Below are 144,179 nucleotides of genomic sequence, written 5' to 3' on the forward strand. Positions count from 1 at the left end.
AAAGAAGAAAAGGAAGCAACAGATTGGAAATACAAATTAGTGAAACAATGGACAATCTGAAATAAGAGAAAACAAAAAAGCAATGTCATTAAAAGAACACTCAATCTCTATTGAAATTTTTAAAAAATCATTCTGAAGACAGGCTAGAGATGTTAAGGATCATTGATCTCCCAAAAGAATATGACAAAAAGTTTGAACATTATAACGCAAGGCATAAGACAATGAAACCATCCCAGGACTTCACATTGCAGAAAACAAAGCATAAATTGAATATACAGATCATCTCTAGGAAAAACAAGCAAACAAACAAAAAAAAAACCAGCAACAACCAAAAAAGATTGCTAGAAACCTTGAGACATATAGGGGTTAAGGTGAACAAATTCAATGAGAATGTTAAACTTTAACACCTGGTTCTCCTAGATATTGAAACATGTACCTTGGTTTTGCCATACAGGTATAGCTTGTATTTCTGTAACACCTCATGTGCCATTGTAGACACCTTTTACACGTGTTCATGTCAAGAAATGCACTGTCCATTCAGGCATGCTGGCTCATCTTCCCATTTCAGTAAAACAAAAAAAAAAATAGGGTAGTAAGTTATGAAAAGATGATATCAGGAGGCTCATCCATTAAGAGGACATAATCTTAAAAGTCTCCTAATATTCAAAAACTTTTAAATATAATCACAAAAAACAAGATGATTGACATTTGCAAGGCACCTTGAGGATTAATTCAAGCTTCTTATCTTACAAATCAGACAACTGAAATTTAGAGAAGTTCAGTGACTGCCCAGTGGTCTACACAACCAGAGAGTGGCAGACCTAGATCCCCAAAATTTTATCTTCTAATTCTCACCTAGTCTTTCTATTCTTACTTAGACAAGGAGAGAAATGTGAAAACATATGACATGTAATTACAAAGGTCCCTATCCTCCTATTAAAAAAAATCACTTAAATGGGAAAAGAAAGACAGTGACAAGAAGAAGTAAGAAGGTTAGAAAGGATTTCCTTTAGGGAACAGAATATACAATTGAAGTTTTGTCTTTATAAAAATGTCCAAGTAAGTTTATTTATCTTTTTAATGATGAATTGTTATGGCCCCATAAGATTCCATCAAGTCAGTCTTAGAAGCTCCAGGTCCTTTTATTCAAAATATTCACACAGTCATGAAGTAGAGTCCCAAAATGAAACATTCAATTAGAACTTCGCATGGAGTTTATTTAAGTGGCATTAATTCACAAACCTGTGAGAAGGGACAATTTTAAAAAATAAAAAAGAAATGGCAAACTTATTTCTTTGAAAATGAGAGTTCATACCACACCTGCATACAAAAGATAATAAGAAATAATGACTGCCGTATGGGATGACTTGCAGGAAGATAGCTGTTCTCTCTCTCTCTCTCTCTCTCTCTCTCTCTCTCTCTCTCTCTCTCTCTCTCTCTCTCTCTCTCTCTCTTTTAATCACAACCCAATTGAAAGTTGAGGAATCGTTTTCCGCATCTTAGAAGTAATGGATTATGTCCCTAAAGGGGATTTAATTACAATGTGTGCTCAGTATTCATGAAGAGTAATATGTGATTGAAAAACAGTTATACAATGGAGTTTATTTCCCCCCAAGGATATCCCCCAAGGATATTTTCAAAAAAGCATTTTTAAAAAATATTGCTGAGAATACAAGGGCTATTTAAAAAAAATAAACATTTGGGGATATCAGTTCACAACATTTTTCTAGGTTTACAAGTAGGAAAATGAAGGCTAAGGTTACATTTATTCTTAAAACTTAAGTGAATCTTTAGTCACATTAGCATGGTAACTCCCTTTTTTCTGGGAGATGACAAATCATCTGAGCCTTCACTTATCATACGATACTTGTCAATTTATTTTCCACATAGTCTTCACAGAGGATCTATGGAGAACTAGTGACCTTAAATTCAATTTGATTTAATTTAATTGCAAATGATAAGGTGTCTGCTATGCATATGGCACTTCTGTGGGCTTACGTTCTAGTTGGGGGAATGTAACACGTATAAAGATCAATAAGATGAGATAATTTGAGGAGGAGGAAAGCAGTAACAAGGGAGGATCAGGTAACAATTAACTGGGAGACAGCATTAGAACTAAACCTTAGAGAAACTACATCTTCTAAAAGGCAGAAGTTAGGAGGGATTATATTCAGGGCAGAGGAAAGATACTATCTATGGTCTCAGAAATCCAAAGAGAAGCACCTAGAGAGGAAGTTTGGAGAATAAATTTTGTGAAATGGAATAGTCTGAAATAAAGCTAGAAAGATATGTCGGAGCCAGATTGCATAGGGCCTTAAACAATAGGCTGAGGGATTTTTGAGCAGGCAAAGCTGTGTCTCAGGAAGATTATTTTGGTTGCTACATGCCATAATCTGGCCAAAATGAAAAAAGCTATTCAACATGATGGAAAGAGTGATACATTTAGAATCCAAACAGACCTGGAGGTGAATGTACACATGTACATGCACACATGCACATACATATATGTATATGAATGTGTATGTATATATGTGTTTACACATATACATGCAATATAGATAGTATGAGTATGTTGTTGGTGAACTGTTTCAGTCATGTCTGACTTTTTGTGACACCATTTTATTATTTTCTTGGCAAAGATGCTAGTATAGTTTGCCATTTCCTTCTCCAACTTCTTTTAAAGATGAGGAAACTGAGGCAAAAAAGGTTAAGTGACTTGCCTAGTTAATAAGTATCTGAGGCTAGATTTGAATCCAAGATGATGAGTCTTCCTGATCCCCAGTGCCAGCTATCTGCCGTGTGTGTGCCATAAGTGTATGTATATATGTACATGTGCATGGGTATGTATGTGTAGGTATGTGTAAGTATATATACATATACACACATATATAATACACACATATAAAATATATACACATATATTTATAGATACCCACACACTTTGTACTTTGTGTGGTATGTGTGTGTATAATGCTTGTATACATTATGTGTACTTGTGTATAATATACACAGGTATAATGCATATACACACATATATGCATATATACCCATACATACGTGTGTGTATATATGTGTGTATATATATAATATATATTGTGCATATATATATATATATATATATATATATATATATATATATATATATATTGTGCATATATATATGTATTCAACTCTAGTTCTGCTTGGATTCTGAATACAAACATATTTATAAATGAGAAAAGCCAGGAGGAATAGATAATGAGTGAAAGAACATTCCAGGGCTTGGAAATATCTAGGGAAAATCTGTGTAGTCTTTAGATGGAATGTCATGTTCAAAGAAGATCAAGGAAGCCAGTGTTTCTTGATCACAGAATACCTGAAGCTGAGTAATATGTAAGCAGCCTGGAAAGGCAGGAAGTAAAATGCTTTAAAACCAGAGGAGAGCACTATGTGAATGTTAGTTAATATGATCATTCATATAGTTGCTTTTTTTTCCCCCTGTGGGTGTTAATAATCTTTGTTAAGTGACTATGGATATCATTGAGTTGGTCTTGAAGTGTTCTAGGATTCCATGCTCTTAGAAAAAAACAAAAAAAATCTGTATTAAATGATGGTGGAGAATCTCACTAAGCACAGAGAATTCCTCTTCTATTTTAACTTTTCCTGATAACTGCAAACAATTTTGGGAGGCATTTCTCTCCTTTTTCTATGCCTTACTTGATATTGAAAGCTAAAGAATTTTTTTTACACAGTGATTATGATGCTAAAGAAGTTTTAATTTCAATCTTTGCTCAGATTCCTGATCAGAGGATCATGGGAATCCTACAATCATTGGTCAGAAATTTAGAGCTAGAATGACACTTAGAGTTTATCTAGTGTAACTTTCTCATTTTGTAGATGAGAGAACTGAGTCTCTGAAAGGTACATTGACTCACTCGCTATAGTAAAATGAGTACCTGTGTGACCATGGGTAATAGATAGCCAAGCTGGGATTCAAACATGGGTCCTATGGTTTCAATTCCAGTGTTCTTTCCACTGCTCCATGCTAAAAATTATCCCAGTGCTTGGAGCTTTCAAAGAAGCTTATATTATCTTAACAAATTCATGGGAGAAGAGCTTTTAAAGCCACATTATTTTCTACTGAACAAATGCTTTTTATTTTCATCAACAAAGAATAAATATACTTGACACCTCTGTCTGATTATGTAACAATCAAGAATTGGTCTATTAGAAAGATGAGTTACTGAAAAGCTGCCTGTTCCTTTTTCGTAATTCACTGAAGGATGTGTTCTATAGCTGCATAGATCTTTCTCATAAATATTTACTAGGGATGAAACTGTTGGCATGTGGTTCAATATTTGTTAATATAAAATGAATTATATTTTGAGAATAATCTTGTAAATAATCTTTTAAATACTTTGTGTTCTAGTTCTTTGTCACCGATCCATCTTCTCTTCTGCTTTTTTGAGACTTAATAAAAACCTGGCCCCTAAGTAAAATCCCATCATCCCCAGCACACATTTATCTATTCAGCAATCTCTTCCCAACTTCTTTCCTTGATTACTAATTAGAAAATTCTTATCTTCTATTTGCTGTTATCTTGACAAAATATTCCACCTTTAACCTCCCCAGGCCTTTGCCTGGAATGCTGTCCTTCTCCATCTCTACCTCTTAGAATACTTAGTTCTATTCAAGAGAAGTAAGGTGCTAACTTCTTCAAGAGTCCTTTCCTGATTCCTCCAAATTTCTTTATAATTATTTTGTATATGTGTGACCCTAGACAAGTCACTTAAAACTGTTTGACCCTGTTTCATCTGTAAAACAGGCTGAAGAAGGAAATGGCAAGCCACTCCAGTATCTTTGTCAAGAAAACCCCAAATGGGGTCACAAAGAATCAGACATGACTGAAAAACTACTGACCAATAATAAATGCTGATTGATGAATTATTCTGAATCTTTTATTAGAATAAATTGGTTATTTTTGTTTTAAATAAATGATATAGTGTGGTTAGGTAGAAAGTTGAAATTTTAAGAATTGTTGATTGTCCATGTACCAACATTGGTCTTTCCCTATACTATGGTTCATAAACCATAAAAAAGACCAATAATACTATTTTATTATCTTTCTTGGCTCCTTTCCCAAGTTTTAAGTATCTCCTATCTTTGTAATTCATTTTTGTATGGTTGCAGACTACAGCATTTCAACAGCAAAGATAACCTTCTAAACCAATTTATTCTTATTAAAAATGAAGAGTGGCACAGACCTCTCTTGCTTTTAAGGAAGTTGAGAATGTTTTAAAGGGGAGACAGATGGCTATTATTTTGTTGTTTTCTTGTTACTTGGTACTCCCAGCTACTGATTCTAAATGGAGTTTGTGCTACAGAGGTAAAATGATTTTCAACTAAAATCTGCTTTGGTCCCTCAGCAATCCAGTTTCTTCCTCAACTTCCAGTTTTATGCAAGAAGAACATTGTATTGGTAAATGTGGATGAAGTCAGTGAGATTTTGACTGGTAAGTGAATTTTTTTTTATTGCATTAAATTTTTTGCTATATAGCTGTGGTAAATGTAAATGACTCTTGGGATGCACTAACCTAGGAAATGATAAGGTTTAACAATCACATAAGTTTCTCAAACACTATATTCCTGCTCCAAATCAAACCTTCTACCAAAATAGGTAGTCTATTATTCTGAGATCAGTGTGAGTATTTGGGAAAGATATTTGATTATAAGGCTCTTATGTATAGCTAGTTGAATTCAGTCTATTCTAGATATAGATATGAACAAATTGGAGGTGAAAAGAAAAAAGTGTTCCAAGATGGTTTTTGATGAGTGGTTGCACATTACACTCTTGGTGGAGGAAAGAGATACTTACAGTGTGGGATCAAACCCACATTGATTCTTTCATTGCTTCTGGGCTTATTCCAGTAACACATTAATGTGTATATCAATATCTCTGCTGGGAAGTGGCATCATTTGTTTTCTATTTTCTCATATCCCGATTCTGCCTCTTCCTTACCTTTTTTTTAAACATAGTCTTGTTCCCTTCACCATATTTTTCAATGACTCTTTTTCTGTTTTAAGGTTGATATAGAGAGGTTTGAGAGTTTCAAAAACCTTGGAAACTTATACAATAATAATGACTTCATTTTTTTTAATAAGGGGGATTTGGTTTAAAGATTCTACCAGCTGTTTGACATCCAATTGGCACAAAATGCTATAAATGTGCCCTGAAACACAGGATTTATGATTGATATGTTCTAGTGGCCCAGATATAAACAATAGCATTTTTTCTGTAATATTTCTAGGCAATTATAGATCAGGGAATCAGTTCACATTTAACGTAGACTATGGAAATGCTATATCCTCCCATCTGTGTGTATGTGTGTGCGTGTGCGCGCGTGTGTGTGTAAGTATCTTATCTACCTATCTATATCTATCTATAGTCATTGTTCAGTTGTGTCTTACTCTTTTTTAGCCCATTTGGGGTTTTCTTGGCAAAAATAATGGAGTGATCTGTCATTTTCTTCTCCACATCATTTTATGAATATGGAAACTAAGGCAAATAGGCTTAAGGCCAGATTTGAACTCAGGAAGACGAAATTTCCTGTCTCCAGGCCTTGTATTTTATCCACTCTGCCACATAGCTATCCCCTACACACATACACACACACATACACACACACACACACACACACATACACACACACACCGGTTAAATGACTTGAGAAGCAGTCTAGTCATAGAGAACTTCTCCAGATCTGAAATGACTCAGAATACATTTTGCAATCTTGATTTTCTTCATAACTTTTAAATAATACATTATTTTATGGTTATCTGCATCTAGGTAAGATCATTTATAGCTCTGTATTTCTTGAAAATCCATATAAGTTCAATGAGCATATGTTTGCAGGTTGCATTGTAATATATTAAGGACTTTCCTTTTGTCTATATTTAATATCAGCAAATAAATTATATAGGCTAGGTGCAGATGATAACATTTTAGAGACAATACCTCTCTAAAGACCATTGTAATTTTCAACTTAGAACTGTTTCTGAGTAGTGTCAATTGACAGTAAGGATTCCTGAGGAATCAATCAACTACTTTCTCTGTCAGAGATGTGTGTGATTTCATATCTTCCTACTGCCTTCTGGTCAAGTTGTTACTAATCTCTGCCTCTTTAAATTATCTTGTATTCATTTGTCTGTTGAGATATTTTCCTACTCCACCTTCCCCTGGGAGAATGTAGGCTCCCTGAGGACAGGAACTCTTTCATTTTTACCTTTCTGTCCTGAGCACCAAACTCAATTCCTTGTGCCTATTAGGAACTGCTTATTTTGGAAGTGGAGATTTCAGTATCTCCCTGGATGATATGTTACTTTCATTTCTTTGCAAATATTTGCCTTTTTTCTGAAATAATGTTTGGAAAATTTAAATATGTGTCATAATAATCAAGCATCTCTGTAAGCTCAACCTATAGTTTATATTTTATTGCAAGCCATTAAATATTGTGATAGCGTACCCTTTGGAAAAAAATAAATTCATTTCTAGATAGCAGCCTGAAGTAAAATTAAAGCTCTGTTTACATCTCAAATAATATTAATATAATAAATATCAAAATCAGTCAATTCCAATTATTTAAATACTTTGGCACTTGATTTTATGGTTTAGTCACTGTTTCTTTTCTGCCTGCTTCTCATGATTACATCCCTACACAGCTTCTGGATGGGCACATAGTATCTAAAATAAGCAGGAAAATTAATGAGGAAAGAGTTGACAATGCATATCAAGAAGGTGTAGTTTGGGATATTAGTGAACAAGATTGGGAGTCATGGTAGAGAATATTTAGGTGATGATTATTTGGAAGAGAAAGAAAAGAAGGATAAAAGAAAGAGAGGAAAAGAAGGAAGGAAGGAAAGAAGGAAGGAAGGAAGGACAGAAGGAAGGACAGAAGGAAGGAAAGAACGAAGGAAGGAAGGAAGAAAGGAAGGAAAGAAGGAAGAAAGGAGGGAAGGAGTGAAATAAAAATAACTTTTTAATATAGAGAGCTGCTCCAAAGGGGAATTGGTTGTCATGTGAAGTAGTAGGTCTTATTCACTGGAGATCTTTAAGAAATTACGGCATGAATATTTGTCTGGGATATTTCATAAAGAAATTTTAGTCAGGTAAATTTGGGGCAAAATGTATTATTCTGAGGTCTTATTTTATGCATTTGTCAAATGAGCTAGATTTTAATCTGGGTTCTCTATAGTCTCCAGTTGATTTTCATTATTTTATAACAGTGATATGTTTGTCACATTATCATCTCTCTTTGAAATTTTGCAAATGATTGACTTCTAAATCATGGCAGTCTTTGGTGTGCCTCTCCTTAGAAATGCTGTGTGTTTGTGTGTTTGTGAGTGTTTCATAATCTGCTTATACAGGGCATTTTGTAGTTACTATAACCACAAATATGTTTTTCTTTTCAATTTTAACCTTCCTTCTAGTTTAGTCTTATCTCGACTTTTTTTACAACCAGTTAATGCAATCGGCTATCCAAATGTGTGCATGTTTGTTTTGACAGTTGAGGAATTCAGTTCAGGCTTTTATCAAGTAACTACTATGTTTAAGGTGCTATCATATGTCTGGAGCTATGTTGACAACACACACACACACACACACACACACACACACACACACACCCCTCTACACATATCAAACGGTTCCTGATTTCAATAAACTAGTATCTTCTCGGGGAACAGAAACTGACATCCATAGAGTCCTTGACCATTTCCTAGAACTTGATTTAGCATGGAGGGAATTTTTCTAGCCCTTCACCTCCTTTAAAAGGCAATTCACCATGTGTTCCCTCTTCTCCCCTCTCTCTCATCTCATATCACATGTATGCTTTCTGCTACTTCTCATAAAGTATCTTGTACTTAGTAGGAACTTAAATATTTTTTGTATTAAATTGAAGTACGGTAGTCTTTTTCCTTAGGCTAACTGTAGTGACTTTAAGGTATCATGAATAGATGTTCCATGAAATTGTATTTCTTGTTTTTTTTTAGCAATATGATAAAACCATTTCCTTCAACTTCTTATTTGTTTCTTAAAAAAATAAACAAAAAACACTTGAAAAGTGACTATCCTATTGTATTATCCTTTTTTTTTAAAAAATCTGGTTTTACTTACAGTGAGAATATATTTTTGGATGTTGTTCAATTCCTTCAGTTATATATCATCTTCCAGTTCAATTTAAAAACAAACAAAACCAAATTATAGTAAGCTGACATGTTGGATAAAGTGATGAATTCATAGTCAGGAAAACCTGAGTTCAAATCCTGCCTCAGATAATTGTTAGATGTTTGACCCTGAGAAAGTTGCAATCTTTCTCATTATCCATTTTAACTCATCTGTGAAACAGGGATGATAATGCTATCTACCTCATAGGTTTGATATGAGAATCAAATGAGACAATTTGCAAACCTTAAAGTGCTTTTTAAAATGGTGGCTTTTATTATTATAATTAAATTAATAATTATAAATGGTATAAAAACTGTTGGATTTTGGCACTTTTTTCTTTCTTACCTCTTTCTCTGACTTTTCTCACTAAGCCATTGAGAAAGGAGACATTAAGGAATGAAGGACATTTTTAATTCCTGTCTGATTTATACATCTGCATGTCTCAAATCATTCAGCACCTGAAAACTAACCTTGTACTTAGACACAAATGAAAAGTGCATCAGAAAATTTGTGTTGCAAGAATGAGGGGTAATTACAGTTCCGGTTAGGGAATCAGCATGATAAGAGATTTAAATTTGGGGTTTAGAATATCTCAGCTTTGTGGGCTAGGCACTTAATCTTTCTCAATCTCAATTTATAGTAAGAAATTATTAACTATCCTTTGGTAATAGTAGAGTAACCTTTGGGAGTAAGGGTCATAAATTTGGTCAGTTCCTTCATAGATAATTGTTTAACAAATATATATAAAATGTTAAATTTTGTTTTTTTTTTATCATTTTGATTTAATATTTTAGTTTTCAACATTGATTTCCACAAGATTTTGAGTTACAAATTTTCTCCCCATTTCTACCCTCTCCCCCATTCCAAGATGGCATATATTCTGATTACCTCATTCCCCAGTCAGCGCTCCCTTCTTTCACCCCATTCCCCTCTTCCCCTTTACCCTTATTTTCTTGTACAGCAGGATGGATTTCTGCACTCCATTCTCTATATATCTTGTTTCCCAGATGTATGCAAAAACAACTTTTTTTAAGCATCTACTTTTAAAAGTTTGAGTTCCAAATTCTCTCCCCTCTTCCCTTCCCACCCACCCTCCCTAGGAAGGCAAGCAAGTCAACATAGATCACACATGTATCATTATGTAAAACACTTCCACAATGCTCATGTTGTGAAAGGCTAACTATATTTCCTTCCTTCCTAAACTGTCCCCCTTTATTCAATTTTCTCCCTTGACCCTGTCCCTTTTCAAAAGTGTTTGCTTCTGATTACCTCCTCCCCTTATCTGCCCTCCCTTCTATCATCCCCACCCTTTTTTATCCCTTTTCTCCTTCTTTCCTGTGGGGTAAGATACCCAATTGAGTGTGTAAGGTATTCCCTCCTCAAGTTGAATCCAACGAGAGCAAGATTCACTCATTCCTCCTCACCTGCCCCCTCTTCCCTTCCAATAGAACTGCTTTTTCTTGCCACTTTTATGTGAGATAATTTACCCCATTCTATCTCTCCCTTTCTCCTTCTCTCAATATATTCCTCTGTCACCCCTTAATTTGATTTTATTTTTAGATATCAGCCCTTCATATTCAACTCACCCTGTGCCTTCTGTCTCTCTCTCTCTCTCTCTCTCTCTCTCTCTCTCTCTCTCTCTCTATACATCATCTTTCCATGTAGGAATGTAAACAAAATAGTTCAACTTTAGTAAGGCCCTTATGAATTCTCTTTCTTGTTTACCTTTTCATGCTTCTCTTGATTCTTGTGTTTGAAAGTCAAATTTTCTATTCACCTGTGGTCTTTTCATTGACAAAGCTTGAAAGTCCACTATTTTATTGAAAATCCATATTTCGCCTTGGAGCATTATACTCAATTTTGTTGGGTAAGTGATTCTTGGTTTTAATCCTAGCTCCTTTGACATTCGGACTATCATATTCCAAGCCCTACGATCCCTTAATGTAGAAGCTGCTATATCTTGTGATATCCTGATTGTGTTTCCACAGTATTCAAATTGTTTCTTTCTGGCTGCTTGCAGTATTTTCTCCTTGACCTGGAAACTCTGGAATTTGGCAAGAATATTCCTAAGAGTTTTCTCTTTGGGATCTTTTTCAAAAGGCAATTGGTGGATTCTTTCGATTTCTATTTTACCCTCTGGTTCTAGGATATCAAGGCAGTTCTCCTTGATAATTTCTTGAAAGATAATGTCTAGGATCTTTTTTGATCATGGCTTTCAGATAGTCCAATAATTTTTAAATTATCTGTCCTGGATCTATTCTCCAGGTCAGTGGTTTTTCCAAGGAGATATTTGACATTTTCCATTTTTTCATTGCTTTGCTTCTGTTTAATAATATATTGATTTCTCATAAAGTCACTAGCTTCCACTTGCTCCAATCTAATTTTTAAGGTTGTATTTTATTCAGTGGTCTTTTGGACCTCCTTTTCCATTTGGCTAATTCTGCATTTCAGGGCATTCTTCTCCTCGTTGCTTTTTTGGAGCTTTTTTGACATTTGGGTTAGTCTATTTTAAGGTGTTATTTTCTTCAGTATTTTTTTGTGTCTCCTTTAGCAAGTCATTGACTTGTTTTTCATGGTTTCTTGCATCACTCTTATTTCTCTTCCCAATTTTTCCTCTACTTCTCTAACTTGCTTTTCCAAATCCTTTTTGAGCTCCTCCATGGCCTGAGACCAATTCATATTTTTCTTGGAGGCTTTTGATGTAGGCTCTTTGACTTTCTTGACTTCTTCTGGCTGTATGTTTTGATCTTCTTTGTCACCAAAAAAGGAATCTAGAGTTTGAGTTTGAGTCTGAGTTCATTTTTGCTGCCTGTTCATGTTCCCAGCCAACTACTTAACCCTTGAGCTTTTTGTCAGTGTATGACTGCTTGTAGAGTAGAGAGTACTTTGTCCCAAGCTTTAGGGTCCAAGCACTGCTGTTTTCAGAGCTACTTCTACTCCACCATCACCCCCGGCTCTGTCACCGCAGTGCTCCTCCTCCCCTAAGAACTGCCAACCAGGACCACAATCCAGATGCAAGCAAGGGCACAGCAAGAGAAACTGCCTCTGTGGCCACAAAGCACTCCTTGAACTCCCACTCTGATCTGCTGCTAGATTCCTCCCACAGTGTCAGCCAGGGACTCAGGAAGCAGCTGATATTGTAGCTCTGGGAGCAGCCTCCTGCTGCTGCCACCAGCATGGCTGCCCTACTTCTTCCACCCCCAGGGCTGGTGATCAGAGGGCTCTGAACTGGATTCTGCAGTTTCCCTCTAACCTGCTCCTTGGCCTTTGTGGGTTGAGAAGTCTGGTAACTGCCACAGCTCACTGATTCATGTCCCCAAGGCCTGTTCTGGCCAGCTGACTCTGGGTCTGGTCTGTCCTGATTGATTCATACAACTCTATGAAATATATACACACACACACACACACACACACACACAGACACACACACACGTGTGTGTGTGTGTGTGTGTGTGTGTGTGTGTATGTGCATGTATATGTATTTCCCATTTTACAGATTAAGAAAATAAGGATGAGAGAGGTTAATTGACTTATCTAGGGTTGCATAGCTACTCCTATACCTGACTTATCAACTCTATATTCACTCTCAGCAGCAGCTTCCAGAGCTTTTCATCTTCCTCAAACTACTCATAGCTTCCCCTCACCCCACCTTCTCAGCTAAGAAATCTGTTTCATACTTTACAGAAAAAAATGAGGCCATTCACCATGAGCTCCCTCTTCTCCCCTCTACCTCATCTCATATAACATGTATGATTTCTGCTACTTTCTCCTCCTTCACTTTTGTCTCATATGATAGTCACCTTACTCTTTACCAAGGCTAACACCTCTACCTGATCAAGTAATCCTATTCTTCCTACCTCCTCCAACAAATTCCTCTCTCCGTCTCTTTGTCTCTCTCTGCCTGTCTCTCTATTTCTGTCTCTTTCTCTGTCTCTCTATTTTTCTCTCTGTCTCTGTTTTTCTCTCTCTGTCTCTCTCTGTATCTGTCTGTCTCTGTCTGTCTCTGCCTGTCTGTCTGCCTGTCTCTCACTCTTTCTCTCTCTTTCTCATGTACTCATACACTCATTTTCCATCTCTATGCATCTATTGGCTCATTTCTTACTGCAAAAAACCATGCTCACCTCTCCCCAATCCTGAAAAAATCTGCACTTAATCATCCCATAACTCTTCTGTCCTTTGTAGCTAAATTTGAAAAGGCCATCTGCGCTAAGTGCCTCCACTTTGTCTTCTCTCATTCTCTCCTTAACCCCTTACAATCCAACTTCTGACTTCATCATTCCAACTAAAATACTCTGTCCAAAGTTATTAATAATCTTAGTAGCCAAATTCAATGGCTTTTTCTCCTTCCTTATTCTTCTAAACTGGTTTTCTATACTGTTGATCATCCTCTCCTCCTTGATACTCCCTTCTCTCTAAATTTGCAACTACTTCTCTTTTTTGGTTCTCCTCCTATCTCTCTGACAATATTTTCCCAGTATCCTTTTCTATATTCTTTTTCAGATTACACTGTCTAACAATAGGTGAACCACAGGAATCTGTCCTTCTTCTTCTCTTCTTCCATACTACTTTACTTATCATCTCTCATCTCCATGAGGATGATTTTCAAATCTACCTATCCTGCCTCAACCTCTCTGCTAACCTTCATTTTCATATCTTCGATATCTTTCAGACATCTTAAACTAGATGTCCAGTAGACATTTTAAACTCAACATGGGCAAAACAGAACTCAATATCTTTCCCCCTAAATTCTCTTACCTCTTACCTTCCATTTTAATGTGGAAGACGTCACCATCATCCTACACTCTTAGACTTCCTGTCATCCTGGACTCCTCACTACCTCTTGCCCTATACTTCCAATCCATTGTCCAGGCCTATGGATTTCACCTTTGCACAATCTCTTGAATGTAACTCTTTCTCTCCTTGATACTGCCATTCTTGTTTAGGCCCTCAACACCTCATTCCTGAACTATTGCAAAAGACTGCTTTTGTGCCTGCCTGCCTCAAGTCTCTCTTAACTCCTAACCATTTTCGATTGAGCTACTGAAGTGATTTTCCTAAAGCACAAGTCTGATCATGCAACTTCCCTAGTCAATAAACTCCAATAGCTCCCTATCACTTTTGGGATCAAATATACAATTATCTGCTTGGCACCCAAAGCCTTTCGTAACCTAGCTACTTCCTACCTTTCCAGTCTTCTTATACCTCACTCCCCAATACGTGTTCTTTGATCTAGTAAAAATGGTTTCCTTGCTGTTTCACAAATAAAACTCTCCATCTCTAAGCTCTGGGTATTTTCTCTGAATGAACCTGATGCCTAGAATGTTTTCTCTCTTCAAATCTATCTTTCTTGTCTTCCATTAAGTGTCATCTTCTGAACTAAACTTAGTTAAACTAAAGTTTCTCCTTCTATAGGAAGCTTTTAACAATCACTCTTAATGATAGGACCTTCTCTATCTTAATTATTTCCTATATATCTTGCACATAGCTTGTTTGATTATATTTGTTTATGGCTTCCCCAACTAGATAGTAGTGTGGATAGAGCACCTGGCTCAGAGTAAGGAAGATATGAGTTCAAATTATGCCCCAAACTTTGTAATAGTAAGAAGGGTGGGACTTTTTTTTTTTAATATTTTCTCTTTTGGAATGCTAAGGTAATCAAGTACCTTTGAGTCTTGCGTTTCAAATGTAATGGCAATCAAAGTGGGATGTTTTGCTGCTTTTTGTTTGAGTGCTTCTCAGCACTGAGGTAATCAATTGCCTTTGATGAGTCTTGTCTTTGTTTCTTTGATTGAATCAAGAGTCTTTGATGACCTGATTAATAAACAAGAAAGCATAGTTCACATGGGTTTGAGTCTCATAGCTTGATGCCCTCTGACCCTGAAGAAGCATTTAAGTAACAATAAAGCCTAGGTCATATGGGTTTGAGTCCCATGGTTGTGACCCCCTCTGACCCTGAGAAGAGTATAGAAGTTCTGAGATTGGTGTTTTGTTTTGGCGCTCTCACTCAATGGAAGAGTGTTCTGTGATTTGACCAGATGAGACTCTGGGTAACTGTCACAGAGCCTTGTAGCTTTGAAAACTCAGATGTTGGTGCTTCTCTCTCTGCTGATTGTATATATTGCTATAGTTACACAGTTAGAAGCCTGTCTACTGGTTTGTGTTTATTTGCTCTGTTTATAAACATATGCTTATAATTTCTGTTTGTATTCTCTCTGAAGCTCAGAGTGCTGGCTTTTCCCCTGAACTAAGTGAACGATATATGTATATTTAATTAAAGTGAGATTGTAAACTCCTTATAGTTGCTTTCCTTAAAAAAGCAGATCAAAGATACTGTGCTAGCAGCCATCCTGTGTTCTCTTGTTGTTGGTCTTTCACCTCCACAGCAGCTGCTAGCAACCTTGTTGATACACGCTTACTACCTGTGTGATTATGGACACATCACTAAACACTGTTTGCCTTGGTTCCATATCTGAAAAATGAGCTGAAGAAGGAAATGGCAAACCACTCACATATCTTTGGCGAGAAAAACCCAAATGTGTACACAAAGAATTGGAAATGACTGATCAACAACAACTATTAGAGTGCGAGCTCCTTTAATGTAATAGTTAACATATAGTACCTACTATGTGTCAGGCACTGTGCTAAGTGCTTTATAATTGTTATCTTATTTGATCTCCACCATAACCCTTGGAGGTAAATACTATTATGATCAACCTCATTTTAAAGGTAAGAAAACTGAGACAAACAACAGTTAAGTGATTTCCCCAGGATCACGCAACTAATAAATGTTTGGGATTATATTTGAAATGAAGTCTTCCTGACTTCAGGTCCATTGCTCCATTCATTCTACCACCTCACTGCTCCTCTGAAAGCAGGGAATGTCTTTTGCCTCTTTTTTCCATCTCTAGCATTTAGCACGTTGCCTGGCACTTAGTAGGTGCTTAACAAATATTTTTTGACTAATTTGTTAGTTAACTAAGTATCTGAGACAGGATAGAAACTGAAGTCTTCCTGACTACAAATCTAACATTTTATCCACACACAAAGCATCAGGTTCTTAAATTTTTTCCAATTTTCACCTGGGTGTATTGTCATATCATAATCACAGAGACACCATTTCTGCTACAAATTAAATCCATTTTCCAGTGCTTTACTGAGTATGATATAGAGTTAATGAAATAGACATGACCTCTCACCTTGAAAAATATACACTCTCTAACAGAACTTCTATTTGAAAAGCATAGACAGGGTAGAAGAGAAGGTAGGAAGGAAATATTAAATGATTCCCCAACCTCTCATAAACCTTCTTTTTATTATTTTTTCCTTAAGTAGACATATGATGAAAATTGATATGCAACTTCATATTTTGGTAGAATTTTATACATTAATCCTAATTTGAAATATTAAAGTTGTTTACCAAAGCAATAAAATGGAGCATTAACCCAATAACTGTTTTACCTCCTTGTTTAGCTCACAAGTTACCACGTTTCTCTATCAGAGGAAATTACCTTCTCTTCCTGGGAATGGCTTGTTTTGAGTAAAATGGGCTTTGTTAAGTTTATTTCTACCCTAGAGAAGTTTCCTATGCATATGCTTAGGAAATAATTGAGAATACTTGCTGTTCAAATCCCAGGGATTCTTTTAAGTAAACTTCCAGTGTCCCATAAAAGAAGTAAGTGGAAACTATACAATTTATAGCATGTATTGCCGGAGGCCAGTTTAGTTGTTACATCTAGGGGGAAAAATGGCCAGCATTTCAACCAGTTGAATGTTTCAGTTTTCCTGGCAGATGTTACTGTTGTCACTGTTGTATCTTCTGTATCTTCCTATTCTGGTTTTATGTCTGTTCTTAATGTTCAATATCAAAGTCATTTGTTACATAAGTTGTTGTTGTTGTTGCTGCTGCAAAAATGTTGTTAATGAAAACCCTGGGCTTTGTGGCAAATAAAAGTAGATGAATGAGTAAAAATTAAAAATAGTCTAATTCTCCCCTGGGTTGTGATTAGATAAGAAAACCACAAACACTTAAAGTAAGATATGAAATGCCTTTTGTTAGTGGAAAGAGACATTTATTTCTTCCATTGGCATAGAAAAAAATTGAGAACATGTATCTCTATGCTCTGTTAAGCAAAATGAATAACCTTCTTGTTGTTAAGAGCTAGAAGCTTGAAGTTTGAGAAATTTTTGTATTTGGAACAAAGATCAGATAGAGATATAGTCATGATATGGAGGAGATGGTGATGATTAGCTCAAATGTGATTGAGGAATGTTTTCTCTATTTTCCTTTTAGTATAATAGATTTTGATTTAGAAGGGAGCTCGAGGGACCATCTAGTCTAACCTTATCATTTTACTTTAAAAAAAAAAAAACAAACAGCTGAATACCAGAGAGCTTACATGATTTGGCACAGGTCACACAGGCTGTGTTGGAAACAGTTGGAGCTGAGCTTTGACTATGGTTGGTGCTCTGTGTTCACTCTACCGTTTTTCATTTTATTCAAAAAACTTCATGATTATCTGCTGATTATTCAAGTATTTGGAAGCCCCAGACAGATTAGAATTGTATTTCAGCATATAATATTTAAATGATCACAGAATTCGAAAATCGTAAGGAACCTCAGAAGCCATCAAATCCAAACTTTATAGGAAAGGATCTTCATTTTAATATCCTGCTATCCATCCTAGCTTTATGCCATTCATTTTATGGCTTTGCCACATATACTTATATCTAATTCATTGATAAAAATGTTAAATGGCACAGGCACAAGCACAGATCCCTGGAGTAGTCCAGTGTTGACCTCTTGTAATGTTCACATTGAACCATTAATAGCTGTGCTTTCAGTCTAGTCATTCAGTCTGGTCTGAATATCTCTCCATCTTCTCTAGTAAGATAGAATGATGTGCTCTTTCAAGAGTTTGAATCAAATCTAGGCAAATTACATCCATGACATTCCTTTCATTTACTAGTTATTAATTCTGTCAAATAAAGAAAATGAATTTAGTTTGGCATGATCTGTTCTACGTCAAGCCAATCTTATTTCCCTTTCTAGCTGTGTACCAAATATCTCAATAATCCCTTTGATTATCTCTGGAATATAATTTGAGCTCATTGAATTGTTCTTTTCAAATTTTTATCTCATTTTTCTAGGAAATTCAAGGTAACATTTGTTCTTCTTCAATCTTGTGATACCTTTCTCTTTTTCTTGGTCTTTTGATTTCCAGTGACACTGTCCTCCAACACTACCATTATCCTGGTATAGGCTCCCATTATTTTGTTACTAGACTAATACAAAAGCCTTTTAGTTTGGCTTCCAGACTTAAATCTTTCCCTACTGCAGTACACCCTACACTCATCTCTCAGTCATGTTGCTAAATGTGATCTTGCATACCTTGATTAGATACGTGATCAAATATGGTCATGTTAACTTACTTCTGAAAAGCTTCGATGGCTCTCTATTACTTCCAGGGTCAAAGATAAAATAATCTCTCTGTATGGCTTTTAAAGTCTTTCATGTCCTCACCCATTCTTACATAATCAGTCTTCTTATTTCTTATTTTCCTCCAGGTGTTCTATAATTCAGTGACAATGGACTTCTTGTTATTAGTCATACAATATTGACTGACTGTGAATTTTCACCGGTTGCTCTCCTTGCCAGAATGATATTCTCTTCTTGTCTCTTCCTCCTGGCTGTCATGGCCTTCTTCAAAACTCAACTAATTCCTATGTTCTGCATAAAGCTTTTCCCACTGTCTCTTATTGCTAATAATAATCTTCCTTTGCAATTACTTCCAATTTATTCCTTATCTATCTTGGTGTGTATAGTTTTTTTTTACTTATTTTTATTTTTTGCATCTTCACTCCTCCATGTGATTGTGAACAACTTAACAGCAGGATGTATTTTTTCCTTTCTTTGTATCCACGGAACTAAGCACAGCGTCTGACGAATTGAGGCCTTTAATAAAGCCTTGTTGATTTGACTTGATTTACTAATGTACTGAACATGTTGAAGCAAACTGAATGTATAAAGAGGCTATGTGTTCTATAGGAGATAATACTGGATTCAAATCCTATATCATAAACTGCATTATCTTCAGAAAGTCATTTAGCCTGTTTTAGCTTCAATGTCTTCAACTGCAAATAATTCTAACAGTTGCTGTTCCTACCTTAGGATTTTCATGTGGAAAGAGCTGCTTACATCTTAAAATTCTACTTAAATGATTATTGTTATCTTTCACATCATTACTATCATATAGGGGTTAGTAGAGGGAGATTCAATTCAATATACTTTTATTATGTTTCTATTGTGTGCCAAAGCACTGTCAAGTGTTTGGAGAGTCACATAGTCTAGATAAGCTATAGCCTTTGACCAAATAGAATTTATCATCTGATATATTATTATAATATAGTTTAATAATTTGACAAATACATTGCAAAAATAAGGCAATGATGAATGTTAGGTTAATTCATCTGAATATAATTCCGTAAATGAGAGGATCTTTGAAATATTTTGATCAAGAAATTGACATGGTCAGAATTGTATTTTAGGAAGATTACTCTGGAATTACATGACATATGACATGAATTGGAGGGAAGAAAGAGTAAAGATCATGATGCCAATTTAGAATATCAGTCTTGAAATAATGTGATGACCCTAACCTTGTCATGATGGTGGAAAGAAAGATAAACTAGAAAAATATTGCAAAGGTAAGATCAACATAACTTTGTAAGTTAGGAAACTGCGAAGTGTTTTTTTAAATTTTTTTTGGAGGGAGGAAGGCAGGAAAATTGGGGTTAAATGACTCGTTCAAGGTCACACAGCTACTAAGTGTCAAGTGTCTGAGGTCAGATTTGAACTCAGGTCCTCCTGACTCCAGAGCTGGAGCTCTACTCAGTGCACTACCTAGCTGCCCCTAAATGTTTCCTTAAATTGACTCTCTCACTACTAAACCCTATATGACAGTAATATCAATAACAATTATATGTGAAGGGAAAAGAGGAGGGGAAAAAGTCAAAGCTGAATCCAAAGTAGTGGAGACAACACTGAACTTGCATTCTTTTAGTCAATTCCTGGCTAGAGCACTTCCTGTGACGGTAGATAAGTCACTGAAACTCTCTAAATATCATTTCCTCACCTATAAAATGGTAGGAATCATTATTGCTGGCCATTGGATTCAAATAAGCTAACTTATGTTTAAAAAAACTCTAAAGCCCTATAGAAATGCAAGCTATCATTTTGATTATTAATACTGATAATAGTACTCTCAGTGTTCTTGTAAATTTAGACTTTGCAGATAGCCAATTGAAATGATTTTGATCTAAAGTGTACATGTGGGACAGATGCCAAAACTTATTTAATTTTGACAAGGTCCATACGACAGAAACACTTGGAAATAAACCTTTTATCAGTACTATATAAGTGTTGGCTTATGCAGATTTCTGTGGCATGTAAAAGATAGAAGTGACAGGAAATAAGTGCAGTCTTCATAGAAATACACTTCAGATCTCTGTCACATACTAGCTCATTGTAGTCCCTCACTATTGCTAAACTGACAGCTGTCAACTGTCCAAGGTCCATCACTGAAGTTTCTGCCACTTTATATCCCCCTGCAGGACTCCAGAAGGGCTCTTTAACTGGAATAATACTCTGGTAGACTAGAAGTAAAGAAAATGACAGGGTTACCCTTCTGTTTTTAGGTAAAGATCAGGTAAAGGAATAATAGTGGCAAAGCCTTTTTTTTCTGAAAATGAAATGATATTCATAGTTTTTGTGTAATCATGGAATATTATTCTATATACTTTATCATTACAAATAATGGAAGCATTAACTAAAATAATATCTCTATGGTAGAAATAACAGGAGATATAAACAATGAAAGTAAAGTAGTGAAAAGCCAGTTGATTTTAATTTTGGAGGTATAGAGATCCAATGGTTCACAGTTCCTTGCCTACCAAAGAGCTCTCATCAATTTAAACCAATGTTAGATTAATTTCTGCATTTCATAATAGTGTGCAAACATGTGGAAAGGTAATAACCTTTTTTCCAAATAGTTTTAATCACAAAGGATCAGAGGGCATTTCAAAGATAACAATAACAAAAACAAACCAAAAATCTAAACCCCAAACTCCTTATCAATATTTCTAATTAGGAAAAGAACAAGAAGGAGAAGAGGGCAAGATGTTTAGAAGTCTTTGATATATGTTCCTTATTTCCTCCTATGCTTTATCAGTGTAAGAGTTATTTAACTGGAGATTTAACAATTTTCAGCCCAGTCCCCATTCCCTTGAGGGGCAAGGACCTTCTGCTTGTTTGTGACTCTGGGCTATTAATAGGCCTAGAATGAGAGAACATCTGAAGGACAAAATGAAATCAAAATCTCTCAGAGGACTGAGCAGTGGGTTGGTAAATGGAGTTTGAAGTAGTGGAATGAAGTTAGCAGACAAGTTTGTGCATAATAAGTTCAGGAAAGCAATATGAAGAAGAGAAGAAAGTGTTGGAAAATGTCAGTTTCATTTTTTTAAAGTCTCTCCCTGAGGCAGTCTATTTATGCCAGCAGCATGCTAGCCATGCCACCTTATTGCCAAGCTGGATCCATAATACTCTGGAGATAGCTAAAGGGTGAAAGTCAGACAGAGGAAGATTTAAGTTTGATGTAAATATAACTTCCTAAAAGTAGATTTATTTAAAATTACATGAACTGCCTCAAGAGGCAATGGGTTCCTTTTGATTGATGGTCTTTAACAAAGGCTTACTGATAACTCTTTAGTAATACTATAGAGAGCATCCTGGTTTGGCTATATGTTACATTAGGTCTCATGCAACCTCTAAAGCTACGCAGAGGTAGAATTTGCTATATTACCTGATTAGGAAATTTAGATTCCAGACTTAGAAACAGATGGGCCAAAGCAGACAATCAAGAATTGGTTGTCACAGTGAAGGGAGTTCTAATATGTCCCACTTATTCACAAAGATTTGTATGTCCATCATGAATTTTACTCAGGAATTATCTGATGTGGATGGGAAGAAATAGATATTCACAAGTTATAAGGGCTTACCTTTGTTAAGTGTTGTGTTGCTAATGAATAAGCTGGGAATGGACTGGAGGAACTTTCATAGCTTTGACCAGGATGCAGAAAGGAGTCTGTGTAAGTACATTAGTAGATGAAAGTGGATGATAGCAGCAAACTTCATCCAAGCTAATTAATTCATTGTGTTTAGGCAGTATCATAACTTCCCCAAACTGATCAAACTATGCAGAAGTATTTGGAACAAAGTTAGGTTTAGAGTCTTGAGTAATTTGGCCTACCCCTTCACAGTCCCATGACCCTTTATGAGTTAACATATCATGAGGTTAGACATTTCAGAACACAAGGTCGTGACAAAAGTCTCAGTGGGGTCCTGGATGAGTGCTCTCTACGCTTCTAAGGAGCAGTGAGTGTGTTGGGAGTCTCACACTAGTCAAGCTACTAAAAAGGTCATCTTTATTCAGGAGTGAAAGTCTAATTAGAGAAGGTATTCCTGCAGGAACCATAGGAGAATTTATATTTACAAAATAATAGAATCTGAAGAACTCAATAGGTTCCTGAAAAGTAGAACAACTGTGTCCAAATGCATTTAGAGGCATAAGTTCTGTAGGATCTGGAAGGTTCCTTAAATTGAAGTCCATTCTTTACTAGTCTGGTCTAATCACTTTTGAAATATAGCTTTTCCCCTCTAACATCTGAAACCCCCAAATGAAGGGTACCTTAAGGCAACAAATGCCATTTTCTGAGTAGTTGTAAGGAGTTTTTGAAATGGTATAAGGCATGATTGTTGACCCCATCATGTACAAAGATGAAGGAGTGAAGCCCAAACCTGTGAAGGTGATTAAAGGTATTCACTAGGAATAGGGCTCAATATAAAGTTTGAAAAAAAAAGAAAGAATGTTGTTTTGAAGTTAATTCCTAAAAATTTCCCAGAGGCAATATATTCAGAATTCTAAACTGAAAGGTGTCTGCTTTGAAAAATGAGTAGGAATTCAACAGATGAAGAAGGGGAGGGAGGAAGTATATTCCAGGCATAGGGATCATCAAGAGAAAAGGTACTAGAACTCAAAATGCTGATTTTTTTGGTCTGGACCTCTGATCCATCATGGAACATTACATGAGTAAATTCTTAGCAATACGAAATGGCAAATGTTGGGCAATTTATAAAGAACATTCTGGATAGACTAAGATATCTTGAAAAGGGTGTGTAGCAAGAAAAGGAGATGGAAGAAGGTGACTTAGGAGAATAATGAAAATTTGCTTCCTCTGAAATAATAGGAACAGAGACTTTCTAGCATACCTATAGTATTTTTGAAATTAGGATCATTAGTGGCCATTAAGGAAGTGGCCATTTTTTCCAGTAGGATGTTTAGGGGAGAAATCAGATTAGTAAGAATTAAGAAATGAGTATGAAAAGGAGATGTAGAAACATTTTTAAGAATATTGATTGTGAAGGAGTGGTGAGGGAAGTAGTGCCAGCTAATTTCAGAAAAGATGTCAATAGAAAGCTTTTTGCTGTTATGTTTTGGGAGATCTGAACATATTTATAGGCAACTGAAAGGGAGGTTCTAATGAAGAAGAGATTGAAGAAAGTGATGGGTGCTAGAAAAAGGTAATGGGCCATCTAGCATGCAATGGGAACAAGGCACAGATAGTGTTATTAAGCTTATGTGTGCACATTTTGTTCCTAGAGGGAAGGTGTGTATTATGTGAGTGATGCTGAGGAATTTCGGAAATTGAGGAGAGGAGGTATGAGTTCGTTCTGAATGGTCTCAGTCTTGTTCATAAGGTAGAAGACTTAGTTATCTCTACCACCTGTATAGAGTATAAAGAAAGAGGGAAAATCCTATTCAACAGAAAGGATAAGGGCATATCAGAAGGGAAATCCTGAGGGTTCAGATAAGTTTATTTACAATGGAAGTATGATAGTTGGAGTCAATTTTATGATTCCTTTTTTATTGACAAATAACAATCCCCTATTAACAATAGATATATGGGACAGTATCGATTAGTTACCTCAAGGTGAAGATTTTCATGTCAAGAGTGAGGGGGTCATGAGAGTAAAGCATTCTAAGCTGAAATATACAAGTAGTAGCCACATGATCAAGGTAAATGAAATAATATGAATTTGGAAAATTGGGATTATTGAATCACTTAGAATTAATTATGAAGGTGAAGAGGTTTAATGTTAATAAAGGAGTAGGCAAAATAGAAAGATGGGAGGTTGTAGAGAGATCATGAAATTTCAAAGTCCTGAGAGTTTGTGAAGTTTAAGGTATGACTTAGGCAGTGTGGCTAGTTTGGTATAGAAATGGTTATTGAAATTGAAGAATTGCAGGATCAGATCAAGAAAGGAGTCATCAACATGAATATTGAGGTCCATGAGAATAATGGTGAGGGACAGAACAGAAAGGAAGAATGTGAGCTAATACAAGCTAAATAATTGAGTAAGTTGGATGATTAACCTGGATATTGTTAGATGATAGAAATACAATTGGCAACAGGGTTTGTACAAATAAAGTCCATAGATTCAAAGTGATGGAAGATCAATGAGGGACAGTGGTAAAGAAATTGTCTGATATATAATATATGTATCATAAAATATGCTACATATGTTATATACATATATTAAATATATGTGTGTATGTGTATATGTATGTATGAATGTATGTAAGTACCTCTCTGTCTATGAATTTGAGACAAAACATAACCCATGCCTTCCAGGTGCTTCCAGGCTAGTAGAGAGGGTTTTCACCATTCATTATCAAAGCATTTAGATTTTGAACAAAGAAATCAAAGAATTCTGTCAACGTACAGAAAACATAATTGTTGATACTATATTGTCCCCCTATTAAGACATAAGCCTGTTTTAATGTTTTAGTCTTGGCTATTCCATTAGGTCACTTTATGACTCTGGGCAAGTTCTTCTATTTCCCTGGGCCTCAGTTTCCTCATTTCTAAAATGACGATGACATCTTAGCTACCTTTTATTTCAAATTCTATGATCCTATAAACATAATATTGAAAGTTATATTGTTGGAATCATTAACTTCTAAAGTTTACTCCAGTTTCAAAGTTCAAATAATCCTAAGAACTAAGTAAAGAAATAAAAATCTATTTTTACCTCTCCCTTCCCTACAAATTATTTGTAATTACTTCATTTGTATATTTTAATTTTACTTACCTGTATATATTTTATTTCTCTCAGAAGAGTGTAAGTTTTTTGAGGACAGGGACTATTTCACTTTTGTCTTTCTATCTCCAGTGTCTAGCACAAGGTCTGGTATATAACAGGCACTTAATAAGTGCTTGTTGAACATGATGCAATTGAATCCTCATGGAATAGGAATTACGAGATTTCAACCTAGAAGTGGGGCTACAATTAATACTTCACAGACAACCAGTATTTGTAAATTTCACTTAAAATATATAGCTTTCATCTTGTAGAGGAAAGTAGCTATGAAGTTTGAACAGTGGTACCAACTGACTCTAGTTCCCCAAAGATTCATATAAGGTGAAGATGGCAGAAGATGCATATTGAGAGTAATTTGAGGGAGCGAATGTAAGATTCAGCACAGAATCCCTTGAATCAAATGATTATTTAAAATATGATCTATCATATATGCTAATAAAGCATTACTGTTTGTATTAATTTAAGTAAAATTTATGACATAGCAGATGATATTTACCAGCATGATACTCATATGGAAATTTAGCTAATAAGGAATATAATGAACCCCTGTACAGTCTCCAATTGCTCAAGAACATGAATTTAATGTAAAATGTGCAATTGTTTCATAACAAGAGATAATGCAAAATGGGCAAAATCTCTTTGCTGCAGTTTACATTTATGTTCCTTATCTACACACTTAAGGACTTTAGACTCGTTAGAACTTCATTTAGGGATGCAGAAAAGCACATAGGATAATAGACTTTTTAAATGTCATTAGACAAAGTAAACAGAGTAATTAGAGATATTTAAACAGGCCATTGAGTAAAGAATTTATTATACAGTACCTGAAAAAAATTACAGTGCAAACTTGCCCGCTTGAAAAAAAAACAATAGAAATATGCATCGATGAAACATGGTGCTATTTCCTTGTTACATTTTCTAAGTAAACAAATATGAAATCAGCACTTATTATTTTTTTTGCAGACATCTCTGCACAAAATACACTTTTAAAAAAGCATATTCTCTTAACTGGAAGAGTGAGACTATATCCTTGCCTTTTGAGTAACTATAGGGATGTAAATTATGTCACTCAAAAGAGCAATTTCTAAGTGGAAGAGGAAAACACTGAAGATAAAGAATGATGAAGTATACTACCAGGAAATCCTAATTTCTACCTATTCTAAGTTCTTTTTAAGCTATAATTTAAGCCTGGACCTTTCCAGAATTAGTTTCCATTACTCCTTAATGTAAACTGTTTTTTTTCTGGTTCTATGATTACTTTCTATAACTATATAATAATTTTATAATGGACTGGATTATTCACTATAGCATGAATTGCAACTACATTCCTGCTTCTCCACCTTTATTCACAAGGCTCCCTTACTTGGAGAAACCTTAAAATCTATTCACCAAACATTTATTAATTACTAACTAAAGGAAGATTTATTTTTCTAAGGTATGGGAATACAAACACGAAATACACACACACACACACACACACACACAAACACACTACCCAAGCCCTAACAGAGGGATACAACATGTATACAAATAAATATAAGGTAGATAATGATAATGGCAATAGAAACATCAATATGAGAGATCATTTAAGCAGCAATGTCAAGGAAAGCTTTGTGGAGGACAAGCATGTTGATGAAGGCCTTGTAGGGACAGCCAGATTTTAACAGGCAGAAATGAGTAAGAATATATTCTAGGCATAATGTATAAAGAGCCTGCAAAAATGCAGAAGAGAGCAAGACAAAGTGAGGGAGCCATTAGTAGTTCAGTTTGTATGGATTGTAGAGTTCATCTGGAGGATCTTGAATATTGGTGTAAAGAGTTTGCATCTTACCCTAGAAGCAAAAGAGAATCATTGATTGTTTTGGAGGAGGGCTATTGAAAATTTCAGACTTGTTCATAGGGAAAATTATGCCAGTATTTGGGTATAGAACAGATTGAGAAAGGGAGACACTGGAAAAAAAAGACTAGTATTTCCAAATCCTCAAAGCAATAGAAATCAAATAGTCCAGTATGTTAGGGGTGTCTGTGAATTTGGTTTTTTTTTTTTGACAACTTTATTTCAATATGTCTGCTTTCCTTGGTAACCTTGTGTATTTTATTTAAACTTTTAAAAACATTCTGATAAAAGGTTGATAGACTTCACTGGACTTCAAAATGGGTACATAATATCACACAGGTTAAGAACCCCTATTGTAGTATAACTCACACCTAAAAAAGAGATCTCTTCTGAAAATCCCACTCCTTGCAGAGGCAACACATTACTATTTTGAAAAGCTCTAGTTTTTAATTTTTATTTTTTTCCCTTTTATTGGTTAAATTATCCTCTTTGCAGCTTTTGCAGTTCCTAGTACTGCAAGTCCATAACAGGAGAGAATATGAGGGCCTGAACCTGGATAGTAGCGGTGTAAGTAGGACCTGAATTTGGATGGTAGTAAATAAGGGTAGACAAGAGGAGGGTGTAGGGAGATGCATTATGGAGATTGACTGCTAAGGTGAGAGGGAAGGGATAAATGGAAGGCTTCAGGGTAAATATAGAGGTAAATAAATATATAAATATATTTATGATTTGGAGAAATCTTAGTGGCAACCTGTAATTTGCCAACTCATCTGTTTATAGATAAGAAATTTAGGTCTCGAAATTTGCCAAAATTCTTGAAGGGAGTATATAGAATAGTCAAGATTTGAACCCATGTATGTGTTCATACTTAAAAATCTACTTCTCTTGCCACTGGATTATTACAAGTCTGGTTTCTAAATAAGTTAGGGACACTTTAGAATAATCAAAACCTATCCAATTTTTTTAAATGGCACATATAACATAGTGTAAGAAGTAGAAAATAGTTACCTCAGTCATTTTTCACTCATGTCTGACTTTTCATGACCTCGTTTGGGGTTTTCTTGACAAATATATTGGAGTGCTTTGTCATTTCCTTCTCTAGTTCATTTTAGAGATGAGAAAACTGAGGAAAATAGTGTTAAGTGGTTTGCCCAGGGTCACACAGCTAATAAGTGTCTGAGGCCAGATTTGAACTCAGGTCTTTCTGACTCCAGGCCTGGTGCTATACCCACTGTACCACCTAGCTCCTCCAGAAAATGGTATATGTATATATTCATATACATATACACACATGCACACACATACATATACACCTAACATACATATACATACACATACACAAATGTATATACACATCCATATGTATATACATACATATATTTCCCCCTCACTGCATTCAGAAAAGAAGGAAGATGGAGAAGTAGGTGAAAGAAAAATTTTTTAAAAAATCAACAGATTTTGGTAAAAATACAATAGATGAGAAGAGCAAATACTGTTTCTACAAATAAGAATACTTCAATGTTGTGCACTTCTGGTACTTTAAGGACCTTTCAGATAATTGGTTTGCTCTCTAGAAGTAGAATTGACTGAGATTATATCAAGTAACTAAGCTGATAATTTCTTAAATTATCTATTATAGCTAGCAAAACAATTATGAAAAGTAAAGAATGTGCTAAATGTTAGACAGTAGTTTCTGTTGAAGAAATAAACATAATAGTAGTATAACACATAGATACCACAGGAAGACTTTTTTCTCCCTCTGACCTAAAGAAAAAGAAGACAACGCAATGAATAAATATAAATTATTTTTGTTAATTGTATTTTTAAAAAAGTGTCTTTTTAAAGATCTATCATTACGAGGGATCTAGGAGGTATAGTAGGCCAATAGATGTAAAATCAGAACAGATTTGATTTCAGAAATTGTCTCATCAACTTACTAGATTGTAATCAATGAAAAGTCATTTAACAACTTCTAACTTCAGTTTCCTCATCTGTAACAGAGCAATAATAGAACCTACCTCACATAGTTGTTCAAACACCATGTGTTAGTTATTATTATCATAAAGAAAATAAATCTTTGTTAAAGATTAAAACTTTTATTTTCTTGAGGAAAAGAGTAGGTATATACATGCATTTTCAATTAATTAATAGATGAATGAGTGAATGAATGAATGATTATTAAAACTCTGTACATATAGATATGTCTTATTGCACAAAGCAGTGACTGAGTTAATTAGCTAAGGCAGTTTTTTTTTCCAAAATAATTTCCTATGAACATACACTATATGCCTAAAGAACTTTTCTCATCTCACATTGCCAGATCCAATACCAATTTTAATCCCTCTAAGAGGGATGGTTTTACAGTGCAATACACAAATAGGATCATTCTGGAGAGTTTCATTACTTTTTTATTTACTCCAGTTCCCATCACTCAAGATTGTGTCCTCAGGGTCAGGATTCTTCTCCTAGGCTCTTGTGGCAATGTTCACTTCAGCACAATCCACTAGGCTGTGTTGATTTTTACAAATTATTTTCTTTCAGATGACTTTAGAGTGAAGTCTGAAGAAATCTCAGGGAGGACAAACTAAATTTAAAAAAATAGGCAAGCTTAGAAATAGAGAGTTCAGATTTTTACATTTATTATTATTCTTGCTTCCAATACCAATATACTACTCAGCCCACACCCCAAGTATTATTATCATCAGGAAAGATAGACCTTCTTTTTTAACGTTCTTATTTTTAAATTTTAAGTTCCTAATAGTCCCCCTCCTTCTCTCTCTCCTTCAACTAATAGAAAAGGAAAGCAATATAATACGCATTATACATATGAAGTCATGTAAATTACATTTCCATATTAGCCATGATGCAAAGAAAAAGAATAAAAAGGAAACCAAGAAAAATAAAGAGGAAAAATATGCTTTGATCTGCATTCAGAGGTAATTAGTTCTCACTTTGGAGGTAGATAGCATTTTTAATCATGAGTGCATTAGAATTCTAATGGATCATTGTATTTATCAGAGTAGCTATCTCTCAAGTTGATTATTATTATTATTATTATTATTATATTGCTGTAACTTTAAACGATGCTCTACTTCTTCTACTCACTTTACTTTCCACCAGCTAATATAAGTTTTCCCAGGTATTCCTAAAACCATTCTGTTGTCAATTCTTATAGTATAAATTATTATAGTACAATTTTAAACAGAGGAATACACACAGAGTAAAGGTAAAAGGCTGAAGCAGAATATATTATGCTTTAGCTGAAGTTAAAAAAAAAAAAAAGCAGAGGTAGCAATCCTGATCTCAAAATTCCATTATAATCATATACCACATCTTTTTTAGACATTGCTTACTAGTGAGCATCCCCTCAACTTTCAATTCTTTCTCACCACAAAATGAATTGCTTTAGATATTTTTGGACATATAAGCTCTTTTCCTTATTCTTTAATTTCTTTAGGATACAGACTTAGTAGTGGTATTGCTGGGACAAAAAGTATTCACTCTTATAACCCTTTGCATATAATCCAAATGGTTCTCAAGAATGATTGGACAAGTTCTCAATTCCACCAATAGCACATTGTTGTACCTGTTTTTGCTTCCTACATGCTCTCCAGTATTTTACCTGTTCTTTTTATGTAATTTTCACCAGTCTGATAGATGTGAAGTGGTACCTCAAAGTAGTTTATATTTATATTTTATTAATTAGTAGTGATTTTATATATCTATTGATAGTTCTGATTTCTGCTGAAAATGACACTTAATATATCACTTATCAGTTGGAGAATAGCTCTTATTTTTATTCATTTGGCTCAGTTCCCAATATATTCGAGAAATGGGGTCTTTATCAGGTAAAACTGCTATGATTTTTTTTTCCACTTTGCCATTCTCCTTCAAATTCTGTCTGCATTAGTTTTGTTTGTGCAAAACATTTTTAATTGCATGTAACCAAAATTATTCCTTTTACCCCCACAGTCTGCTCTCTCATCTTCATAAATTCATCCCTTATTGATAGACCTGACAAGCTTTTTTTATGCTCCCTTAACTCACTTACAATATCACCCTTTATGTTTAAATCATGAGAAACTGGTCTATGTCTGCCAGACTTCTTTCCAGTTTTCCGAGATTTTTTTTTTATGAATCCTTTGTTTCTGCCCTGAAATCTTTGATTTTGGGATTTATAAAAATACTAGATTATTTTGGTCATTTACCTCAGTACATTATATATCTAATATATTCCACTAATCAATCACTATTTATTTGATAGTACTAGCTTCTTTTTGATGATTGTGACTTTGTAATATAGTTTGAAATCTGGCATTGCTAGATCTCTTTTCTTCACATTTTTTTTTCATTGATTGCCTTCATATTCTTTGTGATATATTACCTTAGGCTCCTTGATAGTGTTTTATTTAACAATGTTGTTTCAATATTCTTTAGAGAAATTGGTCTATAGAATTTTTTGTTTTTGTTCTTTCTGGCTTAGGTATCAAAATCATATTTGTGTCATAGAAGGAATTTGTTAAAATTCATTGCTTACTTTTAAAAAAATGGTTTATATAGTATTGTAATTAATTGTTTATTAAATATTTGGTAAAATTTATTTGTAAATTCATCTGATACTGAGTATTTTTTTGCCTTTGGGAGCTCATTAATGGCTTGTTGAATTTCTTTTTTATATAGTTATATAAGTATTTGATGTTCTCTTCAGTTAATCCAGGCAATTTTTATTTTTGTAAATATTCATTTACAAAATATTTCCATTTCATTTAGATTTTCAGTTTTATCAGCATATAATTGGCCAAAACAGCTTTTTTGCTTTAATTTCATCTTCAGTGCTGTTTTCATTTTGACAATGGTAATTGAGTTTTCTTTTTTTTCTTTTTAAATTAATGATTTCTTTATTTATTTTATTGTTTTCTCTTTCATAACATCAGCTCTTAGTTTTTAAAAAAATTCTTTTTATATAATTAATACATTTTTAATTTTCAACTTTCACTTCCATAAGATTTTGAGTTTTAATTTTCTCCCCCTCCCCAAGACTGTGTGTAATCTGATATAGGCTCTACATATACATTCATATTAAGCATATTTTTACATTAGTCATGATGTAAAGAAGAATAAGAAGTAATGGGAATTAAAGACAAGAAAGAAGAAAAAACAAAACAGCAAAAGAAAAGGAGAGCTTATAGTATCCTTCCGTCTGCATTCAAACTCCAAAGTTCTTTTTCTGGATGTAGATAGCATTTTCCATATTGAGTCTTTTAGAGTTGTCTTAGGTCCTTGCATTGCTGAGAAGAGCTAAGTCTTCGAACTCAGTCATCAAGCTGTTGCTGTTACTGTTTACAGTGTCCTGCTGGTTCTGCTCATTTCACTCATCATCAGTTCCTATAAGTCTTTCCAGGTTTTTCTGAAGTCCACCTGCTCATCATTTCTTATAGCATAGTAGTATTCAATAGTATTCCATTATATTCCTATACCACAATTTGTTCAGCAATCCCCAATTGATGTATATCCCCTCAATTTCCAATTCTTTGATGCCACAAAAAGAGATATTACAAATATTTTTGTACACATGGGTCCTTTTTGCTTTGTCTGAGATCAGGACTGCTACCCCTGTTTTTTTTTTTTTGTTTTTTTTTTTTTTTTTACTTCAGCTGAAGCATGATATAGTCTGCCCCAGCCTTTTACCTTTACTCTGTGTGCATCCCTCTCCTTCAAATGTGTTTCTTGTAAACAATATATGGTAGAATTATGGTTCTTAATCTACTCTGCTATCCCTTTCCATTTTATGGGACAATTTACCCCACTCTCATTCACAGTTATGATTACCATATGTGTCTTACTCTTTATCTTATTTTTTCCCCTGTTTATGCTTTTCTCTCTCCTTTCTTCTTTTCCCTCCTCACTAGAGTTTTGCTTTCAACCACCACCTCTCTCAATATGCCCTCCTTTCTATCAGCCCCCTCCCTTTTCTTCCCCTTTATACTTACTACTTCTTCCCTCCCTTCTATCCACCCCCTCCCTTTTATTTCCCCTTCTACTTCCAATAGGGCAAGTTAGATTTCTAAACCTAATTGACTATGTTATTCCCCCTTTGAGCCAAATCTGATGAGAATAAGGTTCAAACAATGCTCATCTCCCTCCCCACTTTTCCTCTACTGTAATAGTTTTAGGTGCATTTCATGTGATGTATGTCACCCTTGTATGCCTCCTCCTTTTCTCTTTTTTTTTTTGGAGGGGGAAGGCAAGTCAATTGGGGTCAAGTGACTTGCCCAAGATCACACAGCTAGTAAGTGTGTCAGATGTCTGAGGCTGAATTTGAACTCAGATCCTCCTGACTCCAGGGCCAGTGCTCTACTTACTGCACCACTTAGCTGCCCTGCTTCCTACTTTTTTCTTCTCCCAGTACAACCCCTTTTCACCACTTCATTAGATATTTTACCATCACATCAAAGTCAACTTGTACATACACCCTCTGTCTGTGTATACACCTTTTAAATGTTGTAATAATACAGTTCTGAAGAGTTACAAGTGTCACTTCCCCTGTAGAGATGTAAACAGTTTGCCTTTAATAATAACATTTTTTTCTTTCCTGTTTACCTTTCTATGCCTTTCTTGAGTCTTGTATTTGAAGACCAAATTTTCTTTTGAGCTCTGGTCTTTTCATCAGGAAGGTTTGGAAGTCCCCTATTTCTTTGAATATCCATCTTCTGTGAAAAATTATGCTCATTTCTGCTTGGTAGTTGATTCTTGGTTGTCATCCAAACTCCTTTGCCTTATGGAATATCATATTCCACACCCTCTGATCTTTTAATGTAGAAGCTGCAAGCTCCTGCATAATCTTGACTGTGGTTCCATAATATTTAAATTGTTTCTTTCTGGCTGCTTGTAATAGTTTGTCTTTGATGTGGTAATTTTGGAATTTGGCTACAATATTCCTCGGCATTTTCAGTTTGGAATCTCTTTCAGTAGGTGATCAGTGGATTCTTTCAATAGCTCTTTTACCTTCTGGTTCTAGGACCTCAGGGCAATTTTCCTTGATGATTTCCTGAAAGATGCTGTCCAGGCTGCTTTTTTCATCATGTTTTTCAAGTAGACCAATAATTTTAAAATTGTTTCTCGTAGATCTATTGTCCAGGTCAATTGTTTTACCAATGAGGTACTTTAGGTTTTCTTCTATTTTTTGTTTCGTTCTTTTGTTTCTGTTGGACTCTTAATACCTCATTGAGTCATTAATTTCCTGTTGCCCAATTCTAGTTTTTAATGAATTGTTTACTTCTATTAGATTTTGTACCTCCTTTTCCATTTGGTCCATTTTATCTTTTAAGGAGTTCTCTTCAGTGAGTTTTTGAGCCTCTTTTTCCATTTGGTCAATTCTACTTTTTAAAGACTTGTTTTCTTCAGTGTACCTTTTTCAATTTAGCCAATTGTATTTTTTAAGGAATTACTTTCTTCAGAGTAATTTTTTCCCCCATTTGGCCAATTATATATTTTTTAAAAACTTGTTTTCCACTGTTAATTTTTGTCCTTTCTTTTGCAAGCTATTGATGCTCTCTTTCATACCTTTCATTTCTTTTCCCAATTTTTCTTCTACCTCTCTAATTTGACTTTTAAAATCCTTTTTGAGCTTTTCTAAGAACACTTTTTTGGGCTTGAGATCAGTTCATATTCCCCTTTGAGTTTTTGGATGTGGGCATATTGACAATGTTTTCCTCTTCTGAATTTGTCCCTTCATCTTCCCTATCTCCATAATAAGAATATGTAGTCATTGTTTATTTCTGCTTTTTGCTCAATATATTTGCCTATTTTCTTCCTTTTATAGTTGGGCTCTCCTGCTGGAGTTCAGGGGGCACTGACCTAAGCTTCATGTGGTGGGAGCCTGGGACCTGGTCACTGGCTTTGTGTGTTAGGGCCTCAGGTGCTGGCCTGTAGGGGTCTGGCATCTTACCTGCTGAGTTGGGATCAGCAACACTGGAGCTCTCAGGGTGGGTGTGGGGAGTCTAACCCTGGGGGGATGCCTGCTCACCCAGCTTTGCACTCAAATGTTTGGCTGTTGGAAGATGTCTGCCAGCCTAGACCTGTGCCTCCTGGAGTTGTGCTTCCTGTAATTGTCCTGAAGCACCAGGAGATTTGGCTGCTGGAGAATGCTGGCACACACAGTGGTTTTCTGAGCTGATGTCCACCAGTTCCCCTGCCTGTGCTGAGGCACTCAGGGGTCCTGGTGCTGGTGCCTGCCTGCTCCACCACCCTGGGGCTCAGGATCTCCCTCTAGTTTGCTGAGTGGGGCTTGATGCTGGATTGCTGGGTCACCTCCTGTTCTATGATGCTCCTGCTCCCCATGAAGGAGAGGGGCCTTTCCCTTTAATCCCAAGCTTCCCGGGCTACAAGATTGCTGTTCTCCTTCTTTCTGCCACCTCAGCTGTTCCAAGATTTTACCTGGGGCAGTATTTTCTAGGCTTTCAGAGGTCAATAAAAGAGAGTGAGAGAGATTTACTTCTTATTGCACCATCTTGGCTCTTGGAAGTGGAAAAGATAAAATCAGTTTAAAAAAAACTTTCAATAGTTCTTTTGTTTAAATTTTATTAATCTCTCCTTTGATTTTCAGAATTTCTATTTTGTAATTTAATTGAATATTTTTAATTTTTACTTTTTCTAGTTTTTTTAAATAAAATGCTCAATTCACTGAACTGCTCTTTTTTTTCCTTTATTGATGTGTTTAGAGATTTAAAATTTGTCCCAAATACTGCTTTGGCTGTGTCCTACAAATGTTGGTATGTTGTCTCACTATTGTCAGCATATTTAATGAAAATATTGATTGTTTATATGATTTCTTTCTTTGACCAACTAACTATTTAGGATTAGATTTTTAAAATTCTGATTCACTTTTAATCTATGCTTCTAAGGCTCTTCCTCACAGTAATTTTTTTTTACTGTATTGTGGTCCAAAAGGTGCACTTAACACATTTGTTCTTCTGCATTTATTTGTGAGATTTTTATGCCTTAGTACACAGTCAAGTTTTATGAAGGTGGCATTTAGAATTCAGAAAAAAGCATACTCTTTTCTATTCCCATTCAGTCTTCTTCAGAGTTCTGTCCTATATAACTTCACTAAAATACTATTTCTCTCCTTGAATTGTTTCTTATTTTTTAATAGTTAAATTTATCTAGTTCTGAAAAGGGTGAATTGAGGTCCCCCATTAGTATGATTTTATTCTCTATTTCCTCTTGTAATTCATTTAACTTTTCCTTTTATTTGATAGGTGAATAATGTCCTGAATAAGGTCATAACTATGTGAGTACAGAGAAGTAATAGTATGATATGATACATGTTATAGAGGTAGACATGGCAAGATATGGAAACTGTTTGGGTATATGTTACGAAAAAGAATGAACATTTGACTGTAACTCCCATGTTATGAACCTGGGAAACTTGAAGAAGTATGATGTCTTCAAAAGAAATAAAGTTAAAGGGGGAATTTGCTTGGGGAGAAGAATCATGAATTCTCTTTTGGACATGTTGAGTTTGAGTTATTTCTGGGATATTCAGTTTGACGTGTCTAATAGTTGATGATATGGAATTGAAAATCAGGGAAGAGACTGCAGCTGTATATGTAGAATTTTGAGTTATCACCATAAAGATGATCATAAAACACATGAGTTGATGAAAATCAGAGAGTATGGAGAGGAAAGGGTAGAGAGCTCAAGTCAGAAATGTGGGGAACACCTAGTTAGGTGATAATTAAAGGGACAATTTATATAAGAAGAAGGGAGGTGCTGAAATCAAGGGCATGTGGACAGGTTGGCTTTGGTGAGGACAAAAACCACCTCCTCATAAGTAGCTTAAAGGAAGAGATAGTAGATGACATTAAGTTATTTTGAGATGAATAGAAGATAAGAGGGACCTCACCATAAGTTGCCTCTATTTTCTTAACAAAGTATGATATTTTTTGAATTTAAGAGTATGTATAGCAGATCAATAAGTAAGCAAACAGATGAACTTATTACATTTGACAGTCCCTGGAGTGCTCTGTATGTGGGAATCTCATGTTCCCAGCTTTAGACCAAACTGAGGTTATCACCCTTATCACCTTTCTTTATTCCATTAACTTCTTCCCTTATCTCTGTCTCCAACCTCCTGCCCTTTCATTCAGTACTCTAGATTCCTGGAAAACCTCACTGGCAACCTGGCATGGGAGAGAAATGTGTAGTAATAGATAAGGATGGTCTTCAGAGTTGTTTGTTTAGTTCTAGAGGGTGTATTAATGTAGAGAGACAAGGGAAGAAGGAAGAATTAAACATTAGTATTCAAAGTCTGATTTGCCTCTCCATGTCTCTGGAACATACCTGACTATTTTGAATCTACTGCTATAGCTAAGTACCTAAATGAATTAGAAATTAGGAACCAGAAAGAATTAATGAGCTTTAGTGAATTAGGGACCATAGATTCTTTTGTTGACATCTGAGTTTTCTACAATTGTGTAGATCTAGTACGGGAAAAAGCATTGAAAAGTATGAGGCAAATATGAGACATCATTATTATGAATAATGGTGTTGATATAGCAGTGCATATGTTAACTATAATGCCCTATCAAATTCAGTATCGGATGATATATTCCATACAAAAGAAATTTAAATTGGCATGGATGGGAGCTGAGAAAGTGGGTTAAAATGATCTGAAATATGTAGACAAAGGGTAATATGAAACAAAAAAAAATGAGTTGAGAAAAGTGCCCAACAGAATTGGTATCATACCTGGTTTCTGCTGACATCTTTATTACCTAGAAGAGTTATAAGCAGAACATTAATTGTGTTAGATGATACTAATTTGAGAGGAGGTGTAAATACTACTGATGGGAAGGAGCTAAGCAAAACAACCTTAGAAAAATAGGCATGAAATAAAATGAGATTATGAAAGAAAAGAAATATGCAGGAGCTATTCTGGGCAGAGATTTTTTAATAATAGAGATGAATGCAAACCAGGGGAAATGGGAAAATTGACTCCAAAAACAGGAGGCAGCAAAGTGAATAAAAGATACGGTATAATGACCAGCCCAATACACTCAAAGACTAACTCAGAAGTAAAAATTCATTCATGTGACAACCTCATTACCTGATGATTCAATATTAACGGGAGGATGTATTATTTCTAAAAATTATAAAAAATGAAATCAATAATAACAATTGATATTTATTTAAATGTTTAAGGTTTTAAAATGAATTAAATAGATTATCTCATTTGATCTTCACAACAGCCTTATAAGGTAACTGCTGCAGAAGGTATCACCTTTTAACAGATGAGAACACTGAGAATAAAAAAGGTTAAATTATTGCTCACAAAGCAAGTTATTATCAGAAGTAGGCTTTTAATCTAGATCTTATTGTAAGGAGAGTACTCTCTTCAATACAAATATTATGTACATATATTTATATTATGTCTGGATACTTAATTCATATCTAATACATTTAATTTGCTTCTATAAATTTATAGCTCTCTCTGCTTCTCTCTGACTCTCTGTCTCTGTCTGTCTCTGTCTGTCTCTGTCTGTCTCTGCATATCTCTGTCTCTGTCTGTCTCTGTTTCTGTCTCTGTCTCTTTGTCTCTGTCTCTCTCTGTCTCTCTCTCTCTGTCTTCCTCTCTCTATCTCTCTCTATCTCTCTTGACTCATCATGGCACCTGGAGGTGATCCTGGATTCTCCAAGTGAAAAGAAAGCTTTGGCAGCCCATTTCTACCATGGTGCAAAAGCTTTGCTTATGATCGATAAAAAGACTGAATCTTTTTTTCTTTTTTTTTCCTTTTAAAATAATCCTCCCTTTTTTCTTTAACATTTGTACAGTATTTTTTTTTTTTTGTAAACGACAATCGGCAACAAAAACAAAAATTTTAAGATATAAATATATTTATATTATAAAGTTGAATAAGATACTCAAAAATTGCTCTACTTGTGTCTTCTTTTTTCTTTTTTTTATAAATCATAAATAAATTTATTTTAAAACAATTCTTCCGTATACATATAATTTTTACCATTTATTAAAGACAATAGTCTCAAATCTGAGCCAAGGTGTTTCTCATAGCATCTGTCAGTGTTGTGTGGCCAGGCATGATGGCATGCGTAGTGCAAAGTTCACATGTTGCATGTTCAGAACCAAGGCTGCTGCTAAGTCGCGAGGTGCAACAGGGGCAAACACTGTCAGAAACACCTTGGATACATCACGTTTGATTTTTTTTTATATTTAATTTACTTAATATATTTAGTTTTCAGCATTGATTTTCACAAGAGTTTGAATTACAAATTTTCTCTCCATTTCTACTCTCCCCACCACTCCAAGATGGAGTATATTCTGGTTGCCGCGTTCCCCAGTCAGCCCTCCCATCTGTCACCCCACTCCCCTCCCATCCCCCTTTCCCTTCTTCTCTTATAGGGCAAGATAAATTTCTACGCCCCATTGCCTGTGTATCTTATTTCCTAGTTGCATGCAAAAACTTTTTTGTTGTTGTTTTTGAACGTCTGTTTTTAAAACTTTGAGTTCCAAATTCTCTCCCCTCTTCCCTCCCTGCCCACCCTCCCTAAGAAGGCAAGCAATTCAACATAGGCCACATGCGTATCATTATGTAAAACCCTTCCACAATACTCATGTTGTGAAAGACTAACTATATTTTGCTTCTTCCTAACCTATCCCCCTTTATTGAATTTTGTCCCTTGACCCTGTCCCTTTTCGAAAGTGTTTGTCTTTGATTACCTCATCCCCCTGTCTGCCCTCCCTTCTATCATTCCCCCTTTTTTATCTTTGTCCTCCTTCTTTCCTGTGGGGTAAGATACCCAATTGACTGTGTACGGTATTCCCTGCTCAGGTCAAATCCGATGAGAGCAAGATTTACTCATTCCTCCTCCCCTGACCATTCTTCACTTCCAATGAACTTTCTTTTCTTGCCACTTTTATGCGAGATAAGTTACCCATTCTATCTCTCCCTTTCTACCTCTCTCAATATATTCCTCTCTTATCCGTTAATTTGATGTTATTTTTTTAGATATCATCCCTTCATATTCAACTCACCCTGTGCCCTCTATCTATGTATATGCATATATATATATAAATACATACACCCACATATATACATACATAGACACACACATATGTATATATATGCATACACACACATATATATGTATATATATATATATATATATATATGCATATTTCTTTCAGCTACTGTGATATTGAGGTCTCACGAATCATACACATCATCTTTCTATGTAGGAATGTAAACAAAACAGTTCAATTTTAGTAAGTCCCTTATGATTTCTCTTTCTTGTTTACCTTTTCATGCTTCTCTTGATTCTTGTGTTTGAAAGTCAAATTTTCTATTCAGCTTTGCTCTTTTCACTGAGAAAGCTTGAAAGTGCTCTATTTTATTGAAAATCCATATTTTGCCTTGGAGCATGATACTCAGTTTTGCCTGGTAGGTGACTCTTGGTTTTAATGCTAGCTCCATTGACCTCCGGAATATCATATTCCAAGCCCTTCAGTCCCTTAATGTGGAAGCTGCTAGTTCCTGTGTCATCCTGATTGTTTTTCCACAATACTCAAATTATTTCTTTCTGACTGCTTGCAGTATTTTCTCCTTGATCTGGGAGCTCTGGAATTTGGCAACAATGTTCCTAGGAGTTTTCTTTTTGGGATCTTTTTGAGGAGGTGATCTGTGGATTCTTTCAATTTCTATTTTACCCTCTGGCTCTAGAATATCAGGGCAGTTCTCCTTGATAATTTCTTGAAAGATGATATCTAAGTTCTTTTTTTGATCGTGGCTTTCAGATAGTCCAATAATTTTTAAATTATCTCTCCTGGATCTATTTTCCAGGTCAGTGGTTTTTCTAATGAGATATTTCACATTGTCTTCCACTTTTTCATTCCTTTGGTTCTGTTTTATGATATCTTGATTTCTCATAAAGTCACTAGCTTCCACTTGTTCCAATCTCATTTTTAAGGTAGTATTTTCTTCAGTGGTCTTTTGGACCTCCTTTTCCATTTGGGTAATTCTGCCTTTCAAGATGTTCTTCTCCTCATTGTCTTTTTGGAGCTCTTTTGACATTTGAGCTAGTCTATTTTTTAAGGTGTTGTTTTCTTCAATATTTTTTTCAGAATTTTTTTGGGTCTCCTTTAGCAAGTCCTTGACTTGTTTTTCATGGTTTTCTTGCATCATTGTCATTTGTCTTCCCAATTTTTCCTCTACTTCTCTAACTTGCTTTTCCAACTCCTTTTTGACCTCCTCTTTTGAGCTCTTCCATGGCCTGAGACCAGTTCATGTTTTTCTTGGAGGCTTTTGATGTAGGCTCTTTGACTTTGTTGACTTCTTGTGCCTGTATGTTTTGGTCTTCTTTGTCACCAAAGAAAGATTCCAAAGTCTGAGACTGAATCTGAGTGTGTTGTCACTGCCTGGCCATGTTCCCAGCCAACTTACTTGACCCTTGAGTATTTTGTCGGGGTATGAGTGCTTGTAGAACTAAGAGTACTTCGTTCCAAGCTTGAGGGAATGTGCCATTGATTTCAGAGCTATTTTTATACAGCCAGCTCTGCCACACCAGCACTCCTCCTTCCCCAAGAACCACCAACCCAGACCTGATGCAAATATTAAGCAGGCTCTGCACTCCTGTTCTGATCTGCCACTTAATTACTCCTACCAGGTAGGCCTAGGGCCGGAAGTAACTGCAGCTGTAGTTCTGTAGCTGCACCACCCTTGCTGCTCCTGGGTTCGTGGCTGAACCAATAACTCTGTCCCCTGCAGCTTTTCCCACTAACCTTCTCTGTTGTTTTTTGTGTTTGTGGGTTGAGAAGTCTGGTAACTGCCACAGCTCACTGACTCAGGGCACTAGGGTCTGTTCCGCCCAGCTCCTGGTGTGGTTGGTCCTGTCGCCACCCATGCTGAGCTCTGCTCCCTTCTGCTCTGTGCACAATAGACCTCATCCAGCGACCATCCAGGATGTCCTGGGCTGGATCCCTGCTTCTCTTTGCTATTTTGTGGGTTCTGCAGTTCTAGAATTTGGTCACAACCATTTTTTATAGGTTTTTGGAGGGACCTGGAGGGGAGCTCATGCAAGTCTCTGCTTTCTAGCCACTATCTTGGCTCCACCGCCTGAGTCTATTTGTCAAGAAATATCTCGACTCTTCCCCTTTTCTCCCTTTCCTTCCACTCTTGCCCCTCTCCCTTCCCCTCCCTCCCCCCTCCCTTCCCCCCTTCCTTTCCCCTTTCTTCGCCATCCCATCCTTCCCTCCATCCTTTCTCCTACCTCCCTTCCCCAGCCTAGACGATGCCGTGGTGGAGACAGTGGAGGAGGCCACGGAGCCCGCCAAGGCGGATATCACGGGGCTGTGCCAGGACATGTTCTCCAAAATGGCCACGTACCTGACGGGCGAGCTCACAGCTACCAGTGAAGACTATAAACTTCTGGAAAATATGAACAAACTGACTAGCTTGAAGTATCTAGAAATGAAAGATATTGCAGTAAACATAAGTAGAAACCTAAAGGACTTAAACCAGAAATATGCAGCACTTCAGCCTTATCTGGATCAGATCACTCTAATTGAGGAGCAAGTAGCACCTCTTGAGCAGGCAGCTTACAAATTGGATGCATATTCAAAGAAACTAGAAGCAAAGTACAAGAAGTTAGGGAGGCGATGAAAGAATTCTTTAGCTCAGACTTTTAACTACAAGAATATTTTATAAGAGCTGAAATAAGTGGGATGGAACTTATCACTATGCTTCAATTCCTAAAAAGAAGCTGTGCTGCTGATCCAAGGAGAATCCCAGCCCCCACCTCTGGTTGGATGTGTAACTCTGGCCACCCCTACCCCCGCTGTGTTTTCCTAAACCTGTACCCCCCCAACCTCATCTTAATTGCGTGCTTCGTTGTGTGCCCTGGACCAAGGCTCAGAAATCAGGATCAACCCCGTCTAGAGCAGACACAGAGGAGAGACTCTAGTCTCCCTGTCTCTTCCCTCCCTCTCCTCTAGGCTCTCCCACACCCACCCCTTTCACAACCTGTTCTTGAACTTAAATAATAAATGCCAACATATGAAAAAAAAAAAAAAGAAATATCTCAGCACAAGAAAAACAGGCCTATCCATAGGAGAGTGGTTACTTGGGGATGGACTCATGGAAATCCCCTGAAAAAAAGAAAAAAAAATACAGAATGACCTTCAAATGTGGGATGGCACCTTCTCCTTTTCTAGTGTTGATGCATAACAATGGAAAATAAGACAAAAGGGAAGATAAGAATAATAAGACAGATAAGAATCTTAATTTAGGTCCCTCTAATATTTAACTTAGCTGATTGACTTCTCAACATGACATCTTTGTTCATTTTTCATCAGCAAGGCATACCACTAAAATAGAAGCTCTAATTATTTTAGGTATGGTTATGTGTGTGTGTGTGTGTGTGTGTGTGATGGACCTCCTATGGACTATTTCTCAGAAAAATGCTTTTAAATAAAAAAAAATGTAAGATTATCAAAGAAACCAATTGAAATGAAATTAATTTTTCTTAATAATGAAGGAAAAAAATTTACTAACTCCAGATTAAGAACCCCTATTAGATAAACTGTATTGAATCCATTATGACATAGTTGCTATAAATGAGAGTTGAAGGTTGTGTTACCCAAAGGGATTGATAAATCATTTTAGAGAGGTAAATAAGGGAGTTGATCTGTCATGATCCCCTAAGGATATTTAACATATTAATTTCATAAGACATTTGACCATCTCAAATTGCAGTGTTTAGGATCAGTATCTGAAAAAAAGACCCCCATGAAAATAATTGCAATTTATGAACCACAATCATTTGCATAAAATTGGGACATGAAAAAAAATCATGCAAAACATAATTGAACTCTACAAATTATATCAATACATACTTTGATAAATAGTGATTTCAATGCAAAGGTGGGCATAGGTGAGGGCTGTAAGATATACATTCGATATGGTGTAGATCAGGAATAAGAAAGGTGAAAAGTTGTTAGCTTATAAAGAGCTATTTTATGTTTATATAGCACAAATACATTTAATTGAAAGGAGAATCAAAAACCCTATACCAAATAATAATACAAAAATGAAATTGATATTATCGTTTAAAAATGTGTTGCAGTACTGATTTCATTCCTGAATTACCTGTCTGTATATTCAGAACTAGCTGTTAGAGGAGTCAAATCAAAGCAAGTCAACAGGCCTTTACTATGTGCTTATTTTTTTTCCAAGCCTATATTCCCAGGCTTATTTTGTTTTATGCTTGGGAATAAACAAAGAAATAAAAGATAAAAATTAGAATGAAACTAGATTAAATCATACACACACAGATGCACATATACACGTATATGCACATATATATATATATATATATATATACACACACACACAAATATAATACACACATATAGTTGTAACTCCTGCACACATATCTATTTACTATCTCTTTGTCTCTGTCTCTTTCCCTCCTTGCCTCTCTCTCTCTCTCTCTCTCTCTCTCTCTCTCTCTCTCTCTCTCTCTCTCTCTCTCCCCCCCCATTTATCTGTCTATCTATTTATCTATCAATATCTATCTACCTATGTATCTTACAATCAAAACAACTTGATCCTGACTCATTTAAATAAGTTGTCAGGGTTTAAATTGGTGTATGTATAGAAGAAAGGACATCAACATAATAATTACAATAATTTCTTATGGGAATTTTAGCAACTGGAAGTTAATTGTCATAACAAAGGTATTAAATAACTTAAAAACACTTTTAAAAAGTACCTTTAAACAAATGCTTGCCCTGTGTGCATAGTTAAGAGCTATAATAGCCACATAGGTCAGAGATCTATGATATATAAAATTTATAATTTGATAGAAGAAAAGATCATGGAAGATTATTAATTGTATCATATCATAAAACAGAAAAAGTAGCAAGTCAATTTAGTCTAAAAAATTGTTTGAAAGTTCCTAAACTAATCAAAGTCATCCAAAGGGCTTTTAAAGATGAAAATGGAAGAATGGCAAAATGAAAGAAAAAATATAAGTAAAAGGCTTGATTTTTTAAATAGAAATATTTCTTTTTGCCACTAAGGAAAGTAAATACTTAACATATACTTAGGGTCCTTAATACTCTTTTTCTGTAAGAGGGCCTGGATGAGTTGTGATCTTTATCATTAGGCTATCCACATCAATGTGATCCTAAATAATCTCTTTAAATAAATATACATACATAATTCTCTCTGTCTGTCTCTCTGTTTCTCTCTCCTTTCTTTCTTTCTTTCCTTGCTTCTCTTTCTTTTTCCTTTCTGTTATTCTCTCTGTATGCATACTATATATAAATATAACATATAATATATAAAGTACTATAAATAGAGAGAAAAGACTATGATAAAATTCACGCATGTGTGTATATATATATATATATATTTCCATATGGACACTGGCGAACACACATGTATATGTGTACATATATTTATAAACAAACATATCCACACACATATATGTATACATGCACACACAATATAATATTGGTTTCTATGGTCAGTATAGAGTGCTCTGTCTACATGTGAGTTCTATGTAGAACAAATATGAACATATATAAATTTAATATAATATACAAATATGTATATATTTTATATATATATATATATATGCATGCACATGCATGCATGTATATATGCAAGATGAAATTTAGGATCTTGCTTATGTGACCATTTCTAATCATGCAGGTTTTTTGTAGTAACTCACAGACATATTGACACAGTGCTAGAGAACCTCTTTACCTACACAGTGCTTGTATGTGATTTACATACATTTGCTACAGAATAATATACAAAGTCCTAGTAGGCTTAGTGCAATTTTAAGATACAAAAGTTTAAAACTACTCTAGAACTTTTGGAACACTATGTAAAATGATAAGGCATATATGTTTGTATGGATGTACTAGTATTGCTATAATTACTTTTTATTCAACTAGCACTATTTTTTCAAAAAGTATATTGTTCAAGTCAAGTCAAGAAGCATTTATTAAAACTTTGCTAAGTGATAAAAACTGTGCTAAGTACTAGAGGAACAAAAAAATAGGAAAGACAACATGTAAGACTTTTTGGAATGTATGATATATTTTTAACTCATTGAAAGTACATTATAAATTACAAGTATATTGTTCTTGTTTGAAAGATTAATGAATGTGGGCTCATATATACATACATATGTGTGTATGTAGGTATATAGGCAGAGATATAGCGAAAAAGATATCCCATATACACATGTCTCTGATGATTCAGTGCATATGATGTTCAATTTGAAGTCAGGAAGGCCTAAGATCAATTTTCATATTAGCCACTTACTTGCTGTGTGACCCCAGATAAATCCCTTAAGCATCAGTTTCCTCATCATGGGGATAATAATAGCACCTACCTCACAGATCTGTGGTAAGCATGAAGTGCGATAAAAATTTGTAAAGCCCTTTGAAAACCTTAAAATTCTTGCTATTATAAATGCTACATATATATGCATATACACACATACATATTAATATCCATCCATATATAGACAAATACCCACACAGTTATGTGTGTATATGTGTGTGTGTTTGTGATATTATATGTGGCAGCAATGTGAGATAGTAGAGTATTGATATTCCTGAGTAATTTACATTACCTTTTCCTCCATTTGTATATATGTGTTCATTTTGAGGAAATGGATTTTTTGCCTAGAACTTCCAGAATTCCAACTGATCAAATAATTAATAGGATGTTACTTGGAATAAGAACCCTGCATTTTACCACAATATCCCTGGAATAATGCCTAGCAAATGTACCTTGTATGCATATGTATAAAATAATTGTTAAAATATACATATCATATAATATATGTGTAAAAAAGAGAAGAATAAGATGTTTTCATTATCAAGCAATGGAGAGTTTATATTCACTTAGTGCTTTCTTGAGTGTTTTTCTCTCCACAACTCTTGGTAAGTAGTATTTCTATGTTATAAGCCTGAAAACTGAGGCTTGAGGAAGTTAAGTAGCTAGGTTGGTGGTTACATAACTAGTCAGTGATAGATTTGGATTTTTGCTTTTCCAATGAAATCATTTTTTTTCAGCTGCTGTGTTCAAATCACTGTACTAGGCCCTGGTATATGGCATATTTCTGCCTTCATGGATCATGGTTAACTCTGACTTAAGTTAACTCTGCCCTGATCATGGCTAACTGGCCTCTGACTCTTAGGCCAGAGTTCTTTCCATTATATCGCTTGACCTCCCACACATATATAGAGGGAAAAGAGCAAATATTCCAAGGGAATAGGTGAGGATGAGGAGAGGAGAGAGGAAGAAAAATTTGGTGTTATTTTAAAAAATGAACCAAAATAACAGGGAACTGAATATTAATTCAGACTGTTAAAAGATATATTTAAAAATTCAAATATTAATTGTACTATTTTTACATAACATGGCAGAGTATTACCATTCAGAATGCCCACTCCTGTCCTTTTGGCAAAGGATCCACCCTGTCTGATCAAAAAGCCCCATTTTCTCAAGGGATTTTGCCACCACTTAACCTCCATTTTGTCATTGAACAATGACATTATTCTTGTAAAAGTGAAGTTACCAAATAAAAGTGGTATCATTTTCATCTTAAAACATTCATTTCACCAGGTAAAAAGAGATAGGGAATAGACACTGCTATAATTTATCAGTGGTATGACAAGACAGCATATCCAGTGTAATAGTGAGTTGTCCATAGGAAACTCAAAGACTGTCCTGTGTTAGGAACAATCATTTTTTAAACCACATGCTTTAGATCTAGCAAGAAGCTCTAGCTCATTAAAATCTCATCTCCTATCTGCCCCAGAGTCTTCCAGAGCTACAAAATTTGAAGCATGCCTATGATGATAATCCTAGGTTAACAATGTCAGATGGTGTATTCATCTCCACCCACTGGAATTTTACTGTCATTATAGTTAAGGATCTCTGTCAATTTGAATAGACCACTTTGAAGGCTGTATAGAAAATAAGAGCATGACTCATTCTTGTACTGTCATTTACTCAGTGTCTTTACCACTTGCTGGAAATGATGGAGAGACTCCTATATTGTACTTGTAGAAAACATATCCATGCTAATGTCAGACTTATGAATCATTAATGTGTTTGAAAGTGAAGAGGATGTACCAGAAAACCAGTTCCTACTACTGAACCACCCATGATCAGCCTCATAATTCTAACAGGTGAATCTTTATCTCTTTGAGATTCAGTCCAATTATCCCATTCTTCATATATTATAAATGACTGACTCTGGAAAGACTTAATCAGGATATTAAAGGAAAAGCAAAGTTGAGAATACAGAAGTGGGATTGACAATAACCTTAGCCATAATGTGAGTGACATGTCACCCCACACTCAGAAATTTAGAAGAATAAAGCCTTGTTTATCTGTCAGGGGATCATTGATTGGCACCCATGATATTACTAATAAGATTCAGTCACAGGACCAGCCTAATACAGTCGAAGTTGTGAAAACAGTAACAAATAATATCTAACATACAATATGTAATATCTATAAATAAAAAGAAGTCATCCAGGCCTAGCACAATGCCTTGAAGATACTACTATAACTGATAATGATTAGCATTTATTTAGCAATTGAAGTTCTGCAAAACCCTTCACAAATATTTCATTTTATCCAACCAATAACCTTGGGAGGTAGGTACTAAGATTATCCCCGTATTTAAGATAAGGAAACTGAAGCAGACTGTTGTTAAACGACTTGTCCAGGGTCACACAGCTGATAAGTACTTGAGACTGGATTTGAATTCAGGCTTTCCTTACTCCAGGTCCTTCACACTTATCTACTGTGTCATTTAGCTGCTCAATATATGTATGTTGAGTGTTTTATTGTTGAAAGAAAGCATTAACACCCAAAGACAAATTAGACATTTGAAAGTTTAAAAGACTTATGTATTTCTACTTCATGCTTCATGACTCTTTCTACATCTTTGTTACAAATATTCCTAAGCACTCTTAAGACTATTCAAATAGCAAAAGAAAAAAGATGTCTGGTTTTACCAACTTCATTAAATGAGGTATTTTAAAATTAAGATGTTGTTCTGTCATTCATTCTTCTTCAATACTTTGTGATCCCATGGACCATTGCATGCCAAGGCCCTTCTATCCTCCACTATTTCTCAAAGTTTATATGTTCATTGTTTCCATGATATTATCTATCCACTTCACCCTCTGCTATGCCTTTTTTTTCCTTTTGCCTTCAATCTTTCCCAATATAAGTCCTGTCTTCTCATTACATGGCCAAAGTATTTAATCCTCAGCTTCAGTATATGACCTCTCAGTGAATAACCTGTATTAATTTAAATATTGATTAATTTGATCTCCTTGCTGTCCAAGGAACATGCAAAATTCTCCAGTACCACAATTCAAAAATCTCAATTCTGCCATGCTCAGCTTTCCTTTAGTCTAAATCTCATGACCATATGTTGCTGCAATAAATAAACAAGCAAAAAAACATAGATTTCACTATACAGAACATTGTCAGCAAGGTGATGTCTCTGCTTCAGTATATTATCAAGATCTGCAAAGTTTTCCATCCAAGGAGAAAGCTTCTTTTAATTTCATGATTGCAATTGCAATCTGAAGTGCTTTGAACCTAAGAATATAAAATCCAACACTACCATTTCTTCTTCCTCTATTTGCCAGGAAGTAATGGGAACAGTTGCCAAGTTCTTATTGTTTATGTTAAGCTTCAAGTAAACTTTACACTCTCCTCTTTCACACCTATCAAGAGGCTTCTTAATTTCTCTTCACTTTTTACCATTAGAGTGCATCTTCTGCAAATATGAGATTGTTGGTATTTCTCTCAGCAAGTTTAATTCTAGCTTTTGATTCATCCAGCCTGGCATTTCATATGAGGTACTCTGTTAATAAGATGACTAGATAACCATGTCGTACTTCTTGTTTCAATGAATTTATTTATCATAATTTTTTGTGTTTTTTAGATGATCCCAGTAACATTTATTTTTCCCACTTAATAGTATTTTATTTTTTCCAGTTACATATAAAGATAGCTTTCAACATTCATTTTTTGTAAGATTTTGAGTTCCAATTTTTTGTCCTTCCCTCCCCAAGACAGGAATCAATCTGATATAATTTATTAATGTACAATAATATCAAACATATTTCCACTTTACTCATGTTGTGAAAGAAGAATCAGAATAAAAGGAAAAAAACACAAGAAAGAAAAAAAACACAAAAACATAAAAATGCTATGCATTGATCTGCATTCAGACTCCATAGCTCTTTTTCTGTGTGTGGATAACATTTTCCATCACTAACTCTTTTGGAATTTTCTTCAATCATTGTATTGCTGAGAAGAGCTAAGTCTATCATAGTTTATCATCACACAGGGTTGCTGCTACTGTGTACAATGTACTCCTGGTTCTGCTTGCTTCACTCAGCATCAGTTTATGTAAGTCTTTCTAGGTTTTTCTAAAATATACCTACTCATCATTTCTTATAGAACAATCGTATTCCATTACATTCATGTACCACAATTTGTTCAGTCATTCCCCAACTGATGGGCATCCCCCTCAATTTCCAACTCTTTTCCACCATAAAAAGAGATGCTATAAATTTTTTTCTACGTATGGGTCCTTTTCCCTTTTTTATGATCTTTCTGGGAGACAGACCTAGTAGTGGTATTTCTGGATCAAAGGGTATGCACAGTTTCATAGCCTTTTCCACATAGTTTCAAATTGCTCTCCAGAACGGCTGGATTACTTCACAACTTTACCAACAATGCATTAGTGTTAGAGTTTCCCCACATCTCCAACATTTATCATTTTCTTTTAAGTCATATTACTAAATCTGATAGATGTGATGTAGTACCCCAGAGTTTTTTTTTAATTTGCATTTCTCTAATCAGTAGTGATTTAGAGCACTTTTTCATATAACTATAGAAAGCTTTGATTTCTTGCTCTGAAAACTGCTTGTTCATATCCTTTGACCATTTATCATTTGGAGAATGACTTGTATTCTTATAAATTTGACTCAGTCCTCCATATATTTGAGAAGTGAGGCCTTTATTTTAAAAAATGGATGTAAAAATTGCTTCCCAGCTTTCTGCGTACCTTCTAATCTTGGTTGCATTGGCTTTGTGCAAAAACTTTTCAATTTAATATAATCAAAATGATCCATTTTGCATTTCATAATGTTTTTATCTCTTGTTTCATCATAAATTCTTTCCTTCTCCCTAGATCTGACAGGTATACTATTCCTTGCTCTACTAATTTGCTGATGTTATCACTCTTTATGTCCAAATCATGTATCTATTTTGACCTTACCTTGATATGGATTGTTAGATGTTGGTGTATGCCTAGTTTCTGCCATACTATTTCCCAGTTTTCCCAGGATTTTTTGTCAAATGGTGAGTTCTTATTACATAAACCAGAGTCTTTGGGTTTAACAAACAGTAGATAACTATTGTCATTTATTGCTGTGTCTTGTGTACCTACTCTAATCTACTGATCTACCACTGTATTTCTTAGCCAGTACCAAACAGTTTGATGATTACTACTTTATAATATAATTTTCAACCTGGCATACCTAGGTCACTTTCCTCTGCTTTTTTTTTTCATTAATTATCTTGATATCCTTGACCGTCTGTTCTTCCAGATGAATTTTGTTATTATTTTTTCTACCTGTATAAGATATTTTTCGGTAGTTTGATTGGTATGACACAGAATAAGTAAATTAATTTAGGTAAAATTGTAACTTTTATTAAAGTAGCTCAGCCTACAGATGAGTAATTCATATTTTTCTAATTTTTTAGAACTGCTTTTATTTGCGTGAAATGCGTTTTGTAATTGTGTTCATATAGTTCCTTCATTTGTCTCGGCAGGTAGACTCCCAAATATTTTGTATTGTCTACAATTATTTTAAATGGAATTTCTCTTTCTATCTCTTGCTTTTGGACTTTGCTAATAATATATATATATATATATATATATATATATATATATATATATATATATATATAATGCTGATGATTTATGTGGGTTTATTTTATATCCTGCAACTTTGCTAAAGTTGTTATTCTTTTAATCATTTTAGTTGATTCTTTAGGATTCTTTAAGTATACCATCATATCATCGGTAAAAATTAATAATTTTGTTTCTTCATTGCCTGCTCTATTTCCTACAATTTTATTGTCTTCTTTTATTGCTGAAGCTAACATTTCTGGTACAATGTTGAATAATAGTGCTGACGATGGGCATCTTTGTTTCACCCCTAATCTTCCTGGGAAAACTTCTAGCTTATGCCCATTACATATTATGCTTGTTGATGGTTTTAGATTGATACTGCTTATCATTTTAAGGAAGACTCCATTGATTCCTATGCTCTTTAGTGTTTTTAATAGGAATAGGTGCTGTACTTTGTCAAAAACTATTTCTGTATCTATTTAGATAATCATATGGCTTCTGTTAGTTTTGTTATTGATATGGTCAAATATGCTGGTACTTTTCCTAATATTGAACCAGCCCTGCATTCCTGGTATAAATTCTGCTTGCTCATAGTGTAATATCCTCATGATAAATTGTTGTAATCACTTTGATAATATTTTGTTTAAAGTTTTTTGCATGACTTTTCATTAGGGAAATCGGTCCATAATTTTCTTTCTCTGTTTAGGCTCTTCCTGGTATAGGTATCAGCACCATATTTTGTCATAAAAGGAATTATATAGGATTCTTTCTTTGTGTATTTTTCCAAATAGTTTACAAAGTATTGAATTAATCATTCTTTAAATGTTTATGAGAATTTATTTGTACATCCATCTGTCCTTGGAATTTTTTTTCTTAGAGAGTTCATTGATTCCTTGTTCATTTATTATTTATTTCTAAAATGAAATTATATAAGTATTTTATTTCTTCTTCTGTTAATCCAGTCAATTTGTATTTTGGTAAATATTCATCCATTTCACCTAGATTATTGGTTTTATGAGAATACAGTTGGGCATAAAAGGTTCTAATTATTGCATTAATTTCTCCTTCATTAGTAGTGAATTCACTCTCTTCATTTTTGATACTGGTCATTTGATTTTCTTCTTTTTAAAATTGAATTAACAGAAAATTTACCTATTTTATTTTTTTAATAAATTCTGCCCTTTGTTTTGTTTATTAGTTCAATAATTTTCTTACTTTCAATTTTATCATTCTCTCCTTTGATTTTCAGAATTTTTTATTCAGAATTTAATTGGGGAATTTCAGTTTGTTTTTATTTTCTAGCTTTTTTAGTTACATACTCAATTCATTGATTTCTTCTTTCTCTATTTTATTAATGTAAACACTTCAATATATGAAATTTCCCCTTAGAACTGCTTTGGCTACATGCCCTATGTTTTGGTATATTATCTCATTAGTGTCATTCTCTCTGATGAAAGTATTTATTGCTTCTATCATTTGTTGTTTGACCTACTCATTCTTTTGGATTACATTATTAAGTTTCCAATTAATTTTTAGTCTATATTTCCATGGCCCTTTATTACACCATTTTTAAAAATTACATCATGATCTGAAAAGGATGCATGTTTTATATATACATACATACATACATACATATATATACATATATATGTGTATATATATACATATATATGTGTGTGTGTATATATATACATATATGTGTGTGTGTGTGTGTGTGTATACACATATGTCTTTTCTGCATTTGACTGTGAGGTTTTTATGGCCTAATATATGGTCACATTTTGTATAGGTTCCATGTACTTCCGAGAAAAAAAAAGATCTATCCCTTTCTATCCCCATTTAATTTTCTCCAGAAGTGTATGATATCTAACTTTTAAAAACCCTACCCATCTCTCTAACTTCTTTCTTGTTTATATTGCGGTTAGATTCATCTAATTCTGAAAAGAGAGGATGAAGTCCCTCACTAGTACAGTTTTGCTGTCTGTTTCTTCCTGTAACTCATTTAATTTCCCCTCTAAGAATTTGGATGCTATAGCACTTTGGTTCATATATGTTTAGTATTGCTTTTACTTCATTGTCTATGGTACATTTTAGCAAGATGTACTTTCCTGCCTTATTCTGTTAATTAGATCTGTTTTTGCTATTATTTTGTCTGAGATCAGGATTGCTATCAGTGTGGATTTTTTTTTTACTTCAATTGAGGCATAATATACTCTGCTCCAGCCTTTTACCTTTACTCTGTGTGCATCTCTCTCCTTCAGATGTCTTTCTTGTAAACAACATATTCTGGGATTCTGGTTTTTAGGCTGCTCTGCCTACCACTTCCATTTTATGAGACAGTTTATCCCATTCAAATTCAGTTATGATTACTAACTGTGTATTTCCTTCCATCTTAGTTTCCTCCCTGTTCTTACTTTTGTTTCTCCTTTCACCCTGTCTCTTCTCACCAATGTTTTGCTTCTGACTACCACCTCCCTCAATCTGTCCTCCCTTTTTCAACCTCCCCCCCCTTTTCTTTTCCTTTTCCCCTCCTACTTCCCTATAGGGTAAGATAAATTTCTCTACCCAATTGACTGTGTTTGTTATTCTCTCTTTGAGCCAAATTCAATGAGAATAAAGTTCAAACAATGCTTACTCCCTCCCTTCTTTCCCTCTACTGTAACAGGTCTTTTGTGCCTCTTCATGTGATGTAATTTATTATTCTGCCTTCCCCTTTCCTCTTCTTCTAGTACAATCATTTTTAACCCCTTCTTTTTTAATATCATATCAGTGTCAATTTATACCCAAACCCTCTCTTTATGTACACTCCTTTTAACTGCCCTAATAGAGATACAGTTCTCAATAATTACATGTATCATCTTCCCATGTATGGATGTAAACAGTTTCATTTTATTGAATAGTATGTTGTTTTCTTTCAGGTTGACCTTTTTGTGTTTCTCTTGAGTCTTGTATTTAAAGACTGAATTTTCTGTTCAGCGCTTATCTTTTGATAAGAAAATTTTGAAAGTCCCTTATTTCATTGAATGTTAATCTTTTCCCTTGAAAGATCATGCTGAATTTTGCTGGGTAGTTGTTTTTTTTTGTAATACAATCTCCTTTGCCCTCTGGAATATCATATTCCAAGCCTTCTGTAGATTTTAGTGTAGAAGCTGCTAAATCTTGTATTATCCTGACTGTGACTCCTTGATATTTGAATAGTTTCTTTCTACTGCTTGCACTATTTTCTCCTTGAACTGATAATTCTGGAATTCAGCTACAGTATTCCTTGGAGTTTTCATTTAGGGATCTCTTTTATGAGGTGATCAGTGGATTCTTGCAATGACTATTTTACCCTCTAGTTTTAGAATATCAGGGCAGTTTCCCTTGATAAATTTTTAAACAATGTTCTCCACCCCTCCCTCCCCTTTCTGATCATGGCTTTTAGGTACTCCAGTAATTCATAAAGCATTCTTCTTTATCTATTTCCAGGTCATTTGTTTTTTCCAATAAGGTATTTTACATTTTCTTCTAGTTTTCATTCTTTTGATTTGTCTGACTTACTGTTGATATCTCATAGACTCATTAAGTTTCTATTTGCCCCATTCTAATTTTTAAGGAATTATTTTCTTTGGTTAACTTTTCTGCTTCCTTTTTCCATTTGGCCAATTCTACTTTTGAAGGAGTTGTTTTCTTTAGTGGGTTTTTCCCCTACTTGGCCAGTTCTATTTTTTAAGGAGTTGTTTTCTTTAGTCAAATTTTGTGCTCCCCTTTCCAAGCCATTGACTCTTCTCTTTCATAATTCTCCTGGATAACTTCATTTCTTTCCCCATTTTTCTTCTACCTCTCTTACTTGATTTTTAAAATCCTTTTTCACTCATCCAAGCAGACTTTTTGGGCTTGAGACCAATTCATATTTTTCTTTGAGGCTTCGCATGTAGGTATTGTGAAATTGTTGTCCTCTTCTGAGGTTGTGTTTTGATCTTCCCTATCACCATAGTTGCTTTCTGTGGTCAGAGATCTTATTAAATATATATATATATATATATATATATATATATATATATATATATATATATATATATATATATATGTATAGCTAATATTAAAGTTGAGCTCTCCTCCTGGGGCACAGGGAATACTGTCCCTAGCTTCTGATGCTTGGAGCCAGGGACTTGGTCACTAGCTTTCCACACCCGGACCTTAGTTTTGCTTGTAGCTTGCCCACTGTGCTGGGGTAGCCCTTCCTAGTCAAAGATGTTGTGCTGGGTTCCAGTGATTTTCACTTTGCACTGGGGCAAGAGGCCTTCTAAATGGCCTTCTGTGCCACTAGCCTGCTGAGCCAGGATTGAGGGGACTCAATTGCTGAACTGTGCTGTGGCTAAGAGCCTCACATGGGCTTGCCTGGACACTGTCTGCCCTGGGCTGTGCTCCCCTTTTACTTAAATGAGTGAGACAGACCTTTCCTGAAGTCCTCCTAAGTAATGTTAACCTGGGCAATTGTTTACTCTGTGTTTTTGAAGTTTTTGTCATTCCAAAATCTATTTAGAGGCTGGATTTCACATTGTTTCTGAGGGAAACTAAAGAGAGCTCTGCCGACTTTCCAGCTTCTCTCCATCTTGGCTCTACCTCCTCTTTTTCCATTCTTAAATGAATCACTCATTCCATTCTGTTTCAACTGTTGCTTCTTGGCTGGTATATAAGTTCCACAGGAGAGAAGTAAGATGATAAGGTACTTGCATCTCTTCGAGGACTTACCAATTTTTTTTTTTTGTGATGCACACAGTTAAAGGATTTAGTCAATAAAATAGAGATTTTTTTTTGGAAACTCCCTTGCTTTCTCCATATTACAGTGAATGTTGGCAATTTGGGCTCTAGTTCCTGTGTTTCTTTAAAAGCCAGCCTACTCTTCTGGTAACTCTCAGTTCAAATATTGCTAATGCCTAGCTTTCAGAATCTTAAGAATAACTTGGCTGGCATGTGAAATAAATGCAATCATTTGGTAATTTCAACATTCCTTGGTATTGCCCCTCTTTGGGATTGGGAAATAAACTGATCTTTTCCTAGTGACCACTGTTGTGTTTTCCAAATTTGCTGGCAAATTGAGTGTAGCACTTTAACAGCAACATGTTTTAGGATTCTGAATAGCTCCCCTAGAATTCTATCATATCCACAAGTCTTATTATTAACAATGCTTCCTAAGGCCCAGTTGACTTCATTCTCCAGAATGTCTGGGTCTAGATCAGGAACCACACCACCATGGTTATCATTGATGTTAAGATCTTTCGTGTATAGTTCTATTTTGTGTTCTTGCAACCTCATCTTAACTTCTGTATCTGTTAAGTTCCTATCATTTTTTGCCTTTTATCATTTCCATTTCTCCATGAAACTTTCCCTTTATATGTCTTATTTTCTTGAGGAGATCTCTTGTCTTTCCCATTCTACTGTTTTCTTCTATTTCTTTCCATTGATCATTTAAGAAAACCTTATATCTCTTTGCTATTATCTGGAATTGTACATTCAGTTGAGTAGGCATACACTTTTCCCTTTCCCTTTTTCCTTTCGCTTTCCTTCTTTCCTCAGCTATTTGTAAATCCTCATCAAACAGCCATTTTGTGTTATTCTTATTCTTTTCTTTAGAATGCTTTTTTGTTGCTGTCTCCTGTACAATATTGCAAACCTCTGTCCATAGCTCTTTATGATCTAATCCCTTAAATCTATTCATGACTTCTGCTTTATATTCATAAGGGTTTTTACTTAGGTCATAATTATAAGATCTGAGGGTCTTCCCTAATTTCTTCTATTTAAGTCTGAATTCTGAACTAAGAAATTCATGATCTAAGCTACACTCATCTCCAGGTCTTGTCTTCACTGACTGTATAGAGCTTTTCCACCATTGGTTGCAAAATATATAATCAATCTTATTTCTATATTGATTATCTGGGGATGTTCATAGGTAAAGCTGCCTTTTGAGTTGTTGCAAAAAGGATGTTTGTTATGACCAGCGAGTTATCTTGACAAAGTTCTATAGTTCGTTTGTTTCTGCAACACTCTCTATGTCCACCCCCACCCTTTCCCAAATCATTACCTTGTCATGGTGGAGGGGCTTGTGCAACTCAATCAAACTATGATCTATGCCATCCTTTGTTCAACTTTCAGATAGCAAATTTGATGGCACAATCCTACAATGGTACAGCCTGGAGCAGAAAAATTGTCACCTGATTTCAGGGAAGATGAGTCTACTAGTGAAGTTACTCTACCATGCCTCTGATTGAGTTCCTTTCTGGGTCCCCCTCCCCTTTTCACTTTATTTTTGTATGTTGGCTTCCCACATTATAATAGAGAGGAAGAACTCTCTTTCTACTTCTCTTATTTGTATATATTGTTTAGCTCAGTGCCTGACACATGATAAACTTTTGATAAATACTTCTTTACTTGACAACTTGAAATTTCTTCTATAGCAATCTAAAAAGTAGTGAATGATGTGTTTCTTATGGGACTCTAGTTCATGATAAAAGAGAATGAAGATAAACAATGTCTGAAAGGTAAAACTGTTTCTTCTAAACAATGAGCAACTGCCTTGCAAATAGGTATAAGCTAAAACAACTTCATATGATTAAAGAATAATGTCTTTGTTTTAATAATGTCTTCATTGAGTTCTTACAAGTCATTTTGATCATATCCACTGTAAGGGAGATGAAGAGGACCCTTTGTCTGAATCTTTTTTTACTCCATTCATATTACCTTGAGAATAATTACTCAAAAAAATCAATGAATTATCACTGGGGATGTGGTATCCATCAAGGAGACAGAATTGTGTACCACACAAGGGTCTCATATTCTAGACTCAAATTTCTAAGGCTTATTTCTGGTAATACCTTCTACATTTCAATAATTTGACAATTCATTTCAACATATATTTGTTAAGGGCTGACTATGTGCTACACATTGTACTTAAACAAAGTAAATAAAACAACCCCACTCTGGAGGAAATTAAGTTCTGGTGTAGGATGAAACATGAGCAGAGGAAGATAATACAAAATTTATAAGGTGTAAAAACGAAATAATTAAGGAGTTAAGTAAATGATCCAGTCAACTTGATGAGATCACAGGACATTAAGACATCATCTGGGACTTCTGAAAGTGCCTCACAGAGATTTTTTTAAACAGAGTCTGTGAATGTCTTTTTTCCCCTTGAAAACTGCATTTTCATATAAGAAGTTTTGTTTATAATCCTATGGATTTTATTTTATACATTTGAAAAAATGTTACTATGAGAAGGGGTCATCAGACTGAAAAAGAGGTGTGTGACATGAAAATTTTAAGAATATTTGGTATCTTGTTAAGAGGGTAAAGGTTAATTGCTGATTGAGTCTACATGCCTGAAACAATAGTGGTTTGGATGCACCCCCAAGTTCCTCTGAGGGAATAGATTCAACAGTTAAGGCTGTCCCTAAGATGAAATGATTTACAGACTCTCAGAATAATAGACTTTTTTTTCCTTTTTGAGGAGCTGATCCCTTATAATGGCCGATAAAGGGAACTTTGCTGAGGGCTCTGGGCTTCTTTTCACCTTGTCCTTTGTTAAATGTTGCAAGATTTAAAAAAGCACAAAAGGGAAAAGATCAATTCAAACATCAATAAATAAATATTTCTTTAGGGTCTGCTCTCTATCAGATATCCAGTAAGGCACTGGAAGTACAGAGACTAGTATGAAGTAATGTTCCTCTGGGAATAAAATATGTAAATTAGTAAGAATGCAAGAAACATAAGCAAAATAAATAAAATATAAATTTTGGGAAGGTGGGTACTTATAGTTGGGAACATTATTATAAAAGTCATTATAAATATAGGACATAGTATAAAAATTATCCACCTAGGTACCATAATGCTTCTGCTCTAGTCCCACACTTAATTTTCATGAGGAAATCATAGTTTGTTTGTTTTTTTTTTCAGTAGTAAAGCCATGACATGAAGCCAAGTCTTCCGCACCAAATCAGTTCTTTTCCCTCTATACCTGAATTTCCTCCAATATCTTATATAATTATGCTCATTCCCAAATAACAGATGTTTTTCAGTATCCATAATTTTTCTTACTGCAAAACAATCATTTGCCCAACTTTTCTGAGGAATATTTTCCTAAATTGTAAGATTCAGGATCACTGGGACAGGAATGACATCTAGATTTTGATGAATAACTTTACTGAAAATTGTTTGTTCCCAGCAGTAACAAAAATATTAGCTGTAGGAGGTTTATGGATTTTAAATTTTAGTCTAAAAGAGTGGGACTGCCCTATTGTTCACAATTACCTAGTTCTCAGAATTGACTAGGGGCACATCCAGGTCTAAATGCAATGAATTCAAATGTGTTTCAGTTTGTAACTGGCACCTGTGGCTAGTGATCGCTGGTGTTTGTTTCATTCAAATGACTGCAAGTGGTATGCCCCCTGCAGAACTGTGACTGCTGTTCTTTTGAACTAATGATAAAATGTGCTTTCATGTGACAGATATTTGCTTTTTTGAGTTGCTGTAGTTATGTAACAACATAAACTAAATAAGAAATCAACCTATTCTTCCTTATTTAATGTATGTATAAGTGAGTCAACTTTATCTTATTATCACCCTAGAGATTTTGATGAAAAGCTAGCCCTCACCAGAGGTGGCATGGATAAAAGGCCATATATGTAGTATTATTTGAGGGGTGATAAAAGACTCATTTTTACTTCCCCCAAAATATCTAGCAACATCTATCATTGGCTTAACAGGATGTCTGAAATGTGCCCCATTATTGTCACTCCTTTGAATTATTGCATCCCTCTCCCCAAGTCCCCTGTTAGATAGCAAACATGTTACATTAGAGGTATATATAACACATGTAAACAAGTTGATTAGATTCTCTAAATGGCCACTTGTATAGACCTAAGTTCCTGAAGAGATAAAGTAAGAGATGAATATGTTTTGATTGTAGAAAGAAAAGTTTAGAATAAAAGAAGTACTACCAGAGAAAGGAAGTTTTCAGATATATGTTATTCTTTTCCTTAACCAGTAAATTACCCCTTCCTTCTTAACTTAAAGTACCTTAGAGTCCACTAATCCAACACCCTAATTTTACAGGTGATGAAATTGAGGTGTACAGAACTAAAATTCCTTGTGTCATAGAGGTAGCATATCATAAGCCAGAATGTGAATATAAGTCTTCTACTTCCAAGTCCAATATTATTTCTTAATTTAACTCATTTCACAAAGCAATTCTGCCTAAAGCCTGCTTTGAGGTCAAGAGTTCTTTATTAAAGTAAAAGATCCCTACTTGCCCACTCAAAGGACCAATTTTTAAGCCATTAAACTACATTTATATTAATAAACAACAAGAGTGACAGCAGCATTGACAATAATGCATTGCTTATCCTTTGATAATGTGTTGTTTCTGAGCCACAATATGTAATATTAGAAAGAGTGGTGGACTTGGCTCCTGGGTTCTAGTCTATTTTCTGACACAAGCTGTAGAATCTTGGGAAAGGAACTAAGTCTCTCTGATACTTATTTTCCACATCTGTAAAATAGAGAATAATACTCATAGTATATACCTCACAGAGTGGTTGTAAGAAAAGTGCTTGGCAAACCTTAAAACATTAAATAAATGTGATATGGACCGCTTTGTTAATCCTTTGCTATGTGTAGCCAACAACACCTTGCTTATCAAACTTAACCTCATAAACATGAGAACTGTTTGAGCAGCCTTGAAATTCTACTATGTCCATTCTAAAGCCATGCTATCTAAAATTAACTTGCCTTTCACTGCTGCATAAAACTTTTTTTTTACTAATCTCTCTTTATCATGCTAATCAGTTGAAGTTTTAAAGTTGCTCCTCTCTTCCCAGTTTCCTAACTTTACCATTAAATTTATAATGAAAAAAATCATGATTAACTGATATGTTACCTTAAGCCACCTCCAACCCAGATGGAAACCTCTTTTTGTTTTCACCCTTTCTTTCCCTGTTGCTAACATTAGACAATGACATATCCTTTTTCCTTGCCAGTTAAACCCTCAACTTTCCTCCCATCTCTTTTTGATTACTCCAGCTAGGACTTTGTTCTTTTGAGCAGCCATCTTTTCTCCTCTCTCTTCTATTTCTCTCTCACCATTGGCTTCATCTTACACCCTTACCAAGATGTTAATATGCCCTCTTTCTAAAACTAATTAAAACCAACCAAACAAGATAACTACTCTACCCTGCTGCCTTCTCAACGTATTATTTTTTTCACTTTCTTCCTTCAGTGGTAAATTTCTCAAAAAAAAAAGATTAATATAATTGAACTAGCTATCCTTTCTTCATCACTACACACCCTTGCATTAAATCTTTTAAATCAGGGTTACTTCTGTACAATTCTAATGGGAAAAAAAATCTAATAAACATCACAAACAGATGCTTTATCAGTAAATACAAGGACTAGTATAGTTTCTAATGATTTGGTTATAAGACCTTGATTTTACAGATGAAGAAACTGAGACATAGAGACCTAAAATGACCTTGATACTCTATTGATTTCATTTCTCTGACAATGCATTTTCCTCTTCTGTTTCTCTGATCACTTTTTTCTATTTCCTTTGCTAATTCCTATTGCCAGTATCCACTTACAATATGGAAATGCCTGCATGCACTACTCACTTTAGTGATTTCATTCAGTTTCATGGATTCAATGACATCTTCCAGCCAGGATTGCTCAATCTACTTAGAATCACAGGATAATATTATCGTTGTTTGTCCCTTGTTTTTAAAAGAGGACAAATGATGTCATGTTGGCAATATCTTGATTTGCCTTAAATTGGATTTAAGTGAGGCAGAGATGCATAAAGTTGTCAACCTCACTCTCTCTTCCTAAGTCATTGACAAAAATCAGGACAATTGGTGATGATCCAGGATGTAGTGCATGACCTTGGTGTCTTTGATATCTGACCAAGCTCTAGGTACTGCACAGCACCTGTGACCTTCATGGACCTTGGACCAAATTGTTCTTATCAGCCCATTCCACAAAGATGGAGGGAAGTTGGGTGGAGTCTTCACATGCTTGGATAAGACATCCCCCTAACTCTTACCCTCAATCTAGGTTAACCCAATTGCTGAGCAAGTTTCTGGGGTGTGGCTGCTGCACATGATATATCATCTTGGAGACACAGGTGAGAGGTGGGTCACTAGAGGCTTATATAGTGGAGAAAAGGCAGCAAATCACCTGAACTCTCCAAAGCTGGCAGGAAAGTTCTGTCACACCTGGCTGAGAGTGGAGCACACTCCAGCACAGGCTGTGCCAACACAGAACCAGCCTGAGCAAACCAGGAGCAGGCCTTGGCAGCCACTGAATAAATAGTAGTGGCAGTTGCTTCTGGAATTCTCAGCCCACAGATGGTAAGAAGGTCAAAAAACTGGTCAGAAAGATTATAGCGGTATTTTTGCTAGCATTGATACAGGATTCTGCTGCTTTGCCATACTCAGATCTGGGTCACGGTCCAGGCTGGCAGATCCAGTGCAAGGAGGAGCATTAGTACACCAGAGCTTGCAACCACAGTGGACCATGGACCCTCCTCACAGTTTGAGGGCAGAAAAGAGTGCTTGTTATCACTCACAGACTAGAGAATAGGCCAGGAGAATAGTAAACACACCTCTTCTTAGATCATACCACCTTTGAAAAACAGGTCCCTAGAAGTATCTCAGAAAACAGCTGTATAAAACTCCCGAAGATTGGAAGAGTGCACCTTCCACCGAGGAAACAGAGCCCTACTTAACAAAGAGTTAAAACTCAAGAAATGGGTTGGGAAAATGAGAAAACAATAGAAAAATTTCTGACCATAGAAAGTTGCTATGGGGACAAGGAAGATAGATCAAAACACACACTCAGAAGAAAATGCCAACGTTAAAGCTCTTACATGTAAAGCCTCCAAGGGAAAAAAAGAATGAATTGGTCTCAGGCCATGGAAGAGCCCAAAATGAATTTTAAAAAAATCATGTGAGAGAGGTAGAGGAAAAATTGGGAAGAGAAATGAAAGTGATGCAAGAAAATCATGAAAAATGTGTCTACAGTTTGGTAAAAGAGACATTCATACAAAAATACTGAAGAAAATAACACCTTAAAAAACAGACTAGACTAAAGGGTAAAAGAAGTCCAAAAAGCCAATGAGGAGAAGAATATTGTAAAAACCAGAATTGTTGAAAGGGAAAAGTAGGTTCAAAAGCTCATGGAAGAAAATCATTCCTTAAAAATTAGAACAGAGCAAATGGAAGCTAATGACTTTATGAGACATCAAGGAATAACCAATCAAAATTAAAGGAATGGAAAAGAAGACAGTGTGAAATATCTCATTGGGATAAAAAAAAACAACTGACCAGGAAAATGAGAAATACACATGAGAAATAATTTTAAAATTATTGGACTGCCTGAAAAAAAAATGTCACAATGTCATCTTTAAAAAAAATTTCAAGGAAAACTGTCCTGACATTCTAGAACCAGAAGGTAAAATAGAAGTCAAATGAATCCACCAATCACCTGCTGAAAGAGATCCAAAAATGAAAACTCTCATGAATGTTATACCCAAATTCCAGAGCTCCCAGGTCAAGGAGAAAATATTGCAAGCATCCAGAAATAAATAATTCAAGTATCATGGAGTCACAGTCAGGATAACACAAGATTTTAACAGGTTCTACAGTAAAAGATCAGAAGTCTTAGGAAATGATATTCAAGAGGGCAAAGGAGCAAGTATTAAAACCAAGAGTCACCAACCCAGCAAAACTGAGCATAATGCTGTCGGGGGAGAGGGGCGAATGGACATTCAATGAATTAGAGGACTTTCAAACATTCTTGATAAAAAGACCGGAGTTGAATAGAAAATTTAACTTTCAAATACAAGGCTCAAGAGAAGCATAGAAAGGTAAACAGGAAAGGGAAATCATAAAGAACTTAATAAGGTTAAACTTTTGTAATGCTAATACAATTTGAAGATCTTCCTATCTATTAGTAGGCCCATGTAAACTGTCACATGGAAGTCTGAGCCACAGGAACCTGTGGTGGGAAGAGCTTGCCCAATGGGTGGAGCAGGAAGGATGGAGCGGAACAGGGAGGAAGTGAGAAAGAGCATTCAGAGCTGAGATTGAGAGAGAGAGACTCAGAGCGGCAGCTAGTGTGAGTGAGAGAGGGAGGGCTTCTGCCCTTGTTTGTGGGAAGGCCCTAACAGAGGGAAGGCTTGGGGATGGCAGTGCCACCTGCATTGACAATGTGTGTAGATTTCTTTGCTGCTATGATGGATTTGGCTTTCTGGTGTTGGGATGTGGCTTTCTGGTATTTGAATAAATGTTTTGATTCTGCCTTCACTGAAGAAAGTCTGTCTTATTTTGCTATTCAGAACTATGCTGACATATTCATAGCAGCTGTAGCCACTGTGAGTATTGTGTTGGCACTACAATTTTTTACATCCCTACGTGGGAAGATGACACTTGTAATTCATACGAACTTTCTCGTTGTTAGGGCAGTTAGAAGGATAGACAGAGGGCACAGGTGTGAATTGAATATGAAGGGATGGTATATTAAAAAATAAAATTAAGAGAAATGTATTGGGAGAAAAAGAAATGAAGAAGTAGAATGGGGTAAATTATCTTACATAAAGGAGACAAGAAAAAGCTTTAATAGTGGAGGGAAAGAGGGTGGAGGTGAGGGGGAGTGAGTGAACCTTACTCTTATCAGAACTATCACAGACAGTGAATAATATGCACACTCAATTGGTTATAAAAATCTGTCTTACCATACAAGAAAGTATCTGGGGAAGGGGATAAGAGAAGAAGGTGGAAATAGAAGGGAGGGCAGATTGGGGGAGGGGGCAGTTAGAAGCAAAATGCTTTTGAGGAAGGACAGGGTGAAAAGAGGGAGAGAATAGAATAAATGGGGTGAGGAATAGGATGGAGTGAAATAGAGTTAGCAATAGTAACTGTGAAAACAAATTTGAAGCAAGTTTCTCTGATAAAGGCCTCATTTTTCAAACATATAGAGAACTGAGTCCAATTTATGAAAATAAGAGCCATTCCCCAATTGATAAATGATCCAAAGATATGAACACTTTTCAGATGAAATAATGAAAGCTCTCTATAGACATATAATAATGCTCTATCTCACCATTGATTGAGGAAATGCAAATTAATACTATTCTGAGGTACTACCTTATACCTATTAGATTGGCTAATAGGACAGAAAAGGAAATGACCACTGTTGGAAGGGATGTGGAAAAAACAAGACATTAAAGCATTTTTGGTGGAATTGTGAACTGACTGAACCAAGCTATAGAGCAATTTTGAACTATGCCCAAAGGGCTATAAAACCTAGTAATACCACTACTAGGTCTGTATCCCAAAAAGATAAAAAACAAAAAGAAAAAGGATCTATATGTACAAAAATATTTAAAGCAACTCTTCTGGGGGCAAAGAATTGGAAATTGAGGGGATGCCCATCAATTGGAGAATGGCTGAATGAATTATACTGTCTGATTATGATGGAATATCACTGTGCTGTAAGAAATGATGAGCAGAATGGTCTCAGAAAAACCTGGAATGACTACATGAGCTGATACAGAGTAAAATGTACTGTATACAAAGTAACAGCAATATTGTGCTATGATGATCTGTGAAGGACTTAGCTATTCTCAGCAATACAAGGATCCAAGACAACTCTGAATGTCTTATGATGAAAAATGCTATCCATCCCCAGAGAAAGAAGTGGTGGTGTCTGAATACAGATTGAAACATACTTCTTAATTTTATTTTTCTTGAGGTTGTGTAAAGTCTATGTTTTCTTTCATGATCAATATGGAAATGCTTTGCATGATAACACATATATAACCTATATCAAATTGCCTGTCTTCTCAATCAGGGCAGGAAGGTGGAAAGGGAGGAAGGGAAAGAATTCGGAACTTAAAAAAAAAAACAAAAAGAAAAGGTTTCAGTGAGCCCTCCCATTAGAGGTGCCAGTCCTTCCTTCATACCCCATACACCCTTAGGATCATATATTCAGAGATGAAAAAAAAAACTTTAGAGGCCATCCTCCTCAATTCAATGATGAGAGACTGAAAGTACCTTATATGATTTGTCTAGGATAATACTGGTAGTTACTGGCAGGGTAGAGATTCTTAAAATCAAAAGAAATTAATGTTCTTTCCTTTGTGCCTCCTCAAGATTTCTAGACTCAACCTTTATACTGACATGTTTATCTTATTTCCAAATGACTGCCAAAATTTCCACGTCATTGTCAGCCAGTATGGTTTGCAGTAGTACAGGAGTGCTCTGTGCATTTCTCTGGTAAGCTTATCAGTTTTATAGGGTCTTGCTATAGGTGAATTGTCTTTTATAAAATTAACTATTGCAACAATTTGGAAAAATGCAGGTAGTTCCCTATTCATAGTTTTTGATGGAACTGATTATGAAGCAAAGGTTACATGTTTAACTAATGCTTGTAGAACTGTGTTTTGTCCTGATGTCAGTTAATCCCTGACAGATATTTTCTATCATTTTCATTTTTTAAATATTTCAATTATACTAAAAATCTTGCTTATAGCTGCATTACAAACAATTCAGCAAAATAAATCTTTTAAAGCTTGCTTTTAATAATGAGTAATATACATGAAATCAAATGAGCATCTTTATCTACATCTGCTGCTTTATCCATTTGCAATACAAAAGAGGAAGATTTTAGTTTTTCAATTAATTGATTAAAAAGGTTTTTACACATATGGGCACTTCTCCTTCCCCGTATATTATCTGCTATTGGAACTATTTGGAACTCCTCTGCATATGATTCACTAAACATCATTTTGACTTTATCAATATGTTTTCTCCTAATGAATGGGTCTTTTTATACTTAGCAATTAAACAAGAAACTTTATACTAAGCAAGCAACTCTTTTGGTGCTGCTAAAATTCTTTCAAGTTTTCTTTTACTTATTTTGAATTTAAAAAATACCAAGTATGAACATTCAAAGATACCAAAAAAGATTGTACATGAGACTGAAACTCTATTAATTCATCTAAAGTGTATTTTAAATTTCACCTAATAGTAATAAAATAGCCCTGTTTTTCTTGTCTTTTTCTGCCTTTAAAGTCCTTTCTGCTCTATTTTGTGTATTTTATAAAACAAATTCATGCTTTATTTTTCTTCTTTTTCTTCTTCAGCTCCTCCTCCTCCTCCTTCACTTCATGTTTTCTTGGCAAAGATACTGGAGTGGTTTTCCATTTTCTTCTCCAGCTCATTTTACAGATGAGAAAACTGAGGCAAACATGGCTGTGTGACTTTCCCAGGTTCACACAGCTAGTGTCTGAGGCTGTTTTTGAACTCATCTTGGGGCAGCTAGGTTGTTCAGTGGATAGAGTGCCAGGCCTGGAGTCAGGAAGGTCTGAGTTAGAAAAATGGCTCCAGGCACTTCCTAGCTACTTATCTTTCCTGATTGATCTCACATTATTCCATCTCATGCTCTCTCAAGTCCTAGTCAGACTGGCCTGTGCTGCTTGTGCTGTACATGGCTTGCCATCTCTTGCCCCATTGCTTAGTAAATGAGTGGGCCTCTTAGTGTTAAATGACATCCTGTCTCCATTTCTGACTTTGAAGGTCACCATGATGTCTTAGCTTACTTCTTCCTCTGGAAGTTCTCTCTACCTCTATATGCTTTCTTACCCTGGAATATCTGTTTGAAACTATAGCATCCTTCTGCCACTTGTGAGTTCCTTCCAGATCCTCCATTTTAAGGAAAACCATGGTCAAACATTTTTTTTTTCATTTATCTCCCATATTTTTTCTTTTGAGTCTGCATTTCAAGACTGTGACCCCATATGGATAATAATTCCCTTCCTCTTTTTTTCTTCTTTCCTCCCTCTCTTTTCAGTTCCCATTTATGCTGTCTTCTCCAACTAGAATGCAAGTTTCTTAAAGTCAAGGACTATCTATTTGTTGCCTCTATTTGTATAACTAGCACTTAACATGGTGCCTAGAACATGGCAATTTGAACATTTTGCTTCCATACTTGATGAAAAATCACTTTGTGAATACATACCTTTTTACCTTTTATATCTTATCACTTATTTTTCTGTTTTGAATGTAAGATATGGTGACTCTGTGTGTGTGTGTGTGTGTGTGGGTGTGTACACAGACATACATTTGTATATACATATAAATATATATGTATATATACATACATACATACACATATACATACATATATACATACACATACATAAACACATACATACATACATATAAAGAAAACTCCAAATGGAATCACAAAGAGTTATACAACTGAAATGACTGAGCAACAACAAAATTTAGTCCTGTTTCTGTATCATTTTACCCTATTATAATATAAGATCTTTGAAGGAAGGAAGGATTTTTCTTCAGCTTTGTATTTGTATCCTTAGTTCATTGACTGATATCTGGCCCCTAACCACTGTCAATACTTTTTCATTCATTCATCACTTCTCAGATTTTCTCAGTATAGTTTTATTATTTTTACTGATATTTTCTGAAGTCTTATGACATTAGACATACACCTACTTAATCAATGAGTGATTATTTCTTTAATACCTACTGTGTGCCAGGCATTATGTTGATAGGGATATGTGATAGGCATTCTAATGCAAACATGAAGCACTCTCTGCTCTCAGAAGTTTATGTTCCACTAAGAAGATATAAGTTTTGGGAAATCAGGGAGATTCTGAGGGAAAGCCAAAGGGCAGTGGATTGTCACACCCTTTCCAGTAGCACTGATAGAATTAATTTGATGGTTTAGATGGAATGATATACCAAATATAAATGATTTTACATTTTTCTGCCCTGCTCCAGTCCACTAGCATGAATAATTTATTATGTCAACCCCCCTGTTCGAAAACTTCTGAAGGCTTCCTACTCTCTAGCACTTCAAACCCCATTTCCTGGCATTCAAGACCTTTCACTGTCTGACACCATCTTCTATGAATAACATCCTTGAACAAAACTGAACTATTTATCAGCCCCGAAACACATCCTTTGAAGCTCCTTTAACTAGTATTGCTTATGGCACAGTGGATAATGGGTTGGGCCTAGAATCAAGAAGACACAAGTTCAAATCCAGCCCCAGACACTAGAAATGTGATCTTGGGCATGTCACTTAGCCTCTGTTTGCATTAATTTCCTCAACTGTAGAATGAGAATAATAGAACCTACCTCCCAGGGTTGAAAAGAGCATTAAATGAGATAATATTTTAAAAGTACCTGGACCATAGTAAGCACTATGGAAATGCTAGCTGTTGTTGTTATGATTATTACCTCTATCTCCATTCATTAAAATGCTAGCCATCCTTTAAGGCTAAGACCTAATGCTAATAACCCTTCCATTCTTTCAGTCAATAATGATTTCCTCTGTTATAGTCTTTCCTACATAGCAATTTGATTTACTCTCTATTATGCATTTATCATGGACCGTTTTGGTTTTTATAGTGTGGAATGTACATAGTGGCCCACTAATAGATTGTGCACTTCATGGGGTTAGGGACCATGCCTTAATCCTTACCCCTTTCTCAGTGCCTAGAACAGTGTTCTTCAAAGAGTAGGTACTTCAAAAGCATCTGTCAATGTTGCTTCTTTGAGATTTGAGTACTTTTCTTTATGAACGTTTTATAGATTTAGAGAAAATAAAAAGAAATCATTTAGAAATATTAAAAAGTTAACTTTTCTGAGCTACATGAATTATAATCCATGTCTTTTGTTTTATCCTAAGGATTGAAGTCCACTGCCAAACAATTTTGCCTGAACAACAATAACACAAATTCCTGAGCTAAAGCATAAGAAGATTTGAAGAACGATATTGTAGAAAGTGTGGGATTGAAGGGGATGTCAATCAGTAAAGACCATTTCCTTTCCTCATCTTTTTCCTTACTGTCTCATTAACTATTAAAAAAAAACTTTTAAAATTTATTCTCTCTTGTCCTTTTCTGACTTTTTTTTGGATGTCTCATTCTTGGAAGTCTTTCTTAACCTCGTTTTCCTTTAAATAGCTTTGTTTTGTAATCTCTTCATCCCTTCAGTATCTCTCCCTCATTGGACATGGTATGGAACTGAATCTTGTATTTATCACTGTCACATGTTGCCCAAACCTAAAAATACCTTCTGTGGTTTTCCATTATTTATGAAAAAAAAAGGCAAATTTCTGATTGTGATATTTAATTATCTCGACAGTCTGGCTAAAGTACACATTTTTGAGATATTCCTTTTGGCTATTATCTAATATACTACTTTTTCCTGAGCCCCAGGGCCTATTGGTATGGGACTCTCACCTTATTGGTGGAGACTAATTTTCCACACCTGTATAAAGAGTGAGACTTTAAAGGTTTTCTGGCTTCCATCTTTGAAAGAAAAAATGGACCATGATAATTCCACTTTAGGCTACTGAAGGAGGAAAAGATTCGGGGAAGAAACCCGTATGAAGGGACCTAGCAATCTACATTCTTTTCTTATTCTCAGTTTTGTCTGAAACATTTCCCATACCACCCCAGACCACACACTTAAAAATATTTAAATGTTGACATCCCTCCCCTTCTTTGTGGAACAACCTAGATATTATCTCTTTCTTGAAGATTTCTTTGATTTCTTTCTACCTTGTCAACTCAAGATAATTTCTTTGTGTTCTAGTTTCTCATAGCACTTAACTGGTCCTCCTTCCTTATGTGAAATTATCTTTTCCATTTGTCAGTCATTTGTATGGATAGATAGATAGATAGATAGACAGCATTAAAAGTTTTGTTTTTTTTTGAAATCAGGTTCTTTTTCACATTTAACTCATTTCCAGCATGTAGCAAATTGTCTTGAACATTGTAGGTATTTATTAAATACTTGATGACATGCTCTTGAAATTGTTAACTAACTTTTCATCTATCCATTTATCTATCTACATGTCTATTTATCTTTTGCTTCTACTCATCTTTTTGCCTCACGCATGAAAATTTTTCTGTCCTCTATAAACCAATATTTTATTTTGATTTTTTACCCAACATTTATTCCTCCTGAAATTTCCCCTTCCTTTGTAAAAAATATGGCTCTTTTCCTCTCCCTCCTCTTCTCTATTCCTTTGGCTTCCAAAAACATTATCTCTATTGGTTGTCTTTTTACCCATCTGATTGACTGTCCCTTTTGATTTTACTTTTCTGGATTATCCTCTTGATCTTGACTACTAAATATATGTGCTTACATTCCCAAAGGCTCTGATTTAGGCTCTTTTCTATTCTTTTTCTATCTCCTACTAATCTAATCAGCTTGCATTTGGTCAGTTATTATCCATATGCACATTAATCCCAAATCAGGATAGTCCTAATTATTCTCCTTAAATGAAGTGGGTCTTATTTGGACATCTCTATCTTGATTTCTCCCAGGTATCACAAACTGAACATTTCCAAAATGAAACTTTCTCCTCCTTCCCACTCTAAACCCATCTCTCCTGAAAATTTCTGAATTTCTCTTGAAATCATCATCATATTTCCAGTGATCCAAGGTCACTTAGAGTAATCCTTTCTTTTTTCCCCTTTCCCTCAATCATATTCTCTCTTTCAATTTCTCCAACATATCCTACCATATCCTATTAGTTGCAGAATCTTGTTAATTTTACCTCAACAATATCATCACCAATAATTCCCATCAACACATAACTTCTACTTCACATTTAAATATCCCCTATATTGGATTATTGTAATAGTTTACTAACTGACATCCTTGTTGCCAATCTTCTCACTTTCTAATCTATCTTCCTATAGCTGCCACTAATATTTCTAAATACACCTGATCACGTCATCCTATCTAAAATATTTCCATGGCTTTGTACTTTCTCTAGTTAATTGATGCAATAGATCCTCATCCTCGTATTTGAAGTCTCCCTCCCAAACATAGCTCCCATCTTACTTTTTCATATGCCTACTTTCTATATACTCTACTTTTCAGGCAAACTGGTCTACTAGATGTTTTCCCACTTGTAGGACTCTATCCAGATTTTGTGCTCTGGTATAGGCTTTTTTTCCATTCTTGGCATATCCTCCTTCTTGAGCTGGCCTCTTTAAATCTCGAATTTCCTTCAAAGCATAGAGCTGATATCAGTACCTATATTAGACCTTTACTGATCTCACCAATGATTAGTGCCATCATCCTCTTGAATTTCCGTTGTATAATTTTGTGCATACTTAACTTTTGTATATACTATATCCCCTCAGTAAGCTCCTTGATAACAGGGCTATTGCATTTTTGCCTTTGCTCACTGGAAAGTGAAAAATGGATACCGAATATGGATTCATTGAGTAATGTTTTTTCTACTACATTCTACAAAGAATCACACCCTTTTATAAGGATGCTATCTGCTATTCTTACTTATGGACAGCTATAATAAAATTTTCTTATTCTTTGGTTTTCTATGTCCTTTGATTTCCCATCATTTGTTTCTATTTCTACAGTGAAGTTGTCTGTCTAAATAGATATGTTGTATTTCTGCTTTTTCATTGATTCAGTAAATACTTTTGAATATCTCTAACAATACCTTTCATGCAGAGAGTATATGATATAATATACAACTGGGCTAAGAGCTAAAAACTGGAGAAAGGGAGGTATAACTTGTGGTTGTCCTGATCAATCAATGTATCATGGAGTAAATAATTTCAGCTGAGTCTTGAAGAATGAATACAAATTTAATAGTTTCAATGTGTAATTATATTTTTTGGGGGGAGAGGGAGTTTGATGGTGATCCAAATCTTCCAAGGAAAGTAAATGCATTAACAAAGATATGGAGATGGGAATACAATATTCTTTCAATCCTTGAACTTCATTACCATGACTCAGCTGACTTCACACCTCCAGTACCCTTCACATAATGGTGTGTAGCTCCATTTTGAGGAAGACCCCAGACCAGCACATTTTATTCTCTATAATTTACCATCATGCTCTTTTCCAGGTATGCCCCCTCTCATCTACTCTAAGTACCTTTCTTGTATTGTCTTCCACTATTAGAAATTAAGCTCCTTGAGGTAAAAGTCTGTTTTTGTTTTTGTTTGTACTTATACCTCCAGCTCTTAACACAGTGCATGGCATATGACAAGCACTTAAACGTTTGTTAGCTTGAATTGACATAAATTGAACGGGAAAGTTTTGGCTAGTTAGAGTGTAGATGTTTGTTTTGGGAAGTAGCTAGGGACAAGAAAATGAGAAAAAAATAACTTTTGGTTCATAGTGTGGATGCTTTCAATGCCACTTTGGATTTATTTCATCAGGGAACCATTAGTGGTATACCAATCATAATGCTATGCTTTAGCATATTAGCTTAATGCTAATGTTTTAGAAAGGTTAATTGAATTGTTATATATAAGACTTATTGAAGAGGTGAGAGGCTGGAAACACAGAGACTACAATATCACAAAAACAAATTTCAAGGACTCTAAGTCCTTCTACTCTAATGTATACTTCAATAGTAATCCCCCTTTACAACATTCCAAAGGTTTAATCCTTCAGCATACACCTGAAAATAGCTAATTAACCATTAACTGAAATGATATAAACATTCCTGAGCAAAGGCCTTATATAGTGAATGGAAGTTGGAATAGAACAAAGCCATGCCATATGCACCTCTGCCTGCCCCTTCCCTGCAAAATACAAGTGATTGGGAACTATATTTTCAACTGTCTATGGAGCTTACTTTGTTCTCATTAATTATTTTAACTTCCTAATCATTGTTGTACTACTCAAATCCTCTATTAGATCTATCAGCTAATAATTATGAGCAATCTCTCCCTCTATCCTAATTTCAACTCACTGGTGCCTACTCATACTTTGCAGCTCTTCTTTATATCTTCCCGTAAGCTCACAGTAGGGATTACTCATTGATTGTGGTGCCTTAAAATTTTTTATTGTTACCAAAGAATAATCAATTGCATGTTTATGCATGGATCAAAACATGAAGAAGAGAGAGAAGAGAGGAGAAAGTGACCTCAACACACTTATATACTAATCAGTTCTTAAAAGGAATTTGTAAATATTGTGATCAGTGTCATTCCATTAGTCCAATATTTAATTTATTTTAAAATTAATGATCATGCCTGTCATATAATAGGTTATTAATAAATGTTTGTTGATTATTTGATTAAATTTTCAAATCAACTCCATCCAGGATTATCACCAAAATAGTGTCTTAAAATATGTTTGATCTATATATAATCCTATGGGTTTCTTTAAACTACCATTACAAGCATTTTATCTTCAAAAACAGGAAGTTGCAATTTGTAGAGGACAAACAAATGGAACTTCAAAAGAACACAGCTCTGTTTAAAATTCTGAGCCATGAATTTTAGAGTTTTTCAACCTGGAGAAGCAAATTTTCTCATTACTAATTCAAAGCCTTGAAGAAGATTAAGCACTGAGTTATAAGATCTGCTAAAAACCTATAAATGGTTTAGAAAAACAGATCCTTCAAATGTGCTCTACTCATTAGGGAAAACAAACAAACAAACCAAAAGATGAAAACTCTTGTCTAGCTCCACACAAGCCTTGAAAATCATTTTTGCTTGTTTCTTAGATAAAGATGATGAGAGCTATATTTTGTTAACCCCTAGTATGAGACTTTTCAATTTCTTTTAAAATTCTTTTATCATCAAATCCTTGCTCTCCCAAATCTCTAGAGAGCTAATCTCAATTTGGAGCTCCATATGTTAATAGGTACTAGAAGAGATAAAAAGCATTGCAGAAGAGAAGCAGAACAAGATTGGGTTGTAACTCAAAGCCCTTAATAATCACCCAGTGAATTTAGGTAGTTGAATCAGTCAATCTAACTGATCCACTCCAAATGGCAGAAATATAGAATGGAATTTTAGTAGAATGGAAGACAGTGATAAATGATAAATGATACACAGAGATAATTTTAAAAAATACCAAGAAAACTAATTCTAAGTAGTGGCTCCAACTTGTTCTCAAGAATAATTTTTAGTAAGCCTGGTACCAAGTGACAAAACTAAGTTAAATTTCACCATTTATCTATCTCTTTCAAACCTCAGGTGGATGTGGTGACAAATAATGTTTTTACCAAACCAGCCAGAAGAGGCAAGAGATAAAGTGAAAAGTCTGCCTGGAGATATCAAACGCAAATAGAAATGCGGCCACCAAAATATACTTAAATATCCCTGTAGGGCTGCATGTTGACTTAGTTTTAAGATGTAATACTATTATATTTTATTGTGTTTATATTTATTTTGTTGCATATTTCCCAATTACATTTTGATACCATTTTGGCCACACTTGGCAGTGTTAGGGCCACATAAAAGCTACATTTAGACTCTAAATAATCCATAAATAGATGAATAGCTACAAAACATACAAGGTTGATTGTCAGTTAGCTTCCAGAGTAGGGTGAGATCTCAAATCAAAGCAACAGGAATGTATATCTTCCTCAAATGGAAACATGTTTTTTTTGAGGAGGGAAAACATTTAAAGTTGTATCCAGAAACATGAACAAATAAGTATTCATTCATTTCATAAATATTTACTGAAGAATTTCTATGAATATAAGACTTTGCTAGGATCTGTAGAAAATACAAATAAGTATGAGGCAGGGAATGCTAGTAAATGTTTAACAAGCTCTCTGAAAAAAAAAACATGCACAACACATTAAAAATTAATCTGTATTATTAACATTTTCCCCATCACCTTCTTAAGTCTAGAGGATTAACAAATTAACAAATCAAGGCCTGATTTGAAGTGTTTGTCAATTTCTGTTGTGTAAATGCCCACACTGAAAACTTAACAATTGTCTCTCATGAACCATTATAGTTGGCTCCAGCACATCCCTGTATATGAGGAATGATGCCTATCCTTAAAAAGAGAGTTGAGAAGATAAAGTATGTGGCATTAAAAAGGAAATGATAATATAGAAAGATTTGTAAAGAAGGAAGGGGAAAGAGTAATGAAAGGCTTATCTGAGAAATCTAAAACGAATGGCTGCCACTCATCAAAGAAAATTTTTTTTTAAAAAGTGGATAGTGGATAGACATCTTTTGCTTTCTGAGAGAGTTAATATTTCACATTAGTGTCCCCCAGATTAAAATAGAATACATAACCTCCTAGTCGAGCAGGGAATTGTCTGATTTGAAGGTCTTATTGTTAAATAAAATAAAGTTAGGTCAGGCACATCCCCATCCTTTCAACCAATGTTTAACAACACTAATAATAACATAAATAATAATAGGCATTTATGTAGTGGTTTAAAGCTTACAAAGTAATTTAAAATATAAATATTATTTCATATTCTAAACAACCCTTAGGAGCTGGGTGCTATTATATCCACTTTACAGATGAGAAAAGAAAGGCAGACAGCTTAAGTGAAATGAGTTGATTCCTCTTCTATACAACCATTTAAATCATCAAACCAGCCCTCTAATTTTTTTGTCTATTAATTTTTTCTTCTGCTGGCTCAAATTTTTTTTATGATATGTCTTTAAGAATCTTCACTATCTTGCTGAGTTTTTTATTGATATTCTCCATCTTAGCAATGTCCTTTCTAAAATCAGTCTCTGAGAGCTAAACATAGCACTTCAGATGTGTTCTGGCCAGGACAGAGAACTATACAGCTATTCCCTTGTCCTGCAAAATATGCTCTTACTAATGTATTCATTAATATATTAATGTGGTTTAATTAAGGGTAAGAATTATCAAAGTCTGAATACTTGAACATACAGAACATTTTGGGGAATAATTTAGAATCTTTATCCTTATGTAGCACATACCTTACATTTTCAATATCCAGCTGCTTTTTGCTCATGCTCTTCTTCCGGCTTCTATGGTTTGCATCAATTGAAATGCAACATTTTTGCTATTGATAGGCCATTTTTGTTTCAAATTTTTCTCTTTTTTTACTCATGCTCATTCATTCATTTATTCAAGAAACATTGATTAAACATGTAGGTATAAATAATTTCTTATCAAACTTAATTTCCTGACTTTTAAACTTTTCTCCAACTCAATCAAGTCTTATATATTCCTCACATTAGTCATTGACTAGTGTTGAAAATCTGTTAAATAAGATTTATAGATAAAAGTAATTACATATAACCATATTCATATATAGTATTAACATTTATGAGTTAAGATTTACAAAGCACTTTCAATAATTTGCCTGATTTGCTCTTTTGAATTGTGAGATAGTATTGTTCTGTTCATTTTATGGAAAAGGAAACTAAGGCAGAGAAAGGTTAAATTACCTGTCAACTGGTGGCTGAGGTATTTTTGAACCTAAATCTTTTTGTATATATGTATATATGTATAAACACATATATACAAATATATGTGTGTGTATGTGAGTGCTCAAAAAAAGAGAGTGAACATAAGGTTCAGTACCTTAGGAATTTTAGCAAACTAATAAGAAGTAACCATTTGTAATTGCTATGAGATGGATGTTAATATAATCTTTATTTCATAGATGAGGAAATTGAGGCTGAAAAAATTCATTACTAGTCTGAGGAAACTCAGTCAATAAGTATCTGAGACAGGAAGAAAACTCAAGTCTTCTTATCTCCAAGTCCAATGGCCTATGCAACCTATCTACAAGCTCACCACCTGTCTTACCAAAAGAAAATAAACAAACAAAGAATCAGGAACATTATATGTGTGTATATGTGCACACACATATACATATACATACATATATATAATATGTACACATGATACACAAACATGTATGCATATACACATATACATATATGTATATACATGTATTCATATGTACATATGTTTATATATATCTTTTTATACATCAAGTAACTAACCAATAATTGTTGACTAAAGGTCACAATGAATCAATTCTTGATTACATTTGTCCTGTGAGTATTTAATCTTTCAGAAGATGTAAGAAACAACACAGTATGTTTTTTTTTTTCCTTTCGGAATAGGAATCTTATCATTATAAGTAGAATCTGATTGATGAACCAAATATATAAGAACCTTAAGAAAAAAATAAAAGTGTGGCAGCTGAAAGTTTATAAGAGATGATAAAATGAATGTTTTACATCATATGACATCTAGCCAATTCAATTCAAACTCATTATTCTGTGTCTATATGAGTTATTATATGTCTATGTGTGTGCGATGGACAAAAAGACCAAAAAAAATGAAAAATAGTATGAAAAAAAGAAAAACTCTTTAAAAATCTTAAATAATGTCTGGAACCCAACATGTAAATAGATAAGAAAATGCAAGAGAATTGTAGATAAGAGAAAAAAAACAAAAACTGTGGAATTCAGGAAAATCTGTACAAAGCAGGTGGTACTTGAATGGGGTGTCGAAAGAAGCAAAGATTTTGAAAGGCAAGGCTTTATGTTATACAGGATTCTGAAAAAGTGAGGAGGAGGGATATATTAATAATAAGATAATAGCTGTGTGACCCTGGGCAAGTCAGTTAACCTTGTTTGCTCAGCTCCTCATCTATAAAATGAGCTAGAGAAGAAAATCGCAAACCCCTCTAGTAGTTTTCACAAGAGCATGACTGAATTGACTGAGCAACAATGATTGGAAGCAGTAGGGCTGATTAGAAGTCCCTTTCAACAATACTTTTGAAAGTTTGTGAGGTCTTATAGGAGTGGACACATGAGTGGAACATCAAGATTGATGAGTAAAGGCCGGGGTTCTCCTGACCATTCCCCCAAGCCCCTCAAAAAACTTTAAATAATGACTCCAAACAAATTCTAGAGTAGCAGAACCCACAAAAAGACAGATGGAAACAATTTTCCAGCCCAAGACAACTTAGAAGTTTTGCAGGAAAGATCTTTTCTACCAGGGTGAGAAGAGTATAGTCCAGTGCAAGTTGTACCAGCATAGATCTGGCCCCAGTGAACCAAGAGCAGGCCTCAGGACAACTGAATTAGCAGTGACAGTGGCTGCTTCCAGAGCTCTCTGACCACACATGGTAAGGGGATCAGACAACTGGTCAGAAGGAGATTACAATGGTCTTTGCTGGAATTGGAGGCAGGACTTTATTGCTGATACTGGGATCTTGGTTGCTGTCTTTGTTGACAGTCCCAGGGAGAAATGAAACACTGGCACACCAGAGCTTGCAGCCACAGTGGAGCAGAAATTCTCCTCATAGTTCCAGGGAAGTAAGAGGGTTTGTCTTCATTCACAGACCAGGCCAGGAAAGTAGTAAATACACCTCTCCTTAGATCATATCACCTTGGAAGGACTGAAAACTTACGGATCCCTAGAAGTATCTCTGAAAACAGTTGCACAAAGCTCTTGAAGCTTGGAACAGTGTGCCACCACCCTGGAAGCAGAGCTCTATTTCAACAAAGAGATGAAAGTCAAGTAATAGGCTGGAAAAATGAGCAAACAGAAAAATTCTGACCATAGAAAGTTACTATGGTGACAAAGAAGATTAAAACACACTGAGATCCAAAGCCTCCAAGAAAAATATGTATTGATCTTAGGTCATGGAAGAGCTCAAAAAAGATTTTAAAATGACGAGAGGTAGAGGAAAAATTGGGAAGAGAAATGAGAGTCATGCAAGAAAATTATGAAAAATGAATGAACCGTGAGGTAAAGGAGACACACACACACACACACACACACACACACGCGCGCGCGCACACACACACACACACACACACACACACACACACACTGAAGAAATAACACCTTAAAAAACAGACTAGGCAAATTGGCAAAAGAAGTCCAAAAAGCCAATAAGGAGAATGCCTTGAAAAGATGAATTGGCCAAATGAGAAAAGAGGCACAAAAATTTACTGGAGGAAAATAACTCCTTAAAAAATAGAATTGGCCAAATGGAAAAAGAGGCACAAAATCCCACTGCAGGAAAAAATTCTCTAAAAAGTAGAACTGGCCAAATGGAAGGTGATCAATTTATGAGAAATCAAGAAACAATAAAGCATAACTCAAAGTATGAAAAAATAAAGACAAATGTGAAATATCTCATCGGAAAAACAAATGACCTGGAAAATAGATCCAGGAGAGATAATTTTAAAATTACTGAACTTCCTGAAAGCCATGATCAAAAAGAGCCTAGACTCAAGGGAAACTGTTCTTATTCTCTCTCTCTCTCTCTTTCTCTCTCTTTCTCTCTTATCTGTCTATCACTCTCACATCTGTTTATCTGTGTGAAATTTTGCCTCACTACACATGTCTAAAACAGTGCTTTAATTTTTTCTCTATCTATAAATGCCTCTATTGGGATGGGAGAGAGAGGTGAATTTTTGCTCACTGAAAAAATTCTAGACAACCTTTTGTAAGATAAGAAGAAGGGAAGGAGGATGAGGAGATGGAGGAAGAGGAGGAAGAGGAGGAAAAGGAGGAGGAGGAGGAGGAGGAGAAGAAGAAGAAGAAGAAGAAGAAGAAGAAGAAGAAGAAGAAGAAGAAGAAGAAGAAGAAGAAGAAGAAGAAGAAGAAGAAGAAGAAGAAGAAGAAGAAGAAGAAGAAGAAGAAGAAGAAGAAGAACTATCATTATTTTTTATATAATGCCTACTCTGTGCCAGGCATAGTGTTAAACACTTTAAAATCATCATCTTATTTGAATCTCATGAAACCCTGGGAAGTGGGTGCTATTACTATTCTCATTTTATAATTGATGAAACTGAAGCAAACAGAAGTTAAGTGACCTGCCCAATGTCACACAGCTTTTGAGGCTGAATTTGAACTCAGATCTTCCTGACTCCTGGACTAAAAGTCTATATACTTAGCCACCTAACTGCTAAGCTAGCTTATAACATGGTCCTTGGAATGGTATTTCAGGGACACCATAAGTCTGGATTTCAGTAAGTAATTGGATCATAAATTCTGTGAGGCCTAGGGAGGTTTAGTGACTTGTCAAAGATCCTCTGACAAAATCTCTTATGAGGTTCCTGTGGACAATACAGAGAGATATGGCCTATATAACTATACAGTTAGATTTGAAACTGGGTAAATGATCAAAGAGTATTGCCCAGGTGGCATGCTTGTCAAATTTTGGGATAAAAGGAGGCTACAGAATAAGAAGTATTTAATTACTTGAAACAGAATTCAAAGATATTTCTTCACACTGGAAATTTGGGCTGAACTTAGCAATATTTAAATGATTCATGATTTCTTTAGAATTTTTGTTGTTATTGATATTTTCCCTCAAATTGTGCATTTTGGACCCAATCTATACCTTAGTAGATGGTTAATTGAATTGTTGTACTCTGCCTCCTTATACACATACACTACTACCACCGCCACCGTTGATCATTTGTCACACAGTTGCAAGAAATCTGATAATGAACTTCTCTAATTTAGTCATTCTGGTCCATGGATGATACTTATATAAATTCTCACTGGGCCCATATTTAAAACCTATCAAATTTAGAATCTATTTCTGTATATGTTCTGCAACCATTGGAAACCTGGGTCCTTTCCTTAGTACAACAATGTATCAGAGTAAGTCTTTAGCATAAATTTTAGATAAAATTTACCTGATGATTCAAATGTCCTTCACTTAGGTTAAAAAAAATTTCAGGGGAGGGGTGGAGCCAAGATAGTGTCATGAAATCAGGGACTTGCTTAAGCTCTCCCCCAAATCCCTCTAAACACCTGTAAAAAATGACTCTAAACAAATTCTAGATTTCCAGAACCCACAAAATGACAGAGTGAAACAAGCCTCCAGCCCCAGATGGCCCAGACGATCTCTGGGGAGGGTCTATCACACTGTGCTGGGAGTGGAGCACAGCCCAGTGTTGGCCACACTAGAAGAGATGAGGCTGGAGTAGACCTGATGGAGCAGGCCTCAGGGCCCTGAATCACTGAGCTATGGCAATTTCCTGACTTCTCAACGCATAAACACCAAAGAAAACTGAACAGTTCAGTAGGAAGACTTTTAGATCTGGGTGAGAGAAGTGTGTGGTCCAGTCCTAACCCTGGGGCAGTGGAGGCAGCAGTGGCAGCAGCAGCAGCAGCAGCAGCAGTGGCTTCCACAGCTTCCAACCCACAGACGTTGGGAGGAATCAGGCAGCTGATCAGAGCGTGAGTGCTGGGAACTCTTTGCAGGTGCTGAGGCAGTGTTCTCTTGCTTTACTCTGTATGCTTGCATCTGGGTCACAGTTCTGGTTGGCAGTCCTTGGGAGGAGCACTGCTGTGGCAGAGCTTATGGTGGATGTGGAGAGGGAGTCCTCCTGGTAGGTACACAGCAGAAAGGAGTGCTTGAGATCGCTCACAGACCAGACCACAGGCCAGGAGAGGAGTATCATACCACATCAGAATAGAAGCAGCTCTGAAAACAGCAGCACAAAACCCCTGAATCTTGGGAAAAAAGCATTCTACACCCTGAAAGCAGTCATACCCTGACAAAGAGCTCAAAAGTCAAGTAATTGGCTGGGAAATAGAGATATGTTGACCTATATCTATGTATACACATATATAAATGTGTATATCTTTGTGTGTACATATGTGTATAGATGTACAGTTCTATATATCTATATACAGTTCTATATATATATATATATCAATTCTATATACATGTATATGTGTGTGTATATATATATATATATGCACATAGTTCTATTTATCTATATCTATACTTATGTTTCAACATGGTTAACATTCTTGTAGGAGGGGTTTTGTTTTTCTTGCTTTCTTAGTGGGGGATAGGGGAAGGAAGTAGATGGGAAAGAGGACTTATCTTTATTTGAAAATAACATAAAATTAAGTTAAAAAAAAAACTTAGGGGCATCTGTTTTCCATCCAATGAATTGACGAACTAAAAAAAAAATATCAAGCATTTAATGTATGCCAAGCTCTCTTAAAAGTGCTGGGGATTCAAAAGTGATGCCAACAACTTCTCCAAAGGAGGTTATATTCAAATAAGGAATGGCAATCAGTGTGGGTTATTTTGTTCTGGAAAATTGCTGAACCCAGCAAAGTTAAGTATAATTCTGAATGGAAAAAAGGATATTCAATGAATTGAAAAGATTTTCAGGATTTTATTACAAAAAGATCTGAACTAAATACAAAACTTGACATGCAAGGTCCAAGAGAAATGTAAAGTAAACTTCAAAGACTAATTACAAGGGACTCAATGAGGAGAAATGGTTTACTTTTTATATGGAGAAAAGTAAACCACATGTCTAAGACTGTCATTAGTAATTGGGTAGTTTGAAAGAATTGGGTAGAGGTGAGTATGATGTGATTCTAGAAAGCAAAATGATGTAGGAAAAGGCAAAAAGTATCTTATACAAATGAGGCACAAGAGGAAGAACTGATACAGAGGAATGAGAAGAGGGAGGAGGGCTCATAGTTCTGGAGCCCTACTCTCATTGAGAACGGGTTAAAGAGGGAATAATACATACATATATACATACATACATACATACACACACTATATATATGTGTGTGTCTGTATATATATATATATATATATATATATATATATATATATATATATATACGTATGTATAAATGTCTTCTCAATGAAGAAAAAAATAAGAGGGCAAGGAGATATGCTGGAGGTAGAGGATAAGGGAGGGATTAGTTTTCAAGATTCACTTACACAAGATTTTGAGTTCTAAATTTTCTCCTCATCTCTATCCTCACCCCACCCAAAGAGTGTGTGCATTCTGATTATCCCTTCCCCCAATCTGCCCTCTCTTCTATCATCCCTTCTCTTATCCCCTTCCCCTGCTATTTTCCTGTAGGGCAAGATAGGTTTCTATACCCCATTGCCTGTACATCTTACTTCCCAGTTGCATGTAAAAATAATTTTTAACATTAGTTCTTAAAACTTCTCTCCCTTCCTCCCTCCCTACCTACCCTCATTGAGAAGACAAGCAATTTGATATGGGTTATACATGTGTAGTCACGCAAAACATTTCCATAATAATCATGCTATGAAAGACTAACATTTCCTTCCATCCTATCCTGCCCCCCATTTATTCTATTCTCTCTTTTGACTCTAGCCCTCTTCAAAAGTGTTTGCTTCTGATTATCCCCTTCCCCAGGATGCCCTCCCTTCTATCATCCCTGAAGGTGGTAGGTTAAGGAATAGGAGGACAAGATAGTGAGTAGAAGTAAAGTAGAGGAGTAAGGAAGGATAGGAATAGGGTGAGAAGGACAGTGAGGAAAATAGGAAGGAGGAAAATATATAACAAGTAATTGTAGTTTAGAATAAGAATGGGATGAATTTGCCCATGAAATTGAAACTTTCAGGAGTTTAAAAATTTGAATTCCACAATATGTTGCTTCTAGAAAATGCTTTAAAAATGAGAGATACATACAGATACACACCTAAAGGTTAGGAGTAGAATTTATTATGTAGAAAAAGCAGGAATAGTAATCATGTTCTCAGACAAAGTTAAAGCTAAAATCAGATTGAATCAAAAGAGAAAAATAGGGAAATTACACTGTCAGCCATATTAATCAAAAGTTTTAGACCACATAAAATAACTAGAAAATATAAAAAAAATGAGACTATACCTGCCAAAAGAGAAACAGGAACTATATGAATAAAACATAAAACACTTTTTATGCAAAGTTAGATCTAAATAATTGAATATGTATTGTGCACTGGTAGGTAAAGCTCATATAATTTTATGACAATTATATCTAATTAATCTATTTATGTAATACTACCCCAATTAAATTTCTAAAAATAACAAAAAAACTGAGTTAGAAAAAATAAATAACAGGGTTCATTTGGAAGAGCAGAGGGACAGGAACTTCAAGGAAATGGGGGAAAAGATATGATGGAACTAGATTCGGTAGTGATGGGGTTTAGACTGTGGGAATCCCCTTGGACCCCAAAGAAATTTGGGTCCTGTTTGTTTAAGGGGGTGATGATGAGAGCATAGTCTCTGGGAACCCCTTTGAACCTGGAATACAGTCTCTGGGAGCCCCTTTGAACTCTCCTTGAATCTTCCCACTTGATCTGGCCTTGGCCTGAGGCTATAAGTCTTACATTATCATTAGGCCCAAATCTCCACCTAGTCTAGCCCACCCTTAAGCCTGATCAAAATATCTATACCCTAGCCCAGTTACCCTAGCTCTCTTATTATCTGTCATCTCCAGGTAGCCTTCAGCTGTTTCCCCACCCTGGAGTCTGACCTCATCACGGTCCTCCTTAGAATCCTCCTCAAGATCCTCCCTAAACCCCTCCTCTAGTAACCCCAGACCACCCCTCAATCTCTCCCACAATCTTTGTGTATATAAGTCACATCTTGCCTCCAGGCAGGTGCTCAGATTCAATCTGTAGATTGGATCTGTAGATTGAATCTGGCCTGCTTGCTAAAACAGGCATCACAAAAGGTGGGATTTCTTAAGACAACCAATTATGGTGAATCCCTAATAAACTTTGTCTTTCCCCTTGGTTGAGAAGGCTTGAGTTGAATTCTTTCAGCAGGACTTGGTGTGTTGGTGTTTTGGGGTCTCAAGCATCCCTAGAAACATATGGTTCCCTACCTATCATCATTTGTCTTTAACTTCTTCAGTAGCATCATACCTTAAACCATGTTAGAAGGTGAGAGCAGTGTTGATGAGGGCACAATCTCTGGGAACCCCCTTGAACCTGGAATACAGTCTCTGGGAGCCCCCTCGAGCTCTCCTTGAGTCTTCCAACTGGATCTGGCCTTCTCCTAAGGCCATGGGCCTTGTATTATCATTGGGCCCAAGTCTCTGCCTAGCCTAGCCCTCTATTATCCAGCAGTTTCCTGATCACTTAATCCTGATCAAAATCTCTATACCCTAGCTCTGTTACCCCAGCCCTCTATTGTCCGTATATCTCCATGTAGCCTTCAGCTACTTCCCACCCTGGAGTCTGACCTCATCTCAGTCCCATCAAGCTCCTCCTTAGACTCCTCCTCAAGTCCCTCCCTAAACCCCTCCTCTAGTCACCCCAGACCACCCCTCAATCCCTCCCACAATCTTTGTGTATATAATTTCCATCTTGCCTCCATGAAGTTGCTCAGATTCAATCTAATTCAGTAGGTTGAATCGGGCCCTATTGTGGAAACAGGCAACACAAAGGGTGGGATTTCTTAAGACAGCCCGTTATGGTGAATCCCTAATAAACTTTGTCTTTTTCCTTGGCTGAGAAGGCTTGAGTCAAATTCTTTTGGCAGGACCTGTCATGTCAGTATTTTGGGGTCTCGAGCACCCCTAGAAACCTATGGTTCCCTACCATATTCATTTTGATTAAACCTCTTCAGTGTTGAAGTGTAAAATGGATAATTTTAATTATTTCAAATTAAAAATTTATCTTATAAATAAAACTGATGCAGCTAAGGATAGAAAGAATGCAAAAAAAAATGGGGGGAAAATCTCTCAAGGACAATTTCCCAGTTATAACATGATTGGGTTAGAATATCATTGTGGTGTGGGAAATGATGAGCTGGTAGATTTAAAAAAAATATGGAAAGACTTGGACTTATGAAGAAACATGCTATCTACCTACAGAGAAACAGATGGCAAGAGGCATGATTTGACTGTATATGTATATATGTTTATGGATATCTATGTATATGTATGTATATATGTGCACATATTTATGTATATGTATGTTTGTATGCATGTGGGGGAGAGGAAGGAGGAAAAAATAAAAAGTGAACAGCAGAGAATGAAAGAAAACACAAGGAAACAAAGAAGAGATGGATAGCTTTGAAAATAATCTGTAGCATTTATTATGTAGGTTTTCTTGAAATGGAAATTCATTACTTTATATTGAATCCTCTCTTATTGTCTGCTGTGTACATGACTTTTTAAAAAAAATTATTATTTTATATTTAAGTTAAAATAAATTCAAATATAATAAATAAAAATAAAGAAGAAAATAGCTGAGATGAGGAGTGGAGCCATACTGTAATACAAGGAAAATTAGGAACCCCTGAGAAACCCCTAGCTACTGACAAGCACCCCCAGAAAGAATGGACTCAGATATCTTTGGCATTTAGCAAACCCCCTGGGACTCCATGACTCCACCAAGGAATGTCAATAGATAGGACCATCCCACTGAAGGATAACCTGACAGACCCTTTCTAGCAGATATCCCTGGGGCTCCGAGATCCACCAAGGAATGTAAATGAGATTATCTCACTAGTAGGATAACCTGACTGAATCTTTTGATCAGCCAGGACCTTTGTTCCTGTTCCCCCCACTCTGTGCCCCCACATGCTATATAAGCCAACCTGTCACCCCAACACATTGCCATTGATTTGTGGTGCCGTGCCCCAATGGCCGCCGGCTAATAAATTCTCCACTTAAAACTTATACTCTGTGGTGTGTCTCACTCACTTCTGGTACAACAATATCCTTTCTAGTAGTAGTTTTCTATAACAGTTTGAGGTTCCCTAATAAATATGCCAGGCATATTTGTAAGTGCTTTACAATTATCATTTCTTTTGATCCTCAGAGCCCTTGGACTTAGATGATGTTAATATCCTGATTTTACATGTGACAAACAGAGGTTACTTGACTTACCTAGGGTCACACAGCTAGTTAATGAAGTCAGATTTAAAGTGAAGTCTTTCTGATTCCAGGCCAGGGACTATATCTATTGTGCCATCTTGTGTTTTTACTCCTTATAGATTCTGGGAGTTTAATTTCTCAGGTTCTAATTGGTTCTTTTATTTAAAACTCTGGTAAAGGAAATAATACCCCTTTAATGTCACAAAGAAAAAACTTGAAGAAAGACCCCATCACTTCAAAAACAAAAGGCCGTTTTACAGTAAAAAGTAATCAGATGATCCAAACTCCTTAGAGAATAATGTGTCTTTTATTTAAATCCAAAGCAAGTTGAAACTGAATGATTTCAGCACAAGTCTACAAGTGGGTAAAATTGAAACAGGTTGCAATCAAACTGCAGCAAGAACATTGTCTGATCCCTTCTGTGAATGAGATCATAGCAGCTGATTTGAGTAGAGGGAAATGAACAGAAGCAAAGCATTATGTAGAGTATTTTCAAGGAAAAAGGTCTGCTATAACCCTAATAACTTCTCAAAAAGCTCTTTAAACTTTAGAGCCAATTCCTATAGGCTTAGAGAGCTCAAATGGATAGAAGTGCACAAACTGATCTTGCCTCTGTAGGCACATTCTCTCTCCTTGAATAAAGTTACACTAAAGTTAAAAGAGGAAATGAAACAGATCCATTAAATAAATTACTCCTAGTGATGGCTTCCCCCCCCCCCCCGAACATAGTTAATATGACCGCAAATATAGAACACAGTTACTTTTAACTTAAACTCTTTGAGAGTTGATTGACGGTTGGGAAGGTTAATTATCTTGTCCATGGTATATCTAGTGCTAAATATCAGAAGCAAATTTTGAACCCAGGTTTTCTTGACTTGAGGCCAGCTGCTTTTCTTCTGGCATGAAAGAAGTGTTCAACACATTATTTTGAATAATTTCACACTATAAAATTCTATTTATTATGTGTTTTCTTTTCCCTTACTTGCAGTGTGTATTTAACTGAATAATTCATGAAAAAGAAAGTGATGAATGAAAAAGAATTTAAGTCCTTACTATGTGTCAAGAAGTATGGTAAGTGCTGGGAACACAAGTAGGCAAGATAGCCTCTGGCCTCAAAGAGTTTACATTTGAATGAGGCACAATATCAGGCCTAAAGGGGAATGGTGGGCAGGGAGGGGAGTTGTGGTTTGGGAAGTTACAGGGATAAGTGTAATTGTATAGTAATTGATTTCACTTTCCAGAAAGTATTGTATTGTTTTGCTTACTGTTCCCAGAGCTAAAAATGGAAAATAGGGGATGGTACAGCGAATGAAGTGTGTGTTTGAGGTTAAATAAAATGTGAAGACTTCACAGGGAAGATATATATATATATATATATATATATATATATATATATATATATATATATATATATATATGTATATATATGTGTGTGTGTGTGTGTCTGTGTGTCTGTGTGTCTGTGTGTCTGTGTGTGTGTGCATATATATACATACATATACATACATACATACATACACACACACACACACACACACACACACACACACACACAAAGAAATGTTTAAAAATCAAGAAATAGGGAAGTGGAAAAATTCTGAGGCCATGAGAATCTGATGGCTCAACCTCTGGGAAAGTTTATCCTGAAACTTTTTGTTCTTTCTTCTGGTTCTGGTTTAAAGATTTGCTCAGTAAGAACAGGCTCATAATGACCTGTTTTTCTCTACTGTAAAGAATGGAGAGGATCTCCCCATCCCCTTTTCCTATTCTCCTTAGTTAGATTTATAGAGGTCACCTCAGTTGTAATCATTAACTAAGGGAATAGGAATTGGAGTTTCTGTACCTCAATTTCCCTGTTCTTTGTCTAGCTTTTGTGCTCAGATTGTAAGCCTACCTCCCAGCCAATGGTGAGAAGGGTCAGAGGTGGGCAAGAATTCTCTTGTGTTAGGTATAATTATGGGTGGTTTGCCTCTTGTTAAGCGCCTCCCTTGCTGGATTCTTTCTAGCGGGGGATGCCCAATTCTCAAGAATTGAATAAAATTTATTTCTGTTCCTACCCTGAGATGGCTTCTTATTATACATTTAATTGGTGAGGGTCTTTCATCCCACACATGTGTCCTCCAGAAGGTCAGGAAGATGGGTAAAGAGGGAATGAAAGAGATATAATGTAGTGAAATATCTCACCAAAAAGAATCCTAGGTCCACAGAGAGTCTGGGCAGGGTAAGAGGACTGTAGGATAGATGGAAGCTTCCCTCCATGTCATAACAAATAGTCCAAAATAGTACTTCTCTGGCCTGCTTCAATATTTAGCCAACTATTGTTCTAAGAAACTATAAAGGTGTTAAAAATGCTGCCTAGATAAACATGTATATATACACACAAGCCTTCTGTTTACTTCCTCCATCAGTGATAGGATTATAAAAAGGGAAATTTTTTAAAGTAAATGGTGTGACATTCAATTTGAAAGGGATACTTATAGGCAATATATTGACTTAGAAAACCACAAATTAACATTGTCTATGTTATATTTTTTTTAATATTTGCCAATTATATTTTAATCTGGTTAGGAAATTTGATACTGCTGACAAGCCACTCTGGCAGGAAACACACACGCACACACACATACACGAGTGCGCACACACACACACGTGCATGTTATGCAAATATATATGGGTGAATAAATATATGTGAATATATTTATTATATTCTATATTTGTGTGTATACTATGCCTTTTTATCATCACATCATTGATGAAAGGAGGAAAAAAGAGGAGAGGATTCTGGGAAGATGGTGGAGTACCTAAGAAAATTTCAAGCTCTCAAGATTTTGTCCTCCAAAAGAGATGAAATAGTGCCTCAGGGCAAAGATAGAGCAGGAAAAATAAATAAAGGTAGGGGTAGAACAGAGGTCCTCCTGTGATAATTGTGGAAAATCCTAAGAAAAATCCCAGGACTGGGTTTGGTCTTTGGGAAGAATAAACACCTCTAGGCTAGACACTGCTTAAACAACAAGAATCAAGCTCTGGGGTTAGCTGGGTTGGGAGGCTGCCTCAGCTTTAGCCACAGGAATTTTTACCCCTGGGACAGTGAACGAAATTGGGCTTCTAAGTTGGGGAAGATCAAAGAAACATCTGCTGATAAGGAACCCTTGTGCTGCTGAGACACAGCAGGGGAAGAGAAGGAACCATCACAAGCCCAGTGAGTATAGAAGCAGTGCAGGTGGGACTCCATTGGCTGCTGGCACTTAGAGGAGGCTGGAGATCTTGTTTCATGTCCAGGCCAGAGGGGAGAACTGAAGGAGGATCTGAGGCCAGAAGCATACCACTCCCCATTCCCCAGGATTAGAGGTGATTACAAAAACTAAGTTTTTACAAATTTAAAAAAAAATGTATAGGCAAAGGAAAAAAAAAATCCAACCATAGAGAGTTACTATGGAAATAGAGAAGACTGGGGTTTATCTTCCGAGGAGGATACTGAAGCAAAGAAACACTCTCCTATCCCCAAAGAGTTGCATCAAATGATCACCTGCCCCAAAAGAACTCATAGAAGAACTTAAAAAAGACTTTAAAAAGAAAATGAGACAGATTAAAGAAAAATTTAAAAAAAAGAACCATCCAAGAAAAACAAGAAGATTATGAAAAGAAAATCAAACAATTGGAAAAGGAGATTCAGGATCTTAAAGAAGAAAACAATTCCTTGAAAAGCAGAATTGGGCAAGGGGAAGCCAGTGAAGTTATAACAGATCAAGAAATAATAAAATAAAATATAAAGAATAAAAAAAAATAGAAGAGAATATGAAACATCTCATAAGAAAAACTAATCTGGAGAACAGATCAAGAAGAGAAAACATAAGGATAGTTGGACTACCTGAAAGGTATGATCAAATAAAGAGTCTTGATACAATAATACAAGAAATAATTAAAGAAAATTGTCCTGAAGCATTAGAACAAGAGGCAAAAGTAGGAATTATAAAAATCTACCATTCACTGCCTGAAAGAGATCCTTTGAGGAAAACCAGCAATATTATAATCAAATTTCCAAGCCTGCAGCTAAAGGATAAAATATTATAAGCAACAAGAAAAAACAATTTGAACATGGCAGTGTTACAATTAGAATCGCACAAGACCTAGCAGTGGTGACACTAAAAGACCACAGGTCTTGGAACACCATATATCTAAGAGCAAAAGAACTATGGTCCAAACCAAAATATCATACCCAGCAAAGCTAAGCCATAATCCTGAATGAAAAAAAAAAGTGGACTTTTTATTTTTATTTTTACTGAACTGTCAGACTTTCAGGACTTTGTTAAAACAGCCCTGAAATTAATAGAAGATTTGACATGCAAGAGCCAAGAGAAATAAAAGTTACATGCCAAAGACTAACTACAAGGGACTCAGTAAGGACAGACTGTTTACCCTTTCTGTATGTAAAATATAAGTATAAGAGTGTTATTAGTAATTAGGTAGTTTGTAAGAAAGATTGTGGTAGACCTGAGTATGATATGAGTTTAAAAAGTAAAACCATTTAGGAACAACTAAAAAGAGTAATTATCTCATACAAATGAGGTGTGAGAGGAAGAACACACACAGAAGAATTACGTGGGGGAAGAGGGCTGTTATTTCTGGAACTTACTTTCATTGGGGATGGGTTCAAGAGGGAACAATAAATAAGTATCTAGAAAAGTATAAAAGTCTTTTAAATTCAGAAGGAAATATAATGCCAAGGGGATGGATTTGGGGAGAGGATAAGGGAGGGATCTGTGGAGGGGAGGGTGAAGGATTGGTTTAAAGGGAGGAGCATAAAAGGTGTTTAGATTAAGGGGAATGGGAGGATAAGGAAGGGTTCCCTGGGACTAAGGGAGGGAGCTTTAGAGGGGAGGGGAGGGGAATAGGTCAAAGGAAGGTAGAGAAGGTATTAGATTTATGAGAATGGGAGGATAAGGGAGGGATCTTTGAGAGGTGGATAGGTTAAGTAATAGGAGGGCAAGGTAGTAGGTTCAAGTAAAGTAGAGGAGTTAGAAGGTATAGGAAATAAGAGATAAGTACAGATATAAAAAAACAAAGATCAGAAGGAGAATTTATTAGGAAAGTATATGTCTATCCATGTATGTATGTATATGTGTATGTATATTCTATATATAGAGATATCTGGGCTTAATTTTGGCCTTAGGGGTGGAGAGGAAGAGAGAAAAAAGAATAAAGTAAAAAGCACAGTGCAGAAAGCAAAAGGAAATTTAAGAGGAAGCAAAGAAAAGATGGACGGCTCTCAACACAATGTGTAGAATTTATTTTATAAGGCTTTCTTGAAATGGAAATTTATTGCCACCTATTCTGAATCATCTCTTATATTCTGCTGTGCACAAGACATGCTTTTTTTTCTTTTCTTACTTTGTATTTAAGTTTCAATATTTAATTTTATTATTTGTTTATTTTTCTTTTCATATTGTGTATTTAAGTTTTAGTAATAAAAAAAGAAAAAAAAGAAAGGAGGATAAAGGCTTTTTTCTTTCCTATACATATTTTCTTTCATTTGCATATGTGCATGTATATATGTATGTGCATATGCAAAATAAATGCAGGCACCTGCCCAGATATAGCATTCTGGGGCAAGGATGGCAGAAGAAATATGCATCTGTGACTACACAGAGGAAAGTGAGATGGGAATATTCAAAAGAAGAAAGGTTGAAAATGTTGCCCTACAAGCAGAGCCTATTTGTTCTCTTTCTTCAATTTCTTGGATGGTACTAGTAATGTGCTGCTGAATGTTTATCTAGTGACTCTTCAAAAATAACTGAAGTGTCCACAGCACACTTTTAAGTTTATCTGTATCATTATTGGCATTTTCTCCATAATTTTCAGAAGTTTAGACAGTGAACAAAAGAGTAAACCAAAACCAAACTCTGATTTATAACATTTGCTGATTTCTGAAGTGAAAATACTCAAGCTGAATATTTAACAAGTGGCTCTAGTGAGCCAGTAAGTGCTGGCTACAACACACTGCTAGATAATACTACGATTTTTTTTTTCCTACTCATATAGCTAATACCTTGTGAGGCTTCAAACATATGGGTATGAAAGTGACTGAGGAACAATTAAAGGTGCATTGCTTTAAATCCAGAAGATACAAAAAATATAACTTTTTTTTCAAATTCAAGAACATTTTTCACTAATAGAAAGGTACTATGCTAATGTGATAAAGCATATGATAATGCAGATGTGATAAAGATTACTGCCTGTTTCATGCATTACCCTTGTGTTCTTCTTAAAAACATTTTCTTGAATCATAGGTCTTGAGGCGTTTGGCACCTCACAGGGATGTGCTGGAGCCAGCTCAAACAGCCCAGTACCAAGTGATTGTTAAATTTTTAGTATGAACATTTATACTTCAGAAATCAGCAAATCCGAGACTTCTCAACCCACAAACACCAAAGACGACAGAGAAGAACTGCAGAACCCACAAAATAGTGGAGGGAAGCAGGGCTCTAGCCCAGGAGAGCCTGGATGGTCTGGGTAAGGTCTATCCCACACGGAGCCGGAACTGAGCAGAGCCCAGCAGGGGTGGCACAGACAAACCAGACCAGGAGCTGGGCGCAGTGTGCCCTAGTGCCCTGAATCAGTGAGCTGCAGCAGTTACCAGACTTCTCAACCTACAAACATCAAAGACAACAGAGAAAGTTATTGGGAAAAGCTGCTGGGGACAGAGTGAAAGAAGGAGTTTGCCATTCAGCCACTGCCCCGGGGCAGCAGGGGTGGGGCAGCTACAGAACTACAGCTGCAGTTGCTTCTGGCCCCAGGCCCACCTGGTGGGAGGAATTAAGTGGTGGATCAGAGCAAGAGTGAAGAGCCTGCTGAAGCTCTAAGTCCAGTCCGGGTTGGGGGTTCTTTGGGAAGGAGGAGTGCTGGTGTGGCAGAGCTGGCACATCCCCCCAAGCTTGGAACATAGTACTCTTTACTCTACAAGCAGTCATACCCCACTGAAAAACTCAAAGGTCAAGTAAGTTGGCTGGGAACATGGCCAGGGAGCGAAAACGCACCCAAATTCAGTCTCAGACTTTGTAATCTTTCTTTGTTGACAAAGAAGACCAAAACATACAGCCAGAAGAAGTCAACAAAGTCAAAGAGCCTACAACAAAAGCTTTCAAGAAAAACATGAACTGGTCTCAGGCCATGGAAGAGCTCAAAAAGGATTTGGAAAAGCAAGTTAGAGAAGTAGAGGAAAAACTGGGAAGAGAAATGAGAAGGATGTGAGAAAATCATGAAAAACAAGTCAATGACTTGCTAAAGGAGACCCCAAAAAATACTGAAAAATATACTGAAGAAAACACCACCTTAAAAAATAGACTAACTCAAATGGCAAAAGAGCTCCAAAAAGCCAATGAGGAGAAGAATACCTTGAAAGGCAGAATTATCCAAGTGGAAAAGGAGGTCCAAATGACCACTGGAGAAAATACTACCTTAAAAATTGGATTGGAGCAAGTGGAAGCTAGTGACTTTATGAGAAATCAAGATATTGTAAAACAAAAGACAATGTGAAATAACTCATTGGAAAAACCACTGACCTGGAAAATAGATCCAGGAGAGATCATTTAAAAGTGATTGGACTACATAAAAGCCATGATCAAAAAAAGACCCTAGATATCATCTTTCAAGAAATTATCAAGTAGAACTGCCCTGATATTCTAGAGCCACTGAGCAAAATAGAAATTGAAAGAATCCACTAATCGCCTCCTCAAATAGATCCCAAAAAGAAATCTCCTAGGAATATTGTCGCCAAATTCTAGAGCTCCCAGATCAAGGAGAAAATATTGCAAGCAGCCAGAAATAAGCAATTTGAGTATTGTGGAAAAACAATCAGAATAATCCAAGACCTGGCAGCTTCTACATTAAGAGACTGAAGGGCTTGGAATACGATATTCCAGAGGTCAATGGAGCTAAGATTAAAACCAAGAATCACCTACCCAGCAGAACTGAGTATCATGCTCCAAGGCAAAATTTGGATTTTCATTAAAATAGAAGACTTTCAAGCTTTCTCAGTGAAAAGACCAGAGCTGAATAGAAAATTTGACTTTCAAACACAAGAATCAAGAGAAGCATGAAAAGGTAATCAAGAAAAAGAACAAGAAAAAGAAATTGCAAGGGACTTACTAAAGTTGAACTGTTTTGTTTACATTCCTACATAGAAAGATGATGTGTATGATTCATGAGACCTCAGTATTAGGGTAGCTGAAGGGAATATGCATATACATACATATATATGTTTATGTATATATATGTATATATGAGTGTGTATGTACATATAAATGTATGTGTATACACACACACACACACACAGACAGAGAGAGAGAGAGAGAGGGAGAGAGAGAGAGAGAAAGAGAGAGAGAGAGATAGAGAGCAGGCACAGGGTGAGTTGAAGATGAAGGGAAGATATCTAAAAGAAATAAAATCAAATTAAGGGATGAGAGAGGAATATATTGAGAGGGAGAGAGGAAGAGATAGAATGGGGTAAATTATCTCACATAAAAGTGGCAAGAAAAAGCAGTTCTGTAGAAAGAGAAGAGAAGGCAGGTCAGGGTCAATGAGTGAATTTTGCTCTCATCAGATTTGACCTGAGCAGGGAATACCATACATACTCAATTGGGTATCTTACCCAACAGCAAAAAAGGAAAAAGAAGATTAAAAAAAGGGGGGATGATAGAAGGGAGGGCAGATGGGGGTGGAGGTAATCAAAAACAAACACTTTGGAAAGGGGACAGGGTCAAGGGAGAAAATTCAATAAAGGGGGATAGGTTAGGAAGGAGAAAAATATAGTTAGTCTTTCACAACATGAGTATTGTGGAAGGGTTATACATAATGATACCCATGTGGCCTATGTTGAATTGCCTGACTTCTTAGGGAGGGTGGGTGGGAAGGGAAGAGGGGAGAGAATTTGGAACTCAAAGTTTTAAAAACAGATGTTCAAAAAAAAGTTTTTGCATGCAACTAGAAAATAAGATACACAGACAATGCGGTATAGAAATGTATCTTGCCCTACAAGAAAGGAAGGGAAAAGGGGATGGGAGGAGAGTGGGGTGACAGAAGGGAGGGCTGACTGGGGAACAGGGCAACCAGAATATATGCCATCTTGGAGTGGGGGGGAGAGTAGAAATGGGGAGAAAATTTGTAATTCAAACTCTTGTGAAAATCAATCCTGAAAACTAAATATATTAAATAAAAAATTTTTAAAAAAGGAAAAACAAAAGAAATCAGCAAATCCTTCAAATTAGGGTTTGATTTATTGTTTTGTTGATCATTCAAACTTATGTAAGTGATTAAGAAAATGTTAATAATAATTCAGGTTAAACTTAAAAGAATTTCATACATTCATTTTTTTCCCCAAAAGAGCTCTTTGTTAAATATTCACCATCACATTTCTGCCTCAGAAACCATCTGGTCCAATTCCTTGTCACAAATGTAAAATATGGGTCACAGGTAGAGTAAATGACTTGTTGTATGTCACACAGATAGTGATTTGATGTCTCCTTTAGAACTCCTCTTAAGTTTAGTTTAGGCCTGAAGAAGAAATAGTAGGTGTCAGAATTTTAATACCGCATGAAGAATTCTCTACCATCCAGTTCCTGCTAGAATATACAACACTTCTACATCCATGCTAAAATTTTACTGAAACCAATATAATTCTAAGTGTCACAAAATGGTGGATGCTGCAAATCTATCACAGCTAAATTAACCAATGGATAATGGATATTGTTGTATACCAAAAAGACATTGTACTAAGAAGCAGGGCATATGGGCTCTACCACTGACTCTGCCATGACTGAATCAATCAATAAAAAATATTGATTGACTACTATGTTCAAGGTATTGTGCTAGATATTGGGGATACAGATACAAGGAAAGAAATCCCTCCTCTCCATGAGGAAGACAATGTGTGTCAACAAGTATGTTCAGAATAAATAGAATATACATAAATATAGTATAATTCATTTAAAGTAATTATAGTGTAGTGTAGGAGAGGCATCTAGTAGTTGGGGTAGTAAGGGGATCAGGAAAGACTTCTGGCAGAAGATAGGATTAGTGCCTCATCTAAATGAAGAGACACTATCCAGCAGAGGTAAGAAGAGAGTTCATTCTAGGCATGTGGGATAGTCAGTGCAAATGCATTTAAATAGGAGATTAAATGTCTTATGTGAGGACTAGAAAGAAGGCCAGTTTGGCTGTGTCTCAGAATGGAACGATGGTGAAAGGTGGCAATGCCTAACGACGCTGAAAAGATAGATTGGGATCAGGGTGTTAGGAGGTTTAAAGCTACCACTGACTTCCTATATGATGAAAGGTAAGTCACTCCCTTTCTGTGAACCTGTTTTTTCACCTTATAAAAATTAAGAGTGTTGTAATAGATGAGCTCTTGGGCACTTTCTGATCTGATGTTATATGAAATACATAAGGTATATATATATATATATATATATATATATAAATATAATATATATATATACATATATGGTATATATATATGCACACACACATATACACATATGTATATGTATATATATGTGTGTATGCACATCTTTACAGATAAGGTAAGTTAAAGAGACATGCAACAATTGACATGATTATTCATATCAAGCACTTTCTCTTCATTTTCCGTCTTAAATGTACTTGCTTTTATTATAACATGAAAGAGGCCTAGTTCAGTGATAAGCAGAATTCCTTCAGTCAGAAGCAAAGAAAGACTTCTTCAAAATCCACAAATCCATCTGGAACTACAGTTCTTCCTGAAACTCTATCTCTTAATAGCTTGTTGTCCTTTTTATGGTCTCTGAAGACACCAAATTCATTTTATCCCTTCTTAATCCCCAGCAATTGCATATCAGATAAGAAGAAATGCTCTTTGTGACCCACATTTAACATAGATGGATTTGCTTGAGAAACACATCTGAAGATCTCATCCTAGTAATCAGGTTCTGTTCAGGGAGAAGGTCCCATGCTTTTAAGGTGGTGATTGCGTTCCCTCTATCCTCATCCTGATTATATGCAAATAATTTGTTAGATTTATTCCCCCTTTCATAGTACATTTGTTCATTAAGCTTTAACACATTGTCTGTGTTATTCACCACAAAGCATTTAGTTTCCCTCTGTTTAATCAAAAGTTGGAGGGTCCTAGGGTACCTGCTTTTTTATGTTGCTTTTTTTCATCTCATTAACTTCCTTTTCTAATTTACACTGGTACTCAAGATATACTTTTTGTGCTGCCGCTGCAGCTAAGCAAATTATTCTACCCCTCATGACTGCTCTGGCAGCTTCCCACAAAACACCCAGGCTAGTTTCTTGGTTTTTATTGATATTAATTTATTCTGAAATAGTCTTCATCTGTTGCACAAATGCTGCAGCCTTAATTAGAGAGTTGTTAAATCTCCATACTTCAGATCTCCTATAATTCAGTATATCACCCAGAGACAGAGACACCAGGAAATTATCAGGCAAAGTTAGATTCCGAATACCAGATGGTTACATGTTACAGCATAGCCTTATAAATAAATAAAAAAAAAGAAAAGAAGAATTCTAGCTTCAATGAAGTGCAACAGGAAGAAAAATACCAGGTTCCTATTACATCTTTTGGTGGGTTTCATTGTGTGGATGAATGAGAATTGAATCATTGGGCTATTGTTTGTTCTTTCTCTTTCAAATGGCTATTTCAGTAATTGCAGCCAAGGTTTCTGCATTCTTTACTTGAATCCAGAGGATATCTGAAATATCCCATGGCTGTTTCAGCTCCTGGTAACACCTACCATTAAGTGAGAAAAGGAATTTGGGAGGGGAAGGGAGAGCATGTAATGAAGAAGAAAAAATCTTTATCCTAGTAGGGCCACACAGATCTGTAAGAGTATCTAACAGACTATCTGCTATAGTCCCTTAAATAATTCCCTTTTTATAATCATATCATTGATCAAAGGAAACAGAAGGCTTTTTGCCTCTCTTGTTAATTAGAGCCATTACTTCAAGTCATAGATTTTGACAATGAAATTGCCCTGATAGAAGTAAACAGAAGACAAAAGGACAATCAAAGGAGGCAAGTTTTGCTTCATCCAAGTTCCCTCCACACACCCCCCCCTTTTCTGGTAACATAGATCCCCACTTCCTCTCATAAACTATTAATAGAATCTTGGATTCTTCTAAAAGAAAATGTAATTAGAAATAATAAAATCAGAGAATCACATATTTGTAACTGGAAGAGACCTACAATCCAACTGTATTCCTCTCCCTCACTGCCTTCCTCCCCAGGACAATTTTAAGATATGGAAACAGGCCTAGAAGAAGAAAATCACTTGCTCAAGGTAACACAGGTGGGAAGTTGTCCAACGAGGATTTGAACTAAAATCTTCGAAGTTACTGATAATTATTAATTTAAATAGATAGCAAAATGCGAAGCAGGTACTATATTTATATACGTATAGTAAACATATATGCATGTGAATATATGTGTGTGTGTGCTTATATGCAAATGCAATCACTTGTTTTTAGATTATATATTACGTATAAAAGTTACATATAATATTATATATGATATACAATCTAAAAGCAAGTGGCTTCATTTGCATTTATATATTTTAAATATCTAAAAACAAGTGCGTACATTTCTACGTGTCCTGGTCAATGTTCACATTGGAAAGCAGTGAACAATAAAACCTTTCCTTATGATTGCCTCAGGGCAAGAGCTCTATGAAATGTAAATGTGTTGAAGTGAGCAGAAATAAAATAAAATAAAAACAACTACCATAATTAGTTATGTCATACCTGACTCCAGTCAGTTATTTTTTTAATTACACTGTTCTCTGTGTTGTGCTAGGTTATACATATGCTACACACAAGTACACCAACTACTTTGAATGCTTCCAAATCACTTTTGGATGATCTCTTATTTAGAAAGAATAAATCCTTATTTCATTAACTGATATTAATTCCATAGCAGATAATTAGTCTATATTATAAGAAATTCTAAATGCCTGGTAATAGATATTATCTCCATCATAATACCAGATAACTGAAACTGAACTCTACCATGGGAATAGAGAATAAGGATTAACAGATCTTTACTCAGTGGGTTCACATAGTGGAAAGAAGATTTTTAATTCATCAAACAAAAAAAAAATAACCTGGTTAAGACATTAAAATGGCCAGCAGATCAGCTATTATGGCCATTCTTTATCTGTTTGAATCAAGTAGCACCCCTGGTACAACTGGTGTAATAAAGGTATTAGGCATGTGCTTTAGGATTTCTCTTTGTTTTATATATGCTACAAATCCAATTATGCTCAGCTTTAGCTCTTAAGCAGGTTCTCAATTAGGCTTAAATATTTTCCTAGAAAGGTCAGCTAGCATGTTGTAGCTATCAGTTTCTGAAACTGATCTTTTTAGGACTTATGGCATGATGATTTCCAGGGAAATCCCTACCTTAGAATTTGAGCCCCAAATTAGTCCTTTGAGTCTAACACTGCATATGTAGTATGGGCCATCTAACAAAGACATTGAAGGAGTAAGTACTGTGAACTACTGATTTTTTTTTAATTGTTCAAAGGACCAAATCCTGCTAGAAGAATCCGATAATCCATGGATTTCAGAACATGTCAAAAACACCTGACCTGAGAGTAGCTTGTATATGCTATAAGCATCAACACAAAATCATATAAGATTATCTTTCACCCAGCAAATCTTTTGCTCTTTTTTAAAGATCCTATTTACAGACCCTATTACTTAGAGATGGAAGAAATTTTGATGAGCATTGCCTCTTTATTTGACAGATAACAAAGCAGAGGCCTAGAGAGATAATTCAGTTTGCCCAGTTTCACACAGCTGGTTAGTGGGACTATAATCTATATCTCCTGATTACTAATTTAGTATCTGTTTCATTCTTTTCTCTTTAACCCAGCACATAGGCTTTTCTTGTTACTAAAAAGTGAGGCTGTATGCGTGGCTGTTTTCTACAAAATATGTGTGATACAGGCACTTTTGAATTGGTATAGAAGGGGAATTGCAAATGAATACCACTTGGTGGCTTAATTAGGACTATTTCATTTGGAAGGTTTAAATGATTTTTTTTTCTTCTGATGGAGTAGAAGTCTTAAGTAATTTCAGTACAAAGGGCTGGACTTAAAGTCAGTAATATCTAGAATCAGATCCTGCCTCAGACACTAACCGGCTGTGTGGACCTTGTCGAGTCAATTATGCTCATTCAACCTCAGTTTCCTCATCTATAAAATGCAGACAATAGCACACACCCCACAGAGTTGTTGTGAGGATCAAATGAGATAGTCTATTAAAAGAGCTTCATAAACCTAAAACTGCTATGTGAATGTTAGGTATTACATACGTATCTGTGTGTATACACATACAAACACACACATACATACATACATGTATATGTATGTTGTTGTTAAGTTGTTTCAATTGTGTCTGACTCTTTGTGACCCCATTTGGGGTTTTCTTGGCAAAGATATTGGTATGGTTTATCATTTTCTTCTTTTTTATTTTACAGATGAGGAAACTGAGGGAAACAGGGTTAAGTGACATGTCAAAGATCACACATTAGGAAGATGGATCTTGCTGACTTGAGGCCCAGCACTCTATCTACTGTGCCACCTAGCTGTCTCATGTATATATATGCATAAATTCAGAAATATGCACATATATAGGTGTATATATGCCACATTCATTCTATAAACTTGTAGTATTTATAATAAAGGTAAATTTAAAAATCATTGATTTTCTACTTTTGTTACTGATGACTTCCACTTTTATAACCTTAATTCTGTGGTTTGTCTGAGGTGGGAATATCAGGGGCAGATGGATATTGAAAGGGAAGGTAGTATTTCTCTGGGTATTACGAACATGGAACTACAATTCCTTTTCCCTCATCTGCTTCAGACCTTCTACCATTACTGACTCATTGACCACAGTACTTTCATGCAGTTCTTTAATTGTGAGAGCATATTATCTTAATCTCTGCTAATTATATATATTAGCAGAGTAGGCTCAGACACACTCTCAGAAAAGGACCTAGTTTGTTTAGCCTGGTGTAAATATTCAGCATTTGACAATCTCCCACATAGTCTACCCAAATCAGACTCTTTGGTTGCTTCTTTCTATATCAGCTAAAGATTCTCTCCATTTTAGGACTTTTATTTTCCAGGAAAACAAAAATAGTACACTACTCTTTTGTACCCATTTTGTCTGGATTGAGCCATAGGGAAACAGACTAACTCATACCAAAATCCAATTGGAAGAAAGGTTTTACATACTTTAGGAAAGGGAATTCTCTAGATCCCATGCCTTTCTCTGATGTCACTTCCAACTCAGAGATCGGTGACTGGTAGATATGCTTTCAGTTAAAATTGTGTGATTTAGCCAATATTATGATCCCTGAACGAGGACCTAAGTTCTATAAGAACAGAATGTCTCATTCTTGTCAGCTATGATGAAATGGAGTTGTTAAGGGGCTCTAATTAAATCCTTGGCTAGAGTGTGAAAACAAAACAAAACAAACAAACAACTTTGTTTACTATTGGTTGAATCTCAGGAAACTTCTAATTCTCTAAATAATTTCCAAGATGAAAAGTTATGTTGTGCTACAAGGTAATAAATGACTTCTCTGATCGGTAGGTAAACAAATGATAGGTACACAGCTCAACAACAGCTCTGACTAGCTTGGGAGATCAGCCTGATTTCGATATTTACTTGTTCTCAGTCTTTCGGTGCCATTTCCAAACTTAGTCTTTAATATCCTAGTAAAAAGTCTTCTGGTGGTATAGTGGAGAAGAATATTAGATGTGAAGTTAGGAACACCTGGATTTAAATCCTTTTTCAGAAAATTCCAAGCTGTGTGATATTTGGTATGTTGTCTCATCGCTTTGAGTCTTTTTCTTCATCAGTAAAAAGGGGAAAACAATCTCACCTACTTCCAGAGTAGAAGGAAATATCTATCTACCCCAGTATCTTTGCCATGAAAATCCCATGGACACACAGGGTAATGAAGAGCCAGATGCTACTGAATGACCAGAAAACATCCACAGCGGTTTTGAGGACCAAATCTGATATTTATATACTACTCTGTAAATCTTAAAATACTGGTTAAGTGTGAATACAATGATGATCTTGATGACCATGAAGACATTTGAATTCTCTTCACTGATCCATCTTGCTTCTCCATCCAGAGCAAATAAAGCTCCCTGTCACTGTCTCCATCTGTTTCTATCAGTGTTTCTATCTCTGTCTCCCTGTTACACACACACACATACACATGCATGCAATCATGCACATATGCAAACGCAATTCCTTGAGTAAGGAGGAATTTCTCTTCTTGATTTTAATTTTCTAGCTCACTTATCGCAGTATTTTAGTATTTCTACAAAGATTCTTCTTATACATGCTTCAGATTTGTATTTTCATTTTAAATTATATTAAGTTAAATTTATTCTGAACTTAAGAAATAACACAAGCTTTTCCATAACAGTAGAATAATAGGGAAAAAAAGATGATTGTACATGAAACTGCAAAACTTACTGTTCTTTTCAAACATTTAATAAAATTACCCTGTAACTTTCTTCTTTTTCCCTTTTCTTTTCCTTCCCCACCTGCCCTAGAGATGGCTACCGTTAAATGTAAACATATATGTGTTTGTGTGTGCATATGTGTGTATGCATGTATGTACACATGTAAAACTATTCTGTACATACTTCTAGTTTTCATTTCTTTCTCTGGATGCAGATCACATCTTCCTTCATATGTCCTTAGTAGTTCATTTTGTATTTGAAATGGTCAAAATAACTTAGTCACTAAAAGTTGTACTTAAAACAATGTTCTCGTTACTGTATACAATATTCTCTTTGTTCTGCTCATTTTGCTCTTCATTATTTCATGCAAGTTTATCCATTTTTTTTACAGTCATCAAGCTCACCATTTCTTATAGCACAGTAGTATTCCATCACAATCATACACCACAACTTGATCAGCCATTTCCCAATTGATGGGCATCCCCACAATTTCCAGTTCTTTGCCACTACAAAGAGAGTTGCTATAAATATTTTAGAACATTTTTAGAACATATTTTCTTGACCTTCAAACTTTTCAGATTCTGCTGGTTATTCCATTTTCAAGCACTCTTCACATTAACTAAAATTCTAATTTCTTTCACTATTTCCTAATATTTATTTCTGCTTATATGTTTATAAAATATTCCGTAAGCATTATTGGAAGGCCTTATACTTCTGTCTGAGGAAAAGATGAATACAGGGCTTCAGCAACAACCAACATGTGGTCAATTTCCCTTCCTGTCCACCTCCTGCTCTCTGTACAAAGCAGATATGCTATGGCTCTCATCAGGACAGAAAGGACATAAGTGTTTTTCAATAGCTGGCAAATGATCCTACTCTTGGTATAGGAATCCACTTCTCCCGTAATTCAGGCATTGATCATAAACATGTACTTATTTTTCTGCCTTTAGTTCTTCCACTATTGATCAAGCACAGCAAAATGTCTTCTCTTTACAATAAATATTGCAATGTAGTACAGGTGAATATATGAATTTTAATGTGAAATTCCATTTCAAAGTTATTTTTCTTTTTCCAAAAATAAATAAACCTGTAGCTGCGATAATAAGATGTCTCACACACTGTATCCTGATGCCTCTTTTAGGTTTCTATGCATGTGTGATTGTCTATGTGTGTACATGTGTGGAAGACAGAGAGACAGAGACAGAAAGGCAGAGACAGAGACACACAAAGAGACAAAGATAGAGGTAGTCAGAGAGACGGAGATGAAATGAAAGGAAGAGAGGAGAAGTGAGGGAAAGGGTGAGGAAAGGAGAGAAATCAAACTCATTTGTTTTGAAGGATGCAGGGGAAATGAGTAGTTATTCCTATATTGTTTTATTCCTGAAAGGATATATTCATTTCTCTTCACTTTTTGAATGTTTGCTGGCTGTGACCTGGGAGTATTTACCAACTATTTTCTTCCAATAAAAGTGTGAATTGTTTCTCCATAATTCCTGGAAGTATTATCTTGAAAAAGTCAAAATTTCCGGGAATATTGTCAAAATGCTGATTAATCAGTATTTGCTGACACAGTGTTATCATTAGTTGGAATATCATTCTTCTAAGTGGGACAATTCCAAAGGAGAACCACTAAATAAACAATGTGTGTATTTATTGAACCTTATCATTTGATACTTTTCACAACAGGTGATAAATAGTAAAATTCTTTGACATTTTTATAACAATTTCCTCATAATAAAATTTTATTTTAATCCCTAAACTGCTAATCATTTCAACCTTTAACCACATTAACATTTGTTAGAATTTGCATTAGTGTAGTTTATTCTTGATAAGATTAAAAAAAAAAAGAAATCTTAAGAAACCTGATTCCAAGCTTAATATGCTGTGCATGTAATCATTTTCTATTTATTTAAATACATGAGCATTTTTGAAAACTTGTCTTTGAATGACTAGAATGGATAAAGATTTGAGTTTATGTATCTTTGAGTTCTAAGAGCTCACAATGAAAGTTTCCTCCCAGTTCTTGGCACTAATAGACACATGAAAAAAATTCCATTGTTTTAAATGCAAGACGAGGATCACATTTTAAAAGATAACATTGACTAAATATATTTGGATTTTAAAGTTCTTAAAATTATCTTCATCTGACAGTCTGTGAAGTAGTGATTGATGCTCAACCAACTAGTTTAATTAGCAAATGGATCAATGAACCCTGCAGTTTTCATTCTTTTTCTTTTTTTTTTTTTTTAGTGTAAAGGCATGTTAGTTCTGATCATTCATTTTCTTGCTATTTAATCACAATTCTGGTTGGAGATTACTGCTCTTAAATGAAAAGACTAAGTTCTGACCTTAATCCAAAAAAGTTTGTCTTCCTAGGAGCTTTTCATAGATTTCCTGTCAAGAGGGAGTAACCACTGGCCGCAGGAGGCAAGTTTAAATTAGTGTGTATCCTCAGGGCAAACCCTCCTATTCTCTCAGTTGCCTGGAGCCAGTGCCATGCAAGTGTCTCAGTGGTGCCAGGTAACCCACATCTCATGATCCTGCTTCCCAATGACTTCAGAATGTGGCAACTTTCTCAAGGTCAATGTTTATAAATGAGGAAAGCCTTGCTAAACATCTGAGTGTCCAAGCATCAAAAACATTATTTATGGCAAACAAAATAAGGCTTGATATACAAGGGGCCTGGAAAGGATCAAAGAATTCATAACAAGATTTGAGGGGAAAAAGCTTACCTTGAAATGTGGATGAATAACTTTACTTATCTAGCAAGACCAAGAAGGGCAATATGAAAGATAATTATCAATAAGTTTTGCATTAATTCATATTTTCCATGTTGACATATCAAAAGTTTGAAAAGTAGCAATATATAGGGAAAATTATTCTGTTTCCTAAATTCTGTATTAAAATTTTCCAGAAATAAATGAGTAAAAGTGGTAGCATTGAGTAATGAATGGATAGGGAGTTTCCTTCAATTAGGAACAACTTTGTTAAAGTTCTGGCTGTCCTTGAAATGTGCCCCAGGCAAATATTTACAACTATCAGATGCAGAGCAGATACAGAATTGATTTCATAGATGGAGTTTCCTTACAGAGAATTCCCTATACTAGGAAATCACAGGTCTAGACCAAAAAAATAATACTAAACCAGGACCTTAAGTGGAAAGAAAAGGTGTTTGTGTATGTGTATGTATACATACATATATAAATATTTGTGTGTATAATATGCATCTATATCTATATACATATCAGACATATGTATTTATGCATAACTATATGTTTTATGCATCTATAATATGAATGTATGTATCTATCAGATAGAAAAAAGACAGAGTCAGAGAGACAGACAGAGAAAAAGACAGACAGAAAGAGACAGAAAATCAGTGTTTCCATTGTACAAAAGTAAGTGAAAAAATACGTATATGTGTATATCTATCTGTATGTATACATGTATACGCATATGTATATGTGTGTTTGTGTGTGTGTGTGTGTGTGTGTGTGTGTGTGTGTGTGTGTGTGTTTGTTTGTTTTAAAGTTCCACTTAGTTTTGTCACCAGGATAAAGCAAAGTTAAAATTCGGATCAAAAAAATACGATTTGGGGTCCAAGGTGAGCGATCACCTTTAGTTTGGAGAGAGATTTCAAAATCTGATTTGAGAGGTTTCAAAATTATTTAAATGAAATATTTAGTCAGTCAGCCCTATCTCTTCTCCTTTTAAGACCCATTTCAGACTTGTCTTGTCAGATAGGAAAAGTATAAATCTTGTTCAAATAACTGAGCTTAGTTGGAATAAGGCAGCCTTTTGGTATTCACATTGAATAAACCCTTGGACATGGGGCTTTGCAGGGAGATCAGTGCTTCTACAATACCTTGAAAAACCTTCACCCTGAAGCTATTTTATATTCTCTTCTTAAAGCCAGAAGTTGTTCATAGTATAAAGGGTAGGCTGGCTGTGAAGTTCCATAGTCTTTGCATTGGTAAAGAGAGCAAGCTATTTTGTCCCTATTCCAATTTCAGCCTCACCATTCAAAGTGATATTGCCTGTATAAAGGCAATAATAACCTGGGAAGTTGCCCAGATTCATTTATAAGAAAGTGAAGAGCTCAATTTGAGCTCTGTTATGTATGGTTCTTCAGTCTATCATCATGACCTGAAACCACTGCATTGTACTGTCTGTACTCTCTGTGAAGGGGTTAGAGCAGTTTTCATTTTGTTGGTCCCTTCACGACTCTGAATGTGCCATTATGCTTTGCAAACACAGAAATCAGCCTTGACCATTCACTGGAGATACATTCTGAGTACATGCCAAATGGCAAAGCAACTAACCTAGAGAGCAGCATGTTTTACTTTCCTCTGGCCCAAACTGGTCACTGTGCCCTCCTGGGTTTCTAAAGCTTACAGGGTTTCCCTGACACTTCTAAACATTCCATTGTGGAGTTCAGAATAAGCATCGTAGGAAGTTATAATCTATTCACATACTTAATTGAGCTCACAAATGTCACCACAGCACCATTTGGCTCAGATTATAAAGGGTAGTTTTGGCCACCAGAGCAACCTCAATGAGTTTGCTAATCTTGTTTTTCTGTTGGTTTTGTATAAATCTGTCCCTGTTGTTTCAAGGGAAGTTGAACCCAATTGTTCTTTCACACCTAATTTTAACCCAAGTCTGTACTAGCAAGTTATTTCTGTGAGCCATAGTTTCTTCTCTGTAAAAAGGAAAACAATGTATACAAAATGCTTTGAAGAACATTTTTGTGAAGAAAGTACTTTATTAAAGTGATTTTTAAATATGAGCTACTTACAAAAATTTAAATTCCAAGAAGATATTTTCCCCCTGGGACAAATACAATGCTACCCTGATCACTAGTTCAATGATATCTAGAATTGTGTAATTAGAAAGTGTTTCTTTTTTCCTATGACTCAAAAAGGAAAAAAAAAAACTAGAATAAGTTAAGGTTTATCAGTCACTTACATGTTTTCGTTGTTTGTCCTTTTTCAAAGATGGCCAATGACATTATGGGTGATGTCTTGACTTGTGCATGAATTGAATTTAAATGAGACAGAGTTGTAAAAAGTCATCAGCCTCCATATTTCTTTCAGAGTCATGGAAGTCCAGTGGCAGGACAAAAGTCAAGATGACAGGTGATGGGTCATGATGCAGTGGATAATCTTGGTATTTCCAATATATGACCAAGCTACAAACATGCCACATCTCCTGCTTCAGCATCCTTCATGGCCATTGGCACAAATTGTTCTTGTCATCCTTGTTACTGAATGAATGAATACAAGAATTAATTATTCATCTGGTTAGCAGAATAAGTGAAAGGATCCTGATGCAAGCTCACAAGCAGAGAGTTAAAATGAAATAGATTCTTTCCTGAGTTTTTAATTGAAGGGAAAGAATGAGAAAACATAAGGTTCCTTAATGTCTATAAAAACTGGGTAGGAATTCCATGAAGTGAGAGAAAAGGCACAAAGCAGGAAAAAATAAGGAGGTGGAGGTGATGGGAAAGGAAACTTCAACTTTTTAATAACATTACCTCAACCTGATCCTGTGAATTTTAAAAAAAATCTGTGGACTTCAGAATTGAAAGGAAATATTATCTACTTTACGTCACAACATTCTCTTATCTGTGTGTCTAAATAGTTTCCTTGCCAAAATAAAATAAAACAAAAACTTACCATGTAGTCTTGTTATTCTCTAAATATGGTCCCCTTTAATATCCATTCCCTTTTTCTTTAAGATGTTATTATTGGGGCAGCTAGGTGGTACAGCAAGTAGAGCACCGGCCTTGGAGTCAGGAGGACCTGAGTTCAAATCTGCCCTCAAACACTTGACACATGTACTAGCTGTGTGACCTTGGGCAAGTCACTTAACCCCAACTGCCCAGCCTTCCCCCCTCAAAAAAAAGATGTTATTATTATAGTAATTGAGTTAGTGGTCTAAGTACAATTGGCTTTGTTTATACATATTCATTTTACTCTTCAGAAAAGGCTTTTGGGGCCAACTCACTCATTACATTTAAACAGCGAAAAACATTTGCTGAAAAATAGTCTATCTGAACTTTGCAAATCAGTTTTAAGGAAAAGATTATAATTGCTATATTAAAAATCCAACCAATCTGGAGAAATCAGCACTAACATGCTGGACAATTGAGAATTCAAATAAAAAAACAGATAACATTTATATGTTACTTTAAGTCACTCAAAGAACTTTTCATGAATATCTCTTGATCCTAATGATGATACTTAGGCAGTTATTATTATACCAGTTTTAAAAATGGGGAAGCTGAGGCTGAAAGAGTTTAAGTAATTTGCCCTGGATCATATAAAAAGCATATGTCAGAGGTGGAATATCTATCTATCTATATAGAAAAACAGAGACAGATGTAGACAGAGAAAGAGAAAAAGAGAAAGAGAGAGAGAGAGAGAGAGAGAGAAAGAGAGAGAGAGAGAAAGAAAGAAAGAAAGAAAGAAAGAAAGAAAGAAAGAAAGAAAGAAAGAAAGAAAAAAAGAAAGAAAAGGAGGGAGAGGTGAAATAATCTAGATCAAAGTTGTCAAACTTGTCAGGTACCCACATTATAGCTACAACATTCTTGAATGTTACTGAGTCAGATTAAAAATATAATTGAGTGAAATTTAATAAAAATAAAAATTGAACAAAACAAAGATATACCATTTTTAAAAACTAAGCCAATATGCAGCCCACTAGGATCTTTAATAATTAATTAGTGGCCTGTTTTTTTGGTTTTAGTTTTTCATCACTTGTCTAGTGTGTAAAACCAGTCATTAATGCTTCTTGTTCATCCTTCATTCTGGAAAAGGACCAATGACATCAGGAAGGTGGTGTCTTATCCTTCAAGTGAATTAGACTTAACTGAGGCAGAGCCATGCAAAACCATCAGCCTCACTCTCTCCTTCAGAGTCATAGGAGTCCAGTGACAAGGCATAGGTCAGGATGAGTGGTAATGACCCTAGATGCAGTGGAAGACTTTGGCCTTTTTAAGCTAAAGTCTTTCCCAGGTCTCAGTTTGTCTGAAGCAATACCCATTCCATATTTAAATGGTAGGTAAAAATTGAGGTAAAAGATGACCTACTTTGCCTACACAAAAGAATCACTCAGGGAGAGGAAATTGCTCAGAGTAGTCACTAATGCCTAATCATTCTGAAGTGACCCCAGGTTTTAAGGTTTTAACCATGCTTGACTTTGGCTGCATGCAGCAAGCCAGCAGGGAAGGATGGGGATGTGTGTGTGTGGCAGGGGGGGAAGGGTGGTCTTGCAGGACATTAGCAGTATGCCTTCCAGTCATATTTCCTTTATACTAATCTCATCTCCTCCTAATGAATAAGTCACAGCAGTTACCACACATGCTCACTAACCCAACTCCTTAATTGAAATGTGGGCTAATTAGAATACTTAGGGAGGAGCTGAGATGTAATGACCCATCCCTTTTTGGAGACATGTGCCTATCATGTTTGTCTTGTTCTTACTATGAAAAGCTGTCTTTAAAAGCAGGTCTGGTTTAAACGCCATTGTTGATCCCTCATGGCCATCTCTTCTTTTAGTCTTAGTATTTGTGTTTTTTAATAAATCCCTTTTAATTTTCTCTTCTGAGCTTTGTCTCCTTTATCAGGGCAAAGGCCTGAACATAGAACTTTCCTTTTTAACAAGCAATTATTGTGAGATAGTTTTGGATAACAATTTGAAAATGTGTCTGGAAAGTGAAAAAAATTGCCCATAAATTTTAGTTTCACTACTGTCACATAATCCATGGAAGTCAAAGGCAGATACAAATATATGTGTGTGTATGTGTGTATATATGTATATTTGTATGCATATGTATAGGCATATGATACATACATATATATTCAATCTATCTATTCAAATATATGTGTTAACAATCTTTGTGGTAGCAAAGAACTGGAAACAAAGTGGATATCCACTGAAGAATATTTATACAATTATACCGTGTGTATATAATCAGAAATTTTAAAATTTGAATTTATACAATATTTTGCCTTAATAATCCCCTGCCTCTCTAGCAAGAGGAGGAAAGTTCATTTGATTGTCCATTCTCCAGGCACCACGGCTAGCTTTTCAGTAACAGAGTTTGGTTTTCTTTTAGTGATCTTTGTACTTATACTGTTGTCTTTTTTTGCATGTGCATTGGTCTTATCTGTTTATTTCACCCTTCATTATTACATACAGATCTTCCCAGGTATATTTGAATTCTTCATGTTTGTTATTTCTTATTAAACAAAAGCAGTCCCTTACATCCATAATATTATAATTTATTCAAGCATTCCCCTAACTGATGTTAGTCTTCATTCTTGCCTTCTTTTAATACATTTCTGGTAACTGAGTACTGAAATAAACTAAAACATTCTGTGCTGGTGATGTTTCAGGGCAATGAAGGACGTTTTCAGTCTTTCTTTTTTAATACACATATTCCTTACATGATGTCAAGAAATCCCAATGTGGGTACTCCCTGGAACAAAACAGATAACTGTTCATGATTTGCTAGATAAATCCTAAGGAATTGCCTGAGGCACAGAGTGGTTTGTCACATGCTGAAGATCATACAAGTCCTTGGTGCCAGAGGAAGGATTTGAATTGAAGCCTTCTTAGTGCCAAGCCACAAACTTTATTTGTGCTACAATGGCATCTTTTTTAGGTCTTCTTCAAGCAAAAAAGAGAACTTTAAGGTGATCAATGATAATGCCATGCATCAAAACATTTCCTCATATCATCTATTTTAAATACGAACTTGAAATAAATCATTCATTTTATGAAATGAGTTCCAAAAACCCAGAGTAGAATAGGGACTGAGTTATTTTCTAATTGTTTGTAGTAGTCATTGTAAAAGAGTGTTTGAGTGGAAATCAAACCATTTGTTCTTGAAGCACTGTCCCATTTCTGATAAGCTAAGACAAAAAACGGTTAGCTTGCTATTACCTTGACAACACTGGCCTGGACTCAGGATGAGAACTAGCTGACAGTGCATAGGGGACACTAATAATCAGATGGGTTATGCCTGGGGGAGTGACTGAAGCACTCAAGCCCCTTTAATATTTATGTTTGGTGTTAAACACTCCAAGCAAAGATAATGAGTTTGGATCTATGCCCTTTCCCAATATTTTGAAAAATCTCACACCCCTGATCACTTTAAATGTAAATTTATCCACTATGAGAATGAGTGTCCACCAAAAACTAGTATGCTATGAAATTGGTGATGCCACTTCATTAAAAGCATTTAAGTAACACTTTCCATCCTTTCCAATCCACTTTGTTCTAAAAGAATCAACACATACATGAATGTGTAGTCTTTTGATCTTGCCACAAACAGCTGCTAAATGCTGGCAAGAGGACCTCACTGGCATTATTACCTAAAATACTAGACAAGGCTGCCTTAGCAAGGACTCTAGCAATCATAGCTAGGCCCTCAGCTCCCAACAATCATAGCCCAGCGCTCAGAACACATCTGGGGCATTGTTTTCAATTCTGGGCATCACATTATTTTGGGAAGGACATTAACAAATTGGAAAATGTCCAGGTAGGGAGGGAGTAGAGCCTATGATATGTGGACTCAGTTAAACAAGATATGGTGTTTAGAGACAAGAATATTTAAGGGACAGCAGGGCAAGTACAGTGGATTTAAGGAAAATCTTCTTGAAGAATTAGAATTATATGATATTAGAACAAATTGCCTCAGGGGGTAGTGGTTTTCTTCTCCCTAAAATTATTTAAAAACAGCTGAGTGAAATGACCAAATGTTGTAGTTTTTGTAATGTGTTCTCCTCTTCAAATATAAATTGAACTAGATAGAGTCTGAGTTTCCTTCCAACTCTGAAGATGAAGCTGTGTGATGTTTAGTTCCCCAGCTTCTAATAAACAGAATTGCTTTAAGTATTCCTGCCTAGAAAAAATTATATTCTCAAGATAATAATTTGCTATCAAAGAATGATTTTTAAAAGTCCAGATCATTCTCCTTTACTGTATCTATCAAAGATTAGTAAAGAGGTAAATAATCAGCTTCTAAGAATTTTTAAATGTACCACCCAACTTTGCCACCACTATAAACCTCCCCTCTCAAAAAAAAAAATGGACAGCTTAGGCTGTAAATAAAGGATGACAGAGGGCTTACTTGAAAACCAAAAGACTGACTATTTTAAAATTTTCTGTTTCTTCCAAGGTGAATGTAAAATGGAGAAGCTGGAGGATACTGTGTTGTCATAGGGATGATATCTCCTGTGAAGGAATCTTAATTAATAATTAATGGAGGCAGCAGAGGTTATAAACTGCAGAATGGAATTTCCAGTATTTTTACAGAGGTAAAAAATTGAAATACACACACACACACACACATACACACATACATAAAGTGTGTATTCATTTATACATTTAGTTATTTGTTATGTTAGTCATACTTAGTAATTTTAGTTATATAGAGAACATTTTCACAAATAATATTACTAAATTAATGTGCAGTTCTCAGGACTATCCTATTATGCTGTTCTTCGAGCAAAAATTTGAACTAGTTAAATTATATCTTCACTTTGAAATTATGTTATTTGTTACTTATCAGTATTGAATATAAACCTATCATTTGGATCCACACATAGCACACACACACACACACACACACACACACACACGTAGACACTGGATTCTTTAGTTTCTAGTTAGGGAAAAATGTTCGTGATGCAATATTCCCTATTTTTAAAATTTTAAATGTCTCTTAATATTGTATTGTGTACATGTCATGTTTCAAAATTTGTTATTACTTAGTTTTTTTCATTATTGACACCTTTGGTTTCTATATCATGGTCATTTTGGGATTATATCCCTCCCTCATTGCTGTCCTTATCTTGACCAATGGTTCTGCTTTTTTTATAAAGAAATCACTAGAGCAAAACCAATGCACATATTTACCATATTTGACAATGCATACAACCTTCCCCACCTTATGTCTTCTCCAGATGCAAAAAATTTCATTTTAATTTTTCAGACTTATTTGATTTGATGATTCTTTTAACATATATCCTTTTAACATATATTGTTTTAGAAGTTGCATACACACACGTATGTATGTATGTGTGCACATATCTATTTTTCTGGTTCTATTTCTTTGCCTTTACAGAAGTCCAAACAATTTCTCACTGTTTCTAAGAATTTATATTAATATTTTTATATCACAAAATAATATTATATTACCTTCACATACCACAATATGGCCTGTCACTTCTGACTCAATGGACACATTTTATTCCCAGTTATTTGCTATTACAAAAATATAGTATATGATAATATATTTGTGTAGGTGTTTTATATGTATATACACATGCATGTATGTATATATTTCTATGTATATAATACCTATTTATGCATATACTTTCTTTGTTTTTATTTGGTCTTTGGATATTAGGCAGAACAACAGGATCTCTGGTCAAAGAGTATCAAATGAGTCTCCAAATAATCCTTCCAATATTTACATTTCCTGTCTTATATTAGCTTTGTCAATTTGCTGATTATGAGGTAAAACTTCAGTGTTTTCTCAGTTTTGTATTTTTATTTTCATTAGTTAATTGGAGCAATAATTTGTATGGTTGCTAATAATCTGCAAGTATTTTTGAGAATTCTTTGTTCATGTTCTTTTACTATTTGTATTACGTATTTTGGGAAAATAGCTCAAAGGTTTAAGTGCTCTGCTTTACCTCAAATTCATACCTATATGATACACAAATGCATGTATATGAGCATTCATTTATATGTGTATGTATACGTGTGCATTTCTGCGTAACAGAATCACAGAATTTGAGAGTTCATAGAATCATAGATTAAGACTTAGAATTAACCTTAGATGGTTCTGCATCTAACTTCCTCATTTTACAAAAGAAGAAATTGAGACCAAATAGAGATTAAGTGACTTTCCCAGGATCACAGAGGTACTAAATGTTTGAGATAATATTCAAATCCAGTTCTTCTTGACATAGTCCAAGTAGAAATAGAAAATTCCAAACACCCTACACCACCCCACCCTCCAAGCACAAAATATTATGAGCAACAAGAAAAAAAAAAAAAACAATTTCCATATGATGGTACCACAGTTAGAATCACACAAGACCTAGCATTGGCAACACTAAAGGATCACAGGTCTTGGAACATCATATACTGAAGAGCAGAAGAACTGGGCCTCTGGCCAAAAATATCATATGCAGCAAAGTTAAGCATAATTTTGAATGGAAAAAAATCAACATTTGATCAACTCTGTTAAAAAAAAATCAACCCTGAACTCAATAGAAGATTTGACATACAAGAGCAGAGAAAAATATAAGGTACATAGCAATGACCAATTACAAGGGACTAAATAAGGTTAGAATGTTTACTTTTTATGTATGGAAAATGTAAAACCTATGTCTAAGGTTATTAACATAGCTTATAAGAAAGATTGGGGTAGACTTGAGTATGATATGACTTTAAAAAGGAAAACCATTCAAGAATAGCTAAAAGAATAATTATCTTAGACAAATGAGGTGCAAGAGGAAGAACCAATATAGAGGATTAAGATGGGAGAGGGGGGCTGTTAGTTCTGCAAACCTACTTTTGTTGGGAAAGGTTTTAAGGGAGAAAATACATATACATCTAGGAGAGCATAAAGTCTTCTAAATTTAAAAAAAAAAAGAAGTAAAACTCTAAGGATATAGGGAGGGGGGAGAGGATTAAACAGGGATCTGTAGATGGAAGGATAAGGGAATAGGTTAGAAGGAAGGTTTAGAATGGTGTTTAGATTTAGAGGAATGGGAAGATAAAGGAGAGATTGCTGGAGTGGGTGTAGATTAAATAATAGGAGGGCAAGGTAGCAGATAGAAGTAAAGTGGAGGAGTTAGAAGAGATAGGAAAGAACAGATATGCACAAACAAACTGGGAATGAACTCTCCTTTTTCCTTTACAAGGTCCTCAGGAGAGTGGACTCAAATATATAATAAAATGCTAATTAATCAGGCATGAAGATAAAACATATGATGACAGGGTACTTCTTAACACCTGGTTCTGTAAATCTTTTTCCCCCTTTTTTACTGCATGCTTTGGCAATCGTGATAAATGACTCATTCTTCTTCTCAGCTAGGTGTTCTCCCTGTAGATCCCCATATCTTGGCTGAAGAGGTTGATATACTGCTGGTGTGTCGATAGCAGGTCACTTGGCTGATATCCTACAGTCTCTTAGGAACTTGTGAAACTCACAGGATTGTTCTCTGGGCAAGCTCATCATGAGTTTGCTATTCAGTAACCTCTAATTACTATGACTACTGGTATTAGTGCCAGTGGATCCTACCACCCATTCTGGTTGCTGATGGGACTTCTTGATCTCTGAAATTCACAAAGTCACTGCCATAAATAAACAAAAAGAGGTAGAGATGGTAATATACTCAGAGCTCTTCTGGCCAGGTTGGAACCAAGACTGATGTCCCTCCCCAACAAGTCTCTCCAGACGAGGTCAAAGGAATTCATTATCCTCAAAGACACACACACACACACACACACACACACACTCACGAGGCTGAGAAATGGGAAGCTGCTGTTTTGCATGAACCATCACTTTCAGTTCAGCACTCACTGAATCATAGGTTCTTCTGGTTCCAAGTCAATTAAAACATTTTTTCATTAGTACACATTACCAAACTTTTCAATATCATAGATGGAAACTAGGGACCCAAACTCCTAGTTTTTTTCATGATAGCTTGAACTAAAATCAAATGGAGGTATTTCTTCTCATGTTTGAAGGTTTGCTCCACTCACAGTTGGACACTTTACCTATTAAATTTTGGATAATTTTTCATCCCTCCTGGAATAACTTCTCCAGTAGGATGGTAGTCTATGGGATCCTAAGTATGTATGTCAGACAATGTCAGATTTTCCTCTCCTTCTATATTACAAACCCTAGAGAATAGTGTTCACTTCTCTCAATGATCTGTATCATTTCCACCCCAGCAAATAGCATTGTCTGCTAGTACTTAAAGAATTAAATCTGGAATAAAACTTCCCCAGTTTAGTTACTCTACATTGTGAAGGATGGAATTATCATTAAGTCAAATCAAGAAGTTATTAGCTACTCTGCATTTGGCAGACAGTTGCAGATGATGTCTAGATGATTGAAGTCCTCTATTACTATTCTCCCATGCGCCTCTGCTAAAATTATGATCTTTTTCCTGAACTCCTGAGATAGTTCTCCTTTCTAGCCAGGTGATGACACTGTCTGCTGATGACAAAAACACTTTTTTCCTCAATTGATCTTTACTAGCTGTGTGACCTTGGGCATTTTACTTAACAACTAAGTGTCATAAGTGACTCTCTTAGACACTTAAGAAAAAGTTTGGCAGCATTTGTGACTTTATCAGGATGGAAAACTCTCTGCAGTGACACACAGAAGCAAAATCAGTTATATCCTTAGTTTTCAGAAATTACTTCTCAATATATCTGTCTATTTCTATCTCTTTTCCTGTCTCTGTCTCTCTGATTCTACCTCTGTCTCTCTCTATCTGTGTCTGTCTACACCACCCCTCAAGTTTTCAATCTGTGAAAAGAATTAAATATATTTCAGTGATTCTATGGTATTTTTAAAAAAAATTGAGAACATATGATCACAGTCATATGTTCCCTTTTTAAAGAATAATCTTGACAATAAAATAAAAATATCGTATTTTAATCTTGATGATTCATAACCACAGTACTGCAAAAAGTTAAATTATATATTTTTATCATTTCACAAATATGAAAATGGAAATTTATAATTCTTTAAAAAAATAGTGATATTGACAAACTGTCAACAATAGAACTATTGCATAAAGAATTATAGAAAGACCTGGAAAATTAAATGGCAATAAAGAAGCAATATCAGTTACCTGTCATTAAAAAAGAGTTCTGAATGAACTAAGAGAACAGAACAGAATAGAAATAACTAAAAGAAGTGTAGAATCAATAGAGTTAGTGTTTTAGCACAATTGTTAACATTAGAATTTTATACCTGGAAGGGTGATAAATCCAACCTAATCATTTTATATAAAAGAGAATTAAGATCTATAGAAGTTAATGATTTATTAAGGGTCATGTGGCTTATTTGTGATGGAGTCAGGAATGGAACCTATATCTTTCAACTTACAGGTTAATGCCATTTCATTATATGCCACTTTTGCTCATGTACTTACCTTCATTATTCAACCTGAACATCCATGGTTCCATAGCATTAATGATAATATATTCTACTCCCATCCCCCTGCAAGGATCTTGTTAGAAATGTGACTGAAGGGGTCAGAACTGGCACAGGAAGTACATGCTTATCTCTATTTCATGTGGTAACAAAAATCTGAAATCTAGTTGAAAGTGTATACATATATATGTATATATAAAACACATATATATTTAATGAATATGTGAATCATGCTAAAAATGCAGTAAACATAAATTGACTTGGATTCCCCTATATAAAAGCTGGTGGAATCTTTTTTCCCCAATTTTTGAGTATAGAAGTTAATTTAATTTGTCAAATGTACATTCATAATCCATTGATTTTCCTATATGAAATGTTAGGTCAGTTGTGGGGGACCTGAAGGCTCTTGGAAAGAAACAAGGTAGATAGAAATAGGTTACATGCTATTTCCAAAAGTTACTTGCATTAAAATAATGGTAAAATGCATTTTAAATGGCTTTTATATATTTAGAAAAAGAGGTGGGTTGGTTATATAGTCAAAATGAGGGATAACATATGTCTAGCAGAAGTGTTTCACAGTTATTGATAGGATATGGTCAATATTCTGTGCTTTGTAAGGCAGAAAATGCGTCTGCAAAAGATTTTCAATATGTGTTGACAGTAAAAGACCTTTAGTTTTTATATAATTAATCTTCAATTTACTGATATTTATTCTTTTGTTCATTTGTTCTTATAATTATGTATTCTTCAAAATTATGTCAAGAGCTTCATAAGGAATCTCAAAAGGTCTCAAGTTCTGCGATGAAAGACCAAAATAAAATTTAGGTGTAAGTATCCTGAGTCTGGCCCAGCTCTTCTATTTATTCTTTTTTTTAACTTTCAGCAAGTTATTTATCCTCCCAATAGCTCAGTTTCCTCACATGTTAAATTAAGGAATTTTTCTTGGGGAATTTTAAACCATTTGGTTTGTTCATGGACTCCTTTGGCAGTCTGATGAGGCCCTGATAAAGAAAATAAAATACGTTGGATTACCAAGGAAATCAATACATTGAAATAGTTATAAGATCTTTTTAAAAGTTCAAGTGTCTCAGGTTATGAATCCTGATTTCTAATATCTATGCAATATCTATGATCCTATAAGTCTATTGGGAGACAGTGGAAGATAGAAATGTATGGTATGCTATGGTCTATGTGGTCTCCTTTCTCCCTTCCTTTTTTTCCTTGTGGGTGGTGAGATGGGGAGGTGAAAAGATAATACCTCATCATTGAAAAAGTGTATTTTTTAAAAAAAGAATATATATGTTCTTGCAAAATAGATAAGCTTCTTATAGATATGAATCTAAGCAAAAACCTTGCTAGATCGATCTAGACAGTAAGGAGATGTGATCAGTCCTCAAATTCTGAAACTTTCTATTCCCTCTATTATTCTCACCCTGATTGTTACTGGCTAACATGTTCCAAATTTTTTGGTCTACAGTTATATCTTCCCTCTCTCTCTCTGTCTCTCTCTCTCTCTCTCTCTCTCTCTGTCTCTCTCTGTCTCTCTCTCTGTCTCTCTGTCTCTTTCTCTCTTTGTCTCTGTCTCTTTGTTTCTTTCTGTCTCTGTTTCTTTGTCTCTGTCTGTAACTCTGTCCCTTTCTGTCTCTCTGTGTCTGTTTCTGCTTCTCTTTCTCTCTGTTTGGCTTTGTCTCTGTCTATCTGCCTCTCTCTGTCTATCTGCCCCCCACCTCTCTCTGCTGGAAGCTTCCATGCCAACATGTTCATTCCTGCTTTTCTTCCACCTTGTCTAGAGAAAGAAGTACTCAACTTACTCTTAGATCATTTCATTCTCATCATATATGTGGAACTATTACTTGGTTGAGAAATTACCTAATCTAAGTAAGGTCTGCACTTTGAAGATAAAAAAGTTCAGTGGTGGACTATCTGACCCCTATTCACCAAAGGATGACCCAGTATTTGAACCAATGTCTTCTAACTCCTCATATAGTCATGATACTCTGAGACTAGGGAATTGATCCTTGTAAAATGCAAGTCTGACCATATCATTTTTTCCCTCTCCATTTCCCCCTTCGAACTTAAGTGACTCCCTATAACCTTTATGGTTTTTTAAAAATTTTTTGTTTGTTTTTTAGTTTGTTTTTGGAGGGGGGAAGGCAGGGGAATTGGGGTTAAGTGATTTGTCCAAGGTCACACAGCTAGCAAGTGTGTCAAGTATCTGAGGCCAGATTTGAACTCAGGACCTCTTGACTCCAGGGCCAGTGCTCACTGCACCACCTAGTTTTTCCCCCAGTACCTTTATGATAAAATATAAAGTTTCCAAAGTTTGGATTTCCAAAGTTCTTCCAAACCCAGATCCTGCCTGCCTTCCCAGTCTTTTTATACCTTACATCACAACCTGTGTACTCTGATTTAGTGACACTGTTCCCTTGCTATTTCTCACCCAAGACACTTGATGGCTTAATTTAGCCTTTTTGCTGACTGTCCACAATGTCTGGAATGTTTTCTCCTCTAATCTCTCTGCTTCTTAGCTAACCTGGACTTTTTTCAGGTCTCATGAAAAGTTCCAGCTTCCACAAGAAATCTTTCCTAGCCCTTCTAAATTTTAGTGCCTTCCCTTTGAGACCACCCCTAATTTATTCTGGACACATCTTGTTCCAATATAGCTGTTCATAAGTTGTGTTCCTGTGATACTGTGAGTTCCCAGAGAGCAGAGATTGTTTGTTGTGGTTGTTACTGCTGTTGTTTTGCAATGAGCATATAGTAAAGGGTTAGTAAATGCTAGTTGAATGACTGCCTAAGGAGCATTCATGGAACAGTTTAGGTTTTTCCCAAGTAAGGCGCCCTGAAAAGTTACTGCTGAAATGTTTTCACTCTAGGTAGATTAGATGTAATATATACATATACACATTATACATATATATGTATATATATGGATATATACACATATATGTGTATCTATATGTATATGTATACATACATATATGGAGATATATACATATATGTGTATGTATATGTATATATACATATATATGTATATATATACACATATAAACCCATATGTGTGGGTTTTTGTGTGTATTTTTTTTAAGAGGAAGACATGACTAAATGTAGCTACAGTCATATCTGGAGGGACCAAAATCAGGAAAAATATCTGCAACAGAATCATAAGTCATCTCCATGATCGACAGAATTCAAACAACAGGTTAGGCTCTGACATAAGAAACCAGTTGGCTGGAGTGGGAGTTAGTAGGGGAGAACCAAGTTAAACTTGAATTTAGCAAAGACAAAAACAATGTGGAATCCTTGGACTCCTATGATATCAAATGAGACATGTTTCTCAAACTTGAAGGTGCTGTATAAATGTCATTTTTACTATCAGGACTATTATTTTGATTACAATTTTTATTCCTGGGTATAGGAGACAAAAACACGGTGTACTAGATAGGATATTATATTTATAGTTTGGAAAACCTAGATTCATATCTTGCCTTAGACTCTTCCTATGACTCTGTCAAAGTTACTCTAAGGATTTGTGTCTCAATTTCATCAATGTAAGTGAATACATTGGGCTCAGTGGCCTTCAGGGTACCTTTTAAAACCCTCAGTCTCAGACATTAGGACCTGACTTTCTGCTTTCCTTAAGCAATCTTTACTGACTTTGTTGCTTTGTTGGTTTCCCTCAGTACTATTACTTTCAACAGAAATCATGATTTCTCAATTAGAAAAGCAGGAATGTATCTTGAAATTGCAGGTCAAGTGCTGGTGACATTTATTATGTGTCAGGCAATGTACTATGGATACTAAAAAAGACAAAAGACTATTCCCACCATCAAGGAGATCACAATCTAATAGTCCTATCGGGCTGTTTAAAAGCTTAGTAAGGGGGTAAAAGCATGGAATAAAGTTGAAAGGATAGGTAGAAGGGATTGTGAAAGCTCTCGGTACTCAGCTAAGAAATATGTATTTTAGCCTGACTAATTAGGAGCAATTAAATGTTTCTAAGAATGGATAGATATGGTCAGATATGGACCTGAAAAAGATCCTTTTGGTAGCTTTGTGAATGATGAATTGATTGGAAAGTAGAGAAATTGAAAACAGATTTCAGAGATAATGAGACTCTTAAGTAGACTTGTAGCTGCCAGAAGAAAAATTATGAACAAGCAGTGGAGATTTAGAAGGATCTGTCAGATAGGCAGGAGGAGGAGAACTTGGAGAGAACAGTCATAGAAAGTGAAGAGAATAGAGAGTGGTCAGAGGAGTATGGTCAACAGCAATGCATAACTAGTCCTTAAAAATGACAAAGACACAAACAAAGCCCCAAAGCTTCACTGTTTAAAGTGTTTTGACACAAATCTCCCCTTTTTAAAAATTTGTTAATGAAATATTTGGAGCCAGTTGCCCAAAGGTGGATAACTGCAGAGCACAATAAGGCTACCGTGAGATTGAATGGTGAAGTTTATGTTTTCCATTCAATATCACCCACAAATTTTATCTGTGATATATTTTGTATGTTTACTTTTTCATTAAATTAAATATGAATAAAATAGTCTGTTCACCCATAGAAAATGAAACATTAGCAGTTATGCTTTGGTGGAAATCTAAATTCAGAAGCAAGCCTTTAGGGAAACCCAAAAAATACTAAGTGTATCCAGGCACATCCACTGCTGATTGAACCAGTTCTTTCTGGGAGAAAACCCTTGAGTCTATTAATAACAATGTAACCTTGACCTGAAAACATGTAGGGGTGTGGCTCCTGTGGTTAAAATAATTTCATGCCACATTTATAATTTGTTTATTTTCTTTATTTGTATTTTTTCCTCAGAGAATTGTATTTTCTCATCATTTTATCAAGCGTCAGTTCTGCACTTTGCTCCCTATTTTAATAGACTTTCTTGTCTTGAAAGTGTTTATCTATATTAAAATATAACTGTATATACTATAGCATCTACTAATACACAGCATATAAAAAGATAGATCTTACATCATTCTTAGGCTATCAATGTCATAATTAAATGATAAACACAGATTGAAAGTGATAGATCTACATTAGATACTGAGTGATTTTCAGCTTGCTACAGAAATTCGTCCATGTCTTCAAGTCAAAGATTGCATGAGATCACTTAGGCTTAAACATTACTTGCATTTCCTGATTCTTCCTGTTGGGTTCTATGGAGCATGATAAGGCTACCAGGAGATTGATGGTGAAGTTGTTTTCTGTTGTTCCATGTGTTCCATTGTTTTCCATTCAACATCACCCCCAAATTCTGCTCCATTGGAGCAGATATATTGCTTAGTGCACTGAAAAGATTATTGCTTCTGGAACTAGAGGACCTAGATTTAAATTCTACCTGTGATACTGATCAAGTGACCTAGGGCAAGTCACTTTCTCTGAGTTTCCTTACATGTAAAAGGAAAGAGTTAAAACAGATGGCCTTTAAGATCTCTTCTGAATTGGAGCTGATGTCTTCATCTATGTTGAGACCTTTGTTCTCTGCTTGAACAGCATCTATACCTGCTCGGTCTGTTTCTAAGAGAAATTTGCACAGAATAGCTATGTTTGGGATCTCCAGGCCCAGAAGAATGCCCAGAGACCTATTATGATTTCTACATACATTAGATATTGTTTCAATGGAATAAATGATAACTAGAAAGAAAACACACAAATACCATTTTAATTCTCCTGGGAACTGTTTAGCTCCCACCTCTCTAGTAACTTAAAAAACTCAACTTAAAGAAATCAGACTCATTCAGTATTCGTATTTTTCCAACATATATGCTAATTGTAAATACACTTAATATTAGTGATAAGCATGTATTTTTTCCTCTTATTCTTCTGCAATTCATATTCTAAAAGGAGCTATAAAAGTCACCTAGAAAACCCTGTGGGGTTCCTTGAGGCTTGCAAATCTTTTCTCCTTGTCTGATTCTGTACCACGTTAAAAATCTTTGCCTGACAAGACTACAGCTGTATCTGAGATTCCTGCTTTTGTAAAGGTCTTGGTTTGGGATGAGGACATACATTATATTTAATTTAAGGTCTACTCAAACTTTGTGCCCTCTAAGTTTAGAGTTAAATTTGATCATTTTTAGATGGAAGTTCTATTTAATGCTTATAAAAGGTAGCAGAACATATGCCCTCCTACCTTTGGTCCAGGCATGGCCTAATTTTTCACAATGCTGTAGGAGAATAAAAAGGAAAGTCTAATAGTCCTCCTAAAGTTTTGGTTGCTTGCTTTAGGGAAAGAGAAGGCAATTTATTGAGTATTCGGAAAGAATTCTATTTTCTGGTCCACCTTTTTCATCTAGTAACCAAATTATTACCCCAATGATAATGTTATTTTTTCCCTTATATTGTTAATTAACTTTTTATGTATAAGTCTTGTTTCCCAAACAATGTAAGCTTGTTGACAGGTCATGCTTTAGGGATGTACATTCAACTAGTAGGTGTTCCTTTAATGCCTCAATTGATTAGTAGGTGACTTTGACTTTATTTTCTAAATTTATAATGTAATTTCTACCAGATACAAAAAAATATATTTTTTAACTAAGTTAGAGGGCAGTAGTAATTTTTTCTTTGGATATAAAATTCTCCCCTTTAGCTTGCCAACTTGGATTTAATTGTATTTTGATTATTTTTAATTATTTATGGTTTGAGAGAACAGATAGAACATGCAGCTTGGAATTAGAGAATTTATTTTTGAGGTCAGCCTGCTCCATCTATTAGTTATTTGATGTTGGGCAAGTTATTTAACCTCTTGTAGTCTTTCTTTCCTCATGTGTAAAATAGGAATAAAATTTCTCATACTGCTTATATTATAGACAGGCTTGATTTGAAGATCAAAGAAGATAATATTAAAAATAATTGTTTATTACAAAGTGCTATAGATGTATGATAGTCTTTCAAATATATCAATATTCTATAGTTAATCCAAAAAAATCCATTTTAGCTAAAAATTCACAACAATGCCATGGACTTAACAGACCTTGGGCTGAACTAAGAATTCAGGGTCACCTTTACCATGTAAGGTAACTAGATCAGATATTTATAACATGAATATAATTTATTGTAGCACCAAAAACTTAGAACAATAAAAAGAAGTAAAAGAAGTTTTCAAGGAACTTGATAAGATTCTCTAAACTAATGTGCAGTACAGGGAGAGAGTAAGGATTTGAAGAAGACCTGGGTTTTAATTAGGACCACAAGATTGTGACCTTCATTACTTAACCTCCCTATCCATCATTTTATTTCTTGTAGATTGAGAGGTTAGACAAAATGGCCATTAAGTTAATTTTAAGTTCTAAATCTAAGTGCCAGAGATTCTCTCTCTCCCTATCTAGCTCTCTGTTTCTTTCTTTGTCTTGCGTTCTCTGTTTCTATCTTTCTCTCTCTCTGTTTCTGTTTTCCTGTCTCTGTTTCTGTCTCTATCTCTCTGCTATCTCTCTCTCCTCTTTCCCCTCTCTTTGTCTCTGTCTTTTTCTCTATATATGTACTATAGATAGAGATAAATATGTGCATCTATCTTTCTATCTATCTATCATCTCTTTAACTATCTGTAGTTAGAGGCCAATTGTTTGCTCAATATGTCCAACCTACATGTCTATGCCACAGGAATATTTTCTTTGAGAAAATAGGAAAATTGATCTAGAACCTATGAATACTGAACAATATCATGTAATCAATTACCTTAATATCTGAGAAATAGCCGGTTTAGAGATTTAATTTTAATTCCAGGATCACCTGAATACACACACACACACACATGGATTAGAGGAAAAGTCTGAGTATATTCAAAATTAGAAGTATAATGATGAGGAAATACTACATGTGATTATAGTAGATGCAGTCTGGATAGATACAGATCTATTTTTTTTTACTCCAAAATAAAAAAAAAAAGCTTTTTGAAAAACTTAATACTTAATAGTTGCTAAAATAAAAATAAAGATGTCAAAATATATATCATCAAGCAATTTTTTGTGTGTTTTAATCCAAAGGCAATAGAAATTTTACCTGAGGGAAACACTTTTTCAACATGACCTCACATGCAAAATATGGGGAGAAAAATGTATTCCTACGAGCACCATTGCTATACAAAACCACGAACAACCTTTGAAAAAGAAATGAGCCTGCAAAGAACTTTGTGTGAAATGCATATCTAAACCATGATATTTTCTTTATTGTTTTCTACTTCTTACATCACTATAATATCCCACAACCTCTCTGAATGCCATGTCATGTGACAAAAGAGTATATTTTTTGAGAGGAAAAAAAGGCAGCCCAATTCATAAATCCATTGAGAATGTCCAAAAATGTGTAATATGTAACACCCGAGGACTTCACACGTCTACAAAAGGGCAGTTTGGGTATGGATTGTCACTTTCTTATTTGAGTCCCAATCGATCTTTATAATTTTATTACATTTAATGTTACTACTTTGATCTATTCCTCTCTCCTGTGTGTGTTGGTTTCTTTCTTTTTTTTTTTTTGGCTCTGTTTACTTCACTTTGCTTCAGTTCATATAGATCTTTCCATGTTTCTCTGTATTGCACATCATTTCTAACAGCACAATAGCATTCCATTATGTATATGTAGCACAATCTGTTTAGCCATTCCCCGTTGATGCACAGCTACTTTGTTTCCAATTCTTAGTTATAACAAAAACTGCTGCTATAAATATTTTGAATTATGTGGACACTTTATTCTTATGTGTGGTTTCTTTGAGAGTATAAGCCCAGTAATGGTGTCTTTCATTCAAATGGTATGGACATTTTAATCACTTTATTTGTATAATTTCAAATTGCTTTACAAAATAGGTGTATCATTTCACAGCTACACCAACAATGGATTACTGTGTTTATCTTCCGACATTGACTGTTGCCATTTTTTAAATCATTTTTGCCAATTTTCATGGTGAGAGGTGAAATCTCAAAGTTATTTTGATTTGCATTTCTCTTATTAGTGATTTGGAGCATTTTCAGGTGATTTGTGAATATTTTGTAGTTCTTTTGAAAACTTTATTCATATTATTTATTTTCCTATTGGAGAGAGGTTACGCAACTTATAAATATTAATTGTTCATATATCATAAATACTAGACTCTTATCAGAGAAATTTGATACAAAGATTTTTTTTCCATTCAACCACTCCCCTTCCTTTCTAAGATACATCATTGTTATCTGTGCAGAAACATTACAGTGTCATGCAAACAAAGTTATGTATTTTATCTTTTGTAACTGCCTCTGTCTCTTGTATGGTTTAGAATACATCTCTTACCCATACCTGATAGAAGTGCATTATCTTTTTTTCTCCTCCTAAACTTTTATGTTAAGGTCATCTATTCATTTAGGATATATTGTGGATTGTTATGTGAGGTGTTGATCTAAGCCTAATTTCTGCCAGACTGCTTTCCAGTTTGCCCATCAGTTTTTTCTCAAATAGGAAGTTTTCCCCCACATTACTTATATTTCCCATTTTATCAAACACTGTAACTTTGAATTCTATTGTTTATGAATCTCCTTATCTGGTCTGTTCCATTGTTCTAACTCTATTGTTTAACCAATAACAGATGATAATGAAGCCTGCTATTTTATAATATAGTTCGAGGTCTGGAAGCACTATTTTTCTTTCTACCCTTACTTTTCTGTATTTTCCTTGATGTTCTTCACATTTTGTTACTATTTTATCAAGCTTTGTATGGTATCCTGCTGTCAATTTCAATGGTACAGCATTAAAAATAAAAATTAATTTTGGTACTATTGTCATTTTTATTATATTGGCATGGATTGGATAGCTATGGATAGCCATGTGGCCCAGTGGATAGGGTACTGGGAGTCAGGAAGATCCGACTTCAAATCTGACCTCAGACGCTTACTAGCTTTGTGCCCTTGGGCAAGTCACGACCTGTGTTTGCCTTAATTCACTGGAGAGGGAAATGGCAAAGGAATCTAGTACCTTTGCCAAGAAAACCCCATAGACAGCATGGTCCATGGGATCAGGAATAGTCACACAGGATTGATTGACTAAACAACAACAGTCATGAGAACGGAATATTCAAACAAATCTTTGCATTTTTTCTTTTCAATTCTATAAGGAACTCCTTGTAATTGAATCTATTCAAGGCCGTTGTGTTCTTTAGGAGGTGGATAGCCATATATGTTATGCATTTTGTAGCTATTTGGAATGAAATTTCCATTTCTTTTGTTGCTTCTTGTATTTTGTTATTACTATAAAGACATGCTATTAATTTTGTAGCCTGCAAATCTCCTCAAGGTATTCCTTGTCTCATTTAGTATGATTGATGATTCCTTGGGATTTCTCCAATAAACCATCATATCCTAAGCAAAAGAGATAGTTTTAGTTCTTCTTTATCTATCTTTATTCCTTTTCTCTTATTTCTATTGATAATATTTCTAAAATTATGTTGAATAATAGTGGGGAGAATGGCAGAGAATGTTTGGAGAAAATGCCCAAAGTTTTAAACTTTAGTATCTCCTGAAATTTCTTCAATTCAATATTTTCCCTTTTGTTTATCTTTTTGTTAGTTTTAGTCAAAACTGACAGAGGGGTATTGAAGTTTCCTATCATTATTGTTTTACTGTCTATGCATCTTTGAAGTTCAGATAGTGTTTCCTTTATGAATTTAGATGTGAATGCATTTGGAGCATATGTTTATTACTGATAATTTGTTTGTTTTCTCTGGTTCTTTTCAGCATTTATTTTCCTTGCTTATTTCCTTTTTTTAAAAAAATTGGTTTTGCTTTGATAGCATGAAGGCAACATTTTATTTTATTCATTTGATATGTAGTATTTTTTTTCTATAATCAATTTTGTTTTGCATATGTCTTTGTTTTTGATATGTATTTGTTGTAAACAATAAATCTTAAGAGTTTGTCTTTTTCCTATTCAATCTTTAGTTGTTTTGTTGTTGTTCTATTGAATTGTTAAATCCATTCAAATTTAAAGTTATGAGTTAGATTCATATTTTCCTCCATTTATCTCTAAAATTATTTTTTTAGATTATGACCCCCTCTTCTGTAAACACAGAATTATGTTCCTTCAGTTATTTTACTTTAATCCATTTTTTAAAGGTTGCTCTATTTCCACTCATTCACTTCCCCTCACCCTGATCTTCTCTTTTCATTTGCTATTCCTTTCCATTTAGGACTGTGCTTATTAGTTTCTCTCTCTTTCTTTTATCTTCCTATATATTTCTCCCCAAGGCAGAGCCAAGATGGCAGAGTAGAAGCAGGGACTTGATTTAACTCTGTCCCCAAGCCCCTCAAAATACCTGTAAAAAATGACTGAATTTCTAGAGCAGCAGAAGCCATAAAACGAGAGAGTGAGGCAGATTTCCAGCCCAAGACAATCTGGAAGGCTGACAGGAAGGGTCTATTGCACTGTGCTTGGAGCAGAGCACAGCCCAGTCTGGGCCACTCCAGGACACAGAAGGGACACAAGCCTCAGGGCACTGAATCACTGGCAGCTGCAGCGTTTCCAGACTTCTTAACCCACAAACAGCAAAGATAGCCTCAAAGGTCAGTGGGAAAGCTCTCTCACCTGGGTTAGAGAGGAGCATGATCTGGCCATAGCCCTAGCCCCAGGATGGTGGCAGCCTCTGCCACAGCTCTTGGCCTACAGACACTGGGAAAATGGAGTGGCTGATCTGGGTTCCAGTCCTGGGTGGCAATCCTGGGGTGAGGAGGAGTGTTGGCTGGCAGAGTTGGTGGCAGCTGTGGAGAGGGAATCCTTCTTGCAGTTCCAGGGCAGAAAAGAGTGCTTGTGGTTACTCACAGACCAGAGCACAAATCAGGAGAGTAGTAAACAGCTCTCTTTCGATCATATCATTTTGGAGGAACTAAGAATTTATAGGCCCCTAGAGATGTCTCTGAAAACATCTGCCAAAAATCCCTGAAACTTGGGGCAGTACACCCTCTGCTTAACAAAGAGCTCAAAAGTCAAATAATTGGCTGGGAAAATGAGCAAATGGGGAAAAAGAAAAAGATTATAGAAGGTTACTTTCTTGCTGAAAAGGTGTTTTCTTACACACTTACTGAAGAGAAAGAACAAGGCACAAAGCCAGAGGAAGATAGTAAGGTCAAGGATCCTACATCCAAAGCCTCCAAGAAAAATACAAAATGATCTCAGGCCATGGAAGAGCTCCAAAAGGATTTTGAAAATCAAGTAAGAGAAGTGGAGGAAAAATTGGGAAAAGAAATGAGATTGATAGAAGAAAATCATGAAAAAGAGTCAATGGCTTGCTAAAGGAGACCCCCCAAAATGCTACAGAAAATAACACCTTTAAAAATAGGCTAACCCAAATTGCAAAAGAGGTCCAAAAAGCCAGCGAGGAGAAGGATAATCTTGCAAAGCAGAATTCGCCAAATGGAATAGGAGGTCGAAAAGCTCGCTGAAGAAAATAATTCCTATATATTTCTCCCCCCCTTTCCATTTTCCTTTTCTGTCAGTCATATTCCCCTTTACTCTCCTCCCCCCTTTTCAGTCCTGTCCTTGAGGGTTTTTTTTATTTCATTTTTGAATCATTTTCCAAAAAATGATATCTTTAGTTCTTTTCATTATCCATCCTCTCTATTTAGTCTAGAACCTTATTCTCTGATCCAGGAACCCTTTAAACATTTGATTTCTTGCTTTTTCTCTGCATTTTTCATATAATAAAAGCTTTCAAGGTATTCATTCTGGGCTCTGCCATCTACTCTCTTTTTGTCACTGCCTTGTAAGGCTTACATCATGGATTCCACTCTCAGAACAATGTCTATTATTGCAATTATTAGAAAGGGCACTGCTGCATAATAGGTAACACTCCTCTCCAGTTGTATATAACCTCTCTCATTGACTTTTTTCTAGATTTTGCTGAAAATCTCTTCCTTGATTGCATTTTCTGACACTTCTCTTTGTCCAAAGGAGTTCTGATTTCTTTTTCTCCCCTGCGTAGACGTTTCATGCATCAAATCCATCAGGCCTCATCCAATGTAAGGTTCATATCTCTTTTCATATAATTAACCACTAAACAGTGGAAATCTCTCCCACTTCCAGAATAAGAAATCATTCCTTCCCTTCCCCTTTTTAAGCTTTCCCCCTCTTCCTTATCCATTCCTCTATAGGCTTTTCTTATTATGCTACCTTGGTGGTCACTTTCTACTCTTTACCAGTCCTTCATTTGATCATGGTATATGTCACATTCGTATCTCTTCCTCTGTTCCCCAATCAACCCTTCATGTAACCTTACATATTTTAAGGTAGACCAATAAAAGAAGCATTCACCTGTAGGCAGGGTGCTGCTAGGTTCTCTCCATAATACCCCTTGTCCTCCTTTTTGCTATTACCTGTAACAGATTTCTTCTTTTACCCCTGTCTCCTTGTATACTTTTAGAAAAAAAAATTCCCTTACTAGTCTTTCTGTTGTCTCTCTGTTGCTATTGTTTTCTGGATGTATTCACTCCTGGATTTGTGTTGTTTGGGGTATTTAAAAAGCAAATAATCTCTTCAGTTCTAGTTTTCTTTCTAAAAACGTCTCCAACTATTCTTTATTATTGAATATACATCTTTTTTTCTGTACTTTTAAGTTCAGAATTTCTGGATAGGCTACTCTGAGCTGTATCCTGAGCTTGAATCCTCTTCAAAACCTATTGTTCCATTCCTTCCTCATTTTTTTTCTACTGAGTGTGGAATAGTCTTGAGTTATTAAAAAATCTTTTCCTCATAATGTCTGTAGATCTTGATTCTGAATTAAATGGAGAAATTAACTATTATGTATCTTTGATTTTATAGCTTGTTTCATTTTTGTTTTCTGTAGGTAATATAAATTCTTTCAACTGGAATTTCATTTTCTATATTCAGAAGTTCTGGGCATTATTACTTTATTCATTATGATATTTTTTTTCCTAGAACACCTATAATCCTTATGTTGTATGTACACAGCCTGCCTTTGATTCTGTTTGTTTTGTTTACATAGTGAGCATGTTTTCTTTTAATGTTTTTTTTTCTTCTCTTAACCTAGATTGACTTTCACCTCTGTGTATTTGCATTCCCAATTTATTTATCTCTCTTTTTATTCTTTTTTTTTTAAGGCTTTCCATTGCATGTTCAAGTTTTTCTATTTCACTCTTTTTTTTTCTATGTAGAACATAAATTCTACTCTCATAATTCTCCTTTCTCCTTTCAACCATACCGGAACAGCATATTGCAGTTCCATGTTACTCTCAAATTCCACAGAGTCCTTTGTCTCATCAAATGTTGGATCACATTCCTTCATTTTGCAGCATTTATTCATAGATGCCTGAAGTTATTTATTAGACCTGGAGCCATATTTTCCCTCTTTTGTTACTTTTTTTTTTCCTGCTGATTTATTTGTTTATGTTCAATGTTTTTGAAATTTATTAATCCCAGAATTTTTGGTATTTTATTCTTTTTTCCATCTTGTTTTCCTTATTGTTCACTTCTGACTTCCTCCTTATTCCTCCCACTCAATCTCCCATTGCATTTTCCTTTGAGTATTTCAGCCTCCTACAGAAAGTACAGTTCAGGTTTCCCCAGCTTAGCTGTCTGCCCCAACTGCCTTTTGAGTGGTCAGAACTGGTCCCAACTGGATGCTGTACTCTTTCCTTAGGCTTGGTGTAGTGCTACACAGACCTTCAGATGCAGAGTATACTCACTAGTGACCTGTTCCACTCTTTTATTTCCTCAATTCTGTAATCTGGCACTGGCAGTTCAGAGCCTATCAGCACCAAAAGTTCAGAGATTGCCTTTCCTAGCACTGGCAGAAGATGCTTCTCCTGAAACCTGGTTTGGTGTTTCTGGGTTTCAGCCTTCAGTAAGCTTTTTCTCCTCAAGGACTATGGATATCCTGGCTGTTGAGGACCAAGGAAACTTCCATAGCCTGGATCTAGGACTCCAGGGAACTGGAAAGAAAGATGGGGGAATGGTTTTGATCTAAGCCTGTGTCACGTTCGTGAGTCTACTGGTTCAGACTCACTACCAATAGTTCATGATATGGGTTGGATGTTATACTGAGTGAGCTCAAGTCAGTGAGTGTCAGTTTCTGGACCTGGGGAATATGCATATGTGTATATATATATATGTGTAATATACACATACATATATGCATGCATGCATATACACACATATTGCTTTGAATTCCAGGTGTCACAGGCCATGTGTAATAATTTCTGTTTTTGAGAGGTCTGAGATATCAATGGAATTGAAGAAAATGTCTAGTCTGTCATCTTGTTCCTCATATGACCTGGAAATTGTTAACCCATAGAATTTCAAAAACACTTGTAAATAAAACCAGAGGTAGGAAAACCATCACATGTTAAATGAAATAGATATTTTGGAGTTTTAATGTGATCTAATTTCAATGATTACAAATGTAAAACCTTTATATTTGGTCTCCACCAGTTCAAAATATATGAGGATGTGTCAATAATATTTAAGAAGATAAAATTATGAAGGTTATAACCATGACCAAATATTGTGTGAGAGTGAAAGTAACATTCATTGTGATTGTAATAAAAAGTGAAAAATCACCAGACACTGATTTATGTAAGTGATTTTCATGTCTAAAATATATTTACAATGAAAATAGCGAGTTTTCACAGATGATTTTGTACAACAGACCAAATCATTGGAATGATAAAAATCCATCAACTATCTTTCACCCTGCTGAATCTCTCCACTGGGGGAAAATACATCTTTATTTAAATATATTTAGTTTCCTTGGTACTTGCAATTATTTTGTTTCAGGTAATATAAAATATTGGTTTGAGAATGAGTTCTTAGCATTCACTACACTCCCAAAGCAATTAATTTAAAAAAAAAGGTTAAGAATCACACCTCCAGAATGTATTCTCAAAATAACTGTCTTTCAGTGGTGACTTAAAAAATGAAATAAACATATAACAATAAATTCACAGACATAGAAATAAATATTTGATAATTTTTGTTTCTTTGTTGTTGTTCATCTTTCATTCTCAGAAAGGACCAATGACATCATGAAGGTGATATGTCAACTTGCATATGAATTGGATTTAAGTGAGACAGGGCTGATCAAAATTGTAAACTTCACTCACTCCTCCAGAGTAATCAAAGTCCAGCAGTAAGACAAAAGTCAAGATGACTGGTGATGACCCAGGGTGCAGTGGATAACTTTGGCCTTTCTAAATAAAGTTATTTTCCATGTCTCAGTTTGTCTGAGGCAACACTCATTCAATCACTAAGGGCCTACTATGTGTAAAGCCTTGGGAAAGTTCCCTTCAAGAGGCAAGAGAAGTAGATAGGTTCTTTGGTGAAGTTAGTAGGGTTGGGATGGGAGTAATGTTATTTTAAAAAATGTTTGAGCTATATAAGACTATTTTACTGTGTAAACTATAACTTATTTTCCTGAAGAAAATATAGATCTATCAACATGATCCGCTGTCAAAACCATGTGGAAAATAAATATCTGCCAATAGTTGAATAGTGAAACCTCTATTGTAGCCATTAATCTCCTCACCTGGCCTCTGGTATAAGCTTTTGAGAAGAGAATACTAAAAAATGAGACTTCTATTTCCTTTGTGCCTGGAAATCTAAGACTTTTAAAATCAGGGGGGATCACAAATTTAGCTATCTAGTCCTACCCCTAGATATTATAGATGAAAAATTTGAGGCCAAAAGGCTCTGTAAGAAATATAATAACTACATAAAAATAAACAAATCTAAAGGTACAACTGAATCTGAATGGTAAATATTATAAGTGCTACCTTTTGCAGTGCTCAGGGAAGCAATTTTGTATTTTCTCCAGATATCAGGCATTCTTTCAAGACCTCTGCTTCTGATCTGTGATAGTCAGAATTATCTAAAGTACATAATTATGCATCATCTAACTGGAACTACACTATTGTTCCACATAGCCGAGACTATTTTTTCTTGGAGGGGTGGAGGTAGGGCAATTGGGGTTGAGTGACTTGCCCAAAGTCACACAGTTAGTAAGTGTGTCAAATGTCTGAGGCCAGATTTGAACTCAGGTCCTCCTGACTCCAGGGCCAGTGTACTACTCACTGTACCACCTAGCTGCCCCTAGACTATTTTTTCATGACTCTATTTTTACCTTGGTTAGGAAATGTCTGATAGGCTATTAAGGCTCAATCACATTAAGATGCCATTTTTGGGAAAACTCAAAGTGTAGTGAAGAAGGTAAGAACTTTTGATTAAATATTATTTGTATATTTGATATTGTGTGTGAGTGATGAAGTTTAAAGACCTTGTCACAATTTCTGACTTGCATTATCCAAGTTACCAAGCTGAATTTCTTGCTTACTTGATATAAATCTTCAGGCTTTTATTTAGTAATTGCTGTGTACCAGGTACTATGTTAGCTTTTATGGATACAAATTCAAAAATTAGGCAACATTTCAAAAACTTAATATTGTTTTGGGGGAAAGAATATATTCATAAGAATGGTTGTATATATCCCCACATATATATATATATACATGTATATATATATATATATATATATATATGTATGTATATTTCTATATATTACATATAGTATATGTAGTCATTTGGGCAGGAATCAGAAAATTCTTGGTGTAGGAAGTGGCTCTTAAGCTGCACTTTGAAGGAAATTAGTGGTTCTAAGAGGCCTAGATGAGGAAATACTGGATTCCAATTAGGGAGCCATTGCAACAGTCCAAGCGCAGTATGATAATAACCTGATCTAGAGTGATGATCCTACAAATAGAGGGAAGGAGATAGATGTGAGTGATGTGAACCATAGGATTGACATCTTTAGGGAACTAATTGATGATTTATATTATGATATATATAATAAAAAAGGAGGAGTTCAGGATGACTCTGAGGTTAGAAACTAATATAACTAAAAGGACAATGATTCTCTTAATAGGAAACAGGATGAAGAGCAAACTTCAGAGAAAAATATATCCTGATCATCCATTGATGCCTTTATATAGTTAGGTGTAGAACTGATGATAAACAAATTTTTTTTATATTTGATTTTTGAAAAGCAAGCAAAATAGCATTGGAGAATAAATGATTTGGGATCAACTTTAGATGCAAGCTACCAGTTTCCACCATTCAGTTACTCAGTGGATAGAGTATTGGGCCTGGAGTCAGGAAGACACGAGTGTAAATCACCCTTCAACACTTACTAGCTGTGTGTCTGTGGGCAAGTCACTTAACCTGTATTTATCTGTAGCCTCCTCTATAAAATGGGGAGAATAATAGCAATTACATCCCACAGGTATTGTGAGAATTAAATGAGATAGTAATTACAAATTGTAGAGGAAGCAAGGAAGGAAGGAAAGAGAAAGAGGGAGAGAAAGAGAAAGGAAGAGGATAAAAAAAAGCAAAGAGAAAAAGAAAACAGTTCAATTGAATTCAGATAGGATTTAAAGTGTATGAAGATAGTAAAACGGTTCCATATTTCTCTATCTTTTGGGGCATATGGCAAAAACAGCTGAATTGATGTAACACGCTGGCTTTGGCTGCTGAGAACAAGTGGTTAGAACAAGAAGCTTGTGAAGTCTTTCTGTGAAGGTAGAAAAGAAAAAGTGATTCGGTTCTCATCAGAGGATGATTTTTATTATTAGTTAAAAATGATCTTTAGAGAAAGGATCATTATGTTCCAACTTCCCCTGTCCTCCATGCCTTTTCCCACTCCCAACACTTAACATTTATTAAAAACCTCTGTTGGACAAGTTTTTTTTTAAATGTCTTTATTTGTGATAAACAAGCCTACAAATATATGTGTGAAAATCTATTTCTAGTTACTTTGTTAAAATTATTTCTTGAGGAACTACTACATGTGGTGTAATGTCCCACAAGCTAGTGAATATATAAAGAACCTATTATTGAATTTCTTTAGGCAACTCTGAGAGAAGGAACTCTTTTTCTCCTCCAATGAACATGGCAGCCCATCAGTGACTTAGTAGATAAGGCCTAAGGAACTGTTTCAGGAATGGTGAGGTTAAGAAATTTGAACAGAACTGCCCAGTTAATAAGTGCCAGCAGCCAGATTTGAACATAAGTATTTTTGATGCCAAAAGCGGCAGTACTCTTTTTTATATCATAATGTCTTGGCCACAGACTCATTAATATAAGGTGTATAAAAGAAAATGTATTCCCTGTGAATGACAGTAATGTATAATAATGTCCATCATCGTCTATTATACCATTTTCATGTCTATAAAATATTCTCATCACTATATGGCACATAGAAAGAAATGATGAAATCCTGCCTAAACAGATACTCTCTGAGACTAAATTGTACAGAAAACGTCTGATGAAGGGTTTTCCTGCTTGGAAATTGGCCACTAATGAACTTAGTCCATCAAAAATAATTTATTAAGTACTTACTATATGCCAGGTCCTGTTGTAGCTGCTGAGGATAGAAATACAAGAAAGAGGTGCTGAATCTGAAGAACTACAAAAGCCCAAAAGAAGACTTAATATTTTATCTGAAAAGCAATAAAGAGTCACTGGATTTTTATTTACTTAGCCAATTCACATAAACACACAATTAGGCCATTCACATGGAAATGCAAATCCCTCTTCTCTTTTACTCATTGCCTAGAAATCACTTGATATCATCACACACCATTTCTTCTTTTGCTCCATTTGCTGATAGAGGTGACCATTTTCTTAGTGAGATCAACCCCTTTACATGTAATCTTGATTCCATCTTATCCTATCATTTGCAATAGATTGTTCCCTCTATCACCCTCCCACCTTCTATAAAAAGCAATAGTAGAAGTGGAAGGATTTGGCAGCTGATCGATTGATATGATTCAGTGACTTAGCCAGGATCACATACCTAGATCATAGGGCACTACACTCGAACCTGTGCCTTCATGTCATCAAAGTATTGACTATGCCATGTTGCAATATAAATTGCCAAAAACTGTCACCCTAAAAGTAACCTAAGATTCTATGTTACTAAAAAGAAAAAAAAAAACAACAAAAAAACTATCTTTTTCTTATATCTATTTATCATCTATCATTTTTCTATCTATGAGGCAACATGTTGTGTATATGTATATATATATATACACACATATACATAGACACATATAAATACATACACATGCATGTATATATGTATAAACATACACGTTATACACATATATTTCTTACTTGTACATATATATTCATGCATGTGCATATTTATACATATATATGCAAATATACATATGCATATGCATATTTTCCTTGAAACCTAAAAACACTAATGAATTTTAGTCTAAATATAGGCAAATCAAATAATGGTAGAGTCAATGGGCAGTGAATCTACTGTCTCATTTGGGGGCTATAAGTACACTGCTAAAAGATATTGTAGCTATAGCTTGACTTTTTTCCCCTTAACCTCCATGGGAGGTTATTTTATGGCTCCAAACCCCCTGAAAATTGAGTTGAAACCCCTATATAAAATTATAAGTTCACAAAATTATAGTTTCAAGTTTCAACAGTATACCTTTTAAAGACAGTGACCATCATTCCTTAAGAGAGAAAAAATTTTTGAGATTCTAAGAAAGTAGAATTCTCAGACCTTCAGAAAAGAAATAAAAAAAAATCCTTGAGATTCCTAGCAGATGAACAAAAGAAAAGCAAGCTAGCCATTAGAGTAAACTAGAAGTGTGAATTTTATCTGAAGGAACAAAATAAAGCATTTTTGGTTTTAAAAAAATGAGTCCCACGGTTAAGCTGTGAGGTTTAAGAAGTTCTATAAATGTGTGCCTGACTACATGAGGAAACACATACAGTTCTGTTTCTACCACTTTCATGTCTTGCTGTTGCAAAGGCTTAAAGTTAAAAAGAAATATCCCCTAAGAAGAGCATGTTAACCAACAAAGGGAAGGGAAAAGAGTTACTACCTCACTGGAATCCTGGAAGTCCTAACAAATGTTCAGAGTAAGTCATGGGGTAGACTAATACTACTGCACTCACTGTTGGCGTCATCCATTGAGGAAAATTCTCATTGTTAGAGTAAGTTCAGGTTGGTAGTGAAGATGGTGAGTGTGTGTGTGTGTGTGTGTGTGTGTGTGTGTGTGTGTGTGTGTGTTTCAACTAAGCAAGAGAGAACTACCTTTAGTGGACCAATGGAAAAGAGTGTAGATGAATATGCTTGAACATATCAAGCATTCATTAAGCAATTAGTCTTTGCACAGTAAAAATAGAATGGAAAAATAGTATGGAAAAGCAGATGTGAAAAATATTAATTTGTTCTGTATAAATAAAGTATGCATGATATCATTTTCTCTATGCCAAGTTGTTGGGATATATTCCCCTCCCAAGTGCATATTGATATGGGACACAATTTATTGAAAGCTTAACTTAATAAATATTCTATGAAAATTGCCTTCTCAGTTGGTTCACTGATGTAGGCATATGAATCCCTAATAAATTAGTCCCTATTATCTCTCCTAGCAACCTGAATATACTTCAGTAGAGCCATGGATCGATACTCTTATAAAGGTGGTTAATCCTACCAACAATTCAGATTAAATTCCACCAAAACCTGAACATGTTGTATGTGACTCATCCATGATTTCATTTATATCTTCTATAGGGAAATGATAATGTCAACCTTCTTCTAGATCTTTGTACAATACTACATGACTGGCTTATTTTTTATTTGCTTATTTTTATTTTTATCTGGACATAATATATAAGCATATATTATTATCACCAAACAGGGTCTTAAAATAACAAATAAAGGGAGAAAACTTCATGAATAATAGCAGTCGTCTATTGACACATACATGGAACTAGGCCTTAATCTTTCTTAGTTCTTCTCCTATTTCAGAATTGAAACTCCTGAGATCTTGTTCAGAGAGTCAGAATTAACTAACCAAAATCTGTCAGACATGGTTGCTGGTTTGAGCACATAACCCAGTCAAGGTAGGTTTAGTTTGGTTGATTAAGTCAGGGAAACAAGAAAGAAAGAAAAAAGAAAAAAAATACTTAATCCCCTAGAGCAAGGGTTCTTATTTTTTATTGTGTTATAGATCCTTTTGCTGTCTGGTGAAGCCAGTGAACACTTTTAAGGAAGATAAAATCAATACACATTGGTAACAATTTGTATATGTAAATGAGAGAGAACAAGGGTTCAAGAATGATGCCCAGATTTCAAGCTTGGGTAACTAGAAGACAATATTACCCTCAAGGGTAATAGGGAAATTAGGAAGTAAAGAGGGAAAGGTGGAAGAGGGGTCCTGATGGGGGGATGTAGTGTTTTGGACCTGTTACATAAGCAAGAAACTGCATCTCCCAGCTCCAGGTACTTTTGCTGTCTATCTGTCATGACAACAATGTTCTCCCTCTTCATCTCTACCTCTGGGCTGCTCTAGATTCCTGCATTTTCCATCTAAAATTGAACCTTCCATAAGAAGTACTTCAAGACCATTATTTGTTCTACTGCCTTCCTTCTCTTGTACTTAATTATTTGATAGTTTTCTTCTCCATTAGACTGTGAGAATCTTAGGGCAGGGTTTGTCTTTTGGTATTTTGTATCCCCAGTATTTACTATGGTGGATGGCATATAGTAAGTACTTGATAAATATTTATTGAATGAAATATTGAGATTACTATGTCTAGAGAACAAAGAATTCAAGATGTCCAATAGTCAACTGAAGATGCAAGGCTGAATGTCAGCAGGAATGTTAGAGCTGGGGGAAAAATATTTGAGAATCATCAGAACAGAGATGATAATTAAAATTATGAGAAATGTTGGAATCACCTAGTGAAATGTATGGAGGTAAAGGAGAAGGAACAACACAAAACCCTTTAGGACACCCACAAATAGAGCATGTATGCTGGATGATCCAACAAAGGATACTTAGCAGTGTTTCAGATAGGTAGGAGCTGAACCTGGCAAAAATAGTCACTCATGTAAACTCTTTTAAATTCACTTCCAAACAACTCTAAAATAACACCTCAAAACAAATTCTGCAGCAGCAGAACTAACAATAAAAAAGAGAAAGTGAAACAATTTTTCAGCCCAAGACAACTTGAAAGGTCAGCAGAAAAGGTTGATCTCATTCATGTAAGAAAGAAACACAGGCCAGGGCAAGTGGCTTTTGGGTCAGCAAACCATGCCCAAAAAAGCCAGCAAGTATCTAATAACACAGCTGCAGGTCAGTGGTGAGGTGTCATGGCTCCAGTACATCAGGGTAGTGGCACAGCAGGCTGACAGTGAGGCCTTGAGTCACCAGTGCAGCAGACAAGTGGTGAGGCCCCACAACTATGGCAAAACAGGCCAACTGACAGGCCATGAGATCTCAGTGCAGCACACAAGTAGCTAGACCCCAGGCCATCTGCACAAGAAGCTTGGGCAATGCCCTCTTCACACTAGGAACAGAAACAAACTTTAAAAATCACAAAATAGGCTATAAAGATGAGCAAAAAGCAAAAAAGAAAAAAGAACCTGATTACAAAAACTTACTTTGGTGACAGTATAAATTAGAATGCAAACGTAGAAGAGGCCAACAATGCCAAAACTCCCACATGAAAAGATTCAAAGAAAAATGGGAATTGGTCTCCTGCCCAAAAGAACTCTGGGAAGAACTCAAAAAGGATTTTAAAAGTCAAATGAGGGAAGGGGATAGAGCCAAGATGGCAGCTGGAAAGCAGTGACTTGCTTAAACTCTCCCCCAAATCCCTCCAAACACCTGTAAAAATGACTCAACAAATTCTATAGCTGCAGAACCCATGAAATAGCA

At 35.3% G+C, this 144,179-nt stretch overlaps 1 protein-coding gene across 1 annotated transcript; it reads left to right on the top strand.

Annotated features, from left to right (window-relative positions):
- The first annotated feature begins 42,592 nt into the window (after window positions 1-42,592).
- On the top strand, window positions 42,593-42,932 carry LOC118849225 (biogenesis of lysosome-related organelles complex 1 subunit 2-like). The gene has a single exon (XM_036758305.1). The coding sequence runs from the start codon at window positions 42,633-42,635 to the stop codon at window positions 42,930-42,932; it is 300 nt and encodes a 99-aa protein (XP_036614200.1). The 5' UTR covers window positions 42,593-42,632.
- The last annotated feature ends 101,247 nt before the right edge of the window (window positions 42,933-144,179 follow it).

The sequence above is a fragment of the Trichosurus vulpecula genome, chromosome 4, assembly GCF_011100635.1.
Source record: "Trichosurus vulpecula isolate mTriVul1 chromosome 4, mTriVul1.pri, whole genome shotgun sequence".
Classification (NCBI taxonomy): Eukaryota; Metazoa; Chordata; class Mammalia; order Diprotodontia; family Phalangeridae; genus Trichosurus; species Trichosurus vulpecula.

Coding starts and splice junctions, on each gene's coding strand:
- LOC118849225 (XM_036758305.1), top strand. CDS start 42,633: ATGTTCTCCAAAATGGCCACGTACCTGACGGGCGAGCTCACAGCTACC.